General features: G+C 34.1%; 4 protein-coding genes and 1 long non-coding RNA gene across 5 annotated transcripts; 3 read left to right on the forward strand and 2 right to left on the reverse strand.

Annotated features, from left to right (window-relative positions):
* The first annotated feature begins 11287 nt into the window (after window positions 1-11287).
* Window positions 11288-26639, forward strand: LOC149896564 (uncharacterized). The gene is made up of 3 exons (XM_090117626.1): window positions 11288-11655; window positions 25136-25311; window positions 26280-26639. Exons 1-3 carry the CDS (start codon window positions 11301-11303, stop codon window positions 26583-26585), a joined length of 837 nt encoding a protein of 278 aa, XP_089973752.1. The 5' UTR covers window positions 11288-11300; the 3' UTR covers window positions 26586-26639.
* A 35677-nt stretch (window positions 26640-62316) lies between these two features.
* Window positions 62317-82918, forward strand: LOC149896565 (uncharacterized). The gene is made up of 6 exons (XM_090117465.1): window positions 62317-62476; window positions 75728-75902; window positions 79092-79232; window positions 79752-79824; window positions 80240-80310; window positions 80685-82918. The coding sequence occupies exons 2-6, from the start codon at window positions 75735-75737 to the stop codon at window positions 81198-81200; spliced, it is 969 nt and encodes a 322-aa protein (XP_089973591.1). The 5' UTR covers window positions 62317-62476; window positions 75728-75734; the 3' UTR covers window positions 81201-82918.
* A 1134-nt stretch (window positions 82919-84052) lies between these two features.
* MetRS (methionyl-tRNA synthetase 1) lies at window positions 84053-108027 on the forward strand. Its single transcript, XM_090117470.1, has 24 exons — window positions 84053-84248; window positions 85361-85484; window positions 85810-85963; window positions 86710-86853; window positions 87469-87566; window positions 88544-88660; window positions 89572-89688; window positions 89789-89864; window positions 89980-90107; window positions 92181-92285; window positions 92652-92829; window positions 93491-93655; window positions 94843-94944; window positions 95574-95691; window positions 96136-96206; window positions 98162-98259; window positions 99149-99297; window positions 100232-100364; window positions 101080-101223; window positions 101753-101888; window positions 102760-102831; window positions 103124-103297; window positions 103618-103794; window positions 107454-108027. Exons 1-24 carry the CDS (start codon window positions 84146-84148, stop codon window positions 107565-107567), a joined length of 2997 nt encoding a protein of 998 aa, XP_089973596.1. The 5' UTR covers window positions 84053-84145; the 3' UTR covers window positions 107568-108027.
* A 5236-nt stretch (window positions 108028-113263) lies between these two features.
* LOC149896567 (uncharacterized) lies at window positions 113264-115808 on the reverse strand. The gene is made up of 2 exons (XM_090117514.1): window positions 114482-115808; window positions 113264-114009 (listed from the first exon to the last, which is right to left on the reverse strand). The coding sequence occupies exons 1-2, from the start codon at window positions 115744-115746 to the stop codon at window positions 113586-113588; spliced, it is 1689 nt and encodes a 562-aa protein (XP_089973640.1). The 5' UTR covers window positions 115747-115808; the 3' UTR covers window positions 113264-113585.
* A 3753-nt stretch (window positions 115809-119561) lies between these two features.
* LOC149896568 (uncharacterized) lies at window positions 119562-120606 on the reverse strand. Its single transcript, XR_016458327.1, has 2 exons — window positions 120259-120606; window positions 119562-119859 (listed from the first exon to the last, which is right to left on the reverse strand). It is a non-coding gene; the product is annotated as an uncharacterized LOC149896568 (long non-coding RNA).
* Between the last annotated feature and the right edge of the window lie 3322 nt (window positions 120607-123928).

Consider the following 123928-nt stretch of genomic DNA (forward strand, 5'->3'; position numbering starts at 1 on the left):
TGGAAAATGCGTCATCGATTTGCCGCGCAAAACAACGTCAGCGAGCCCGCCCACTTCAATCTGTCAAGTTGACAGCGCGAGTCAGCGTTCGGAAATACAAACACGATCGCTCGTTAGGCATTGATGACTTTGTTAATTGTTTATTTGGATGCGTGCCAATAAATTAGGGATTTTGTGACGAATATAACGTTTTGTGTATAATTACTACCTATTCATATAAGCTTATAGTTATTATGGCAATTGAATTTATTTTACTAGTGCAAAGGAGACAATTACGGTAGGTAATCCATAAATTAATCGAAAATGGCTGTTATTACAAACTAAACTACTTAATCACGTAAGTATCTACTACTATCGTTGCGCGTTTGGTGCATTATTTTGTACTACGCAAGTGGTTGAAATTTTCAATAAGTTCCTACATTAGTCGACAATTTAATGTATTTTTTTTTTACTTGGCATAATTAGTACTTTTATTCGTTAGGTACTAGCTGCACCGCGCGGCTCCTTTCCTGTTGATATAGTAGCGTGATGATATATAGCCTATAATAGCCTTCCTCGATAAATGAGCTTTCTAACACCGAAAGATTTTTTCAAATCGTACCAGTAGGTAGTTCCCGAGATTAGCGCGTTCAAACAAACAAACTCTTCAGCTTTATAATATTAGTATAGATTCAAACGATACCCTTTGCCTACAACAACGTCAGGAAGGATTTGGATTACCCTACAGCTGGACATCTTTTTAATGATTAAATAATTATCTACCATAATATGATTTGACTCTCCTTACCTCACGATACAAATTGCAATCACACAACAAAATATCTTCACGGCAACAAACATGACATTCTCTTTTCAAATTTAGCGCTCAATTTTTTCAAACCAGAGACAATCATTTGTTTTTCACGGTACGAATGCGAGGCGCGCGGCCCACATCCGTACAGCCAAGAATTCGTGTTAACATACCAACAAATAGACGCGTGAATAATTAATACTAGCTTTAAAGTTCAGTTGCATTTAATTATAAAGATTCTATGGATAGTGTTCTTAGGGTTTCACGAAGTAAAGTAGAACTATTATATATTCTGTGGTAAAGGTTACTGAATTATTCTTATGAGTATCTACTTAAGTACCAATAAAATATTATAATGAACTCAACTCAAGTCAAAAACGTTTTTATTTATTTAACTTTTTCAGTATTAATAATAATTTTAATGTCCCTTCTATCGAGAAGAATATGTAGCTTATTAATGATAATAATTATGTAGTTCAGAATTTTTCTTTTTAATACAAATTGATGACACCATAATATTATGATATTGATATTTAATTTATGGACATAAACAATGGACAATCAATAATTTAATAAAATTTATTGTCCTCGATAATTCCAAATCGATTAAAGAAATAATGTTTATTTGAAGACCCCATAATTTAAACGTAATTTTGATAACTGGCAATTTTGTAACGGGCTATAATTTTCAAAATACACGAATTAGAGGGCCAATACAGTTCGTAATTGGTGTGTCATTATCAAATGAATATTCATTCAATGACAAAATATGTTTGGCCAATTATTATTTATTGTATGGCGTGTTATTAGGTATTTTATCTATAATATTATAATGCTTCTTGCTGGTTCTTCTCCATAGATACTGCTTTCCAAATCGGTGGTAAATGTTAAAAAATGCTATGACGATTCAAAAGCGTTTTTATAATACTACTAGTGTTGAATAAATAAATGTTTGAGTTTGAAATAGAACTTACAATCTGGTACAGTGGTAAACACGTGAACGAGGGGTTCAATTCCCGGTGGAGACAAGGGAAAAAAAGCATGTGTACCGAGCACACTTGACAGAAGTGAAACTTCTTTAGGTGCGTTGAGAGCAAAATTACAAGGTCGCATGGCAATACCGTCACGTCATGGAGTTAGGCGACGATTTTGGAATCTTTGAATCTTGCCAAAGAAATTTCACTTCTGACACGTGTGTTCGGCATACACGGTTTGTATTTAAGTTTGGCCAAAGTGGATCAATGATGTACAAGTGTAACTTACGAAGCAACTAATTATTTCATAAATAATCTGTGGTATAACTAACACCTAATAAGCAGTATTGCTCCTAATGGCTGGTTATTGGCGATTACAAACCAATTTAATTGAATGTTTGCTTTTGTTAACCATAGAGTTACCTACTTATATTTAGAAGGAGCAATAATCAATTCTCAAATAAAGGTTGTAGAAATAACGAGTTAGTGTATTTTTTTTAACTACTGTATTTTAAATACAAAGTATTAGGTAAGTATGACAATAAAATATAGGTACATACTCATTTTCATGATCCTCCATCTAGGTCTATTTGAAATGATGTTTTTTAAAACAATCTACCACGGTCCACGTGTCATTATTTCTAAGTAACTGTTCTTGAAACGTGCTCGAAATTGTAATTTTTGCTAATCTTCATGAGACTTACTAAGACTTAAATATTTATCTAAAACCGGGTATGTAAATATAAGTATAAAAAACCTATATAAAGGCATTTGCATGGCTTTAGCATGGCATTTGCATGGCTTTTGCATGGCAAATATAAATAAGTACATTATGAATTAATAATTTATGAGTCTGTAAAATCACAATATAATATTTGTCAAAAATAAATGAGACAGTCACAACAAAAAACTTATTTAATTTGTCGCGTGGCATACGTAAGTAGACCGCGAATTTTGCGGAGCTCCTGTTCCACAACCACGCGCACCAGACTCCACGCTGCACTGAGACGACACGCGATTAGTGTAGTGTTAATAAATAAATAATAATTAAGCTTTATGTCATGCCTATATTTGCGTTACCAAATTCTATGAATTATCGAGTATAGCCCAAATATAAATTTTATCCTTAGCTTTAATTTAAAACAGGCCTATAAATAACTTGATTGTCTATATTTAACTAACTCTATGGTAACAAACATATAATTCGATAATTCGTGGTTACGTTACTTGCGCATTGAATAAAGGGTCGCAACCCCTTTAACTATTGTTAGTTTTCATCGATTATATTTGGGAAACTGTTAGATTTTATAATGTAAGTTTTGTCATGATCGAAATTCTGTTATTTTGTTGTTGGTTTAATCAACTTGGAAAAAAATTAAGTCTATGTAATACATATTAATAGAACTTCTCCTTATCCACAGATAATAAACTAATGTAACTTACCAAATATATCAACAACGTTAATTTCGGCTTAAATTATTTATACTTAAGTTTATATGTGTGTAAAATATACCTAATGTAAAACTACTGCGTAGGTACCTTCAGTATTATATATATTGATTTTGATGAAACTTTACCGTTTACAAAAGGCTTATAAAATGAATAAGTAGGTATGTAAAAACAACCCTATTGTAAAATTCGAAATATTTGCATTGTTGCTACAACCACATCACAAATTGTTAACTTATTTTCGTTGTACGGAAACTTGATATAACAGTGCAAGTTTAATGGATCTCGTCAATTTGCGTGGAACGGAACGCGACCGGAAGCCACGCCCCTTCCTCTTAATGTGACAGCGCGCCAAAATCTTTCCACAGATAATTTTTCTAAAAGAGGGTCGATTTTGGATTTCAACAAGTGAATAAAAAGTTTCAGAAGTGAAACTTCTTTGGCAAGATTCAAAGATACCAAAATCGTTGTTTTACGATACATGACGTGACGGTATTGCCATGTTTACGTTTTTACGGTTTATATGTGATAGGTTAGTTATTACCGCGTAGTACAATCGTAAGCCAATAAGCCTAGCAATATCTAAGCCTTCTATCTTAAAACAAAATCAAATTCATTTATTAATTTCATAAACACGTACATTACATGTTTTCTCACCTAACATCAAATGACATAAGTTTTATAAAAACAACAGCTGATTTAATTTAAGTAGTATAAAAAAACTGTTTGTTTTTTTTTGTCCTACAATAAGTATAGGTATTCTACCGTTTTATTTTCACGTCCTTCTTCTGAACTGTCAAAAACGTCAAATTACTTCCATTTTCAAAATGTGGCGCGCGATTATGACAAGCGTACCTAAATTACTACTTCAATAACTATTAGCTGAATTAACCTTTATCCCGTTATAATAAAGACAAATTTAGATTAACGACTGTTATAAATAAATTGTTGTTATGCGTCAACAAATTTAACGTTTACATTTACAGTACCTATTCCTGTCAAGCGATATTGAACCTTATTTCAATGCAATACGAGTTACGTTATTAGAATTTTGGTAACTTTTTAATTTGTTCGGATATTAGTGACGCATTCGCGTAGTGTTGGACAGCTACATTCGATACGTTGATATTTTAGGGTGAATTTTGATTCGGAAGCATTCGTTATAATGTAGTGATGCGATTTTGATGTTTTGTATGCTAATTTATAATGGATCTTTGTGCTTTTGATATGGGGGTGGGGAATTTGTGTTTTAGAATACCTACAATTGTTTTTTAATACTTTGAATTAATTTACGTTGTTGTAAAGCTTTGATTTTTGCTTATAAAAAATATGAATTACCAACTATAAAATAAATGTAATTTTGTACGTCCGTCCGTGAGTGTGGCAGGTAGGTAACTACTTACCTACAACGCATAGTAATTTACTTATCTAGTTAGATTACCTACTTATTGTCATTTGGTATCTAGGTACTAGATAATAGGTACATATTTACTACCTGATAGTTTAGAATAACTAAGAATACCTTTCATAAGAAATACTGTGCTTTTAAATAATACCTACAATAATGGAGAATGTTCACTAATTTTGATTATTAGCACTCCATATTCTCTGTCAAAAATAAAAAATACTAGTGAAAAAATTACTTCGATACGTCAATTAGTTTCCGATTTAGAAGTAAAACAAGTTGTAAACGCCCGGTGAAGGTGTGACGTCACACCACAACACGCTCAATCTGGCTCACTCAGTCCGCTAGCGATCGCGCGCCCGTGCCGTCGAAATTATAATTAAATACTTTTAAAAATGTCCAATCCAAATGCCAGAAAATCATGTGTTGTTCCTAAATGTAAAAATACAACTACCAATTCGCTGGATAAGTTGTTTTTTATAGTTGCAAAGGACGTAAACAAAAAATGGTCAGAGGTGTAAAGCCTTTGGTGTCAGAATTTTCCGTGTTCTTACATAGTACTACATATTATAATAACATATTACAAATCTGCGTAGGAGAAATAGCCTGTTCAGAACTTCTTAGCTTAATAAATTATCGCATCCCATCCAGATCAACACGCTCAAAAGACTTATTTCATATACCAACCGCCAGAACCAATATGGGTCTTCGTGTGCCTCTTCACAGAATGTCTAGTTTTTATAATACCTGAATGATCTTGATATGTTTTCTTGTTCCTCTTCGTCTAACAAAATGAATGTAAAAAAATTGCTATTGAACATATAAGAATGTTAATATGTAAAGATTTTGCAAATACGTAGACCTATTTACCTCCGTCTTTATGTACGCATGAAAATATTAATCAACGATTGTCTTTTGTGGTTTTTTCCTTGTCTTTCCTACTGCTGGGTGTTGGCAAAAATAATATTATATGTTCACAGTGAAAACACTATAAGGAGGCATTTTCATGTATTTTTAGTTAATAAGATTTTTTTTGTTTTATATATCTCTGTCTTTGTCTCTGTATTTTTTCCAATAAAGAAAATAAAATAAAATAAAATAAAAAATATTTTGAGAACATTGCAGCTGTTTTGCGTTATCCTTTGTTTTCTATACAAGTTTTAATATATACTAGACTGTGCTTCTGCTCTGCTCGTATGGGCTAGTATAGGTAGATGGCTAGTAAGATTTTTTCTTGTTTTAAGTTGAGAATGATATATATGGAGAACTATACTAAAATATAAGTTGGTCGGGGGAAGAATTAAACAAAAACAGGGTATAGTTCCACACAAATTCAAATGTCAGCAGGAAAATGAAGATAAACGTCAGAGATCAGCAGTGCAAAAACGCAATCGTATAGAATATTTTGAGAAACTATTAAAAATAAAGATGAAACTTTGGCATGACTGTTATTTTATTAAACGAATAATAATTACTATTATTGGACTATTAACGAAATTTGCGGACGAAAACCCATCAAAATACTGCGCAAGCTATAACACCTACTACAGCGCTGCCGACTTGATACTAAGCGTGGGAGCGCGGCCGCGCGGCGCGTTGTGACGTGACGTCACAAGCGGTCACGTGACTTTAGCGGGACTCGATATTTTTCGAAACTTTGAATGCGTATAAAATCAAAACTACTTGGTATTTTTGAATACGACAAAAACTAGTGTATTTGTATACATACAGGCTTTACTGAGACACAATTTCAAGGGATTTGGCATACCTAGTAACATTCTTCATTACCTAACTATTGGTAGGTAATTATCTAGATTCAAGAGTTCAAGACTGGTAATATCTAAATATCAAAAAGGAATGTTACATAACCTTAGGAATGTTATAATATTATATATTATTAAATATTAATTAATAAATATTAGGTACTTCATAGTATATAGGTATACCTATCTTAGTAAGCAAAAGTATTAAATTTCTTATTATTTTAATAGATACATACTTAAATTGTACATTTCAATATTCTAAGTGATCAATTTGAAGCTTAATAATAACATCCACTTGGTTTAAACTAAAAACAACAATCAACATCGACAGTACCTAAAAACCCTCAAATTTAGAACAATAGGTAAAATAAAATTGCGTTCTAAAATTTCATTAGAGGTCAATTTAGTTCATGAATAAAATATGATGATGATAAACAAGGGAACGTTGAGTGTCAAATACAACTAGATTATTTCTAGCGTCGCTCGCTGGGGAATCATAAGCGTTTCGGGAATGACATTCGGCTGAATACAGAATGCTCGACGCTAATGAAAGAAAATTAAAAAAAAAACTTTGACAACTTCGCGCCCTATTAACGTCCACCAATCAGAGTAGAGAGTCTTGATTGCGGGGCGTGTCGAAAAACATTACTCACTGGAGTGAATTCGAAACGCAATAACAAAATATGTGCATCCCGTTCTCACGTATTGCACGTGTTCTTAACGAGAGCGGGATGAGATAATTCGATTAAATTTCGTACGATATACAGTGTGTTTATTTAATTTTACGGTCATATTAACATTGTTATGAATAATATTCTATTATGGTGGATTTATGAGGGGGTGCGGTAATGGTGCGATGCGATTCCGAGATTAATGGCTGGAAATCCGATTTGTTAAGTAAATTGTTCGCTCAATTTTGATGATTCGTTGCTTTAATGAGTTTATAGTTAATTTATTTTGTTTTTTATTATCATTACGGTGCGAAAATCGTCAAGTCTCTTAACATTGAATAAACCATTATGGAAATAAAATTATTTACATGAATGTTTTGTAGTGAAACTTCTTTAGGCGCGTTTAGTCACATCATGTGTAAGGCAACGGTTTTAGAATGTTTGAATCTTGCCCAAGTTTCACTTTTGACACGTGTGCTCGGCACACACGCTTTTTTATTTTTTAAGTTTAGTATTATTGATGAGAAATCATTTTTTGAAATTGTTTCCTTATATTCTTCACGGAAACATAAAAATATTCCACAACATTACGTATTCACAATACAAAAGCAATTATCAGACAGCTCAAAGAAACGCACCTATAATTCAATGCGAATAATTCATCAACGCGGTAATGCCAATAATGATCCATTGTTCTCATTTTATGGCTATCAAATAATAATGCAAGCCGCGATGTCATTTGGGAGGCTAATGCTAGCCTGCATGTGAACCTAGCACGAGACTAGAATCCTACGTCATACGTCACTGTCACCTGTCAAGTGGCGAATTTATCGGAATGTTGTTTTCGAAATGATTCTATTGGGTATTGGGATGAACGATTTGAATTTACAAGTCGTACCTAGATAGTTTAACGGTCGTCACTGAAACTGTTAGAGAGACTTTCTCTTAACTTATAGTTTTGGTACGGGAGCCAGGAACAGATTTTATGACCAAGTTCCTCTCAAGCGGTAATTAGTAAAATGCATCAAAGTATAGTATTATGAAGCCTCGTGAACGTCAGCTGGAGCTCGGTTGGGGGGAAGAGCGGTTGTAGCCTCCCGTATCTGCTGACGGTTTTTCCACCAAGATACAGCCAGCTGACCTATATATTTATCCACAGTTACATATAAGCTATCATCAGTTAAATTTTTGTTTGAGAGGAAATCACGGAAAATAAATTTTTATTTAAATTTAACTTTCATGTTCGAGACACCAGCTGACGTATATTAATGTTGTAACCAGCTGATTATTTTTTTTCGTTGAGATATTGGGTTAGCTACAATTTGACAAATTTTTAGCTGATAGGAAATGAATGAATGAATGTTTTTTTTTTCCTACGTGCGTGGGAGGCTACAACCGCTCACCCCCCCAACCGAGCGCCAGCTGACGAGGCTTTATAATACTATATCTACTCTGAGGCGTCTGACGAATTATCTCTTGAGAGGAAATAATTAACCAAATTTGCACCTGGCTCCCGTACCATTTTATCTACTCATTTCTAATTTAAGAATTCGAACGCCGATTTCTTAACGGAATGTGTTTCAATTTTTACCTATTAGGTAGGTTAGGACTTAGGGCGAGAACAATTTTTGACTTATAAGAATTCAAATGAACAGAATGTGGCTTGAGAAATTACTAAACTGTTCGATGGAATTTTAATTTTCAACGTAAACATGTTGATGGGATGTTTCGTACAATTTAGAGCTAGTGCAGTGAGCAGTCATAGGGTGATCAAACCAGAGGCCACTTGATTAGATATCTACTATGACAATAGATAGGTACGTCATAATTATTGGCAAATTAAACACCACCAATTGAAATAAATTCGTAATTGTAATCTCATCGAAATGGATTATATAACATCACGTGACAAATCATTACTTATCTATTTATTATCTTCTCTCTGTGTCAGAAATAGGACCAAATGTGAAATGAAATGTTATTTCCGCCACTAAAAGAATCATGCCAATTACGGAGTATGAGCAACAAAACAACAATAAAATTGAACTTCCTCCGTTTTGGGAACATCGACTAGTAGGTACCTAACCTAACCTATGGATACCTAATTAGAATATACCTACCTAGTCGTCTAAAATTTTTTTCAGTTAGTTCACAATTAATAATATTGCTTTTCTTACCTCCACTTACCTATTATTTATCAAAAGTATTTTTAACAATGGTTATTAGCCGATTTTGATAAAAGAAGGTCTTAATTGATCAAATCCTTAAAGGTAACTGTTATTACACTGCATAAATTGTTAAATTTAATTTCTTAATGCATATTTTCCCAATTATTAGTAGGATTACATACATCTGGTATAATATGTATGAGTCACTTACAATAACAGCATTTGCTAATTGTAGATTATTTTAATGAACTTAACATCTGTCATTATTTCATTTTTCTTTTTATTATTAAAACAGAATTCATGATGTAATATCAAAGAGACTATTTGCAGTATAAAAGTACTTAGGTAATATAAGGTTGCTAATACCTACTTCCAATAAAATATTACAAAGAAAATTAATTAAATAGGAAAAGTGAAGACAATCATTATCTAAATATACCTAATGATAGTCGTCATTTATCTGTCAAACCGCGGCTCATATCAGATATTCTTCATATCCTATCAATATTACAAACTAACGATCCGACTAGCTGATTTTTACAATAATTTTGTTGGTAAAATCGAGTCATAATGACTGTGGTAATTCATTTGGTCAAAGAAATGGCCTCAATCAATTTGGAGGGGACGCGGGGACAAATTGTTCGCTAATGGCGGTTTGGCGGGGGACACCGTTTGTGTGGACCAGTCAAATGGCTTATTACTAATGCTTATTATTTTATTTTGATGAGCTTTTCTAGCTCTTTGTTCTGACTTCACGGGTTTTTAACAGATAATGAGAAAAGATTAAACTAACGAAAGGTAAAAGCTGGAAATAACGAAAGTAAAACGGCCTAGTAGTTTTGAATCACCTATAGGTAGGTACTTAAGTAGGTAGTTTTGAGCGCAGTTCTAAAATTATAACTAGGTAGGTACATGAAATTTTTCTATCTTTTAAAATTATTTGATACTAACTGATTTTAAATCAATAGGTATGATAGAATTAGGTAAGTATCTAAATTATTTAATTTATCGGTAGGTATAAATATATTGATATTACATGTAAACTAATGAGAAAATCCAATGATTTTAAATTAGAACATTTTAATGTTGTAAATTATAGATCCTCATATAGCTGCATTATTTCATATTTCCAATAAGTTATGATAAGGTATCATAACCATGGTCTGTGCCATGGCGGCATATCCGACATAATGAACTATCTGTAAATTACCCATTTTTAAATTAAACTCCCGTATCGAAGAATTAAAATGATACCTACTTACCTACCTATCTATTAAAAAATATTTAATTTCACATCTAAGTAGTAATTTCGTATCCCACAAATCAGTCAAGCAACGATTGCAAATTGAAAACAATAATATCAGATAACACCTAAATCTATTGGATAAACCAAAACCATGAATTTTGTTTTAGTCAGGGATCAAGTAAACGGAGCACAAGACGATAAACTTGTACAAAGTGCTGACACTGGCAAAACATTCTGATCACCAACAATTACCAGTGTACACTCCACAAAATTTCACTTCTTATCTCCCTCTATCGTACGCATAAAAGTTAATCCCATCTCATTCACACAGTTCTTGAAACGGACCTTAATCATTCTAACTTCAGTTTCAGAAAGACCAAAATGAAAACGTTAGTACAGAAAATAGTTCCTTTTTTACGTGTAGTAAAGCACAGTTTACTATGCAGCTATTTCACAAATCGTAGCAGTGACATGCAACTAGAAAATAGACGTGGCTGAAAGAAAATAAGGTTTACTTTTCCACATCGGATTTCGTAGTTACAATCTTACACAATAAAATGCAGCTGTAATAGAGCGATACTACGACGATTGTAATAAAGCTTATGTTCGCCCGACAAACGTTCGAGCATTAATAAAATAAAATTATCCGTCTACAGTCAACACCCCGTATGTGGGCGTGTCTAGCAGCGAGCGCTGAGTACATCACTACGATGTCGTGGTGAACGCACGCGTCCCGCGTTTTTCGTACGAATTTTTTTTACGCGCGTGTGCCAGCCAGTGACAAATTAATAAAAAATAAAAAAAAAACCATAGACAATTTAAAAAGTGAGTGCAATGGATTCGGATACGCAGACAAAAAGAAAAGCGCCAAAACCGTTTTCAATAGAATCTTTGATAGGCACAGATAGAAAATCGCCAGAGATCGACATAGAGAACAATATTTCGGATGTGTCAAGAACTTCGGATGATGAAAGTGAACGAACTGATATAAATCGGATGCGGTATTATTTGAACGGGCCATTGTTACAACAGAATGCTGTAAATTTTCCGTTTTTGCTTGGTTATCCTGAGCCGTGGTTACGAATGTTTGGAGGGCAGATAGAGAGAGAAAATAAAGAAGATGAAAAGAGAGAAAGTCCTGTTAGTGTTGGCAGTGAGGAAAGTGATGGCGGAGATGATAATACACAAGGTGGGCATTAAAATAAATATTGAATTTTGATTTTATTCGTTTAATTATAAGAAATACACTTCTACACACACCTCATTATTATTGTTATGGGGTTTGTATTCCCATTATTAGATTGATATTTGAAACACGTTGTTCTGTTGATCAATGATTATTTATTTTCACAGTCACATATCACATTTATATTTAAATACAGTGTAACAAGAAACAAGGTGAAAAACAACATAGGAAAATTAACCGTTCCTTTTTGAACCTTCTAAATTCTAATGTCACCCGTCGTCACAGATGGTGTTGCCATAAACATAATATAAATTAGAAACGCCACATTGTTGTATCTGGAAGGACCTACCTTTGTAGCATGTATGGAACAATCCAAATTAAAAAGAAATAAAGGTAGCCTGTAGGTAGGTACTTACATACCTAGTACCATACCATAATAAGTATAATATTATTGTTGTTATGGAACTATGAAAATAAGTAGATAAGTTTTGAATAAAAAAATGCTTCGCGTCGGTTAAAAAAAATCGGTTAACCCACTAGTTTTTCAGTTTTTCCATTACACAAATCTACAGAAAATATATTATTTTTCTCTACCTACATAAGTAATGTAGGTACCTATTAATCTAGATATATTTTTTATTTTTATTACGATACATTATTTTATGGTATCGTTTTAAATATTTTAGTTAAATATTTTGCTCTATCATGAAAAGAATTGCTTTAAATATCAATTCGGAATAAAAATAAATCGCAAATAAGAGAAGCTTAATAAAATCCATACTATTAATACCTATTATAAATGCGAAAGTAACTCTGTCTGTGTGTCTGTTACCTACTCAATCACGCCTTAACTACTGAAATAATTTGCATGAAAATTGGTATAGATATATTTTGATACCCGAGAAAGGACATAGGATGATAGGTTTTATCCCGGAAATCCCACGGGAACGGGAACTATGCGGGTTTTTCTTTGACTGCGCGGGCGATGCCGCGGGTGGAAAGCTAGTTAGAAATAAAATCAATAATGAAAAGTGACGTGAATTGTAGGTAATCATAAGGTGATATCGTTATACGGTAAAGCTGAAGAGTTTGTGTTTGATCGCACTAATCTCAGGAACCGCTGATTCAATTAAAAAATACTTTCATCTTTTGAAAAGTCCTTTCATCGAGAAATATAGACTAGACACTAATAATAACATTACATTACGACAAAAAGAAGGATTCGATGTTAAAAAATGGGATACCAATTATAGTCCTGCCCAATTTTACAAAGATCAAGTACCTAGTCCTTAAAATTTATTTCTGGCATTTTTTTCTTGTTTTATTAGCAGTAAGTGGGTGAGTTATTATCACTATAGGTGATAAATAATGTTACTCCCCTTGAGGCCTTGAAATGTAATGAGATTAAAAAAAATATTGCCTAAAATCATTACGTAGCATACCTACCTAGTATAAAACAAAGTCGCTTTCTCTGTCCCTATGTCCCTTTGTATGTATCTTTAAAACTACGCAACGGATTTTTATGCGGTTTTTTTAATAGATAGACTAACTCAAACGGATGGTTTTATTATGTAATTTATTTAGTTTTAGACAAAGCAGGCGTAGCCGCGGGCGGTAAGCTAGTAAGAATATAAAAAGAAAATAATGGGATATATAAGCAAAAGGCGGCAATATCGCTAGGTCTACCAGGCATAGAGAAAAAAAATAAAACAAAACCTTGTATAAAACTAGACTGAAATATCTGCCTATAGCTTATTCCCATCCAATATCCATATTATTAAATAGAAAATAGGTACAAAAGTATCTTTTTTTCCTTTATTTATTACCGCAACGTATCTATTTGACGGAATCATTTTGTGTCTGGGCCCTGATAATTTAGAGGCAGTGATATTTTACTACGGTGAAAACATCTGATTCCCCTTTGACCATGCGGACGACACTCCCGGCGGAAAGCCAGCTAGGTAGGGTGGAGTCTCCTATTATCGGCCGTCTCCTAATATCGGCCTTTTCGAGAAAATTGAATATAACTATAAAAATCGATCTTAAATCATAAAAGTTTTTATGCAAAAAGTTACTCTATATACATACGCAAAACCTCCCAAATTTGGGTGCGGGTACCTCAACTGTGGAACATTCAGTTGGCCATAGAGCACGCGAAGATACAGACGTGAGTGATTTGGCGACATTGCTGAGTCAAATCCCTGAGTCGACGCTTTACGTGGATAAGTATTTTAATGGAATTAAACAAACCTATAGTATTAAATTTTATGTGTTCTTAAAGAAAAACATTCAAATTTTAGATAAGATAGTGCGTTTTTACATTTACTTGTCTTTTTAATAAAATAATTGCGGGGCCGAGATTAGGGATCTATATTTATTGATAAATCTCAATATCGGCCGGGTGGTCGATATTGGGGTAATGCATGAAAACTTTAAATAACTTGTTTAGCTATTTTAAATGTCAGCAGTAGCATTAATAAGGTTAGAAATGAAACAACAGCTCCGTTTGATCACTAGATCCTAAAGTCGGCCGCCTAAAAACAATTTTTATTAGCTACGGCCGATATATATAGTGAATCGATGCGTAATAACGGCCACCTTAGTAAAACCTTTTCTACTAGGGAGGTGATACAAGATGTATTTTAATTTTTGTTGAGCTATGCCAAAATCATGCCTTCTCAATCAAAACTCCCAAAAGATCAACAAAAAGGAAAACGTTGGCCATTGCAAACGTTTCCTTTTTGTTGACCGTAGTAAAACAATAGAGGCAGTGAATGCCATCAAAATATGAGCATCAGAGAAGCATCTCGACAATACGACATTCTGAGGACCACTTTACAAGATAGACTTCATGAAAGAATAGACACAGATTGCACAGTTGGTAGAGATACCGTCTTAATCCATCAGGCCCCGGAATCACACAATAGAAAATCTATTGTGTCGCGGCCAGATCGGGCCGTTCGGGGCTCAATGGGTTAAACCAAAATGAAGGAGAAGAAATTTTTTAGTGGTTGATACGGATGGCTATCGTAGGAACGTGATCTAGGAAAACCGCAATTGCGTTAAAATATTATAAAAGATGATAAACGAAGCAATCCGTTTAAAATGGAAATTCAGAGAAAAAGTGGTATTCCTTGTTTTTAAAAAGAGATTCAATTCTTAATGAAAAGGCTCCAGAAGCTAATACGCTGGCCAGGGCTGTAGTTACAGAAGAAAGTGGTTTAATGACTTACAAGAAGTGGTTTAATGACTTAAAATCAATCGGACACGGAAGACATATTACAAGATCCACTGAGAATATTTAATAGGGATGAGACGAGTATTTGTCCGAAGACAAAAGTAATACAACATTTATGAAGTTGGTAAGGGCAGTGAAAAAGTAATAATAACTGTTTTGCTAGTCATATCTGCATAAGGAAAATCTTTGCCTCCCATGGTTGTTTTCCCTACATCCGTAGACCACCTAAAGTAATCGTTAATAGCACACCATCCTCCTGGTTTCTTGGTTTATCAAATAGTGGGTGCACTAGAAGTGTATGTACTCGTAGTATTCTATGAATATGTTGCAAATGGCTTTAATGATTGGGTGATTTCTGATAACATTTCCAAACCAATTCTTTTTCTAGTTGATGGACATAAGTATCACTTAATCCCATATCTTTATTTGTCTGAAGAATACTGAACTAGGTACATTACTTTTAATTTTTAAGACAATGTAACGAAAAGACCAATCATGATAGGTGAGTTAAAAAAATGATTTGTATCTCAATTGATAATAAAAAATGTTACCAGTTTTAAGTTTTATTGATCTAACTTACCTTAGAAAAGGTATGCCGATATTAGGGCCAAAGACGGCAGATATTAGGGTGTTAGTTTGGTGTTAGTGGCCGATATTGAGGGAAATCGGCATATTCGAAATAAAAATTATATATTTAATAAAGTAACAATGGATTCGTAATTTTGCAAATGTAGTAATGGAGTTTCAATATCTCTCTACCCAAAAAAGGCACTGTAAGAAAGAAAAAGCTATTAATGTAAAAATTACATCCAGTCAACGTTCAAAAAAAGTTGACATGGCCGATAATTTATGTCGATTATTGCGAAGCAATAACATTGGTAACAAAATTTGTTCAATAGCCAATTCTCTACATAATATACCTACATAATACATTTAGGGCCGATTTTTCAATGCTTGGATAAAACTTATCCGTCCAATAAAGTATTACACGATAATATTAAAATGTCACGTAAACTGTCAAATACGGGCAACCAGAATACGTTTTTAGGGTTCCGTAGCCAAAATGGCAAAAACGGAACCCTTATAGTTTCGTCATGTCCGTCTGTCCGTCTGTCCGTCTGTCCGTCTGTCACAGCCGATTTACTCGGAAACTATAAGTACTACAGTGATGAAATTTGATGGGAATATGTGTTGTATGAACCGCTACAAAAATATGACACTAAATAGTAAAAAAAAGAATTGGGGGTGGGGCCCCCCATACATGTAACTGAGGGATGAAATTTTTTTTTTCGATGTACATACCCGTGTGGGGTATCAATGGAAAGGTCTTTTAAAATGATATAAAGTTTTCTAAAAAACATTTTTCTTAAAGTGAACGGTTTTTGAGATATCAGCTCTCAAAGTCGTAAAAAGTATGTCCCCCCCCCTCTATTTTTATAACTACGGGGTATAAAATTCTAAAAAAAATAGAGGTGATGCATGCTAATTAACTCTTTCAACGATTTTTGGTTTGATCAAAGTATCTCTTATAGTTTTTGAGATAGGTTGATTTAACTGTAATTTATTATATTTGCTGCTACGGAACCCTTTGTGCGCGAGCCCGACTCGCACTTGGCCGGTTTTTAAAATGGTAGTTTTATACATTATTCGACGAATAAGTTTTAACCAAGGATTGAAAAATCAGCCCTAAATAAAATTATTGAAATCGAAAAAAAAACAAAAGAACCTCGTCTTCTCAGTAAAAATGTGCTATAAAAAACTAAAACTAAGAAAGTATAGAGCGTATTAAATAAACTCAAATTCAAAATCAATCATGTACTTTATTAAAATAATCTGGGCATTTTATTTAGATTTGATATGATTTATACAAGGTCTTCAAGTGCAGAGCGTTCCATCGTAGATTACCATCAGCCGAGATTGTCAAGCGCGTCCCTGTTGGACAATAAAATAAATTATTAACAACATTTTAATCATATTTAAAATACGTTGTTTACACAATAGTTATAGGTTGTTGCAGAAGGTAGTAAAGTGATCAGTCAGCAAAATGTTTAAAGAATTTTATAACGTTTGCGCGTCCTCTACCCATAAAATCGTAGTTTTTATCTCCTCCTGTAATCGATTATTCTGTGGCTCTATCTTCTTTAATATAATTCAAATGTAACAGCTCTATTTTTCTTTATTGTGAAAATAATTACCGCTCAATTAAAATTTCGTAATTTATACGATATCAATTAAAAATCAATCCTCATTCAAAAGTTGCAATCATACCTACCTATAGGTATTCATATTTATTATTTAGCAATCCATTTTCTGAGAAAAGCTTGTCAATAATCAATTTGTAGTATACCTAAGTTTGTTTTTCATATGGCATTGACAGTCTGGAGATGAATCGATAAAAAATTATACAATAGGATCCTCCTTAGGAGTTAGGAGGTACCTAGTTACATTATTAATTTCGGACATAATAATAATAGTTAAAAAAAACTAAAAAACACGCTTTTAGGTCGGTTTTCTATAAAAAGCGTGTTTTGCACGCCTCATAAGCGAAGCGTTGAGGTGGGTACTACTGTCACTTCGCGCAAAACATCTGATTTTTCAAACTTAAAATGTCTTTATGTATCATACATTGCACTTGTAAGATAATACATACACACACATATTAAGAAAAAACACTATTTTTTTTATTTTTTTACTTAAATTATTGATATAGGTAACATTTTAAATACATAAGATCTATTAGTATACCTGTATAAATGTTCATAACTGTTTCTCAGGGAATATTAGCCTAGATACAATTTGTTTTGAAACTATATTAATTACTATCTGAGCTCCGTGGTTTCACCCGCGGCCGCGTGGCTTCGCTCCTGTTGGTCTTAGCGTGATGATATAATATAAGCCTTTAGCCTTCCTCGATGAATGGGCTATCTAACATCGGAAGAATTTTTCAAATCGGACCAGTAGTTCCTAAGATTAGAGCGTTCAAATAAACAAACAAACTCTTCAGCTTTATAATATTTGTACCTATAGATTGCACGTGTTTCTCGGTTGAAAACTGAATTGAAATGCCAAAATACACGCGATTTTTTTTCGCAGTGAGGACTGGTAATTTCTTGGTGGTAATTTTGATTGTGGAGAATAAAATACAGGTGGTGGAAAACCGCTGTGCGTACACAGGCTAAGTAATCACAGTTTTCTCATTATTATCTTCACTAGATATCTAAATGTTATTGTACTTGTGGTGCAGACGGTTGAAAATAAAAGATATTTCAAGGAAAATGACGTCACACAGTGAAACGTCATTTCCATCCGCAAGTAATTGTCCGCAAGTCTTTTTAAATAGCAAGCACAAGTGTGCAGTTTTCTCTCTTTTCTAAAGCATAGGTTTTTTGTCTTGAATTAATTTATGAAATACTAGCAATCCGCCTGCGGCTTCGCCCGCGTTTTCAAAAAAAAAACCCGCATAGTTCCCGTTCCCGTGGGATTTCCGGGATAAAACCTAGCCTATGTCACTCAGAAATGATGTAGCTTTCCAACAGTGAAAGAATTTTTCAAATCTGCCAAGTAGTTTCGGAGCCTATTCAATTCATACAAACAAACAAACAAAAAATCAAACCTTTCCTCTTTATAATATTTGTATAGACTAGAGGTCCGCCCCGGCTTCGCCCGTGGTACATATTTTGCAATAAAAGGTAGCCTATGTCCTTTCTCGGGTATCAAAATATCACCATACCAAATTTCATGCAAATTGGTTCAGTAGTTTAGGCGTGATTGAGTAACAGACAGACAGACAGAGTTACTTTCGCATTTATTAGTATGGATACCTTACCTATTAGTATGGATTGAATACAAAAATACTTAACGATTTGAAAAATTCTTTCACTATTAAAAAGATAAATCATCCCTTTTTAATTAGTTTATAATCAGTATATTAAAAGAGTACCTACCTAAATGTGCCTATACCTATGTACGAATATGATTAAAAGTTGTATTACTATAAGATAGACTGGAGTAATTATTTTTTACAGATCATGTGGAGTTTTTCTACAATAACGGAGATTCAAAGTTGAAAAGAACTTAAAATTTCTTGAGTAGGTAATATAAAACTAATAGCTTTCTGCATGCTTTCTTATAAGAATACATTTTACTGTTAATAAATAATACGAGTATCATAAGATTTAAATTCAATTATTTCGGAATTTTAACCCCGAAACTGTCGTTTGACCCTTATTCTCTAGGGAAAAAGAATTGTAGGGAACGAGGAATTGGTAAGGACATTAATATTCATCTAGTTGCTTTTTGATAGATCTATTTATTAGGTGATACAACTTGATGACAAATATAAATTTTGTTGATAGAAAAAATGCTATATGTGGGCTACATAACTATGCTTTAGTTATCCTATATTTAGTTTAGATTATGTATACCTACATTATATCCATATATGTATAGTAAAATACTGCGTCCAAATCTGTTCAGTAGGTAGGTAGTTATTAGTTTCATAAATTCATAATATCTTCACGATTAAGCTACGTTTATGTTATACTAGCTTTCCGCCCGCGCTTTCAAAGAATAGCACGCATAGCTCCCGTTCCCGTGGGATTTTCGGGATAAAACCTATCCTATGTGTTAATCCAAGTTACCCTCTATATAAGTGTGCTAAATTTCATTGTAATCGGTTAACTAGTATTTGCGTGAAAGAGTAACAAACATACACATACACATACATCCTTCCTCACAAACTTTCGCATTTATAATATTAGTAAGATTAGTAGGATCTTCTTAATCTTCATTCTTCATTACGCAAAAAATTACAAAAACATTGTTTTGATGATTATTCGGCAGCGGAAATAATAAATAATGTTAATGTGTTAACTATAATTAACATTATTTATTATTGCCCCGTTTGATTTACAGCTGAATTTTTCCTTTATATCAAACTAGCTGCTCACTCTGGATTGAAAATCTATCAGTTAGAGCATAAAGTATTAATAGGAAGCGCTTCTTGCAGTTAATTTTTATTTTAGTGGTAGATATTATTATTTTATAAAAGAATGCCTAGTTCCTAACTATATAAGGAGAGTATATTTATAAAAAACCTACGCTATCAAGGTGTACTTTTTTCCACTTGGCATCATAGGACATTGATAACATTAAAACACGTCATCGAGATAAATGCCTCCCTAAGGTAAGATTATACGGCAAATAATCCAAATCTTTCACACCCGTAAACTTCTAAACAGATCAATACAATTTATAATCGTAAATCCACAATTAGGCATGCCTTGTTGAAATTAACGGATGTCGTCACGCCACTACAGTCGCATCTGTGCCATGAAATCGCGGCGTGAATGGCGGGCAGCCATTCGAACGTTTTGGCTGTATTCGGCGGAAACTTGACAAGGTGACAGCTGTCACTTTGTAAAGGGCAAAGGGCGCGAACGATTGGCAAAATATAGTAATGACAAACATGAATTAGTTTCGTAATGTGTGTGGCTGGAGTTAATTTCTGTACATATTAATTTAAGTGATGGTTAGATATTTTAATGTAATAACTATATAACCCAGTTCTACTCCCAGATCTCTTTCTCTGGTGGTTTAGTTTTATTTCATTTTAATAAATATAAGATCTGTCCTCGTACCATGTTTGAAAGCAGTATTATTTCCAAAGTGGAAAAATGACAGCGTTATATAGGTTGTGTAGCGCCGTCACTTTCCCACACTGGCAATAATACTGCTATAAGATAAAGTGTTAGGAAATATTGGCCGCAGGCGAAAATCTATAGTAAGTAATAAATAATGTAATATCTTGGTTTAACGAAGTTACAACAAAGGTGCAATTTTTTGATTTAATAAATTGCAAATGAAAGGTGCCTAGCTCAAGAAATCATGTTAATCATCCAATCTCTACATCCAATGCAATTTGTTTTAAACATAGCCTTTTCTTACCTTTGCCAATTGTTAGTGAACAAAAAGCAGTTTAAGAAAGGAATCGAATGACTATAAAAAATGCAAAAAGGCGGGAAAATAGAATTTGCAAAATTCAAATTCCACATTCAAATGACAATCACGTACCGACTCGGTTTAAATTTCTCACATTGGTGCAGAATTGTGCATATTAAATGTTCCATGTTTGTTGTCGATAAAGTTTTATTGCTTTTAATAAGCTCTTATTATACAGCAAACAAGAATAAATACAAATTAGCTGATGCTTGGAATATAAGGGTTTGGTGTGAATTTTAAATAAATATATGTAAATATACTTTTAAAGCATGCAAACAAATAAATCCCTAGCGCAAAGCTTTGATAAGTTCAACACTGTTCAAAAATTTTATATTTTTAACTAAAAAGTAAGTACATATAACGACTTCGACTTACAGATTAAAGTAATTAAAATAATTGAACAGATGAAAATTTAAAATTAACATTTAAATTTAAATCTTTCCGATAAAGGATTGCTTTCTCTTCATCTGATGCAGTATGCCTCTTATTTTCTTATTGGAAATCACAAAATTTTATTGAACGATTTATCAACCTTTTTTTGCTTACGCTTATCGTTTTAGTACTACCTACTACATATTCTGTGCCTTACCTTTTAGTGGACACTTCTGCAGCGAATAGTTGCTATCGTCTATACGTGTGCGGTGCGTCTGTACAAAATAAGTACATATATGAAAAAATGTGTTGCTGGCCATCGGTGACTTAATAACACAATAGGTAATTAACGAATATTTAGTTATATGCAATTACAATGCTACGAATATATATGTAGTTATTTGTTGCCACTTACAACCTACCTGGCCTAACCCGGCTGAAAATGTGATTTTTAAGAGAATAAAATATTATATCTTCCTTGTATATACAGGGTGTCCCACTGTTGGTATACTAAGCTCAAAGGAAGTTATAGTTTTGCATACGCTGAGTACGTAAAAAATACTTATAAAATTCCAGACGAAATTTTTTTTCAAATAGCCGACTTCTTAAAACTCTATACGTGTACACCCATAACAAGCAACCCACCCAGCTTTGCTACCAGCAGGTGACCTATCGTTTAAGATTATGCTTTCATAGACAAAATGCTCACATTAGCGAAGCGGTAAATGCCGGCTGCGCGAAGCTAAAGAAGAAAACATGGATTTTCAGGAAAAATTCAGCAAATTTTTTTTATGTAATTTTGTTGTTTAAGTATTTTTTACGTGATCAGTGTATGCAATACTACAATTCCCTTCGCGCTTAGTATACCGATAGTGGGACACCCTGTATAACTAAAAGTAATATTATCTGTGTACAATTTGCATCAATAGACCGTAATATACTAATATGTAAAGCAAATAGACTAACAGGATATAAAACATTAGTTCATCAGATAACATCTAGAAGCTACCCACTAACGTTAAATAGGGCGTCAGTTATCGACATACGTGCCTCTCGTCACGATCTAGTGATGTCCGTATCGATAAATATCGATTCAAATACACATATTAACAGTTCACGAACGATTTAACTTCGCCGCTCTTCGAATCGCAATCGAATTTCAAATTCCGAACGCGAACATTGGCGGGAACTCGGTTTTATGATTACAAAATTATTAACACATTGATATTGGAATTTGAACCTATTCGCTATAGCTATAAGATACAATTTTGATTGTTCGTATTATAGAATTGTAGAGGTTATGTCAATGTTTTTTTTTTACAATTCATTTCGCGCGCTCGATAACTGTCAATCGATGTCGTCGGCCATAAGAAATAAACGTATTCATTTGCAGCGATCTTTATGTCTTTCTTCATGGAAAATTGCACATTGCACACGGGAATACTAAATTCGGTGTCACATTTGGCACTTTGAGTTGGTTCTCGGAATTTGATTTAAGCTATATTGTGGTGTGATGTGGAATAATAATCTGTTTATGTGTTAGGTACGAAGTTGTTATTTTTATGTGATAATGTCTTGAGGGTACAGACCCTCGAATACAGATTCGAATACATTATGTAGGTATTTAATATTTATCTATATGTGTACTTATGTTTATTTCTTCGCCATGCTCTATAAACGAAATGTTGTCATAGGTGCAGTCGTTAGATTTTTTTAAACAGCGTCTGGGCGACAAGACAAGGGTATAATAAATGTAATAAATAATAAAATATAGGCTTAATGACGGTTAAGGAAGCCTTTCCTATACTTTATTTATTGATATTTCTGCTGAAATTTAAGAACTATACGTACAACAGCGCAATGAAAATCTGCAAATGCGTAATACAACGGTAATGATATTTTAAGTTGAATTGCTAATTCCCTCCCATCTAATAAAACCAACAATCGCTAAACAGTAAACACACCAAAACTGCACAATTCGCAAAAAAAAAGTAAATGTCAAAATCGATGTGTCAGACGTCATTTGCTCCTCGAATGGTCAATAAAAACTGATAGCCGCTACGTCAGTGTCCCGCCTTATTCTTGTTACTGGACTGTGGGGTGCGAGTGGCGTTCCTTTTATGGAATTGCCTATGATATTCGAATTTCGAATTTATTTGTAATCTGCGGCTGTAGTTTTCAAGCGATTTGGCGGGAAAAGAGCTATAATATTATTTTTATGTAATTTATTTTTGAAGTTAAGTTACTGCGAAGTTTAATTTGAATTACCTACTTAGGTACCTAATGGCAAAGCGCGCCAGCTGTGGAAAACTGAAGATAAACTAAACAGATTAAGTGGTAGAGTAAATTAAAATTATAAGAAAATTATTTTTATTTTCAAATGCATCGCGTACGCTATCTTCATAATCATAATATCTTTAGTCTTTATAGGAAAAATTTATTATATATCTTTGTACACTTATCATCGGTAACCAATACAATTATTTTATAAGGTTATCGTATTATAACATATTGTTAATATTAATTTTATTCCGAGTCAACCGGAATGAAGTCCCGGCAAGCGGCTTGTTATTATACAGGGTGGAAGGTTAAGATGGGGCATGAAGGGCAGGTACCTTAACCGTTGTAGCTACATGAAAACGTTCGTAGGAGACTATCCTTAAATTCTTGAGAAATTTTAATCTGCATTCACAGATTTTTGAAAAAATATACGGTCAGCAAGGAAATCGGCAGTTTTCAAAAAAAATTTTTTTGATGCCAATCGATCCAGTTTCTCATGGGGATCAAAACACTCTAACAGACCAACTGAGGTATGAGTACTAGAAAAGTCAGAAATCGCGAAAAACTATTTCCACACATTCACTAAGAAAATAAGTGATTCAAGAAAAGATGCGCTAATAGAAAACTCCAAAGAGATTTTCAGGCTTCAATATTTTTTGTTTCTGATTATTAAAACACATACTGATAATAAGAAGAAACATTAATTTAATTAAACGGTTGTCAAAGAAAATAAATAATAACAAAAAACAACATTTAAAGTGGTGATAATTCCAGAATTTCTGAAATAATTTACATAAAACTTATGATATGAGATGCTCAAAGTGGTCACCGTTTTGACGTAAACATAGGTTTGTTCGTTTTACTACTGAGCGCGTAGCAGCCGACAACTTATTTGGGTGAATTCCGTAAAGTATTGCAGAAAGTGAATCTTTTAGTTCTTGAGCATTGTTGTATGATCTTTTATAAATTTAAAGTCGGGGCTACGGGGCGGCCATCACCACTTTAAATGTTGTTTTTTTTGTTATTATTTTGTTATTTTTTATTTTCTTTGACAACCGTTTAATTAAATTAATGTTTCTTCTTATTATCAGTATGTGTTTTAATAATCAGAAACAAAAAATTTTGAAGCCTGAAAATCTCTTTGGAGTTTTCTATTAGCGCATCTTTTGTTGAATCACTTATTTCTTAGTGAATGTGTGGAAATAGTTTTTCGCGATTTCTGACTTTTCTAGTACTCATACCTCAGTTGGTCTTTTAGAGTGTTTTGATCCCCATGAGAAACTGGATCGATTGGCATCAAAAAAATTTTTTTTGAAAACTGCCGATTTCCTTGCTGACCGTACATTTTTTCAAAAATCTGTGAATGCAGATTAAAATTTCTCAAGAATTTAAGGATATAGTCTCCTAAGAACGTTTTCATGTAGCTACAACGGTTAAGGTACCTGCCCTTCATGCCCCATCTTAACCTTCCACCCTGTATATGTAAAAAAGAGATGACACTATTATAATAAACACTATCAAGAGATTCTCCGACTTTCATAAGTATTTTAAAATATCGATTATTTCTTTGATTTATATTAATTCCTCTTACAGGCAACGACTCAGAAGCAGATGACGACACACCACGCGAAAGCAAAGCCCGTCGACGTCGAACAGCATTCACATCAGAACAACTACTTGAGTTGGAGAGAGAGTTCCACGCTAAGAAGTATCTTAGTCTTACTGAGAGATCGCAGATCGCATCTGCACTCAAATTAAGTGAGGTCCAGGTAAGTTAGTGATGAAAAAGAAATCTACGAATTGATTAAACAAACTACTAATTCCACGCTACGCACTCACACACATATGCAAGTAAATTATATTTTAATTGAATAACTTAAATACACATGGTACACACATATAAATAATTGACCACCAAACACTGACACACACGCACACACACATAAATAATATTTAATTATTTATTTAAAACATCACTTTCTATTACGGTGCATTTACATCAAACGAGCGAATGCTCATTCTAACCCCACTATGTCAAATTATTTTAGTGTAAACAGGGTGTAGACTCTACGCCGTAGAGCATTCATTCGTTGTTCTACTTTCTTTTCTGCATTACATAGAATACAATACATTCGTTGTTCTACATTACATAGAATAGAATATTTTCGAAAGCACTTGCTTTCGAAAATATTCTATTTCATAAAATGCTATGTTCTGACTTCTAATACTGAACAACACTGAATACGAGTTTTCGTTTACACTATAAAACATCACGAAATAATGCTCTTGCTCTAGCTCTATGTTCGCTTGATGTAAATGCACCGTTACAGGACAATGCTTCAATAAGGAATTTATATTTTAATTAAGATTTAAAAAATGGTTGCCTGTAAAGTCGGTTTTACGGGCGAAGATTTTACGTGACAACGTCTTTTTCTCGGTAGAATATTTATGTGCTGCGCGCGCGGCAGACCGCGGGCCTCTCTCTCGTTCGGTGACTCATCGTAACGTTACCGAGCGTTACACTTTTTCATAAGTGACTCCCAGTCGCAACCTAATTTAAGACGTTGTCACGTCAAAAATTTAAAGCTAAATACAGTTTACCTAATATCTACATTTAAGTATTATCCCTTACTAACAAGAAGAAAAAGATCTTTCATTATTGCATTAAAAAGCACACCATCCATATAAAACGCCAAGCGCAAAACTATTCTCTTTTAATATAAAGTCTCTATTCCAGGTGAAGATATGGTTCCAAAACCGTCGAGCAAAATGGAAGCGAGTCAAAGCTGGCCTAGCTTCTGGAAGCCAAGCTAGTAAATCTGGTACAAAGATAGTAGTCCCCATTCCTGTACACGTAAACCGATTCGCTGTTAGGACACAACACCACCAAATGGAGAAACAGAATTTACAATTTAGACTAGAAAGAACCCAGCCTTTGCCTGGAAGTTTGCTGCAATCTCAGACGTCTGCGTTCTTCAATACGAAGCAAGAAATATCAAGAAATTTATATGACGGGAGTCCGTTGAGACATTTCCAAAGCTAGCTAGGTTATAGTAGTAATATAATGCATTTGCCTGTAAAGATATTAAATATTGTGTGATATGATTGGTTTGTTTTATTTTAAGCTTCCTATAATGAGAATAACCTATTTTATAAATTCAGAGATATTTTTGCTGTCAAAAAGAGTAAGGAGCTTGGTAAGGAGTAATTAAAAAGTTCGTAAAACCCCTGCACTGATTATTTTTGTACAGCATCTAAATCTTAATATGATAAATCTCGTGTCACAATGTTTGTCCTCAATGGACTCCTAAATCACTTAACCGATTATAATAAAATTCGCACACCATGTGCAGTTCAATCCAATTTGAGAGTTAGGATAGGTTTTATCCCGGAAATCCCACGGGAAAGGGAACTATGCGGGGTTTTCTCTGAAAACGCGGGCGAAGCCGCGGGCGCAATGCTAATAAGAATATAAGTATTAAGTCATCTTTAATTATCAGCTAATTAATTTTAGTTTCAGTCTCTATCATATAATAAAAATGAAGATCTATACTGACCTTACGCTAAAGAATTTGTTTTTTGTTTCCTCGCGCTAATCTTAGGAACTAGGTCCGTTTATTTCAGTGTTACGGTGCAATCTACATCAAACTAGCGAATGCTCATTCTAACACCACCTTGTCAAATTCTTTAGTGTAAACACGCGTAGAGCATTCTTTCGTTGTATTTAATGCGTTCGAAAAGATTCCATGCAATGTTCTAATACTGAACAACACTGAATACGAGTTTTCGTTTACACAAAAAAATCACGAAAGAATGCTCTTGATGTAAATGCACCGACAGATTATTAATTATCGAGATCACGCTTCTAGTTTCTACAAATAGGAACGGAACAATGGAAAATGCGAGGATGTTTCAAGGCACAGCTAGTACCTAATATTCTATTTGTTGTGAAATGTTTTAGTACTGTTTGTAACTATGTACGTTTAAAACGAATCTACTTGACCGATTTTGATAATTCTTACATTAGTAAAAAGACTATTTATTAATCCTAAGTGAATATCGAGGGAGTAGGCTACTTTTTACTACTAATCAATTTGGGAGAGCAGTGAAGAACTACAAAATACTTGGAAAACAATAATCTGGTAAAGTTTGGTTAATTAAAATATACAAACTACCTCATATTCATATTCACAGAAGTAATCTCTAATCTAAAAGTTACTGTCACTAAAATGTCGACAAAGAAACTAAATGTGATATTATAAGTAGGTACTCTGGTGTAGACAAGTCAAAAGTTCTTCGAGGGTGGGACGTCGAAATCTGGCTTATTTGCAGACTTCAGTTGACTCTTTTTCAATCAAGTTGAACTGAATCCATACTTAGTCGTCTAATCGTGTGTGCGTTAGTGTGCCATTTTTAACCGAATCAAATGTTGTGTTGGTAACCTAGGTATCTACACCTTTAGACTTACTTTAACTGTATATCGATTATTTCTTATAATAATAAAATTGCTCCTTACTGAAATATATCAAAAATAAATTGCCTCCATTTAGCTTTATAATAGCAGATGTGCATTTAATGGGTGCGTCGTACTAATCTCTGGGCGGAGTCGGGTGACACAGCTAGTTATTGTTATATCGATACCAAATCACTGGCAGTGTGGGCTGGTTGAGGTACGAACGTTTATTTATTCTACTAGACTTCTTTTGAATTAATAAAACATAGTTTTATATTTACCACAAGCAATTTATTAAAATATACCTTTTTGAATCGTCATAACATAGATTTATCATAGGTTCGGAAAGCAGTTTCTTCAGACATGAGCCGACAAGAACAAGAACTATAGAACGTTGTTCTCTTAGGTGTTAGATAATAGATTATGTATATATTATGTGTTTAATATGTCTACGATAATTAATTTATCTTCTATCTCCTATTATCCTATAATATATACACGCCATTGGTTTTGTAAGATAAGCTGTTTAGAGTTTAGATTCGATTTTGACCCACTTTAAATGGACACATATAATTAAAAATTTGTACACTTATCGAGGTACTTTGACTTTTATACCTCTTTAATTAAATTAAAAACGATAGAACTTCACATTTCGAAACTCTTTGGCTTATAGAAAGAGATTCATATCTTACAAATATTATTTCTCAATATCATCTAAGAGTAAAGATTCTTTTAGTTTTTATCTAGATTCTTATAGATTCTACCCGAGAGGAGCTGGCATGAGGAACTTCTAGATAATATAGTCTGTATATATGTAAACAAAAATATGACATCTACATATTATTGAGTAAAAAAAATGTGTGCGTGTACTAGTGTTCACACCTTTAGAAGTGAAACTTCTTTATGACCTTATTTTTCAAAAAATAATTTACTATATGCAACTATACAGAAATAACTACGTCGAATCAAGCGTGGTAGGGATAACTAAATTTTTTTCCAACCCCGATAAAGAAGTTTCACTTCAAAAACGACTGTTCAGAAAAAACAATCTGCGGGTCTGAGTAAATTGAAAACGATTGCTTATAAAAAAAATATTAGGTACTGAAAAATTTTCGGCGAAAGCTTTCTTGGGACCATTTTAATATTTATTCAATAGGTTTCCTATTAGTTAACTATCCAAAAACTATAAGACCGATTTTAATGAGATTCCTTAGCAGAACTACATCTACACTAATATTATAAAGAGGAAAACTTTGTTTGTTTGTTTGATTGTAATGAATAGGCTCATAAACTACTGGACCGATTTTGATGAAATTTGGCACAGACAATCTTTAGACCCTGAGAAAGAACATAGGCTACTTTTTATTGCGAAATATGTACCACGGGCGAAGCCGGGGCGGACCGCTAGTACTTAATATTAAAGAAAAATTGAAAGTTTTCCGTAGGTACTATTTAAAATATTTTCTTTCAATCTTATGAAGCTTAATCAAAATTAGAGAAATAAATAACTATAACACCAACGTTCGCACACACACACAAAAATTTATAAAATAACAAACGTATCTCAACAAAGGCACAATCTGTGGGCGTGGCTGAACATTTGGCGATGTGACTTTAGGGCGCGATAGCTTTCATAATTGATCCCTTAATGCAATTACAATGCTCTTTTGTTGTTATAACGGTAGCTTAAACGATTATCAAACAAATTGTTGATTTTACTGGCTGTGAAAAGGAGAGTAATGTTTTCAGATGTAAGTATGTAAATTGTTAGTATTGTACCTAATGTAGGAGGAGATGATATTTTATAATATAAGTAGTTATATGGTTTAAATATACTGTAATTCATTTTCATTGCTGCACCACCTATTGTTTTCACCTCTTTCTTATAATTAAAAATCCTACCCATAGGTTGCCTGGTAGAAATCGCTTAGTAGCGATAAGGCCGCCTTTTTAGCTTTATAATCATATTGTCTGTTTCTTTTTTTACGTGTATTTACATGGTGCTGAATAAAGTGTATTTATTTTATTTTATTTATTTATGATAGGAGGCCCGTGTCGCAGCAGTGGGAAGATATATCGGCTGATGATGATGATGATGATATATGTATACCTAACTTAGTGCATTTCACTAAAAATTCTTAATTCCTTAATCGATTTTAAATATCAGTTCTAGAAATAACATGACTAGGCTAAGTTATGATAAGAGTTTACATATAATCTATACATACTAATATTATAAATGCGAAAGTAACTCTGTCTGTCTGTCTGTTACTCAATCACGCCTAAACTACTGAACCAATTTTCATGAAATTTGGTATGGAGATATTTTGATACTCGAGAAAGGACATAGGCTACCTACTTTTTATCTCGGGAAAATGACGCAATCCCGGAAATCCCTTGGGAACGGGAACTATGCGGGTTTTTCTTTGACTGCGCGGGCGAAGCCGCGGGTGGAAACCTAGTAAGCTATACATACTAATATTTTTGGGGGCCGAGTCACCTCCGTCCGTAGGAGTATACCCAGAACTCAGAAACCCTACACGTGGCCCCTGGGTGGTGCTAAACAGGTGACATGGTGGGAGACAGTTGTCGCGGCTATAATGACCACCCATCAGCTGAAGACGAGTCGCCAAGCGTCCGTGTTCCGACTCGATGAAGCTGATGTAGCCTTAGTGAAGACGGGTCGAGTCAGTTGCGCTTTGACAATCGGGACGATCTGACACACACTGATGTTGCTGCATCTGGTGCCTAGTCATGGAGGTTAGCGGGATCCGAGGCACGGTGCACCGCTGGCCGACCGCTGGTCAGTAGGGGGCCCAAGTAGCGTGCTAGCCACACGCGAAAGGCTGCCCCGCCAACCAGCGAAAAATCCCAAGTTGCGTCATAGTGCCGGTTGGCGACCGGATGAGAGGGCCCTATGGACAACTTGGGGGGGCTCGGGCGTCCCCGCAGTCTCCAGACTAGTCCCCAATAATGCGGCTACTAAGTGTGTGTCCCGGTCCTGATGTTAAGCGCCTCGACTCACTGCCGTCTTCATACCTACTTCACTCTCTTATCAATCGATCATGAAAAAGGCAAGATACAAGTATAAGGTTGCACAGCGGCAGCACTCCCTCTCGCTAAAAGTGGACCTAACCAACATCAGAGGTCTCCACTCTAATCTCGCTGCAGTCCACTTCCACCTTGAGACTAGCAAACCGTGTATCTTGTTCCTCACGGAGACGCAGATTAGATGTCCGTCTGACTTGGCGTACCTATCCTATCCCGGCTACACCCTAGAGCATAATTTTAAGGCTCGGTCAGGTGTGTGCGCGTACGTCCGAGATGACATCTGTTGTCGGCGTCTCCGACATCTTGAAGACCCCCATTTTTCCGTGCTATGGATGCTGGTGGACACAGGCCCAGAGAAACTTCTCTATGCCTGTGTCTACCGGGCGCACAGCGGAGACCAGGAGACGATCAGGCTCACAGAGTACCTTAGTGAGGTGGCGGATGCTGCTCAACACAAATACCCTTCCGCTCAGCTTGTGTTACTGGGGGATTTTAATGCCCACCACCAGGAGTGGCTATACCCATACCAGTGCACTGACCTGGCTGGGAGAGAGATGCGTAAACTCTCCATAGCATTAAATCTCACCCAGCTGGTTCAAGGAGCGACGCGGGTTCCTGATGTTGAGAGCCATACAGCCAATTGCTTGGACCTTCTGCTGACAACAGATCCAGACCGATACTCGGTGGCGATTTCTTCGCCGCTTGGCAGCTCCGATCACTGTCTGGTGAAATCTGTATCTGTCTACTCGCCGCCCGATCCCAGTCCTAGGGGCTCTCGGCGCGTGTGGCGATACAAGTCAGCAGATTGGGATGAGATGCGCTCCTTCTTTGCGTCTTATCCCTGGCGACCGGTCTGCTTTTCTTCTGATGATCCTTCGACCTGCGCGGATGCTGTGACAGATGTGCTGCGACAGGGAATGGAGTATTTCATCCCATTCTCAGACGTAGCTATGTCCGGCAAAGCTCAACCCTGGTTCAGAGCCGACTGCAGACGCGCAGAAGCGCTAAAGCATGAAGCATACCTGGCTTGGGTTGATGCTCGACACCGCAAGGCCAAGGACGTGTCGGAAAAGAAGAAAGCCTTCAACCGAGCCGCCAAGTCCTGCAAAAAGGCTCTACGGAAAGCTCGATTTGACCATGTCAGCCGAATAGGGAACAAACTGGCTTCTTACCCCTCTGGTAGCAAAGCGTTTTGGTCCCTGGCTAAGACGGTTGAATCGAATTTCTGCCGCCCCTCACTTCCTCCACTGCTAAAACCGGATGGATCGCTGGCTCACACCGCCGTAGAGAAAGCGAACCTCTTTGCTTCTCTTTTCGCGGAAAATTCTCGTCTTGATCCTGCAAATGCGAAACCTCCCAGTCTACCTGGATGCGAGGTGAACATGCCCGAAATTCGCATCCGTCAGACTGAGGTTCTTAAAACGCTGCGGAATCTTGACGTGAATAAAGCCAGCGGCCCTGATGGAATTCCAGCCATAGTACTTAAAACCTGTGCGCCTGAACTTGCTCCTGTTCTGACACGCCTCTTTCGTCTCTCGATGACGACTGGAATAGTACCGAAATCTTGGAAACTTGCCAACGTGCAGCCCGTGCCCAAAAAAGGCAGTCGTGCCGACCCCTCCAACTATAGGCCAATTTCAGTCACGTCCATACTCTGTAAGACTATGGAACGTGTACTGAACAGCCGGCTCCTGGCACACCTAGAAGCGAATGACCTCCTCAGTGACCGTCAGTACGGGTTCCGCCGAAACCGGTCCACTGGGGATCTTCTAGCGTACGCCACCTACATCTGGAGCGAGGCCATCGAGAATCATGGTGAAGCACTTGCTGTCTCCCTTGATATCTCGAAGGCCTTCGATAGGGTCTGGCATGATAGTCTTATTGGCAAGCTTCCATCCTACGGTCTGCCTGCTGGTCTCTGCGCCTGGATCTCAGATTTTCTGAGAGACCGGTCGCTTCGGGTAGTCGTCGACGGCTGCTCGTCCGACCAAATGGCTATTAATGCCGGGGTCCCTCAGGGATCAGTTCTCTCCGCAACACTCTTCTTGCTACACATCAACGATCTGCTGAAACCCGGTATCTATGGGTACGCAGACGATAGCACTGTTGTGGAGAGATATGTATCCAGCGCGCGAACCAGTACGGCACAAATCCAGTCTCTACGAGAGTCGATGGTCGATCGCATGAACTTGTCCTTACAGGCGGTCTCCGATTGGGGCGATGCCAATCTGGTCAAGTTCAATGCGACTAAGACCCAGGCGTGTCTATTCTCCGCTAAACGGAGTCCATTCCACCTGACTCCGACTTTCCAGGGTGTATCCGTGCCGATAACCAACCACCTCGAGCTTCTTGGCATTACCCTGACGCCTACTCTGAACTTTGGTTCGTATATAGAATCCAAAGCCCAAGTAGCCTCAAAAAAGCTTGGAATTCTGGCGAAGGTGAGACAGTATTTCAGCCCGGGACAGCTGCTCAACCTTTATCAAGCACAAGTCCGATCGTGCATGGAGTACTGCTCTCACCTCTGGGACGGATCCGCCAAGTACCAGCTGGAGGCGCTTGAGGCGATAGAGAGGCGTGCCAAGAGGCTAATAAACGACGATGAGCTAGTAGGCAAAAAACTCCAGAGCCTCGCCCACCGTCGCAGAGTGGCAAGTTTATCGGTATTTTATCGGATACACTTTGGTGAGTGCGCTGCGGAATTGCACGATTTAATTCCGCCATCCCCGTTTTTCCTTCGATCGTCGAGGCGCACAGACTCTAGGCATCGCCATATGGTGGATGTTCCATGTACCCGGACAAAGCGGTTCGGATCGACATTCTTCATCCGAACCGCGAGGGACTGGAACATGCTTCCTGAGTATGTGTTCCCCGACGAGTACAATATGGGGGTCTTCAAGCGAAGAGTGAACGGGTACCTTCTAGGGAAGCGCGCTCCATCATAGGCCACATCTCAGCTTACCATCAGGCGAGATCGTGGTCAAGCGCTTCCCTATCACACAATAAAAAAAAAAAAAAAAAAAAAAAAAAAATATTATAAAGCTGAAAGAGTTTTTTTGTTTGTTTGTTTGAACGCGCTAATCTGAGGAACTAGGTCCGATTTGAAAAATTATTTTGGTGTTAGATAGCCCATTTGGCGAGGAAGGCTATAAAGTATAGGCTATATAATATTATCATCACGTTAAGACCAACAGGAGCGGAGCAATGCGGGTAAAACCGCAGGGCACAGCTTAGCTAGTACAAGATAAGTATGTAATGATGATGTTGAATGGATTGCCTACATATCCATCCATACGTTAATATAATAAACGCAAAAAGCTTGTAAGTATCCGGATGTTTGTTATTCTTTCACTAAAAAGCTACTGAACGTATTTACTTATGTGAGAGAATCATAACAGAGTAGTTGTTATGTGGCTATACCTTCCTATTATAATGTACTCTATTGTGTACAACATAATGTCGATATTGAAGTGATATGAAATGCATGGGGTTACGGGCCATGCTATGGTTTATATTCCTTGATTCAGTAGCTCGATGATATAGTCTCGGTACTACCATCGACCGCGCAAGGTGTGCGCACTGAGTCATTATTTAATATTATTTCACATATCTACCTAATTATAATTAATTATGGAGAGTTATTTAAATTCTCCGACAGCAGATAAATCTTTACTAGAATTACACATAATAGAAATACATGATTTTGCCAGTGGGTTCGGCCGCACAGCTATTTCATTCCATAAAGTCTATACGTAACGCTTTTACGGGTAAAACCTATCTAGGTGGTTATTATGAATTATGATGCAACAACGACAGAATCATAGTCAAAATTGGTTCTGCTATTTTGTTTTTAAAACTTATACCTACACACAATTTCTTAATGGTTCTAGTAATGGTTCATTTACAATTTACATCAAACGAGAAATGATTATTCTTTTAGTGTAAACAGGCGTAGAGCATTCTTTCGTTGTTCGTTTCATTGATTACTAGCGGTCCGCCCCGGCTTCGCCCGTGGTATATGTTTACGTTTTCTCTATATAAAAACCATCCTCGTACTTCAAGGAATATAATAAAAAAAGAATTATCGAAATCGGTTCAGCCGTTCTCGAGTTATGCGCTTACCAACACATTTTGCGATTCATTTAATCTTCTTATATATAAAAATGAATCGCAAAATGTGTTGGTAAGCGCATAACTCGAGAACGGCTGAACCGATTTCGATAATTCTTTTTTTATTATATTCCTTGAAGTACGAGGATGGTTTTTACGTAGAGAAAACGTAAATATGTACCACGGGCGAAGCCGGGGCGGACCGCTAGTCTTATATATAAAAATGAATCGCAAAATGTGTTGGTAAGCGCATTACTCGAGAACGGCTGAACCGATTTCGATAATTCTTTTTTTATTATATTCCTTGAAGTACGAGGATGGTTATTATGTAGAGAAAACGTAAATATGTACCACGGGCGAAGCCGGGGCGGACCGCTAGTTATATATAAAGATTATAATATGCAATGTTCTTACTGAACAACACTGAGTACCTACGAGTTTTCAATATCACGAAAGAATGCTTTTGCTCTATGTTCGTTTGATATAAATGCACCCGGCACCGTAAGAAGAAAAATATTCAAATAGGTATTTTACGAAAAACAAGACACCCTGTATAGATAATCTTATTAATGTAGGAAGAATAATTACATAAAAATTACTCATAACATTATTACAAATCATTAAAAATAGATCGTCTATGAAAGCTAAGTTTTTCGCAATATTTTCTATTATATTATTAACTAAATTTACGGACATTCCCCAAAGATTACAAGTATTTTTTAGATTAAGCGTCTTAAAGGCAGTAACAATATCACTAGCAGTTACGTGTCGTAATTCAAATAATGTACTGCACCCCGCAACATGGTCCCTCAAAAAGGTCTCAGCAAGTGCTGAAGACGAATTTAAACTATTAGTAATAGTAGCAGGGACACTACTGAAGAATTCTTCAAAAGCAAGCGCAACATCAGCACTTTTGTCAATAACCCTGTCATTATTTACAAGTTTTATGGTATTACTTGATTTGCTTTTACCCATTTCACCATTAATAATTGACCAAACTGTTTTAACTTTATTATCAGAGTCGCGTAATTTTTCTTTGATATATAAACGCTTTGCAGTAAAACAAACTTTTTTAAATTTTTTTGAGTAATTTCTAACTTAACTAAGAAAAGATGGGTCTTTATTATATTGCTTCATACCATATAATTCATAAAGAATGTTCCTGCACCTAGCTGTCGCCCATTTACTAAATGGTACCTACCTAAATCCTTGGTAATATTTAAAGATTTAACTTTAAATATTTTTTCAAATTCATTATGTACTAAATTAAAAAGATTATTAAACATTTCACAAGGACTATTAGGAAAGGATTGATCATTTAGTACGGGCAGGTTTTTATTAATATTATTCCTAAATTTATTAATGCCTTTTTTAGTTATAGGCCTAACATTAATCCTTTTAAATGTAGGTATGCAATCCCATTCAAAAACTACTTTCTGGCCACAGTGATCCGAAGTCAATGTATTGAGAATATTTTTCTCTAAACAGATGCAGTCACAGTATATATTATCAATACAGGTTGCAGAAGTAGGTGTAATTCGTGTGGGTTCGTTAAAAAGTTTATAATATAGATTAAATGACTGAAATAAATTAACAATTCGTGTAGCCGTTTGTGTTTGTAAAAGTAAATCAATATTAAAATCACCACATACTATAACTTTTTTTTACTCCTGCTTAGACGCTTTAATATTTCTTCCATGACTGTCTCAAACATATTATAGTCACTGGAAGGGGGTCTATAAACGCAAACGCTTCAGCTCCACACAGGACAGTTTTTTTTTTTTACGCTGCAATAGGGAAGCGCTTGGCCACGATCTCGCCTGATGGTAAGCTGAGATGTGGCCTAAGATGGAGCGCACTTCCCTAGAATGTACCTGTTCACTCTCCTCTTGAAGACCCCCATATTGTACTCATCGGGGAACACAGACTCAGGAAGCATGTTCCAGTCCCTAGCGGTTCGAATAAAGAATGACGATCCGAACCGCTTAGTCCGGGTACATGGAACGTCAACCATGTGACGATGCCTAGAATCTGTGCGCCTCGACGAACGATGGAAAAACGGGGATGGCGGAATTAGGTCGTGCAATTCCGCAGCGCACTCTCCAAAGTGTATCCGGTAAAACACCGATAGACTTGCCACTCTGCGGCGATGGGCGAGGCTCTGGAGTTTTTTGCCTACTAGCACATCGTCGTTTATGAGCCTCTTGGCACGCCTCTCTATCGCCTCAAGTGTCTCCAGCTGGTACTTGGCAGATCCATCCCAGAGGTGAGAGCAGTATTCCATGCACGAACGGACTTGTGCTTGATAGAGATTGAGCAACTGTCCCGGGCTGAAATACTGCCTCACCTTCGCCAGTATACCAAGCTTTTTCGAGGCTACTTGGGCTTTTGATTCAATGTATGATCCAAAATTAAGAATAGGCGTTAAGGTGATTCCAAGAAGCTCAAGGTGGTCAGTTATCGGCACGGGTACACCTTGGAAGGACGGAGTAAAAATGAGTTCAATGGTCCGTTCTACAGAAAGACTAACAATGTCAGTTCGTTCTTTACATTTTACACTATCATGTACACAGCGAACAGCGAACAGCGAACAGCGAACAGCGAACAGCGAACAGCGAACAGCGAACAGCGAACAGCGAACAGCGAACAGCGAACAGCGAACAGCGAACAGCGAACAGCGAACAGCGAACAGCGAACAGCGAACAGCGAACAGCGAACAGCGAACAGCGAACAGCGAACAGCGAACAGCGAACAGCGAACAGCGAACAGCGAACAGCGAACAGCGAACAGCGAACAGCGAACAGCGAACAGCGAACAGCGAACAGCGAACAGCGAACAGCGAACAGCGAACAGCGAACAGCGAACAGCGAACAGCGAACAGCGAACAGCGAACAGCGAACAGCGAACAGCGAACAGCGAACAGCGAACAGCGAACAGCGAACAGCGAACAGCGAACAGCGAACAGCGAACAGCGAACAGCGAACAGCGAACAGCGAACAGCGAACAGCGAACAGCGAACAGCGAACAGCGAACAGCGAACAGCGAACAGCGAACAGCGAACAGCGAACAGCGAACAGCGAACAGCGAACAGCGAACAGCGAACAGCGAACAGCGAACAGCGAACAGCGAACAGCGAACAGCGAACAGCGAACAGCGAACAGCGAACAGCGAACAGCGAACAGCGAACAGCGAACAGCGAACAGCGAACAGCGAACAGCGAACAGCGAACAGCGAACAGCGAACAGCGAACAGCGAACAGCGAACAGCGAACAGCGAACAGCGAACAGCGAACAACGAACAACGAACAACGAACAACGAACAACGAACAACGAACAACGAACAACGAACACGAACACGAACAACGAACAACGAACAGTGAACAGCGAACAGCGAACAGCGAACAGCGAACAGCGAACAGCGAACAGCGAACAACGAACAACGAACAGCGAACAGCGAACAGCGAACAGCGAACAGCGAACAGCGAACAGCGAACAGCGAACAGCGAACAGCGAACAGTGAACAGCGAACAGCGAACAGCGAACAGCGAACAGCGAACAGCGAACAACGAACAACGAACAACGAACAATGTGAATGTGAATGTGAATGTGAATGTGAAATTGAATGTGAATGTTAAACAAACACAAACACAAACTCGAATTTTAATTCGAACACAAACACAAACAAACACGAACAACGAACATCGAACAACGAACAACGAACAACGAACAACGAACAACGAACAGCGAACAGCGAACAGCGAACAGCGAACAGCGAACAGCGAACAGCGAACAGCGAACAGCGAACAGCGAACAGCGAACAGCGAACAGCGAACAGCGAACAGCGAACAGCGAACAGCGAACAGCGAACAACGAACAACGAACAACGAACAATGTGAATGTGAATGTGAAATTGAATGTGAATGTTAAACAAACACAAACACAAACTCGAATTTTAATTCGAACACAAACACAAACAAACACGAACAACGAACATCGAACAACGAACAGCGAACAGCGAACAGCGAACAGCGAACAGCGAACAGCGAACAGCGAACAGCGAACAGCGAACAGCGAACAGCGAACAGCGAACAGCGAACAGCGAACAGCGAACAGCGAACAGCGAACAGCGAACAGCGAACAGCGAACAGCGAACAGCGAACAGCGAACAGCGAACAGCGAACAGCGAACAGCGAACAGCGAACAGCGAACAGCGAACAGCGAACAGCGAACAGCGAACAGCGAACAGCGAACAGCGAACAGCGAACAGCGAACAGCGAACAGCGAACAGCGAACAGCGAACAGCGAACAGCGAACAGCGAACAGCGAACAGCGAACAGCGAACAGCGAACAGCGAACAGCGAACAGCGAACAGCGAACAGCGAACAGCGAACAGCGAACAGCGAACAGCGAACAGCGAACAGCGAACAGCGAACAGCGAACAGCGAACAGCGAACAGCGAACAGCGAACAGCGAACAGCGAACAGCGAACAGCGAACAGCGAACAGCGAACAGCGAACAGCGAACACCGAACAGCGAACAGCGAACAACGAACAACGAACAACGAACAACGAACAATGTGAATGTGAATGTGAAATTGAATGTGAATGTTAAACAAACACAAACACAAACTCGAATTTTAATTCGAACATAAACACAAACAAACACGAACAACGAACAGCGAACAGCGAACAGCAAACAGCGAACAGCGAACAGCGAACAGCGAACAGCGAACAGCGAACAGCGAACAGCGAACAGCGAACAGCGAACAGCGAACAGCGAACAGCGAACAGCGAACAGCGAACAGCGAACAGCGAACAGCGAACAGCGAACAGCGAACAGCGAACAGCGAACAGCGAACAGCGAACAGCGAACAGCGAACAGCGAACAGCGAACAGCGAACAGCGAACAGCGAACAGCGAACAGCGAACAGCGAACAGCGAACAGCGAACAGCGAACAGCGAACAGCGAACAGCGAACAGCGAACAGCGAACAGCGAACAGCGAACAACGAACAACGAACAACGAACAATGTGAATGTGAATGTGAAATTGAATGTGAATGTTAAACAAACACAAACACAAACTCGAATTTTAATTCGAACACAAACACAAACAAACACGAACAACGAACATCGAACAACGAACAGCGAACAGCGAACAGCGAACAGCGAACAGCGAACAGCGAACAGCGAACAGCGAACAGCGAACAGCGAACAGCGAACAGCGAACAGCGAACAGCGAACAGCGAACAGCGAACAGCGAACAGCGAACAGCGAACAGCGAACAGCGAACAGCGAACAGCGAACAGCGAACAGCGAACAGCGAACAGCGAACAGCGAACAGCGAACAGCGAACAGCGAACAGCGAACAGCGAACAGCGAACAGCGAACAGCGAACAGCGAACAGCGAACACCGAACAGCGAACAGCGAACAGCGAACAGCGAACAACGAACAACGAACAACGAACAACGAACAACGAACAATGTGAATGTGAATGTGAAATTGAATGTGAATGTTAAACAAACACAAACACAAACTCGAATTTTAATTCGAACATAAACACAAACAAACACGAACAACGAACAGCGAACAGCGAACAGCAAACAGCGAACAGCGAACAGCGAACAGCGAACAGCGAACAGCGAACAGCAGAAGCGAACAGCGAACAGCGAACAGCGAACAGCGAACAACGAACAACGAACAACGAACAACGAACAATGTGAATGTGAATGTGAAATTGAATGTGAATGTTAAACAAACACAAACACAAACTCGAATTTTAATTCGAACACAAACACAAACAAACACGAACAACGAACAGCGAACAACGAACAACGAACAACGAACAACGAACAACGAACAACGAACAACGAACAACGAACAGCGAACAGCGAACAGCGAACAGCGAACAGCGAACAGCGAACAGCGAACAGCGAACAGCGAACAGCGAACAGCGAACAGCGAACAGCGAACAGCGAACAGCGAACAGCGAACAGCGAACAGCGAACAGCGAACAGCGAACAGCGAACAGTTCGTTGTCCGTTGTCCGTTGTTCGTTGTTCGTTGTTCGTTGTTCGTTGTTCGTTGTTCGTTGTTCGTTGTTCGTTGTTCGTTGTTCGTTGTTCGTGTTTGTCTTTGTGTTTGTGTTCGAATTAAAATTCGAGTTCGTGTTCGTGTTATTGGAAATAAAAATTAATATCGAGTCCTACCTTATCGACTGTAGAAAAAAATTATATAAAATTTTAATTATTTTCTTACCTTATCGACTATAGATGAAAATTATATAAATTAACAAAAATCATATTTTGCAAATTGAAAAATGGAATAATTTTATCAAATTAGTGTATTGTCATCGGTCCTCAATAAATCTACAAAGTTTGAACGAAATCTGGCCGTTTAAAGTGGGTCAAAATCGTGTAATAAAAAAGAAGTATTCTACAGCTTTTTATATTATTTTAATTTTGTAAAGTGATATATTTAACTCTACAAACAAACAATTAACAAATGATTTGGCAGAGCTATAATGGCGTCTGCAAATCGCGTGCGTTTAATTCTATTCCCATGTCGTGAGCACCGTACGATGTTGTACGATTAGTGATGGGGTACAGGTTATCTATATTTTTGAATATTTGATAATGTCTTTTCCTGACGATAAAACCTAATTAGGTGTTTAATAATGTTTTATCGTCAGAATACAAGTTAATAATATGTATTTATGTATTCTCACTAGATTTATTCTTATTCTATTCTATAATTGTGGAAATCGAAAATTGTTGGTAAAACTATCTTTTTGCTACATATTTGTAATTCGCTAGTTACATTCAAAATGTGTATTTGATGAATGAATGATGAATTCTATATTTCCTTATTAACATAAGTAGAGTAATAGCACACCCCGGACACTCCATACAAAATTATCGTTTTGACAGTCACACTGTAGAGACTGCAAATGTGTGTGTTAACGCTTTATGGTCGGCACATTTTTGACTAGTGTAAAAAAAATTCGCGTTTTTCTGATGAAATACATCCGTAAACAGCACAATATCTAACCATTTTCTACGAAAAACGATAATCACAAATCCAAAATAATAAAATTGATTAATGTTGTCAATCTTCGTTGCGTATCGTCCCTGTAGAAAAATATGGACCATTTTTAGACTGATCGTGCGGGTTGAGGTAAGTGTTTAATTTTGGCGGGGGGCGGAGAGTGTCCGTTCTGTAGCGTTTAGCTACTATTATGTATTCTGTGGTAATAGATAGAGAGAACTTGTAGAGGCGGCGCTTCCATCGTAGCGTGGCTGCGTAGTCTTTAGTATAATTTGCATAATTTCCATTTTTTTATTGTATTTTTAAATATTATCGAAGGTTTATACTCGTAATGATAATAATTAAAATGAATAGCATATACATATAATTTTAGCAAATATTGTTGTGCTATTATATAGAAAATTATTATGATTTTGCATTGAAACAAGAGACCAATGATTTCGATGTATGCAACTTTTAATCATTAAATAGGACATCAATAAGCACTGTTTTTGTTACTGCTATGTACACACAAATATATGCCTAGTAAATCTAATCATCTAATTAAATTCTTATTATGAAAACATAAAAATGACTTCATGTTTTTTTTTTGGATTTATAATTTTATAATTCATATACTTATTGAGCTTGAAACGCAATCACCGTAACACTTATTATATGAAAGTATATTTAATTTTGAACCAAAAAAAATTTTTCATCGATATCGATACCCACCACCGTACAACCCTATCATCATTCATCTAGCCGTCAACTATCGATGCATAAAATTCATATTCTTGTAACACCCTTGTCGAGTTTTGACAAACCCCATTGCATTTGATATTGGGGGATCGTTTTAGTCTGAGTGCTTAACTTGCATTGATACTTATTCTATTATGGTTAGATATTATTCTGAATTAGAGGGGAATTAAATGAAATGAAAATTTATAGGAAAATTTCTGTCACTATAAAGAACGAGGTTGCGTATAAAATCAAGTATTGTTTTTTAGAGAAATTATTAATTATAACACAATTACTTACAGTATAATATTTTTTCTCATATTTAAGTAATGGATGTCATTTTGTAATGTTTTTCTCATTAAAGTCTGTTTTTATTAATTCCAATAAGATTTTTTTAAAACAGTAAACAAAACAAATATTACACTGCGTAACGGCTAACCACAAAATACTTAATAGGTAGTAGCTAACAGCCTAACTCATGAATCTCTCCAATTATAAAAATAAGGATTCAGATAGAAAAACATCAATAATTGATGTTTAAAAAATAATAATTAATTAACTAAAATTATTTTAGTCATTCACAACAACACAGACAAAAAATATTCGCCTAATATTTTATAACCGGCTAGTTATATTTATAAAAAAAAACTTTATGAAATAAAACTTCCCATTCACGTATTTATAGGCGCCACTGATTACAAAAATGCTCGAAAAAATTCAAATCCGGCGGATTTATTTAAAAAACGTGGAACAATAAAGCTTTGTTCCTTTTTATTAAAAAAAACAAAAAATGATGGCGCCAGTATCTATTTAGAAAACAATATGTAGGGAAATTATGTTGTCTATGGTTTGTTAATTTTTAAAACGTGTGTAATAAAACTTTTTTTTTAATTGGAATGCAAAGGCGTCATTCATTCACAATGTATTGCAAGTAGCTAACTTTAAATGAAAATTGGGTTGGTCGAGTTGCCTAAAGTTAAAAATAAAACAAAACTTGGCGATTTTAATATATTTTTATTTTTCATAGGGTATAATAAACATAGAGTCACAAATTAAACCAACCTAACTTTAAAAGCATAATAAAAAACTCTCAATCAGCATGTTAGTAACACAGGCTCATTGCCTTTGATTTCTTTCAAAAAGTTTAATTTATCTGTATATTTAGCCAAACTATCACTATTCTAATTCGTATAGAATTTTCCTCCCGAAGAATCCGGCATATCCAACGACGTGTGACATCGGGGTCGATCGTGGAGAAGGCCTATGCCTACAATGAAATTAAAATTAAATTATACTCTGATGAATAATAATACTTTTTATATGTCAAAAATTAGTAATAACGATAGAGATAGAGATTATAGTAATGGAAATTAACTGTAATGTTTATTATTGTTCAATTCTCAATACAAAATATAAGTTTGTGATTAATAAATATTATATTTCGAAGATTTGTTTTATTTTAATGTAACCGAAACCCTCCCCTAAATAAGACAACGACATTATTTAAATTGTATAATTAAAACAATCACGATGTCTTATTGCACGCCTCATAAGCGAAGCGTTGAGGTGGGTACTACAGCTGTCACTTCGCGCAAAACATCTGATTTTTCAAACTTAAAATGTCTTTATGTATCATACATTGCACTTGTAAGATAATACATACACACACATATTAAGAAAAAACACTATTTTTAACGTTCATGATATTTTTGATGTCATTTTTGTTATTTAAACTAGTTAAAAAACAGTTTAAAAAAGTTCTGTCTTGGACGTCCGTGTGTCTGTATGTGCGGATCCTTTTTCTTGTTAACACGATAGCGACCGAAATACTTTACTAATCGAGTCTTTTTTTTTCTCTTACGCTTGAGTATGCTCAGGAATAGAACCCTTTCATTTTTCAGGGTCTGATTCGATGTGGTTTAATTGTTATTAAATAAACAAAAATAATAATTAATAAATATTTATTAAAAAAAAATTATGAGGCGTGCACTTTTGGATTTTCCAAATTATTCTGTAACTGCTATGATTTTATAGTTTTGGGAGGATTAAAAAAATCTAGTTTTTCAAGAAGGTGTCCAGTGTAGATATAAGCAGTAGAGATTACTGAATATGCACCCATTTGCCAAGATCTACTTAATAGCTAAGGATATGATTTTTTTTTAATTTTCACATGAATATAGAAAATATAATAGGTATCTAGTATGTACATTAGCTAATATTTGTCGCCAAGTTTATTATTTACCAAATAAGTTAAAACATAAGAGCATTAGTAAAACACGTAGGTACATTTTCATCAGTTTACTCAAATATATTTCGTTGTACATCATGTGTATTCCCAGATCCTATTTCCGTATTCACGTCATAAAAATACCGAGCGAACACAATTAAAATAATCCTGTCGTAACCAATAAACCAATCAATTTCCTATTAAATATTCTACATGCAACCTCCGTGGTAGCGCTGCAGTGTCGTCTATCCTCTATGCCCTTTGTGACCGCCGCTTGTCTGCACGCGTTGTCTATGGTCCTATTTCTTTTTAATTTCTTTAGCTGTACCGCGCGCGGCAAAAGTCGATAGATTATTCGACGAAGCCACACGGTATTCATGCCGTGACATTCGATACAATCTTTTGAATGCAATGTTTATACAAATTATTGATTGAATCACGTTATTTCAAACGTTCACGTGTTATTATTTATTGAGTACACATGCGTGGAAAATAAAGTAGTGGCATTGACTTGAGGATTTCCGAATAAAGTGCATAGATAATTAAAAAAAATTGAGTGCCATTGATCAAGTAGATAATGGTGATCATGGCATTCAATTTGCAATTAACTACCCATAGTACTCATTTTATGTGTTAAATTATATATAATGGACTTACCTATGTTTTTATTACTGGTACCTACTGTACAATAAAGTGCCATAAATAAAAATAAAAAAATTAATGTTGACAATTTCATAATATTTGTTGATTTTTCGAGCAAAAACTGGACTTTGGTTTTAGTATTGTTATTTCTCTTTAATCATATAGCCAATGACTTCAACTTCTTATTTATTATTTAAGTAGTAATCTATATTTTGGTATAAATTAGCTAAGTATATAAATCAGAAACATACAGCAGTGTGAAAGTATTTTAAATACAATAACGTCCATAATACGCCGAAATCGTACATTCCCACGAATAATTGGCAGTCCAATCATTTGCATTAGTATGAACGATGTTGCCAGCAGCAAAAAATCCCCGTAACAAATATATATTCATATAAAATCACGTCCGATCGGCTTTATCGGCAATAATGCACTTTGACGCACCGACCGACGTTTCGAATTATTGCATTTACATAATTTGTACACAGTGGACATTATAAATAGTTTAATTTTATCTGATCATCGTAAAAATTACAAAAGCAGCCGACGGTAAAATAATTCGATGCTATCGTATTTAGGCTGTTTATTCCTTTGTTAAAACTGTCACGTAATAATTAAACTTTTTAAATAACAATTAGTTGAACAATGTGTTTAATTGATAATAGAAATTATTTTAACAGCTAATTTAAATATATGCATAAAATATTCCATTGCCGGATATGTTTTAAAAAGTATTTTATCCTGTGACATTCCACAGGGTAAAAAAAACTATGCATTGACAGTTCCGAAATCCTAGTTGCCTGATTAAAAATCAAAACACATTTTACAATAAAGTGCTAACGACTTTTTAGTTATTTTACGATCGGATCGTAGGCTATAAAAATCATTTGCACACCTGTTACTAATAAAGTACCTAATAAAATATCTATTAAAAAGAAATTTAATCATTGTTTTATGGTCGTAAAGTTGTTTCGGTTTTGTAAAGAGAATTTTTTATTATTTTTTATATGGCTATTGTTTTAAGTTGTGATTGAAATTTATTTATACAGATACATAATTTATTTCGTTCAAAAATCATATGAAATATTGTGATGTTAATATTTAATAATAATTGTTATAATAATATACCTAAACGACAACTTCGTACTAACATTTTGCTTTTATTTGAAACTCCGAATTTACATTTTCAATAGTAGGTAAAGAATAGGGGATATAGTTTTAATATAATATAACACCACTTATTGTAAAATATCGACAAATACTTATCATATGAAGTAAAAGTCCCATAATGATTTCTCTACTTAGATTAGGAATTAGGATAATAAACGTTATACCTAACTAGGTAGGTAGGTATTAAAACTTATCAAACTCTTTCCCACAATAAACAAAACATATCTCCGAGCAAAGCTATTTTTTATTACGTTGTTAAACTTTAAATTTACGCTTTTAGCAATTGCTCCTTCATATATGCTAAAAGACTTTTCAAAACTGTGTTCACGGGAAGTTATCGAAACCTACAGGGTATAAATACCCTGTAGGTTTCGATTCCCTTGCGAATGTCGAAATTTGCGAAAATTTGCAGAATTACAGTCTTATACTTTTTTCACAGCTTCAAGGGACCGTAAACTTCAGTCTTCAGTATTCAATATAAATTTCAACTTGATACATCCACGCGTTCGTGAGAAAAAGGACCTTGACAGACACATAGACAACAAAGTGATCCTGGATTCCGTTTTTACCTTTTGAGGTTAGGAACCCTAAAAACTTAGGACAGCTAGTAGAAAGTTTTAAACAGTAGTCATATGGGTAAAACCGCGAAAAATTGTACATGAATTATTTTTTCAATGTTCCCATTTTATTTCTCATATGGCATCAACGTTTTTTGACAACAAGTGTTTTGTTAGATATGTAATAAAAGGTATGCTTGTGTTCTTTTAGATTATTTCATAAAACTCAATCTATCTCTTGCAGAAATATTTTATTTTATATTTTTTTTACTGGCTCCACTTTTCTGTCCATATAAAAAATATTTGTCCACCTAACACCCTTGTGACAAAAACTGATAACCCCTACGAAATGGTATGACTGACTCGCATTTTTATGAAAAATTTAAGTTATTCGGTTCTTATTCAACATGTACATAAAAATCTTTTAATGCACAAGGCCTTAATCGATTTTTTATTATTATTTTAAAAACTGTCCACTTTTTTTATACGTGTGTAACGTCACGTATGTAACGTCTCTAACTGCCATACTATAAGAATTATCAGAATCCTTCTCTTATTTTATTGAGTGGCAACACTATTTGGCATGCTGGCAACATTTAAAAAACAAAAGCAGCCATTTTTTCTTTGAGAGAAATGGTGTTTTGTGTTGATGTGAGATTTGTCGCTCGAAAAAAGGGTATTTAAAGTGTTCGATTGCGAGGTAAGTATATATATTCTGTCTTATTATTATAAATCTTTACGTAGGTTTACTATAAAACTAAAGAATAAGACTACTTCGTGGTTCTTAGCATTCACAATCGAGTAGTAATTTTAATTTAAGGTTATGTCGCCCGCATTTTTTGTCATGATTGTAACGATGTGTAACGAAATGTGTTACGTTACAGTCATGACATGTTGTTAGGCTTAGAACACATAGGTCTATTAAAAAATTGCGCGAAAAAAGGACGATAATATTTTCAAATCTAAACGGCTGAACGGATTTCGATGTGCAAGATATCATTGGGTTGGTCTTTATCTATAGTTTTCCATTACCTTAATATTTTTTACCTGATTGTACAAAAAAAAAGAATAAAATAAAATAATTAATAAAAAAAATAAAAAACTGACACTGCAAATTCATAACACGCAGTCGGAGGCTATATAAGATGTATAGAATGGGTAGAGGCCAGTAATATTTTGTAGCCGTGTAGCCTCCGACTGCGTGTTATGAATTTGCAGTGTCAGTCGGGTTTTTTTTAAGTTTTTTTATTAATTATTTTTTCAAATGAGAAAATCAAATTACAGATGGCGTTGACGAATGCCGAAAGGCAAAAAAAATATCGAGAGAAGTTACAAGTTCAAAATCCCGAGAAATATAAAGAACTACAAACGAAAAATGCAGAAAGGAATAAAAAGCGGATAAAAATATCAATTTTTTTCAATACAATTTTGATTTATGCATCTTTTTGTTTTAATTCATTATTTTATGATATGAATTGGTTTTACCTACCTATATCTCCATTTTTTCCTGTCGTGTGAGTGTAAGACACCATGTCGACGTTAACTTTTTAATGCTAGGAAGAAAAGATAACTGATATATGTACTAAGCTTTATAATGGTCATGTAAGTAACATTCAGTCATGTATGTAACGTTTGTTATGATGTCATGAATGTAACGGGACAATTTTTCGCGGTTATACCCATATACTATAATTGTCGTACAGCGAATGCATTACGCGTCCGTCGGCAGCATAAAGGTGGTATGTGATATGCATCCTCAATGCACTTCTAATTGCTGTGCGTCATGGGGCCACGTTTGTCGGAACCTTATAGATATTATAATTGTTTTTGCGTTGAGTACCTAGTACTCATTTATTATAATACTGTATAGGTAGTTCTGAAGGAGTATTTATTATACTAGGCTAGACGTATATATACTAACTACTTACTAATATTATAAAGCTGAAGAGTTTGTTTGTTTGAACGCGCTAATCTCAGGAACTACTGGTACGAATTGAAAAATGCTTTCGGTGTTAGATAGCCCATTATCGAGGAAGGCTATAGGAGGCTACAGGAGCGGATCAATGCGGGTAAAACTGCACAGCTAGTACAGTATATTTCTTAAAGAGTATAGATTATAGAGTATAGGCTAGCCGTATTTGTCTATCTTCTATAATATAAAAATGAATTGCAAAATGTGTTGGTAAGCGCATAACTCGAGAACGGGTGGACCGATTTCGATAATTCTTTTTTTATTATATTCCTTGAAGTACGTCAAATGTGGCTACTTGACCTTTACTTGGCAACTTGACCACACCTTCCGTTTAACAACAAAATATCAAATTTTGTAGAGTTGAAAGCAAATGACCTAACGTATCGATGTTGGTAGGTTTTTAAAATATTAATTGGCAACATATTTTATTTTTAAAGCGGTAACGCTGTTGGTTCTCGCAATATAACGTATCGAAGTGTGACTGTGACTAAGGATCTTTTGCCGGTGTAGTATTATTATGTTTGTAGAGCTTAAACTGCACATCTCAGGTGAGTACAGTTTTGATGTGTTGTGTAATAAACCCTAGAGATTGATTTTACAGTGGGAACTATCCAATTTTAGGCTCATCTGTCGAAATATTTGCTTGGGCATTGATGCCTCAGGTTAGGTCAAGTTGCCATTGACCGCTGCGTGGCAACTTGACCTACGCCTAGGGTTGACACAAAAAAATAACGCTACTGCATTTTTTCCTTTTTTTATCTGTTTCGAGTTTTGCATAGTAAAATCAATAAATTTGCTGCAAATTTCGGACAATCCAGATACTTATACTCTCTTTGATGACAACGATTTAGCATATTTCTAATGAAAAATAAATGTTTCCTTACCTATTAATAATTACCTATAAGTATTAAGTAATATACATATACATATGTATTAAATTTAGTTTAATAAATAAATAGTTCATGAAAATTTGTGTTTTGTTTGTGACAACCCTATCCGACATGTGATGCTTTGTATGAAATTACTAGATTTCCGCCCGCGGCTTCGCCCGCGTTTTCAAAGGAAAACCCGCATAGTTCCCGTTCCCGTGGGATTTCCGGGATAAAACCTATCCTATGTGTTAATCCAAGTTACCCTCTATATGTGTGCTAAATTTCATTGTAATCGGTTCAGTAGTTTTTACGTGAAAGAGTAACAAACATCCATACATCCATACATCCATACATCCATACATCCATACATCCATACAAACTTTCGCCTTTATAATAGTATTAAGAAAGATTACAAATCCCGTGGCAACTTGACCAGGTAGCCAGAGCCTAACAGTTTATTGTAAAGCTTCGGGCTGCAATATTTAAAAAGTCGAAGACTTAAAAAATAATAGCAACTTAGCCTAAAATAAGAATGTTAAGCACCTACCTATGAAAACTGATGTGCAAGGTCAAGATACCACATCAGTGTCAACTTGACCTGTGTTACGTTTATTTGTAAATAATATCAGATTCAATATATTTTAAAGAAATACCTAGTAAAAGTGAATGATGAAATCATTCATGATATGAACAAATCATAAAATGTTAATAAAAGTTTAACATAAATAAGTTAGCTAAGAAAAAGTAAAAAAATGTGGTCAAGTAGCCACATTTGACCGGTACCAGGATGGTTCTTATGTAGAGAAAACATAAATATGTACCACGGGCGAAGCCGGGGCGGACCGTTAGTACTCTATATAAAAACAATCGCCAAATGTGTTGATAAGCGCAAATCTTGAGAACAGATGTGCTTACATAACATTATATTTTAGAAAGAATTTCTATGACGTCATAAAAAATGTCAAAACCACCCACAAATAAATACATAACTCAAATAGTAAAGTACTAGCACGTACTCGTATAGATATTATATTATTATATGTTGTTAAAGGTACATGGAAGTTAAAAAATCAATCATGTCTGCCTAAATACCAATTGATAATACATTCAATATCGGAATGGATTATTTAGTGTAGCTGGTTGCGTGCCTTCACGAGTGTACGGTCGGCAAAACAGTTTTTTTTTATCTATACTAATATTATAAAGAGGACAGGTTTGTATGTATGTATGGTTTTCACGCATAATCTACTGGACCGATTTTGATGAAATTTGGCACAGACAATCTTTAGACCTTGAGAAAGAACAGGCTACCTTTTTTTGCGAAATATGTACCACGGGCGAAGCCGGGGCGGACCGCTAGTAGTTCTTATAAAGGTATAAATATTTAAATTATGATTTCATTCAAATTCAATTTAAAGAAACTAATGTCCGTTTTAATTTGGATTTTAATCTTTCAATTTTTTTTAAATTAAATTTTACCCCTGGCAACATTGCAAAATGGAAGAAGAAACGGTTATTTATTTATGTTTACTGTTCCAAAATTTTGATACAAAACGTTGTCTTTTCTGCTGAACAAAAGGCTTTCTCTTCATACATTTCCAGAAAATCAGCTGCTCCATCCATCCGAGGCTCAAAAAATATTGATATTAGTAATTATTCTACAATCTACAACTTCTTAGGTCGAGAACTTCATTCTTTATCTCAATGTGTTTAGTGAAAATTATGTTAAAAATCTGTTTGCTGTATAGTTTTTACCATATTTACAAGCAGGCAATGTAAGCTGATCAGCCATTTCATTATTCGTGTTAGACTGAGACATATTTTATTTAATCTTATATATAAAAATGAATCGCAAAATGTGTTGGTAAGCGCATAACTCGAGAACGGCTGAACCGATTTCGATAATTCTTTTTTTATTATATTCCTTGAAGTACGAGGATGGTTCTTATGTAGAGAAAACGTAAATATGTACCACGGGCGAAGCCGGGGCGGACCGCTAGTCTTATATATAAAAATGAATCGCAAAATGTGTTGGTAAGCGCATAACTCGAGAACGGCTGAACCGATTTCGATAATTCTTTTTTTATTATATTCCTTGAAGTACGAGGATGGTTTTTATGTAGAGAAAACGTTAATATGTACCACGGGCGAAGCCGGGGCGGACCGCTAGTTTTAAATAATTTTCAAGGCTAAAACATTATTTCAACATGCATGCATGCAACATAATAATAACACGCGTAATTTGAATTGATGATTAACGAACAAATAAATATATTACATTAACAACTCAACAAAATAATACGTAACTTTAAATACTAAACAAAATGTATTGTTAATTCAATGAAATAAAAAAAAAATGTGTGCGTGTGTCTTACGTGTGTAGTGTACACACGTAAAAAGTAAAACTTCTTTATGACCTTATTTTTCCAAAAATAACTTACTATATGCAACTTTACAGAAATACGTCGAATCACGCGTGGTAGGGATAAGAAAAAGATGGCGCGTAACGGAAAAATGTCACGCGTAACGAAAAAATGTTACACTAAATTTTTTTCCAACCCCGATAAAGAAGTTTCACTTCAAATATTAAATTGAAAAATATTTTTGTTTGTTTTGCTGACGCTACATCTAGCCAGCGTCCGGTGCCCTCTCACTAGTGAACAAATCTCTTTATTATGATAATTTCGATTCTTCATCTATTGTCTCATACAAGACGGAAATTATTTGCATAATATTAATTATTATTTTGGGCTTCGTACTCATTTTTCTATTTCGGTTAGAGTGAACTGATTTTGTCGATAATATATTAAAATACAATTTTGTATTATAGTCGATATAATTAAGTTGTAAATTTATATTATTTAAATAAGTAAGATTTATGTAACAATTTCTATTTGCTGTTTTATTTACCTTGTACCCAAACAAATCTTTAGAGATGTAACTAAGTAGGTTTCAATAATTTTCGTTATAAATTCATAATGAGTAAAGTATATTATTATTTTATGTGAGAATTGTATTACAAGTATATTAAAAGTATACTTACCTACTTATTATCTTGTTTGCCTGTTAGGGATTTTTCAAGTAGATAAATTTTTTTTCCAATATTTTTAAGTTGAGCAATAGAAATAGTAAAAGTAAATGAAGTTTATTCTAATAAACAAGCTGCCCGTCTGTCTGGCTAGTCTGGCTGTTCTTGTAAAAAAAGGACAGTTAGATTTCAATCTAAATTTCTTATAATGTGCTAAAAATAAATTAAAATATTATGCTATCCTATTATTGATATTCAAATTAAAATGAGTAATGTACAATAATAATTAATAATCAATAGCGCCATTGTTATGACAAATTAGCGTAACAAAGACGACCTTTTTTGGCGGCACTAATTCAAAATGGCGGACAATTAAATGTCATTTGTGTATTGAATGCTTGATTGAATGCATAATATTGAAGTATGTTGCATGGACTTTCCTTGAGTTGAAACTTAGAGCATTTAATTTTCTAACTGTGCATAAATTACATCAAACGAGCAAATGCTCATTCTAACAGGTCAAATTATTTTAGTGTAAACAGGCGTAGAGCATTCTTTTGTTGTTCTTAGTGCGTTCGAAAAGATTTTATTGAATGTTCTAATACGGAACAACACTGAATACGAGTTTTCGTTTACACTAAAAGATCACGAAAGAATGCTCTTGCTTTATATTCGTTTGATGTAAACGCACCGTATTGGATAAAAATAAAACTCAAACTCGAATTTTTCATCCGTGTTTCAACTTATTAAAGTTGATTGTACATACATATTAAGTTAATGATTTTTTAACTAGTACCACAGAATACATAATATAGTAGCTTGTACTGTATTGAAAAGACAAGAAGCGTCTTTTAAAAGCGTCCAAGCAAAATCAGCGGGAAACTTATATTTTATAATGTCTTTCCTTCCACTTTCTACTAAATAAAATGTAGACCTATTATAAATACTTATTTTTCTGTACATTCCATGGTACGCCAGGCTTAACAAAAACTCTTTATTCAAAAATAAAAGTACACCAAATTTAAATATTATAATAAGTACTTAGTATTAGAGTATAGTATCTGTGGTACCTATTAGTCACCTGTCCATATTCCCGCTCAACTCATCACTCCAATATATCATCTGTATCCGCTTGCCTGACCTCAACGTTTCATTAGCATGCTGGCTTGTACAAATCGGAAGCTATAATCTATTATATGGCCCACTATAGTTCCACCTGTGTGGTGTAAGCTTTTATTTTTAAAAATAGAATGTGCGTTCGCGCCTAAATTTGACAATTTTTATTTTTAACCATAGAGAATAGAGAATGAGTATGTTTTTTTTTTGAGCGCTATTGTATTTTATAATTAGGTGTCATTTAATTAGGTGACTGACTTTTGAGTAATAATTAGTCAATAATTAATTATAAGATAGTTAATTATTATTGTTTACACTCTGCGTTATTTACCATAGAAAATGCAAACACTGATTGAACTGAAAAATTGTGATAATTCTATACATGCAAATAAAATTTTTCAATGGATTTAGCAAATTGATTTGCATTTTCATAACAACTAACTGCTACTTTTTTATGCCCTAGGCTAAAATAGTATAAAAAAAAACCTTTTCTTTGAACTTACCTGCACTACACAACAGTGAAATAGATAATTTCTCAACTAACGTAATTTAGACTCTACATCATGATTTTTTATTACCTATAGACTAGATTTCCGCCCGCGGCTTCGCCCGGTATCAAAGAAAAACCCGCATAGTTCCTGTTCCGCTGGGATTTCTGGGATAAAAAGTAGTTATTCTGGGTCTTCAGCTACCTACCAAATTTCATCGTAATAGGTTCAGTAGTATTTGCGTGAAAGAGTAACAAACATCCATCCTCACAAACTTTTCATTTATAATATTAGTAGGATAGATTGAGGTAGGTATGTGAAGTAGCTTAACAACACGGTTATTAGGTGATTGTACATTCTTAACGTCTATCGAATGAGTCATAACGACTAAATAGGCCGAATTCTAACTAACAATAGTATTGGTCGTGCAGGATTGCTCAATTTACATTACATACAAGCTTGTTAGTCCGGCGTTGCTTGGATTTTTTGAACGTTTTACTCTATATTTTTTTCGTGATTATATTTTGTAACTTAAAAGAGAGATTTTTTGTAACCTAAGCCATAATTTGGAGTAATTATGTATTATTATTACTTAATAGGTAGTTTATTGTTTTAAGAGCAGAATTATCCATGACATTGCGCAATGGGAAGAAATTTTCAATCACATAATTTGTTATAAGTACCTATTAAATAACGTCCAAAATGACTTTTTTAAGTTTTCTTTCGTATCCAACAAAAGTAAAATATAAATAAAAATTAAAAACAGAATTGAATCCCTTTCTGAGTGTTTTGAATTGATTGATTCGATATTTAAAATAAAAAATTTACTGTAAATATACAGGGTGTCCCACTATTGGTATACTAAAAGCGAAGGGACTTGTAGTTTTGCAAACACTAATCACGTAAAAAATACTTAAACAACAAAATTACGTCAAAAATTTTTTGCTACATTTTTCCTGAAAATCTATGTTTTCATCTCTAGCTTCGCGCAGGAGGCATATCACTTCTCTAATATGAGCATTTTGTCTATGAAAACATAATCTTAAACGAAAGCTCACGTGCTGGTGGCAAAGTTAGGCGGGTTGCTTGTTATGGGTGTACACTGTACACATAGAGTTTTAAGAATTCATCTTTTTGAAAAAAAATGCGTCTGGAATTTTATAAGTATTTTTTACGTATTCAGCGTATGCAAAACTATAACCTCTTTTGAGCTTAGTATACCAACAGTGGGACACCCTGTATATCTAATAGTAAAAAAAATTAGATGAAAATATTGAATCCTAAACATTTTGTGCCCTTGTTAAAAACTTTGTACCGAATTTGAAAGTCCGATAATTGATTAGTTTGCTATAAATTTTTACACAGGATATTGATTTTGCGCTTATAAGTTACGTAAATGAAGTTTTTGGTCCTGATCTTACGGAAGTGAAACTTCTTTGGCAAGATTCAAAGATACCAATATCGTTGCCTTACGTGACGTGACGGTATTGCCATGACTTACTCTCAACGCGCCTAAAAAATTTTCACTTCAAAAATAATCTAAATTTTTACAGTCGTAGAAAAACTATAGTTACTCAGGTACTGTTATATTAAAAATCAAGAAGAAACCTATTAAATAAAAATTAAAATAACATAAAATAAACGACTATTGTTTATTACTAGGAATAACCATTGTCCTGCGTTCACAGAACAATAATATCTAATAAATGGTCACAAGTGACGTAAGCGCAGGATATTGGTAGTAATTCAGATGTCATTGAGAAAATATTAAAGCAGCCATTACATTGTCATAGAGTATAGAGTATGATGTATTTATTATCTATGTACTTATAGAAAGTTTCAATTTATTTGTTTTTTATATTGTGACTTGTGAGCGAGTTCAAACCGTCGAGATAAAAATAATAAAAATGAAGCGTCTTCCGTTAAGTAGTATATACTAATACCTACTACTTGTCTAATATTATAAATGCGAAAGTTTGTGAGGATGGATGTATGTGTATGTGTAGGTATGTAGGTATAAGTTTGTTACTCTTTCACGCAAATACTACTGAACCGATTACAATGAAATTTAGCACACATACCTACTTATAGAGGGTAAACTGGATTAACACATAGGATAGGTTTTATCTCGGAAATCCCACGGGAACGGGAACTATGCGGGGTTTTCTTTGAAAACGCGGGCGAAGCCGCGAGCGGAAAGCTAGTAGTTAGGTATATGTATAAGTACTAAGTAGGCTTACGTCTCTCGGTAAAGGTGTAGATTTCTTATCGTATTTTTTTCAAGTAGAGTAGTTAATTATTTATTACAATTTTTCAATTTTATGTTCATCAGAAAACTTTATACCTAATTTCTTATCTCAATAGCGAGGACGCGATAACCGAGGATAGTTCATATGTATATTATAATCTTCTCTGCAGTTTCTGAAACAATCGAATTAATAGGGATTTGATACAGCTTATGTATATATTCTTATTTATATAAAACACACGGATTAGTTGAAATAAAAAAAATCAAACAAAACACAACCGGAAATTGGAATAAAGTAATCAAATAAACTGAACAATTTATATACCACCCGCTTAATCCTTTACACCGTGACTGGCCGAAAAGAAAACAATGTGTAATACCATAGACAATCGCGCCAAATTACCAAACAAACGCGGCAAAGAGCTGATATTATCTGTGTAAAAAACAAAGAGTAATAAATAATAGAGTGGAAAGTGACAAAACAATATGTAAATATCATTATTTGGCGGTCGTGCATCGTCATCGAACCAATTTGTTGTTTAGACTCGGCGCCGCCATATTTGGTTTTTGGATGGGGAATAGGGGTACGAATGGAGACGTTTTGAAACTATTTTTAAATTTCAAGAGTTTTAAAGAATGCCTATGAGAACCTAAAATACTAAGTTTATAGAGTGATTAATTCTGGCTTGCTTTATATTTCATAAAATACTTAATATCGGAAAAATATTCAATTAACGAAATTGTTAGGTACCTACTTATATCTACATATTTTATTAAAATTATAATAAATTCATATCAAAGCTGACTGATGTGGCTACCTTTTCATATTTACTTGTTCAGGGTAATCAGTTCAAAATTTTATCTTACTGTTATAGAAAACTTTTCCATTGTATTTCATTTATAAATGAATAATGAATAGTTATGACTTATGAATCTATTAAAAGGGACATGTTAAAAAAACATTGATGTTACAAAATACAATAGACCTAAACTATTACATTTATTTTCAAATAGAAGGAAATATCAAACACTGAAAGGTGAAACCACACAAACACATTTTTAATAACATTAATCTGCGACTCTATAAAAAAAACATGAGAACAGCGACTCCACAGCTCCCATGTCTTCGATCTACATTTAGAAATTGGAACGTAGCGAGTATAGACAATAATGATGGTATCGTTGGCCGTTTAGCATAGAACAAGTTTGGCAATGGTCGTGGGTCTGTTCAACATTATGGCGTTATATAATTATGGGAGACTAGATTTCCGCCCGCGGCTTCGCCCGCGTTTTCAAAGGAAAACCCGCATAGTTTCCGTTCCCGTGGGATTTCCGGGATAAAACCTATCCTATGTGTTAATCCAAGTTACCCTCTATATGTGTGCTAAATTTCATTGTAATCGGTTCAGTAATTTTTACGTGAAAGAGTAACAAACATCCATACATCCATACATCCATACATCCATACATCCTTACAAACTTTCGCCTTTATAATAGTATTAAGAAAGATTAAGATGAACACAAGTTCTGTAGACACAGGGGATATTATTATATACTGTAACACACTTTACTAGGTACCTATCTATATTCTATACAAGTAATGAAATCGTAGGAAAGTCAAAACTGTACATTGAATATTTTTTAAGTGAAACTTTTGAAGTGCAACTTCTTTATCGGGGTTAAAAAAAAATTTAGTGTAACATTATTTCGTTACGCGTGACATTTTTCCGTTACGCGCCATCTTTTTCTTATCCCTACCACGCGTGATTCGACGTATTTCTGTAAAGTTGCATATAGTAAATTATTTTTTGAAAAATAGGTCATAAAGAAGTTTCATTTCTTACGTGTCTACACTAGTACACGCACACATTTTTTTTAAAGAATTCTTGGGGCGTCATTTTCACCCGATATACCGAAGTCTAAAATATAGTTAATTTTTGTCTTCAAATGCATTTATGTACTTCAAATTTTGCATGGAGCAATGCGGGTAATACCGCGGGGCGCAGTTATTTGTCTAAACTATTAAGTATAAAGAGGAAAGGTTTGTATGTATGTATGTATGTATGGTTTTCACGCATAAACTACTGGATCGATTTTGATGAAATTTGGCACAGATAATCTTTAGACCCTGAGAAAGAACATAGGCTACCTTTTATTGCGAAATATGTAGGTACTACGGGCGAAGCCGGGGCGGACCGCTAGTAAAATATATTCCTACTACGATGTTTGACTAAACAATTTAAGTTTCTATGATATACAACCTATAGCCTTCCTCGATAAATGGGCTATCTACCACAGAAATATTTTTATAAATCGGACCAGTAGTTCCCGAGATTATAGCGCTATAGCGCGTTCAAACAAACAAATACTTGAGCTTTATAAATATTAGTATAGATTTTTAAAAAGTAAAGTAAATTGTTTATCTATCATTATTTTTTTTACTCTCTCTCGAGTCTCGACCTATCTTTATAACTCAATTGAGCTGATTACCTTCTGTCCTGGTTGCCTGGAAGAGATCACTACTAAATGATAAGGCCGCCAAATACACTAAACTGCTCCTTGCAAATATTTTTGTATGTTTTAGTATCTAAGTCTGTTTAGTTGTATTAAAGAGTAAAATAAATAAATAAATAATTAACGTTAGTTACATCACTCGATTGTTAAATTACATCTTACATCAGAAGTACAATAGATACTAGTACATTTAATAAATCCTACTACCGACCTAGGTAGGTACTTAATTTATCATAATATTAAAAGCAAAAGCTTGTAAGAATGTATGAATGTATTGGTGTAAGTTTGTTATTCCTCCACGCGAAAACCACTGAACGGATTTTGATATTATTTTGACAGTGTTGCCTATATTATTATTTTTATATCGTGATCCCCGAATTTCATTATTTTGAGATGTCTTATCGATAACGGGTAATGAAAAAAACTGCTTTTCTTTTTGCCGGATAAGCGTAATTTTTGTGAAAATCGAAAATGAAAAAGATTTTTTAAGGTTATTTTTGTACTAAAAACGCAACTATATTTAAGTAGGTAAAATCTTAGGCCATTGTCGTACCAAAATGTTTAATTATCCCGCTCACACGCTTATTATGAAAAGTCACTACCCGCTATCGATTAGACACCTCAAATACCTAATGAAATTGGGGGATCAAAAATTTTACCCAAATTAACACATAGCTTTATGAATACTTACAAGCTTTTGCCTGCGGATCCGTCCACGGGCGAAACCGCGCGGCAGAGTGAGCTATTTCTATAAATACCTTTTCAAAATACATTACTTAAGTTAAAAAATTTTTACACAATATAATAACATACTTTTCTATCCTATTTTTCTGTAGACCTTCATATACATATTATATATGTTACGGCTAAAGGTAGGTGAGAACATAAACTTAAGATTAGCCGGCTAAACTTAGGTTTATTTTCGACGAGGTGTTAATGTTAGTTTGTTCTATCTTTAGCCGGCTAAACTTAAGTGTAACCGCAGGCCCGTGGCTAAAAATGTCGGGGTTGGTAGATTTGGTTACTATAATACATGTAAGGAACAGGGCGAGTGTTTTCTGGCACTTCGCCGGCTGCTGCCGCAGCACGCTCGCTGCGCTCGCTCGGCTCGTGCGGGTCTTAAGAGTTCTAACCTAACCTAACCTAGCCACCAGCTTTCTGCCCTGAGTCGGGGTGGGTAGATTTGGTTACTATAATACATGTAAGGAACAGGGCGAGTGTTTTCTGGCACTGTGCGGGCCCCTCAAGCCCTCCACCGGCCCGGCGCTAACCAAATCTACCCACCCCGACATTTTTAGCCACGGGCCTGCGGTTACACTTAAGTTTAGCCGGCTAAAGATAGAACAAACTAACATTAACACCTCGTCGAAAATAAACCTAAGTTTAGCCGGCTAATCTTAAGTTTATGTTCTCACCTACCTTTAGCCGTGACATATACATATATTATGATGAAATAGCCTTAAAAACCTAAAAATTTTACAAGGATGTATTAGTGGAAGAAAGGTTACCAATATTATCCATACTAATATTATAAATGCGAAAGTAACTCTGTCTGTCTGTCTGTTACTCAATCACGCCTTAACTACTGAACCAATTTGCATGAAATTTGGTATAGAGATATTTTGATACCCGAGAAAGGACATAGGCTACTTTTTACCCCGGGACATAGGATAGGTTTTATCATGGAAATCCCACAGGAACGGGAACTATGCGGGTTTTTCTTTGACTGCGCGGGCGAAGCCGCGGGCAGAAAGCTAGTTAAAAATAAATTACTAGAATATTATTCCTGCACTATGATAGAAAACTTACCTAGTTAACATAATATTAAATTATTAATTAGCCAAGAACATTTCGACAAAAATTTATGGTATAAAAAATTAGATATCCAAGGTAAATGGCCATTATAATATGGCTTCCTTTATTATTATTATAAATTCTTGGACATAGAATAGAAGATTCAAAAATTAATCTACATAAAACGGTAAAAATATTTTAATACTAGGTTACATACCTACTAAATAAAACATAACGTATAACCGTATAAGTATATAAAAAAGGTTTCTGTTATATCAAAGCTGAAAATGAAAAAAATAGAAAGTTACTAACCAACTGTTTAGTTTTCATACATACCTCATTCCCAGGTGCTAACTTTTCTCTTTTATGCTTACTGGGATAGTTAGAAATGATAAATGATGCTTTCCACGAATCTTTAAAAAGTTTATTGAACATTTATTTATTTAAAACTTACCCACATTTTTTGTGTTCAACATTTATTATTATTATTACTACCTTCGAAGTTGTACTTTTATTTTACGGAAATAGAAAATATACACGTAACATATAGTAGGTATGAACTATATTCAGGGTTTAATTATTTTTGAAACTTTCAAATAAATAATAGTTTAAAAAAATTCATAAAACTGCTCGATTTCTTTTTAAAATAATTTAGAATTTAGAACACTGGTGCCATCTAGCGGGCAGTAGCAAAGGCTGCATTTCTATTTATAAACAACATGATTTGTCTATGGAATTTGGCACAGCCACTTGAGTAAAGTCAACTTTGACAGATCTTCTAATGTAACAGTGATCATTTATTTTTTTATAACCACTTGCATTTCGATACAAAATATTAGTAATTCGTGTAGTGGTATTACGTGAACAAGATGAAAATACGAGCCCACGCATTTCGCGAACCGTGGAATGCGACCCGTTAGCATCGGTAAGTGATCAAATTTATAGAGCGAACGCATTAGAGTCCTTATTTTTAACTGATTAAAAAAACTGTAGTCAATTGCCTGTTAACCTTTTAACTAAAGGCGAGAGACGCGTAATTTGACGCTGTGTCGTGTATAATTTTATTACTAATCGCCTAGCCGTTGCCTATATTGTCGCGTACCTTAGGTTGCCGCTATAACTATACTATTAGAGTTATCAAAATATAAAATATCTGTTATCTCAATTAGTACAAAATTTAAACCATTGATTGGCGCTAAACCGCTAGATAAAGCTATATAACTGAATATTATCGTGTTTTTACGAAAATTAATTGATTAGGGATATTTTTACTGATTATTTTAGTTAGTGTTTAACAGTGGTGTTAAGGAATTGAACCTTTGAATACTCGGGATTAATAAAAAGGTCAGTGAATATATTTTTTTGTGTTTCAATAAAACAAAACAGTTGTTTTATCAGTGAAATACCATCAAAATAATCTTTGTCTGATAATAATTTCTCATACTTACCTTTGTTTTTATTTTCACGTCACTAAGATGTTTTTTTTTATAAATCCAAAATCTATTGCCATTTTATATTTTGTATTTTTATTTATTACATTCCTATACAGATCATAGATAATTTTGTAGTTTTTTGAACGGACAGTTCAAAACTATTCAATTTTATTATCTAATATTTTAATTGATTTTACTGATAAGACAAAATTTATATTTAGATAGAAATATTTTATATCTCGTACACAACAAGAAGTATTATCATGTAATAATGAAATAAGTTACATAATATTATTAATTATCTCACACCAAATGCCAATTTTAAGTTTTTTTTTACAGTTGTTGGCTAAAGCTATAGATGATAGAAATCTTTTTTTTTTTCTCAACAACTACTGTTGTTTTTTGTCTGTAGAAAGTGGAGATTATGATTGTCTTTTCATTTATTATTTCATCACATTATGAATTTTGTTAATCACATAAATTATTATGCATTTAAGATTAAGATATTTTTAACAATTTATCTTATATGATAAAATGACTTGTACTTCTACTTGTCTATAAATTTGATTTATTTGTATAAAAGGTAATTCAGATGTAAAAGAAACAAGTACTCAAAGTTTGAATTTTTAATTCATTCTCACGTATTATTGATGTTTTTTTTTGTAATTTTTGTTTAATGCTTGCAAAAATAATTTTTTATCCCTTTTTATTAAATACTAGCTTCCGCCCGCGGCTTCGCGGTGCTTTGATAAAAGGTAGCCTATGTTCTTTCTCAGGGTCTAAAGATTGTCTGTGCCAAATTTCATCAAAATCGGTTAAGAGGTTTAAGCGGGAGAGCACAACAGACAGACAGTTACTTTCGCATTTATAATAATATTATTAGTAGGGATTTATATTTTAGTAATAATATATATGTACCTATATATAGGTTATATAATATTCAAATTTAGATCACAATAATATGTTACAAGACAATAAAATTTTCTAAAATCTTTATGCATTTGTTCGGTGAAAAATTTTCTAACAGTCCCATATTTAACTTTTACATTATAAATATTAGGAAACATTAGTTTTTGGATGTTTATAAATAAAAAAATTTAATATGAATAAATTGCAAAAGTGCCAACTGGTTTTAAAAATATTTTCCTCATTTGAGAGTTGGGGTGAACTGCTAGTAGGTACCTTTAATTATAATGTTTTATTTAAATGTATTACTTTTATGCATATGTATAAAATTTCACGAGAATTGATCCAGCCTTTTCGGAGGAGTATGGTAACTCACATTGTGACACGAGAATTTTTATATACAGTATATAGAGATACTCTATTTCCGCCCGCAGCTTTGCCCGCGTTTTTGCCCGCATATTGCCCATTCCTGTGGTATTTCCGGGATGAAAATATTAGTAGGATATAAATAAATATTAAATATATAATAATATAGATATTATGTATATCTAAAAGAGTAATTGAAAGACTGATTTGTAATTCTGTATTGAAAAAAAACTTGCTGACTCCGCGAACTTCATAACGCCATTACATATATTTTTTTCATACAAAGCTTCTCCTCACAATAAAGAAAAAATAAAAGAAAGATTCATCCAATTCGATGTAGCCGTTTGGAAGTTATACGCGTCCTAACATTTCGGTGATTTATTTTTATTCTTATGACCATGGACGTATAAAAAAAGACGGACGGTATATCGCCTAAACATTGAGTGAAGCCTAGTAATGGCGGCGAAACATCCATGTGTGTGTGCCATGTTGCCATGGCAACAGCTGTCCTGATGACAATGGCGGCTGTATTTTTTTCTATAAATTTTGCCGTAATAATTTTGTCATTAAAACATAAAAGAAATAACTTGCTTCCCTGTGGAATGTAATCCCTTGTGTTTTGTTATTTAAAATTGTAATGTTGCGACACCATTTAACCACGCAAGACGGCATTTTAAATATTTTTTGTGAAACTGTGACGCAGTTATTCAGTCGGTAGTTCACGACGTAATGGCGGCCGACTAGCTTACTATGGTGAGAGTTTGTGCGTGTTTATTGTCTTTACACGATCGCTAGCTTACTATGGTGGCTTCACGTTGTTTGTTCGTAATACGGCGTCCGTCTTTTTTTATACGTCCATGCTTATGACTATCATTGCGTTGTATATGTACGTAAGTTTAGCTGACTAGCCACTTCTCTCGCCTGTCTGTTATTCTAGACGAAACCCTATTTGCAGATATTATCATCTAAATCTGTTCACTAATTTTCCTTAATAAAGAGACAAACATCTTCACTTCCCTACCTTTATTGAAGTGAAACTTCTTTATCGGGGTTGGAAAAAAATTTAGTGTAACATTTTTCCGTTACGCGCCATCTTGTTTTTATCCCTACCACGCGTGATTCGACGTATTTCTGTAAAGTTGCATATAGAACCTAAATTATTTTTTGAAAAATAAGGTCATAAAGAAGTTTCACTTCTTGCGTGTGTAAACTAGTACACGCACACATTTTTTTTTTATTATAACAACTATGTAGCAATAACGAAATTCGTACCGCCAGAGATCAATAATTATGCGCTGAAAATTGGTCCTACGTATGACCATTTAAAATTTAAATTATTCGTGTCTGTATTCTGAAATATGCACTTAATAGTTTTCCATATTTATTCTAGCGTTACAAATAACAATCAAAAGTTTTAAAGTATGTTATTTAACGCCCGTCCGATTAGGGCCCTTCTGGCCTCCTCCACTCAAGCGACAGCTCAAGCCGAGGTTCGTGGTCCCCGTCAAGGGGGGACGCCCTTGTGCATGTCGCTACCAGGGTGAACCTTCAGTTCACCCCCGCGTCCGCGTTAAAATGTAGAAGCCCTTCTGGCTAACATTGAGAGACACCACACAAAAAAAAAATGTTATTTAAGTTCTACGATAAGTCAGTCTTTCAGATAATAGGTACCTACATTAGATATCTTCTCTAAATCTCTTCTCTATCTATACTACATATCCATACTAATATATGTGAAAGTAACTCTGTCTGTCTGTCTGTTACTCAATCACGCCTAAACTACTGAACCAATTTGCATGAAATTTGGTATGGAGATATTTTGATACCCGAGAAAGGACATAGGCTACCTTTTATTGCGAAATATGTACCACGGGCGAAGCCGGAGCGGACCTCTAGTAATATTATAAAGCTGAAGAGTTTGTTTGTTTGAACGTGCTAATATCAGGAACTACTGGTCCAATTTTAAAATAATTTCGGTGTTAGATGGCACGTTTATCGAGGAAGGCTGTAGGCCTATATACATCATCACGTTAAGTCCAACAGGAGCGGAGCACTGCGGGTAAAACCGCGGGGCACAGCTAGTAATATATATAAAATTTTCGTGTCATGTTAGTTACCATACTTCTCGAAATCCTATTCTCATGAAATTTTTTATGCCTGTTGGCTAGATATGAGAATCGACCAACATCTATTTTTCATACCTCTAATGGCCGTTCCCAATATTCAAACTACGGTTATAGATAGACAGCTATCTCCGATAGCTAGTAAGGTTCTATCTATCGTAAGATAGATACGATATTGGGAACGGCCGTTACTGGCAAAGCTGTCAAAACGTTATTGGGACGCTCAAATAGACAAATTCAAAGAGAAAATTATACCTCTAGTAAGCAGTTATACTCTGTCCATTATATTATTTGCTTTTTGACAGCTTCACGCCTATGAAGGATTGTATTGTCTATGTTAAAATGTCATACAAATAATTATTGTACTTCATGGACAGTTCCCGCCCACTTTGTGATGTCTACACAGAATTATTCAATGATGGGTCGATAGATTATAATAATCGATAGAAATACTCTGGTAAAATATTTCCGATACAGAAAAACTCTTCTATTATGTTGTATAATTTAAACGTAAAGACAACCAAATTCTAAGATAGAAACCAATAAATAATAAAATATTAGTTTAGATTAGTTTTAACATAAAATGCATAGATATATGGTCTTATTATTACATATCTTATTAGTACGTTTACGTTGTAATTATTATTTAAGTACGTACCTGATTCGATTTATGATAATATTTTGAATTTATAATTGAAATGGTAACACAATCGATAATCTTTTGAACATCACTTCTGGTATCACCCGTCGAACTGTCAAAAAGCAATTCTTATAGTGGACAGACTATAGTCCTCCAGACCATAGATAGCGATCAGAGATAGGTTAGCTTATCGCTAGTAAGCTTATTGGGACGCCAAAACAAAAGATAGATAGCATTAGTAGGGTCAAACCGAAGATAGATACGATATTGGGAACGGATATTAGGAAAAAAACTCAAAAAAGACAGTCGAATTCATAAACTTCTCCTTTTTTAAAGTCAATTGAAAATAAAACCTGTGTGACTCAGGAAAAATGCAGCCTTTTTTGTGAAATAATTTTCAATCGTGACAGTAATTTACAAAACGGACATAACTACATACAAAAACATTTTTTTTAAATAATATTAGTTTAGATACAAAAAATAATAAACCAGTAAAAAAATAAAACATAGAAAGCTTAATAATAATAAATATAAAATAAATATCAATTTGTCAAGGACACATTGGAACAAGATCAATAAAACGCAGGATGCTGTTCGATTTATCTTAAAAACTAGAAGATTCTAGTTTATTATATTTGTATTAACTTAATGTCTGAACTGAATACATATTTTTCTGGTTTTAACCGGCTTTTGATTGATTATTATTATTGAGAAATTAAAAAAATCTTGCCTGTGGCCTGTGGGAGACAAATATGCATAAATGAACAATTTTTTTTTCGATACACGTACGCATATCTATCGGTCAACAAATAAAAAAAATACTTAAGTAATACAATGAATAGTAAATAATGCTTTTAAAATTAGTTAAAAGCTTTTAATTTTTTTTTTTCAAAAATTAGATAAAATCTTCAAAAACACGAAAAATACATAAAAAATTGTTGGTTTTTTCACAAATAAACATACAAATTACAAATTATGAACTTTTTAACAGATATGTGACAAGTTTAATTTATTTTTTATTGAAAGCACAAGATTATATCAATATCTAACGTATTTGTATAGAAATTAGGTTTTGACGAAAGTAATTTTGCCAAAGTGAAGTAAATTTTGACAAATTAAAATATATATTATAATTTTATTATAATATCATATATTGTTTTTTACATAGGTACCAACTGAAAAATCATACAATATCAATTTTACCCTCATAAAACGATATTTTATAGTGTTTCAATTTATCTTAATGTGCAATAGTTTCAAAATACTGTACATTCAATTATTTTCCATACACATCTAATAATTGATATACCAATTTGTATGTAAATGCACATCTACCCTCATAAATTTTTTATAAGGAAGATTATAAAATTAGTTTTCTTAGAAGATAAATGTTATATCGCGTTAAATTATTGCACTTTCAATTCATAAAAAGCGAATAATCAATAACCTCGTTTTTGAAATCAGTTAAATGATCGAAATAAATTAAGATTAAACATACTTTACCAGTTATATGGCCATAAAACAGAGACAAATAATTAAGAATTCGCAAAACGAAAAGTAATAATTAAATATCGTGGGAACCGAAATGTGGTACCTTTCTAATACCATTAAAAAACGACTTAATTCTACTACAGACTACTCTAGTATGTTAATTATTATAATGCCGTTACCAGACCGCACTGTTGTGACACGTGACGCTGGCCGTGTGAAGTGCACTTAAGTTCTTATGTTTTTGTGTCTGAAAATTTACGTATCAAAAAAAAACTTTTCGGACGATTGCGTTGATAAAAGAGTTTTTAATAAAATTAAAAGAAGTTACCGGAAAATATACTCATTAATTATTGGAAAATTTAAACATTCATTGAATAGATTCATTCTCGAATTTCGTATCAAATTTTAAGCTCAATCGATGCAGATGCAGAACTTTTGAGCTTTTATTATCATAAATTAAATCAATTGAAGAAACAGGACAAAAATTAAATATCCATTTACAACACATAGGATAGGTTTTACCCCGGAAATCGCACAGGAACGGGAACTATGCGGGTGTTTCTTTATAAACGCGGACGGAAAGCTAGTAACTAAATAAAGTTTATAAATAAGCACAGTCATTTTTCGATCAAAATGTTAACTCCTATATAAACGAAACTTGGCTCAATTTTATTTTTTGTTATAACAAGCCGAACCTGTTATAAATGTTAGAACCTCCAACTGTCCTGATCGCAAAAAGCGTATTTACATATCTCGTAGTCGTAAATTGATCTATTTTTTAATTCCGAAAATCTCTGCACGGCGAGGTAATATAAATAATGTTTTTTTTTTTTTAACTTAGAAGGAATACCAATGGCTAAAATGATCAGTTGTAGAGAAGGCTTTTTTCATTCATTATATGACTTACTAGCTATACTCTGCGGTTTCACACGCATTGCTCCGCTCCTGTTAGCGTGATGTCCGCGCCTTAGCGTGATGATGTATATAGCCTTATAGCCTTCCTCGATAAATGGGCTATCTAACAACGAAAGAATTTTTAAAATCGGACTAGTGGTTCCTGAGATCAGCGCGTTCAAACAGACAAACTCTTCAGCTTTATAATATTAGTATAGACTATACGTAGATAGAATAAGAAGCAACAGCAAAAAAGATCGAGATAGAGTCGATTTATCAAGGAAGGCTATAATATCATACGCTAAGACCAATAGGAGCGGAGAAATGCGGATAAAACCGCGGGGCACAACTAGTTACGAATACAGTTACAATGTAGAGAAATTAAGATATGTATAGATTAAGATATAAGATAGAAGAATAGATAGATACAGTATAGATTAGAAATTAAAAACTCAAAATAATAAATGGGAGCCAGTTCGTTAGGATTCAATTTTGTATCACTAATGTTTTCCTTATTTATTTATTTTTTTCGAAATAAACGAGCCGGTTTTAACAAAGACCTATATGCTTTTAAACAACTGTAGTTTATTTTGTAAAAGCTAGAAGGCAAATAAAAAAAAAACTATGCAGCTAAAGTTAAACTAAGTATAAACTATCTCCTTATAAGAAACTAGCGGTCCGCCCCGGCTTCGCCCGTGGTACATATTTCGCAATAAAAGGTAGCCTATGTTCTTTCTCAGGGTCTAAAGATTGTCTGTGCCAGATTTCATCAAAATCGATTCAGAGGTTTAAGCGGGAAAGCGTAACAGACAGACAGACAGAGTTACTTTCGCATTTCTAATATTAAGTAGGGATTGTTAAAATCGATATGTCGTTATATAATTATGAAAGTATCCTTTATTTAAAAATTTCTTGTTACAAACTGTCATCCCTTTTTCATTTCCCAGGGCTAGGATCCTTTTCATCAAAGTATTCCTAACGGTTGCCTCCATCACAGTGGCTATCTGCATGCCAAATTTCAGCCGGATCGATCCAGTAATTTAGACTGTGCGTTGATAGATCAGTCAGTCAGTCACCTTTGTGATTTGCGAGGATAGACAGCTCTAAAAGACGAACTAGTATTATAGTATACCTATTAGCTGCTAGTAGTCGTCCAGTGAAATTCATAAATATAACAGTGTGTTGTGTATACGCGCGCGTGTGTGTGTCAAATGTATGGTAATGTGTGTAGGTAATGTATGTTTTTTTTTTTTGCTTTTTTTTATTTTAGGTATTTATTGCTCTATCCATTTAGATGTGCTATATTTCGTACTTCTGTGTTTGCCCAATTTTCCTACAAATGGGTATAAAGTTTTTGATTTGTTATGAACTATGCTGTAATGCTGTAATTGTAATATTTTCTTTTTCTTTTCTTAACTTTTCACTGTTATCATAATTTCATCACATTGTTTTTTTGTCTGTTATTCATATTTAGGGTTCCGTACCGAAAGGGTAAAACGGGACCCTATTACTAAGACTTCGCTGTCTATCTATCTGTCCATTCGTTTCCAGTAACATTCATCTTTTAAATCGTGTGCTGGCCTCCGATGCCACAATTGACATTTTTGCTAGTAGTACAAATACTGTCCTAGATCTCTGTATCAGGTACTTGGATGCACATAGTATGTAACTCCGTTTTGTTTGTATTTTTGTTAACATATTGTTACTAAATTCTATGTACGCTTTGGTATTATTACTGTAAGTACAAAGAATGATTCTATTTCAATAAATAAAAAAACTGTTGCACGACAGATACGATTTTAAAGTGAAATCAATAATAGTAGGTACTTTTGTCAGACACACCGGAAATCTCATACCGGTATGACTCGAATCTCGATATATGAAGACATTAAAGAGCATATTTTTTTCACACTATCATTTATTCGTCGCATATTTGAGTGCAATTAAAACCCGGTTTTAATCGGTTAAATTTGTCAATCCATGCATTTTATACATGCATGCTTGTTACTTGCGGGCTACTCACATACCAGCAGGGGTATGTAAGTTTTGTTATTGGAATTGAACCCTTAATTGACTCCTAATTGTGATTTGTGATGTGTATAGGCAAGCAGGAGCAATTTAAGCCGGTTACTCACAGTCACGTTCCTGCAGCAGGGGTAATATTGGAATTGCACCCTTAATTGGCTCCTAATTATGATGTGCATAGGCAAACAGGAGCAATTTAAGCCGGCTACTCATGTACCTGCAGCAGGGGTAATATTGGAATTTCACCCTTAATTGGCACCTAATTGTGATGTGTATAGGCAAGCAGGGGCAATTTAAGCCGGTTACTCACAGTCACGTTCCTGCAGCAGGGGTAATATTGGAATTGCACCCTTAATTGGCACCTAATTGTGATGTGTATAGGCAAGCAGGAACAATTTAAGCCGGTTACTCACAGTCACGTTCCTGCAGCAGTGGTAATATTGGAATTGCACCCTTAATTGGCTCCTAATTATGATGTGCATAGGCAAACAGGAGCAATTTAAGCCGGCTACTCATGTATCTGCAGCAGGGGCAATGTTGGAATTGCACCCTTAATTGGCTCCTAATTGTGATGTGTTTGCCTATACACATCACAATAAGGAGAACAACTGAAATCGCTTGCATTGCAGGGGCAATTTAGAGAACAACTGAAATTGCTCCAACCGCCGTGAAACCGATATTTTCCCTGCAGGTACGTGAGTAGCCGGCATTAGACGATACTACCAAATTTAACTCATTTATGAATATGTATATGACATATAAAGGTTAATTTAAACAAATGAAGAGACTTGGCATTGATTTATTGCGAATTAAAAATAGATATTTATTCTGACTGTGGTTTATTTTATTTGGAAATTTCTAGAAAGTGAGAAAATTTGTGGAAAATCCAAGAGAACCTTACTAAATGTAACGGATTTTTATTCTAATTTAATAGTTACCAGAATTTCATGTTATCTTATATCTGGATAACGACTTGAGGGGATACCATGATGTCTTATAGCAGTATTATTTCCAGTGTGGGAAAGTGATGTCGCTAGACGACCTATATAGCGCTGTCATTTTTCCACAATGGACGTAATACTGCTTTTTAAGATATTGAACGGGGAATGATGATGAATGAATATACCCAAAAAACGTAATGCGTTCTGAAGCGTCCTGTTTTTACAAACAAATTTAAAATGGGTTTTGCAATAAATGTTTTGTCTCTTTATTTTTTAATAGAAAATTTCAGTTCTGTAAAATATTGTCTGTGTGAAAATCATTTGTTTATTGATTAATTCTGGTTATTTTCATTTTTATAGATAAATGAAGTCTGGTTTAAATAACGTACCAGACGCTATAAATAACTGAACATATTAAAAAATAACCAGTTACATGTATTAGCGATGGTGTACGACTATTAATGCCTGATATTTTCATTTTTTCTAATAAAAAAGTAATTGATAAATGAAGTCTGGTTTAAATAACTTACCAGACGCTATAAATAACCTAAAAAATAACCAGTTAAATGTATTAGCGATGGATATATCGTGTAGGGGTAATGTAATAATCTTTTTTGGCAATTTAAATAGGAATGCCGTTGAAATGCCAACAGTCACGTTTGCATGTAATAAAATATAACATAATATTATATATTATATGTAACGTGGTCGAATGCTGCTATTCGTTCAGCCGACTTTTAAAAAAGGAGCTGGTTCTCAATTTGACTGCTTTTTTTGGATTTTTTACATCAGAACCGTCGTATTGAGTAGAGTTTGGTAATTTGAAAGCTACTGCCTTCCAGTAGGTTCTGCCCATTTGAAGACGGTTTTATAGATATGGATGAAAGATGTTTTTACTCTGGTAAAAATAGCCCTTGCCCTCCTACGATCTATATCTCAAAACCCCTACCGCGACGTAAGAGAAAGACGAACGAATACTCTTTCGCATTTATAATATTAAGTTAACAACGTTAAACAACGTTAAATTTTTTTTAACGTTGGAAAATGCATTTACGCATCCCCCTCTGCAGTTTTTCTGCGTGAGGGGGTATGTGGGACTCGCGAGAAGCCATACCCACTAAAACCCAACGGTGGCCACCATTCGCCTTCGACGGCAGGGGTTAACAGCCAGGCCTTATACCCCCACCGCCTACGTGTAAGAAATGATACCTAATAAGCATTATATTGAAATTTAAAAACCTCTTACTCGTACACTCACACACACACACACATGTACGCATGCGTTCACGCACACAGATGCGTACACACACACACGCATAAAACATATTCAAATGAATCAAGTAATACTACTAGATAATGTGATATTTTCGCTTCCGTAACTATTGCAATCATTTTCTATTCACTTCTTGTTATTTTTGTAATCGGAGAAGTACTAAATATTAGTTGATTATTAATTTGATTACGTCTTCTGAAGTTATTACAGTGAATTTTATAGCTGATGTTATAAACATTTACTTTCCAAAAATGATTATCACAATTGCCGAAAATATCTAGTCATCAACGTTTAAAATAACAATTTTGCCACCATGACCATTTCTTTTTCTCATGTAGGTATTGCAAAGAATTATAATATGCATAATTCTTTGCAATACATGAGAAAATGTATTTACATAAAAACTAGTTGTGCTCCGCGATTTTGGCCCGCAATGCTCCGCTCCTCGAGAAATGGACTATCTAACAGTGAAATAATTTTTCAAATTTGACCCGTGGTCAACAAATAAACAACCAAACTCAGCACCTTTAAAATATTTGTGTAGATATGTTAAAAATTTTATGTACTTAATACATTTCAAAAAATGCGTAAAAATATGCAAAAAATTCAATAAAATGAATCAAAAATGTGTAAAAAAAATACGTGTGGTACTCGAGGACTGCCGCGGTAAAGCTATTGCATAGCATCGCATCGCTGTGCCGGTTGGAGTGGGGGGTGTTAGGTTTTTTCGTTACGGAATTTTTACATTCGGTCGCCGCGCTCAAAGTCTGATATAAAAGCATGCAATAGTTTAAAAAAACAATAAAATGCATCAAAAATGTGTAAAAAATTCTCACTTATAATATTCGATCTAGAATTTTTGTATGTATATTATACAAGTAACCAAAGCCTTGAGAACCAGTCTAACTTAACCAGTTTACTGAATTAGAAATGCTATAAAAACCTAGGTTTGAGACAGCTCCATATCTCGATGGACTGGTTAATTAATATCATTATAATAAAACGTTTGTTTTTTTATATTAAATTTAATAGAATTCATATAAATGGACGACATTTGAGCCGATCGAAATGCAGGAATTGCAGAAAATATATTAATTAATATGATTACAAATTCTTAAATACATATGTGTATGCATAAATGATGGATGTGTTATGTAACATTGGTAAATAATCATTTAAAATAAAATAATATAAAAATATATTTTAAAGGTATGACAATATTATCTTAATTGTAAGGAGGTAAAATTCGTATTTTTGAATATATAGAATTAACTTTAAATAAATTATCTGAGTGCAAATTTTAAAAATTTAAATGGGCAATTTGGGCATATAATTATCGATAAAATATTAATTTTGTCTCAATGCATAAAACAATTTAATTTTAAATTGTATTATTTGCATTCTATTTTCTCACTATTTTATTAATATGTTTCTAAAAGTATAAAATTGTATTATTTGTGATAATTTGTAGCAGTCAATCATACTTGAAAAATCCTTTTTTGTTTATGTATATAAAGTTTTACAAGCGCTAGGCTGTTGCCCGCAGCTTCGACCACCTGGTCAAAATAAATTTTCAGGGTATTTTCACCTATTTTCTTTCCCCTACTTTATACCCTTGGGGGTAGAATTTATCTTATTCCTTTCTTAGCGGATGCCTACATCATAGAGGATATCTGCACGCCAAATTTCAACCCGATATAGTTCTGACATTTTTCTACACTAAAAATAATACTTACTGTTTTAAGAGTTAAGACAACATGGCAGTATATAGTTTGGGCTGTGCGTTGATTGATCAGTCATTAAGTCAGATACCTTTACATTTTAACGTGATAACGTTTTTAAAATCGTTTTAGTCGGGTGACATGTTCAGAAACTTGTGTCACACCAAAACCTCACGAGCGCGATCGCAGGTACATATAACGAGAGAGAGACGATGAGACGGGAGATCGGTCGATCTCCCGTCTCATCTCGAGCGCTGCCACCAATAAGACGTTATCACGTAAACATCTCGATCGTAAACCTACTTTACAAACAACCAATTTTTTTTTTATATGTTTTGGTATTAATTAATTATCTTCCCGCAGACTGGATATGTCGACGCGCAGCGGCGCGGGCGCGATACGTGCGCGGCGCGGGCACAAGGAGCGCTCGAAGAACTTCACCGAGTTGGAGAAGCGGACCGTGCTCGAGCTGATCGCGCGGCACCGGGACGTGCTGCGGCAGGGCCGCTCGAACAACGCGACCAACAGGAGCAAACAGGTAAGCGCCCCACTCACACACACACTCACTCACACTCACACTCGCAAGGAGCGCTCGAAGAACTTCACCGACCTGGAGAAGCGAATGCTCGAGCAAGTATACACTACGGCTACTACTAAGTGGACACTACGGCTACTACTAAGTGGACACTACGGCTTTACTTTGCTTGGTATTTGGGTAGCCTATTTGCTAATCCAGATTGTAAACTACATATCTAGTTACCAAATTTTGTACAGACGTGACCACCTTTTATGCGTGAAAAAATAAAGTATGGATTCTTCTTTCAAACTTGAATAGAAATCAGCTATTTGGTTGGTCTTTAATCTATTTCAGAATTTTCAAATCTTCAAACTACATATATGAGATTAAAAAGGTTGGCATAGTTTATATGTGTTTTTGTTTGGCTTTATATTAATGTAGTTGTGTAGAAAGCTATATTGTCATAGACCTATGCAATTATTGCGTTTTTTAAGTGTGAAAATTGAAAATACTAAAAGTAAGGTTTAGTCGGTACATACATACAGGCTACATACATTGTGATAAAACTATTTTTTATTGATTTTTTGTATAATACCTAACCTAAGAGACAAGAGTCCGATACTGGACTAAGCCTACAATCCTTGAAACAGTCCAGTTACAACTTCCACGATAAATAGATTAAAACTAAGGTCAATGTGAAACGGAATGTTATTTTATCAATTAACGGTACCAAATGATAGTAACGTTAATTAATAATCTATGTGATTACGTAGATTACGTAGAGCAGGAATTGAAATTATTACATGTATGTTATGAAATGTCCCAATCTGTGAGACTTTTTTCAGTTTTTTTTTTCTAAATTTTTTTTCCTACAAAAATATTTTTTGCGCCTTTTTTTTGTAAGGACGTTCCAATATTTTTTTTAAAGCTGCTAAGTGAAATTTAAAAAAAAAAGTTTAGTCCTAGGAGAGTCTTCTCATACAATTTCATTAAATTCGGTTCAGTGGTTTAGTCGTGAAAGTATAACGTAGGTATATACCGACAGTTTTATATTAATAACATGTCAGATATAAGATATTATAATATCAAAAAATGTTCGCCAATAAGAATACGCTATGGGTTTATTTTTCTGATTGAAGCCAAAACTAAGCGAAACTTATTTAGATGAAAATTTTATGCAGATTATGTCTGGAAAAACATACTGACATTTTAATATATAGGCCCCGTCATTAAAGCGGCTGGACGGAACATAGTGGGGTTTTAGTCGGTAACAATCCGACAAAACCCACGGCTCTTTCCCCGGGGGGTCGTTGGTATACAGGGTGTCCCACTGTTGGTATACTAAGCTCAAAGGAGGTTATAGTTTTGCATGCGCTGAGTACGTAAAAAATACTTATAAAATTCTAGACGCAGTGTTTTTTCAAATAGATGAATTCTTAAAACTCTATGTGTACACCCCTAACAAGCAACCCGCCCCGCTTTGCGACTAGCACGTGACCTATAGTTTAAGATTATATTTTCATAGACAAATTGCTCACATTAGCGAAGCGATATATGGCGGCTGCGCGAAGCTAGAGAAGAAAACATGGATTTTCAGGAAAAATTTAGCAAAAACTTTTGGTGTAATTTTGTTGTTTAAGTATTTTTTACGTGATAAGTGTATGCAAAGCTAAAAGTCTCTTCGCGCTTAGTATACCCATAGTGGGACATCCTGTATATGCAAGATTTCCCCACTTAAAAAAAAGACTTTTTATATCAAAGTTAATTCCACTAATCACTATAATTACAATTATTAGCAAAAACTTTCATCACTTTACCATCTCTTTATTATCTATTTCGCTTTTGTATATCATTTAAATCTTTTAAATTTAAATAAATAATAAATTACTATGCAATTAAACTAGAAATTTCGTACAAATTCTAGTCTCAAATTAAGCTAGACTTGTACATATGTAAATTAGACAAATTAAACATTTTCAACAAATTTAAAAACATATTTCATATTTGAAAAGTATTAAGAGAGATAGAGAGATTTTTTTTTTCTCTTCTTTTTGCACTATCCCATTAACATCATACATTTCCTTTCCCATCAGGTTGCCTGGTAGAGATTGCTGCTTAGCAATAAGGCCGCCTCTTGTACAAACTATGCCTTCCTTTTGTATTTTAATGTTATTTTTGTCCTAATTTTGTTTGTGCAATAAAGTGTTATAAATAAATAAATAAGAGGCCGTATCGATTTTAGTGATTTTGACTTGTTTCTGTAATTCTTTAGGAGCTCGTTTAAGAAAACTAAATTAGTAACAATGTGTTATAATATTTTAAATTAAAGATTTATTCAATATCTAAAAAGTGTCCGAGACAATTTATTGATTTTCATTGTCCAGTTTGTTTAATAGCCAATAACCAATTCAATTTTTTCAATGCGGGACGTTCGTGTCTTTGTAGTTACAGAATTTTCAATATAATTCGTGATGTTTAAACTAACATTGAATAGATATCGAATATCAAAGCATAACTATGAATATGTTTATATGTGTAAAACGATGCTAAGGAATGCTGAGTAAGCTTTGGTTCATATGCAAGTGTTATGGTAGGAATGAGGTTCTATATTCGTCGTTTATTTATTTAATATGTATGTAGTAAAAGTTAAATAAACTTCACAGGCAAAATTATAAGGATATTGGAGAAAGATAGCTAATTTTAATTGTAATTCCAATATTTAGAGTAACAACTAATAATTAATTATTTAATAATTATTTGGCAATGGGGCCCGGGCAGGACCACCTGACGTAAGTCACAGAATATATAGTTATAATAGTACTACAGTTAAGTGGTCACCACCGCCCATAAACACTTATAACACTGGTATAATAAACATATTAAGATTAGCGCGTTTAAACGAACAAGCAAACTCTTCAGCTTTATAATATTAAGTATAGATAACATCAGCCTTATTGAAATGAAACTTCTATATCGGGGTTGGAAAAAAAATTAGTGTAACATTTTTTCGTTACGTGTGACATTTTTCCGTTACGCGCCATCTTTTTCTTATCCCTACCACGCGTGATTCGACGTATTTCTGTAAAGTTGCATATAGTAAATTATTTTTTGAAAAATAAGGTCACAAAGAAGTTTCACTTCTTACGTATGTACACTAGTACACGCACACATTTGTTTTTTATATTTATTCTTTTATTTATTCTTCCTCAGCTAGTCTGGTCGACGATCTGCGACGAGGTGAACAAGCGGTGCGGCGGCGAGCGGCCGCGCACGCCCGCGCAGGTCAAGATGTGGTACGAGAACTATAAGAAGAAGTGCAAAATGCGTGCGCACGATACGCATGTGGTCAAGGTGCGTGCAGTTTTTTACATTTTTTGTGATTTTTTGTGCTTTTTTGTGATTTTTTGTGCTTTAATATAGGTCTGAACGATAAAGCTCAGTTTAATAAGTGTAAACAGAGCTTATAACATCATACATCAGTTTTTTGCAATTTATTGTGCTTTTCTCTTCAATATTGATAGGGTGGTAGACGCAGAACACTCTTATGCGTCATAAAGTTGGTAAATGAAGCCGTTTAGACAGGTTAAGATGTGGTAGGAGAACAATAAGAAATGTAAGATGCGATGTGTATTATTGTTCTTCTTTGAGAGTGATTTTTGCGTCTAGCGATAGTTAGAACGCTAGAGTGCTCCTTTTAACCACGATTAAACATCTCATTCCCGTGGGATTTTTCTTGAATTACGCCTGCGAAGCTGCGAGCGGAATACTATTACTTCAAATGTTTATATTTCCCTTCTTTATTGTGTATTTTGATAACTTAAAGGTTATGAATTATGATATACTTACAATAATTTATTTATTTTGTTTCAGCAACAAAGTAACGAAACCCCGGGCATTCTCGATGGCATGCTGTGGCAGAATATTCATCCTCTTGACGTTAAAGGTAATAAAATTTTATTCTGCATCTGCATAGCAACGATTTTTAATACTTTAACATGAAAGAGCTGTAAATAAAAGATGTCATATGAAAGCAGCTACCATTTATCCTGGTGTATAAATTTGTGAATATAATTTGTCACATTATGATAGGTAGGATTTTATTCTAATTTTTAATAGCAGATAGGAAAAATATAAAGAAATATTCTAAATAATTTTTTAAGGTAAAAGTATGATTGGTTTAACTTAAATCCAAGAAAGTAACGATCGCTTAAACAAAGATATTTTTATGACTTTTTCAATTTTATTGTATTATTTATTTCTTACTTATTACTTTAAAACCTTGTAATGAACCTAATTATAAATTAAAACAATTTTTCCATAGTTTTTCTACATATAGGTAATTATTTATTTATTTAAAGGTGAGGACAACGACGCCACCACTAGCGCGGAGGCTCACAGCGTGAAGGATGACGACTGTATACCAGTTAATGTGAGTTTTGTTTGTTTAAAATAATGATTAGGTTAAACAATATTCTGGAAGTAGCTACCTAATAATTTAAAAAAATTTTTTTTTGTGTACCACACAAACAAAAGTAAGGAAAATCTCATGTCTATATTAGTTATATACAAAGCTGTGTTGTGTCGAAAAGAATTGCAAAAAAATCCGCACCTTAACATCTGTAAAATGAACTAATAATAGGTACGGTTAATAATTATTTTTACAATATGCCGTAAATACTTAAAATATTTTAGAAGTTAAGATATAATCAAATTGAGTATATTCATGATAAAAAATATTTAATCCACAAAACTTAATATTATTGACAATTATAACAAACATTAAAAACATTAACTTATCCGCAGATGTCAAACGGGCGCCTCTCAACGAACGACAGCGACGACACGATGCCAAACGTACTGGAGCCCCAAGTGCAAATCATCCCCCAATCATCCCCCAGTCCCCCCTTGAAACCCCTCCCCAACCCCCTGAACCCCCTCCTCCCCAACCTACCCCTCCTCGCCAACCCCCTGGCGATAGAACAAGCGCGCATACAACAAAACTTTTTACAGAAACTAAACGAACTATCAAATACACCATTAAACCTCAGCCACTTGGACGACGATAAAAGAAAAAATCAAGACCAAAATCACGATAAAACAGACGAACAAATTAAACACGACTGTGGTAGCGCGACTGAAGAAGAAAGATTGTATTTTACCGCGAAACGGCAGCACGCTATATGGGAACACGAGGCGAAAATGAAAATTTTAAACATGGAACTCAGGCAGAAGGAGGAAATATTTTCCCTCCAAAAGCAACTTTTTCTCATCGAATTGCGTTTGAAAATGGACTTCCTTGAAAAGGCGAGCGCCAAATGACGCACAGATTATTAATACTTTGGGCAAAGGCTTTATGTCATACAGCCAAGGGAAAAAAAAGAATTTTCTAGAAGGCGGGAAACGCAATACAGGTTCGTTGTAGACCGCCCAATACTAATTAAGTTTATATTTTTGTAAATGCAAAATGTTTAGATCCGAGTTTTTTCGCGTTCTAGAAAATTTGCTTTTTTTTAATTTAATCCACTGGATGGCCAGTGCTATAAATATAGCGTAAGGAGGATAAATGGTTGTTTTAAAAGCCGCCATAAATACCGCCATAGTCGATTAAGTGCCATTTTAATTGTTACCGCTTTCGCGCCTTTTTATTACTCTTTATTATTTGCTCTGTGACGTTTTACGTTTTTAATTCGTAATTCAAATTGTAAAGAACGTTGTTGGAAAGAGATTTTGTAGTTTGTGGCGTTAGGTTTTGTTCCATTTTTGAAATGTGAATAAACCATAGAGTATGTATATTATTTATGGAGGTAAGGTTGTTAGTATTTTTGGTACAATTTGCTTGTAATATACAATGTGATTGTGCCAAAGTGGGTTTTGAAATGTGATCATAAAGAGATAGTTTTATTATTTTTGTATTCGTTATTTCGCATAGCTTATTTTGTATTTTTTTAGTTTTAGTACATAAAATGTGCTTAGTGCCGTTAGGCGGTTCTCTTTAAGTATTATATATTTTCTTCGATGGCAGCTGATCGCGCAAATAGAAACTGCCAAATGTATAGAATTTCGCATTGTTATTTTTTACGATTTTTTTTAGTACTTAGTCGAGTCCAATGGAGTTTACAGTTTAGATATGTTTCCCGCGTGCGCGGGGGTCAATGTACTTTTGACGTTAAACGAAATGAAATAACCTAGTCTTAATAGGATTTTAATATTTTTATGTAGTTACGAAAATACAGATAAAAAATGCATCGATTTTTTCGTCCTGGCAACATTGGAAAATACTAATGTTGCATGGTGACCATAAAATAAGATAAAGCTTGACTAGCTTTAAAAAATGCGTTTGATTTATATATCTATAGATATAATTGTTCGTAACGCATTTTAATGCATATAGACTACACAGATGCAAAAAAGTTACCATCATTTAAAAATTTTTGTTTTTGCTTTGTAGTTAAATTCTAAATATATTATAATAATTTTCGTAACTACATAAAAATCAAATATCAAGTCAACAACGTGCCAACAAAACAACATTTGTTATTAAATATATAGTTATTACATGTATAAGATATTATTAGACTTAAATAATAATAAATACGTAAATTAGACAAATACGAAAGATCAAAATTAGCAACAATATGATATTTTATTATTTAAGCGAGTTTTAAAGAGATAAGTACAAAATTCAATCAATAATACCTCATTGTGAACAGTGTATTGTAAATAAATAATAGTAGATATTAAAAATAAATTTTAGACGTGTTTTTTATGGGACTTACAGTTTTGTGATCAAATGTTGCCAGGTGTGAAAATTTAAACTCAATACATATTTGTTTTTAACGATTTTTTTATAAACGTTACTTAATTCTGGCAACACTGTCAAGGCAAATTTTATATTGTGATGTATTTTATAAGATCTCAATAGAAGGAAATGAAATTATCTACATAATATTTTAGTATCGAGAATTGTTTGGATACGATTTTATGTTAATCTGATGAAATTGGATATTATTGATATTGAATAAAGAATTTATTTTTTTGTTCTGATTTTATATTTTACTGCTGCTCCGCGCGGTTTCACCCCCGTGGCTCCATTCCTGTTGGTCGTAGCGTGATGATATATAGCCTATAGCCTTCCTCGATAAATGAGCTATCTAACACCGAAAAAAATTTTCAAATCGGACCAGTAGTTCCCGAGATTAGCGCGTTCAAACAAACAAACAAACTCTTCAGCTTTATAATATTAGTATAGATTCTCATTAACCTGATCCCTGTTCCTTTTAATTAGATTCAACTATTTATTAATACCGCTCGCCTAAAAGCTAAAAAAACTTAGATCTCTCAGAATCTGAAACAATCTATTGCTTTCTACAGATAAAAGAATTTTCAAAATATGATTATAATTCATAACATATTAACATTATTATATCTTTTACTGTTAGCAAATTATCTGCTTTATATTAATAACTAGCTGCGCCCTGCGTTTTCACCCGCGTTGCTCCGCTCCTGTTGGTCTTAGCGTTATGATAATATAGCCTAAAGCCTTACGGCCTTACCATTGGTAAGTTACCAATAAAAAGTTAAACAATGGATAAATTTCAACCATTTTCTACCATAGCTGTGTCCTGCTCTTGCTCACATGAAACGTCAATCATAAAAACAAGACAGGTTATTGCGAGGGTTATTGCAAGCAATAACTAATCCATTGCAAAGCGAATGGGTAACATTTTATTAGTAAGACCGTTACTCGATAAATGGGTTTAACTAAATATTAGTAATTATTAATTATTATTAAATATTAGTTCAATTAAATGTTCGAAATAACGTTAGGTAATTATTGAAGAACAAACGATAAACAATTAAGAACAAACCATGAATTAACGATATGGCTTAATAAAAATTTAAAACATGTTTAAAACTAAAAAAAAAATATTGCGGGGGCCGTTGGTGAGACCGTGGTGAGACCACAGGGTGAGACTAATAATAATTTCGGTATATATGTATCAATGAACTGTCAACTCTGCAAAATTCCCATATTACTTGCTCTGTGCATCGTTCAAAAAGCAAATGCCTCGCAAATGCCAACAAAACGTAGTGATTTGACTTTGATTTGAGTAGTGATTATATCCCACAGATCCTCTTTGATAATTGATGCCAACTTGTCAAATGTCAGATTGAGTATCGTTCATACCTGTCGCGTTTAGGTTATTTTCAGCGAATGGAAATTAATTTTTCTCTAAATAATAAGAAGATAGAACACTGTGAAAATGAAGATTTATACAAACGATAATAATACGGCGACCCTGAAATTGCTAATAGCAGCGAACTTAGCTGAGAAAACGTTAGAATTACAGAAAGCTTCATTCGAAGGTAGATCACATAAAATTGTTCCTATTATTATGTTTACGTATATTTCTTTGGTATTATCTTTAGTAAATGAACATTTTGAATACATTTTATCGATAATTAGTAAATGATAAGTGTAATAGACACTTTAATCCAAAGATATAGCTGTTATTGCATCAGTCACTCATTCCAATAAGATGATTTGAATTAATTAACCTTTACGTATATGCGTTACGTATATGTATTGTAGTATATTCGCTTTAAATTTCCCGCTTTATTTACTTTTTTAAGGTTTATAAGATACATTTACATACATAAACTCAACACTGCTTTACTCCAATATGTCTAATAAAACAGATAAGAATATCTGAAATATTTGAAATATGCTATTATATAGATTAACAATTGGAGAATAGTGTAATAAAAACCATACAAACAGTTAATTATGTTATATTAATAGATACTTGAATGTCTATGTATAGTTTGTTTATGATACAATCATGTTGTTTTATCATGCATCTGCATCATGTATATAATTTTTTCATAGTAGATTTATAGACTAACCAAAAACATTTCAACACAGATACATTCTAACATTAAACCTAGTTATAGTATGATTCAAACTTAATGGCGGCTCAGAAAATCGTACAATCCAATGCGCAGAAAACAATTTAAGGTATTAGCGGGACGTTAAGGGACCTGTGCGCACCTGCACTCGCACCTGCACCTAACTTGCGAGCCACAAGTTTCAATCATACTGTACATTATGTATTAACATTTAATTACACACTTGCATGTACATCATTTTAGTCTATAATTTAGATAACTACCTCAAATATCTCTACCCACTATTCTATATCTATTATTATAATTATATTTACAGTAAAGCGTCAATTATCCGAATTAATTGGGACCCGGGTTGATTTGGATAACTGGACAAAAACTGATAATGAAGAAAAATGAAGTGTCACACATAGAATAAACTTTAAAAATTACTTGTTTTTATTTTTTTATATATGCTTAGGATCAATTCGCATAATTGGCGATTCGGTTAATCAGTGTTCGGATAATCGGCGTTCTACTGTACATACTATATGGGGATGGTGATGGTACTAAACAACAAGTCTGCATCGCAGACTATTTCGCAGGGCCAAAGTCGCTACCACTTCTGGAAGTAGATGAAGAGCTGACGTTCTTCTCAAGTAATGCAGCGGCACAGTATCTGTTTCCGGTGCTTGATCTATCTGCGAATGGGCAGTGGTAAGACTTTTCTAATGAATACAAACAAAGTCAAATCAAAGAGTATTAATTTTAACAACTATTTTAATATGCTACTATTTACAAAATATGGTATACATTTCTTATTATACAACAAAAAGGAACCATTTAAATAAGTGTAATTTTTTACTATTTACAATCCACATATTATATTGAAAGAAACATTTTTTAAATAACATGTAATGTCCTTAGCTATGTCAAGTAATTTCACACATAACATAAGTACATTATAATATGTGGTGTCTTTAAATTTTTATTTGTATAATATTACTTACATTTCTTAAGAATCTCTTTTAATCAATTTCAGTCAGCAAATGCAAGAATGGGAGGCAACACGTCTACAGCCAGCCATCGCTACAATATTAACGGCTAAAACCGTATCGTCTGATGTTAAGGAAGTGACGCAATCATTATTATGCATGGTCGATGGGTTGTTGAGTAAACACAAGTATATTATTGGGGTAAGAATTAAGAATGAAGAATTTCATATATGTATAATTAACTAGCCGCGCCCTACGGTTTCACCCGCGTGGCTGCGCTACTGTTGGTCTTAGCGTGATGATATATAGCCTACTAGAGGTCCGCCCCGGCTTCGCCCGTGGTACATATTTCGCAATAAAAGGTAGCCTATGTCCTTTCTCGGGTATCAAAATATCTCCATACCAAATTTCATGCAAATTGGTTCAGTAGTTTAGGCGTGATTGAGTAACAGACAGACAGACAGAGTTACTTTCGCATTTATAATATTAGTATGGATAGCCTAGAATAATAAAAGATAAATGTGGTACCTAACACTGAAAGAATTTTTCTTATCGGACCAGTAGTTCCTGAGATAAGCGCGTTCAAAATAGTTTTTTTTTTTTCGAAAATTGTGATTTCCACTTTAGAGTTTCACATTGTATGAAAAGATAAATAAAAATGTCATTATCTAGCTACCCCCGCAGACATAGTTCTGCCCTATTGCCCTTTTTACGTTTTTTCTCTTTACAAAAACATTCCCTATGCCTTAACAAAAACAGAAAACAAATTGCTGAACTAATTGAGCCATACTCTAGTTTTACGATTATCACTTGGCGATTCAATTGTATTATTTATATGGATTTTTGCATGTTAACAAGATCAGATAGAAGACTTACTCTGATTTCAATTTAAATTCAATATAAATAAGTTATTAAATTTTACTAAATAAATGTGACCTTTTTTGCAGGAAAAGCTATCCGCCGCCGATATTTCAATATGGAGCACTTTATATCCATTAATCTATAGCCCAGAGAATAAGCAAAGTTATTTGAGTGAATGCAACAATATATTGAGATGGGCGGACGAGTTAAATAGTGCTAAGGCTTTTAAGGTATAGTAAATATTATGAAGTTTCTTAATTCATTGTATTTTTTATGGATTTTCTTTAGTTTAAAAAAAGTGTGAAGTCCCATGTCCCCTAGTGGGGTAAGGGGCAGATGCATTATACGTCTGTTTCACTGATTGATTTTCTTCAGACCGTTCTACCAGACCGAGACATTTTTTTTTTTCGTCGTCTCCACCGGGAATCGAACCCAGAACCCCTCGGTGCTACACTCACGCGTCAACCACTGTACCAAGGAGGCAGTCTTTCTTTAGTTTAGTTGTGGTTATTATTATAGCTTGTAAGATTTTTAAAAGAACATGGACGTTCACTTCTTTGTTAATGTCACCATAAAATTATTAACAAATATATTAATCTTTTCTAGATTATAATCCTGCAGGCTAGTTTTTACCCGTATTGCTCTGCTCTTGTTGGTCTTAGTGTGATGATATATAGCCTTCCTCGATAAATAGGCTATCTAACACCGAAAGAATTTTTCAAATCGGACCATTAGTTCCTGAGATTAGCGTGTTCAAACAAACAAACTCTTCAGCTTTATAATATTAGTACTTATAGATTATTTTCACACATGTGCAAATATAAATATTTAATTTATTTTAACAGGAAGCAGTAAAACAATGGGGTGGTACAGTAAATGGTCCGTTTAGTCCCACATCAGCGTTGGGAGTACCACAAATGAATAACGTATCCACGCCTGCAGGGTAAGTTTTTATATGGCTAGTTTATTAAGGGCTGATTTTTCAATCCTTGGTTAAAACTTATTCGTCGAATAATGTATGAAACTTCCATTTTAAAAACGTATTCTAATTGCCCGTAATTGACAGTTTACGTGACATTTTAAAATAATTGTGTATTACTTTATTGGACGGATAAGTTTTATCCAAGCATTGAAAAATCAGGCCTAAGTGCTAGATATGTTCTGGTTAGATTATCTGTCAGTTAAAATATAATGTATGAATTAAATCAAACAAAAATAAATAGTGACTCTATATGTCAGAAACTGATTGTAAGACTGCTTAAAGTTAAGTTATAATGATTTATGTGTACGTCTTTTATTTACTAAAAAATTGTTACACATAGAATGATTTTTAACATTAATATTAATACACTAGCCGTAGCTTTTTATCCTATCCTACTCCTACTAATATTATAAATGCGAGAGTTTGTGAGGATAGATGTATGTGTATGTGTATGTTTGTTACTTTTTCACGCATATACGTCTGTACCAATTACAAGGAAATTTAGCACACACATAGACGATGACTTGGATTAACACATAGGATAGGTTTTATCCCGGAAATCCTACGGGAACGGGAGCTTTGCGGGTTTTTGGCGAAGCTGCGATATCAGTATCAGATTTCAATAGTCCGCTAATTAGTTCAAACAATTAAATATTCCCTCTTTCACAATACTCTAGCATAATAGAAAAAAATTGGTTGTCTGTAAAGTCGGTTTACTGACGATAGTTGAACGTGACAACGTCCGATTGTGCTTCTTTGTCGCTCGTTCCGCGCTCTCGCTCGCACTTCAAGCCTTACATGGAACGCCTCAGATGAGTCAGAGCGAGGTAACGCCGCATGAGTCATGTTTTTTCGTGCGTGCAGCCGGCACTATCGAATTATAAGACGTTGTCACGTCAAAAAAATATTACATCATTATATGTATTATCACTTTGCAGGTCACCCGACGATTCAGTACAAATAGGAGTGACGCCGGAAGAATTAGCTCTAGCGCAAGAGAATTGGTTGAACGGTTTGAAAAACCTACAGCCGCCGTTGAAACAAGAGAAAATTGTGTAAGTGATAACAAAAATATATATGGATAAAATTTATTCGTCGAATAATGTACAAAACTACCATTTTAAAAACGTATTCTAATTGCCTGTATTTGACAGTTTACGTGACATTTTAATATTATCGTGTAATACTTTATTGGACGGATAAGTTTTATCCAAGCATTGAAAAATCGGCCCTAAAAATGAAAACTACACTTTTTAGAAAAATCCGTTAAAAATGGCACTTTAAAATTCCTACTTTTAAAAATTATAAATACAAGTGTGTTTGTTTGTAATTATCTCACAATGTAATGGACGGATTTTATGATAAGAGTTTGTGTCTGAAGATGGAAGCTAGGGTATGATATAGGCTACTTTTTACCGTAAAAAATCTATACTAATCCATACTAATAATATTATAATTATGCGAAAGAAACTCTGTCTGTCTGTCTGTTACTCAATCACGCCTAAACTACTGAACCAATTTTCATGAAATTTGGTATGGAGATATTTTGATACCCGAGAAAGGACATAGGCTACTTTTTATCCCGGGAAAATGACGCAATCCCGGAAATCCCACGGGAACGGGAACTATGCGGGTTTTTCTTTGACTGGGCGGGCGAAGCCGCGGGCGGAAACCTAGTAATTTTATAAAGCTGAAGAGTTTGTTTGTTTGAACACGCTAATCTCAGGAAATACTGGTCCCCCGTCAGTATTTTCCATGTAGTAGCTTAAAAATATTAGTATAGATAATAATAAGTTTGTTTGTTTGTTCACTTGAACGCGCTAATCTCAGGAACTACAAGTCCGATTTGAAAATTTGTATCAGTGTTAGGTAGTCCATTTATCGAGGAAGGCTACATATCATCACACTGCAATGCAGGTAAAACCGCGAGGCACTGCTAGTATTTTATGAAACTATTTTGTTTCAGGTTACCAGTAAAAGGGCGTAAAAACATTTTAATAACATCAGCGTTGCCATATGTCAATAATATACCACATTTGGGTAATATTATTGGTTGTGTCCTGTCGGCTGATATTTTTGCCAGGTAAGTTATTTTTGACAATACAAATAAAAAAATCTTAACTATTTTTTATTTTCTTTAATGCTTGAGAAAGATAATTAATTTTTCTTATTTATTTCATAAGGTATTGCCGTTTATGCGATTACAACACCCTGTATATAAGCGGTACAGACGAATACGGGACAGCGACTGAAACTAAAGTGAGTATTCTAACCCCTTGACCACCGAGCGGCCCGATCGGGCCACGATTCATAGTCATCATCATCATCATCATAGACTAATGTCAGTATTACAATTAAGTAATGTTTTTTTCAGGCTATAGAAGAAGGTCTTACCCCGAGGCAGATTTGCGACAAATACTATGAGATTCACAATAGTGTGTATCGTTGGTTCGATATTGGTTTTGATTACTTCGGAAGGACCAGTACGCAGGAGCAGACTGAGTTAGTATAACAATTATCTATTTATTTCAATAACGAAAGAGATTGTTTTATTATTCTAGAAAAAATATACCGTGACTTTTTTTGATTAAATTTTTTTAAACGTTTTTTTTTTAATTTTATTTTGTATTTTTAAAAAATTATAAGGAATATAATATTTATAAGATAGAACTGATTGGAAATACTTTCATTGCATGTCATATAGGAAAGATTATATTTTTGTATCGTTTTCGTTCGTTAATTAGACACTCAAAAGAGTATACCCTATTATCACTATCACTACATAGTATTCAAATTCAAAATTCAAATTCAAATTGCTTTATTTGCAGAATGTAGAATTACAAAGATGTTTGTAGATATAGATAATATAGATCCTTAAACATTCTGCTCGTAGTTGAGCGTGCAAATATATTATAAACTACATTAAATATAATATTATATCCCACAACACTTATAGATCCCAATACAGTAGCAGAAAAAGATTAAAATATTAATTTATGTCCAGATATGATATCCATTAATTTTAAATTACTATTTTTGATTTGTCAAGTCACTTATATCATAGAATTGCTTTGAGATTAGCCAGTTTACTAACCTCGTCCGGAATATATGTACAGGTAATTCTTTGAAATCGTCTGGTATTTTATTGAATATTGTAATGCTTCTAAAAATTATACTATTTTTCGCAGTATTTATTCTACACGTCGGTAAATAAAGTTTGTTTTGAAATCTGGTCATAAATTGAGTATTGATTTCTCCTTTTTTCGTGTAATACTCGGGATGCTTTCTTACAAATAAGCATACATCTCTAATATACATACATGTCAATGTTAATATACGAAGCTTAGCAAATATGGGTCTACAGCTGTCTCTTTGTCTCAATCCTACTATGGCCCGTACGCATTTTTTTTGCGCTATAAACACCTTTTGTTTATCACAAGATTGCCCCCATAATATAAGTCCATATGAGAGAATTGATGACACATATGCATGGTAAGCATTTAGGGCCGCCTCCATGGACACTGTGTTCCTTAGTCGTCTTATGACATAAACAAATCGGTTTATCTTGTCACATATGTATTCAATATGCACATTCCATTTTAAATTTTCGTCCAAATGGATACCTAGAAACTTGTGGCTTTTTACCTGTTCTATGGTTTTGTTTTCATAATCAACATTTAATTCGATTTGTCGACTATTTTTAGTGCAAAATTGGATCATTTTAGTTTTGTCAAAGTTGATTTGGAGGTTATTACTATTTAACCACCCTACTATATCACATAATGCTTTACCTATTTCTAATTTGTAAGAAGTATTTCTTGCATTGCCTTTCACAATAAGTGTTGTATCATCAGCGAATAAAACTGTTTTATGTTTGGTTATGTTTGGCAGGTCGTTTATATACATGAGAAATAGAAATGGACCGAGAATACTGCCCTGTGGCACTCCGGAGCTATTTAACCTTCTACTGGATTTATATATAATTTTATTTTTGTTAACACATTTTCCTAGTTCGACATATTGCTCCCTTTCTCTGAGATAGTTTTCAATCCATTCATTCGCTTTACCTCTGATCCCATATTTCGCTAGTTTATATAAGAGCAAATTATGGTCTACAAAATCAAACGCTTTACTCATGTCCAGGAATATAGCTGTCGCAGCATTTTTTTCAATAAAGGCTTGAATAACTTCTTTTACTAAATCAAAACAAGCTAAGGATGTTGAACTATTTTTTCTGAAGCCAAATTGTTGTCTAGTTAATAATTTATTATTAGTATAAAACAAATTCGCTTTCTCTGTCCCTATGTCCCTTTGTATGCTTAAATCTTTAAAACTACGCAACGGATTTTGATCAGGTTTTTTTTAATAGATAAGAGTGATTCAAGAGGAAGGTTTTAGTATATAATTTATTACGTTTTAGACAAAGCCGGCGAAGCGGCGGGCGGAAAGCTAGTAAAAATTAAAATGGACAATATCAAGGTCTTGTCATAATTAGAAGTAATGTCAATCTAAACCTTTTTTAGGTAAATTATCGGCATACATATAAAAATAAATTTTCTCTTTAACCTTTTTCAGGATAGTACAAAAGCAATTTATGAAACTGCTAGACAACGGTTTTATGAGCACGCAGTCAGTGGAACAGTTGTTCTGCGAGAAATGCGAGAGATTCCTGGCTGATAGGTATGTATAGCGTTAAAATAAATAATTACTGGAAATTGTAGTAGATAGAACCTTTTTTACCACTATATTCAATAAATAATATTATATATTATTATGACTAGTTAGTTTCTGTTGATTTAATAATGAAATAAGTATTTTAAACAGCTGTCAGCAAAGCAGAAATGTTTTTAATATTAATTCTAATAAAAGTGAAATATCAAAGAAGTCTGACTTCTTTACATTATAGATTTTGCAAATATTACTTTGGTGTTCCTCAAGGATCCAATCTAGGTCCTCTGCTTTTCCTCCTGTATATTAACGAACTTTTTGACACTTCCACTTTATTTTTCATTGATAATTATTTCTTTTTTATTATATTTAATTTAGATTCGTGGAAGGCACATGTCCGCACCCGGGATGTTTGTACGACAGTGCTCGTGGTGATCAATGTGATAAGTGCGGCAAATTGATAAACGCAATAGAGCTGATACAGCCGAGGTGTAAAGTTTGCGCGCATTCGCCGAGCGTGAAACCGAGCGAACAACTGTTCATTGAGTTGGGGCAGGTGAGTGTGGGAGTAGTGAATATCTTAATATATATATAAATCTGAATAATATAAAATAAATAATCCATACTAATATTATAAATGCGAAAGTAACTCTGTCTGTCTGTCTGTTACTCAATCACGCCTTAACTACTGAACCAATTTGCATGAAATTTGGTATAGAGATATTTTGATACCCGAGAAAGGACATAGGCTACTTTTACCCCGGGAAATAGGATAGGTTTTATCCCGGAAATCCCACGGGAACGGGAACTATGCGGGTTTTTCTTTGACTGCGCGGGCAAAGCTGCGGGTGAAAGGCTAGTCTTAATATATATAAATCTCGTGTCATAATGTTTGTCCTCAATGGACTCCTAAACCACTTAACCGATTATAATAAAATTCGCACACCATGTGCAGTTCGATCCAACTTGAGAGATAGGATAGGTTTTATCCCGGAAATCCCACGGGAAAGGGAACTATGCGGGGTTTTCTTTCAAAACGCGGGCGAAGCCGCGGGCGGAAAGCTAGTTTTTATATGTATTTATCTCTTACCCTATTTTCAATTCATGCACTTCTCGATACGTAAATTCATCCATCATATTTATAACACCAATATTTTTTAAGTTTAGAGCCTTATAATTAATTTTTCAATTGAAATTACAATTTTCTTTACCATTAGCTAGAGCCGTCAATCCGTAGCTGGGTGTCTTCAACCGAAAGCGGGTGGTCAGCCCCCGCCCGGGCGGTGACGAGGGCCTGGTTGAGAGAGGGGCTTCGCCCTCGGGCAGTAACACGGGATCTGAAGTGGGGCGTGCCTGTGCCCTTGCCACAGTATAAACATAAGGTAAGGTAACTTTTGTGAACTAAAAAGTAAACTTATGCTGGTTTTTTGAAGTGAAAACTTCTTTAGCGCTTACTCGCGTCAGGACACGTGACCTGATCGAAAAAGCGTAAGGCGCGGGATATATACAAGCGGCGCGGCGTGCATCGGGTGCGCTATTGGCATTTTGTATGAAATACTTTTGGGGCGGCGCAACCTTGGCGCAACCGTGGCGTGCCGCCTCGTCGCCTTTCCAAAATTCTTTCATACAAAATGTATAAGAAGGACGTGGTGCAAAACAGATTCAAGAGGTGCGCTTATGGCACGCCCGCGCCAAGCCGCGCGTGTTTGACGCGCCTAAGACGGATACCATTCCAAAATATCAAACATGCTGAACGTTAATAATCAAGTTTTCACTTCTGCCGGCACTCCCCCAGTGCAACCCGTCTTTTTTTTTCATACTTCCTGCTCCTTTTCTGACCGATAAAAAAACTTAAGTAACAGCATAACTTACCACTAATTGGATTTACAAGCTTGAAAATATACTTACTACTACTTAACCTACTTACTCCACTCTTTCCAAATCGATAAAATAAAACAATAACTTTAACTTATAATAATCTATACTAATATTATAAAGCTGAAGAGTTTGTTCGTTTGTTTGTTTGAACGCGCTAATCTCGGGAACTACTGGTCCGATTTGAAAAGTTCTTTCGGTGTTAGATAGCTCATTTATCGAGGAAGGCTATATAGGCGTATAATATATAATCAATAATATATAATCTAATACTTGGTATATATTGTATGCTTGTACATAACTGTAACTATAGTTTGGGTAAAAAATATAAAATACAAATCCCTATCGTAGGTTAGCTCTTTTTAAAATACCTTGTATTCTATTCTTATTTAGCCATGAAGTATTGTAATAATAAGACATATATTTTCTTGCAAATAAGAGCGTATACGCACTATGCGGGTAGCCGCATTGCGGGTAGCCATCCGGCTGACCGCAAGCACAATTATGTACGTAATATTCATTTCTATGCGCACTGCGATGCGGCTACCGCAGACCGCACAGTGCGCATAGAAATGAATATTACGTACATAATTGTGCTTGCGGTCAGCCGGACGGCTACCCGCAATGCGGCTACCCGCATAGTGCGTATACGCTCTAAGAATAATAATATAATTAATTTATAATTTGAAATTAGGTATTCTACGTATGGTTCGATGCGCCAATCGGCTACACCAGTATAACCCAATGTGCAACTAAACAGTATGAAAAATGGTGGAAACCTGAAAAGGAATATGATGTAAGTATACATGCATTAATAATGTACGTAGAAAGACGTAGTCTATGGTCTATTAGTATATGTAGAAATCGAAATGGATTTTGTCTGTGATTCCGAAATAATTTTTAGCCGTGTTTGCCAGTTTTAATTTACATGACATCACAATATGTACATTATTCAATCACTAGCTTACAGCCCGCGGCTTCGCCCGCTTTGTCTAAAACCTAATATAAAATAATTATATACTAAAACCTTCCTGTTGAATCACTCCATCTATTAATTAAAGCTGCATCAAAATCCGTTGCGGAGTTTCAAAGATTTAAGCATACAAAGGGACAGAAAAAGCGACTTTGTTTTATACTATGTAGTGATTGAATTATAACTATTCAAAAGCACTACTTAAATAAGTGTATCGTGTTATAAAAGAGGATCAAAAATTTGTCCGAAGATAAACTCTGCCTATGCGTGTATAAGGCAGAGTTTTCTAACAAGTGATATAATAGACTTTGAGCTTTACTGCCACGAAATAAGGTGCTAATTTCAATGAATGCTTTTGAGTAGTTGTTCAAAGTACTTCAATTAATAAATAATATCTTTGTTACAATAAAAAAATGTTTTTTAAATAAATAAATGATTTTCTTTGTTTTTAGGTTAAACTCTACCAATTTATGGCGAAAGACAACGTTCCGTTCCACGCTATAATGTTCCCAGCGAGTGCTATAGGAGCGAACGATGGAACGAAATTAGTTGATTATATATTCGCTACTGGTAAGTTCGCTTCGCTTCGCTTTCGCTTTTGATTCGCGTCTTTTATTATACCTAGACATAACATAGGTTTTTTATACATGTTGTAAGAATGAGATAGATTTTTATAAAACATAGCAGTTTACGTAAATTGACTACACTCCTTATTGTTGTTCACTAGCTTTCCGCCCGCGGCTACGCCCGCTTGGTCTAAAATCAAATACTATACCATATTGAATCACTCTATCTATTAAAAAACCGTATCAAAATCCGTTGCGTAGTTTTTAAATTTTAAGCATACATAAGGACAGAGAAAGCGACTTTGTCTTATACTATGTAGTGATTTTAATGTTTAGTTAAACATTCGTTATATGAAAAGTATTATATTGTTATAATAATATTTCGTTAAATATCATTTTATAGCATTTTTAACCAAAAATACTAATACTAAAATATATAATTTTTCAGAATACTTGAATTACGAAGAAGGCAAATTTTCAAAATCTCGTGGTGTCGGTGTATTTGGTACAGATGCACAGGTAAGTTATATTTATCCGACTGCTATAAAAAGAGGGTTATGATTGTATAAGTATTTATATTTAACCAGCAATTCAGATTGTATAAATTAGATAAAATCAACGAAATGATGTATATCCTTAAATTAAAAAAAAATACTAAAGTCGAGCCTTAATTTAATAGGCAACATTTGACGTCTATCAATTTGATCTTCTAAGAGAGGTAACCTGCTTAAAAACATCGATTAAAGTGAATTAATCGATACTTGAAATACATGTCAATTTTAAAATTCATAAGGCGAATCCCTGTCCCAGTAACATACTTTCTTTTGCAAATTGAAGGAGCAAAATAAGACAAGTATAATATATAATTAAAAAAAACACAACGCATTTATTAATTTATGATGATTTTTATTCGATTCTAGATGTCAGATTTCGATTTTTAGAGTAACGTCTCTGGTATTTAAAAAGAAAAAAAGTTTATTGACACAAAATTGTAGCGACGTCAGTTCTTTAAATCAGAAATTGTTTATTATGTTCAGAATGGTTTATCAGTAAAATCAAATCTTAAAATTACTTGTATCGGTCATTATTATTATAAATATGTAATCGTAATTGAAAAAAGTTAAGCAAATGTGCAGTTCTAACAAAACGAAATATGTTATTCTATGTCGTCGTTACTAGTCGTTACTACGTTGTTGAATTTTGTTGAACTGTCAAATGTTGCCTATTAAAATGGCTTTACTATAAATCACTTGGCTGACTTAAAATTGATGGAAAATATTTTGCTGGTGAAAATGGCAAAAAATGAATAAAAAAAAAACAATAATATATCTCTCATCTATATGTCTGCTTGTGACAATAATTTAGTTATTATAATAAATCCCTACTTATACAAGGTGGACCAAAAGAAGTCATCCGATGTTGTTTGGCTCTCATTTTTTTTCTAAATTAAAAACTTCGATTTTGTTTTTTGATTATGTTTATTTGAACCTTTAAAATTTTATTGGTTAAGTCGAGAAGATGATATCGGCCAAATGGGCGCCGTCACAATTGATTGCCATACGGGCTCGTTTTATAGCATTTCTCATCACTTCAGCGAGAACTTCGGGCGACAAATTCTCGCACTCGTGTCTAATGTTGTCCTTGAGGGCTTCCAAGGTCTCAGCCTTGTTCATGTAAACAAAAAAACCCCACAAAAAAGTCTGGAACGGTTAAATCGGGCGATCTTTCGGGCCAGTGCAAATCGCTAAAACGAGAGATGAGGCGACCCGGGAAAGCCGCCCTCAGAATATCGGTTGTGGCTCGCGCAGTGTGTGCCGTTGCTCCGTCCTGTTGGAACCACATATTCTCCAGTCCTAATTCGTCCAATTGCGGCAGAAAAAAACTCAGTCAACATGGCTCTATAGCGTGCACCGTGCCCATAGCATGTTTCCGGCGACAGCGGCGATATTCTCGGCAGAACGGGTGCTCCGGGGCCGGCCACTCTTGGCAACGTCTCGTGTGGTCCCATACTCTTCAAGGTTGGTGGCCAAACGGCGCAGTGTTTGCACAGTCAGTGTCGGACGGCCGGGGAATCGGCGACGAATTGTTACGCAAAAAAGTTGACACGATTATTCCAAGTTATTGGGTACTGTATCGCTCCATGGCTTGTTCACTTGTATTCTACATCTGTCCAGTACACAAATGTCAAAACAGATTTGACATTGGCGGCCATTTGCAAAAATGAGAGCATCTTCCAATAGGGTGATTTCTTTTGGCCCACCTTGTATCATAAATACGAAAGTAACTCTGTCTGTCTGTTACGTTTACCTCTCAACCGATTTGGATGAAATTTGGCACAGACAATCTTTAGACCCTGAGAAAGAACATAGGCTACCTTTTATCAAAACACCACGTGGGCGAAGCCGCGGGCGGAAGCTAGTACATTCATAAATACTTAACCATTAACATATTAATAATGAATTATTACCTTATAGGATACAGGTATACCATCAGACGTATGGCGTTTCTACCTCGCCAGTATTCGTCCAGAAACGTCCGATTCTAGCTTCAATTGGACTGAGCTGGTCACACGGTGAGTTTTGAGATATATTAGGAATTTAATTAAGTGGCTATTCGTTATGTTGTAGTAGAAATTGTAATTGTGGCTATCTGACGTCAAATAGTTGAAAAACAAATATAAAAAGATATATACAGGCTGTCCCACTATCGGTAAACTAAGCGCGAAGGGATTTGTAGTTTTGCATACACTGATCACGTAAAAAATACTTAAACAACAAAATTACGCCAAAATTTTGTTACTAAATGTTTACTTAAAATTCATGTTTTCTTCTCTAGCTTTGCGCAGCCGGCATATATCGCTTCTCTAATGTGAGCATTTTGTCTATGAAAACATAATCTTAAACGATAGCTCACGTGCGGGTGGCAAAGTGAGGCGGGTTGCTTATTAGGGGTGTACACATAGAGTTTTAAGAATTTATCTATTTAAAAAAAAAATGCATTTGGAAAAGTATTTTTTACGTACTCATCGTATGCAATACTATAACCTCCATTGAGCTTAGAATACCGACGGTGGGACACCCCGTTTAAATTATAATAAAACTTTTAGTAATAACTAATAATATTTGGAAATTAAAGATATTTATTTATTAGATTTAATTATTAATATTTGACTTGAAGGACCAAATGCAATGGTCCGAGCCAGATTCATATAACTACTTAAAAAAATTTATGTACCGTTAAGATGTGTATTTATTAGGATCACATCAAATTTCTACAAAAAAGGTAAATATTGTCATGTTCGGTAATTTTCAGAGTTATTTGCACATAATTTTTAAACCTATACAATCAATCAACAATATTTCATTAAAAATTAACATAAATACGTATAGCTTTGAACTTATTTCACCTCTGACTGAAAAAAATGTAAAAACCTATATGTATGTATGTTTGTTTATTCACAGCAACAATTCAGAACTGCTCAACAACCTGGGTAACTTCTGTCACCGTTCCCTAAGTTTCTGTGTAAATTCGTTCAACGGAAAAATACCTGAAGCGAAGTTAAGTAGTTCGGACTATGAACTGTTCGCATTGGTTAATAGGGAGGTTGTTGGTGAGTAATGCAAAATAATACCTATACATTCTTATATATAAAAATGAATCGCAAAATGTGTTGGTAAGCGCATAACTCGAGAACGGCTGAACCGATTTCGATAATTCTTTTTTTAATATATTCCTTGAAGTACGAGGATGGTTTTTATGTAGAGAAAACGTAAATATGTACCACGGGCGAATCCGGGGCGGACCGCTAGTATTATAATAATAATATGGGGATTTAAATAAAGACACAATTGCGTTTTTTGTTGTAACCAAAAAACAACATTTAAAGCTTTTAATCCGCTTGAAAATTCTTCAATCTACAATACAGAGCGTCGATGTCACTTTGACATTTCAACAGATAATCAATCGGCATAGAAGAACTGTACATTGAATATTTTTTTAAAAGAATACTTGGGGCGTGATCTACAATAGATACCGAAGCCAAAATATAGTTATAAAAAATTTTGTATGTTTGTCTGTATGTTGTACGTTGCCGCATCGCGCCTATTGCATAGCGGGAGCATAGTTGCATCGAAGATATTCACAGTTTATTTGTAAGATGTTATGATTTATGACACCCTTATAATCTATTTATTCTAATCATAAGTATTCATTGCATAAGGTTTGAATAAACAAGTTTTTATTTGTACCGCTGTTCATGTTTGGAAATACATTAAAATACACATTTTAATACACGTCTTTATCGATGACCCCTTTTTGTCCCATTATTTTTTTTTTTAATCGTCGTGTTCTTCTGTTTTGAATCCACAATAATTTTATTCGGGCCAAAATCTTTATTATAAAATATTTTCACAAAAGACACATTTCTTCTTCTGTTTTTTCTTGTCTCTCCACCATGAAACATCTAATTGTAACAATGTTAACATAAACAATAACAATAACAATAAAACCTATACAATTCTAACGTATTTTCCTCTAATTTCAAGCGTACGTCCAAAACATGGAGCGTGGTAGATTGCGTGAAGCCCTACGCCATGTGTTAAGTGTCTCTAGACTTGGCAACCAACACATGCAAAGTGAACAGCCCTGGGTATTACTTAAAGGCAGCGAGGAAGATAAGTGAGTATTTGAACTCAAATTCAACAAAAAATGTGTCAAAAACGCACTTACACTATACATCTCACACTGACACTACACTCACACTTTACACTTACGAACACTTTACCAACACTCACTCATTCAATACCTTAAAGCACACTTACACTGTAGAGGTATAAACCAACACATGCAGAGCGAACAGCCCTGGGTACTACTAAGTATTCAAACTCAAACTCAACAAAAAAATTAAGTACACTATAAAGCTACTCATACTCACATTTTACTTACACTCAAAACTTGACACTGACTATATACTTACACTGTACACTAACACTTTATTTATATGAACATAGATGTTTGCTCCCTGTCTGGGTGTTAATTAATATATATATAAAACTGAAAGGTGACTGATATAGTGATCTATTAACGCACAGCCCAAACCACTGGACGTATCGGGCTGAAATTTGGCATGCAGGTAGATGTTAGGACGTAGGCATCCGCTAAGAAAGAATTTCCCGAAATTCTTGCGGGAACTGGGAAAAACGGGGATGTACGTACAAAGTCGTGGGCGGAAGCTAGTTATCTATATAAGTATTATTTCTATATAAGTATCTATATAGTTTATCAGCCATCTGGTTTCCATAACACAAGCGAAAGATTAGTATGGGATCAGATCGTGCCGAAAATAGTCCCGAAATATTTATTTATTTATTTATTTTTCCCCCTATTTTTACAGAATCCGCGCAGCCACAGCGATATCCGTGTGTTGCCAGCTAGTAGCATTACTTTGTGCGCTGGCAACCCCATACATGCCGCACACGGGCCGCAGACTGCTCGCGCAATTGAACGCTGGCAACACTTGCTTGAAAATCAACCCCACGTGAGTGTTTTAAAGCTTTTTTAGGCGCGTTGAGAGTAAAATTTCAAGGTCGCGTCATGACCGTCACGTCATGGAGTAAGGCGACGATTTTTGTATCTTTGAAGCTTGACAAAGATGTTTAGCTTCTGACACGGGCTCGGCACACGCACATGCTCTTTTTTATTAAAAACAATATTAAAAAAAATGTGTGCGTGTACTAGTGTACACACGTAAGAAGTGAAACTTCTTTATGACCTTATTTTTCAAAAAATAATTTACTATATGCAACTTTACAGAAATACGTCGAATACGTAAAAGATGGCGCGTAACGGAAAAATGTCACGCGTAACGAAAAAATGTTACACAAATTTTTTTTCCAACGAAAGAAGTTTCACTTCAAAAAGTAATAAATGAAAATGGATGGTTATTCTTGATAAATAAATGTTCATTTTAAATTAATTACGGTTTTGCAAGAAATGTTTATTCTTGTTGTGTCTTATCAAATCTATTTTACAAACAAAATTAAATATATTGTCGATAATATTTACAGGAATCCATCATTAATTCAATACTTGCCAGTCGGCCATGTTATCGGAAAACCGGAGCCGCTTTTCGCGAAAGTAGCCCCAGAATTAGCGGACACTTTACGGGAGAAATATAAGGGCACACAGACGGAAAGAGCTCAGGTATTTATATATACATACTAGCGGTCCGCCCCGGCTTCGCCCGTGGTACATATTTACGTTTTCTCTACATAAAAACCATCCTCGTACTTCAAGGAATATAATAAAAAAAGAATTATCGAAATCGGTTCAGCCGTTCTCGAGTTATGCGCTTACCAACACATTTTGCGATTCATTTTTATATATAAGAAGAAGAAGAAGATCTATAGGTACTAATCAAGAAGCTTATATGTAATACACTGGAGATTTCAGTATGAACTTGTAACAAGAAAATATGACCTTGAATGACGCCTGTATGTTTTTTTATCCCTTTCACACCCACTTGCCAAGTTAGGTTAGGTTAGGTATTTCATACTGAAATCTCCAGTGTATTAGATATAAGCTTCTTGGTACTAATATTGTAAAGCTGAAGATTGTTTGTTTGTTTGATCGCGCTAATCTGAGGAACTACTGGTCCGATTTGAAAAATTCTTTCGGTGTTAGTAGCTCATTTTTCGAGAAATGATAGCCTATATCATTACGCTAAACCCAACAGGAGCGAAGCAATGCGGGTGAAACCGCGAAACGCAGCTAGTAGAATATATATGTTTCGTAATACTACAAAAAATATTACATATTACAAATAATAATAATATATACTACTAGCTTACCGCCCGCGGCTTCGCCCGCTTTGTCTAAAACCTAATAAATTATATACTAAAACCTTCCTCTTGAATCACTCTATCTATTTAAAACAACGCATCAAAATCCGTTGCATTGTTTTATTAGTTTTAATATCGTATCATTTAGTGGGTTTAAACAAAGCGAGCGAAACCGCGAGCGGACAGCTAGTATAAAATAAGAAAAAGTACTTAAAAATTATAACTTTTTTTAGCAAAATGGTGAAGCAGCGAAAACATCAGGGGCCTCTAATGTAGCTGAATTAGAAAAAGCTATCGCGGCTCAAGTGAGTATTCATATTTATGTACTAATTTAATAACCTGGCTTTTTTGCGGACATTTTATGTTGATTGTCTTAATTTTTAATCCAAAATATTAAAACTACGGTGAAATACACAAAACTTCGTCCAAATCGTCTAAGCAATTCCATTTATTATAGTATGTATCAAGTTATATAATATAATATATTTATAAATGGACAAACGGGAAAATAAAAAATATATTTTTTTTTGTCACCATACTGTATATTTTGAAATAAATATTTTTCTCGTTAATTTTTACTCTTTTTTTCAAAAACAGGGCGAAAAAGTGCGCCAACTGAAAGCGTCGACAAAAGACAAATCAGTGTGGCAACCCGAAGTGAATAAACTATTAGAACTAAAGAAACAATTAACAATTGCGCAAGCAACGCCGCAGGGCAACACTGTGCAAGGTGATGATGTTGCTAGCATTGAAAAAGCTATCGCCGAACAGGTATGAAAATGTGATTTTTTTTATTTAATGCTTCAAAAATTAAGAAAATAATATGTAATAATTTTGTGGTTATCAACGATTGAAACTTTGTTTTTTCTTTCATAAAAATCATATTTTTTTTATTTAAATTCATAATTAAAAATAATAAAAAATGCAGTAAACATTTGCACTATAATCTCTATCTTAGTAAGTGTATTAATTATTTTGAACAAGAATTTTCAAAGTATTTTCAAATATAATAATTAGTGTAATATAAATTTAAGATTTTCATAGTAATACGAGATTTTATTTAGAGAATATAAAAAACATTATTTTCACAGGGCGAAAAAGTTCGACAACTAAAAGCATCAACAAAAGACAAGGCAATATGGCAACCCGAAGTGAATAAATTGCTAGAGCTAAAAAAGAAGTTGGCTAACGCGCAGGCGAATCAGGCAACACCGGCCAGTGACAGCGGGGATAGTGTTGCCAGCTTGGAGAAGGCTATTGCTGAACAGGTAATATTATAAAAGTTATTTTATCTAAAAAATATAATTATTGGTTTAATTTTAAAAAATACGCGTTTTTATAGACTTAAGGCTGCAGTCTAGCAAAATTGCGTTTTCAACAAGTTATTTGACAATTTTTTCCCGGCTAATGAAATGATAAACTGAATTTTTTTTTCTTGTTTATCAATTAGTGTTATATACGCAATGCGCGTGAATTTTTTCACATTTGTAAAGTTACTTTATGTTACCTTAATCAGGCCTTCAAGATAAGTCTCTTTCCCCCAAAGACATTTCGAGCTAAGTTTGTGCACTCACTACGTTGCAACCGATTACAATTTACACAATCTGATCAGCACATTATTATCCTTATATAGTCGTTATTAAAAACTGCTGAATACAATTGCCGAAAAACTTATGATTTTCCTAATTAGAACGTTATAAATTCATTAAATTTCCCATTTTTTGCCTTACAAAATCTATTGATAAATACTGCTAAAAGTTATTGTTTCCATTAATTTATTCGAGTTGGTTGAAGACCAATGAGTATTAATCCTTTAAAAAATTTTTTTTTTGAATTTTGATAATTCTTTGAATATTAAAAAAATATTTAAAATAATTAGGAAAAATCATAGCGAATTTCTTTAGTCGCGCTCCTTGGGCCGGAGCGTTCTGACGTGTGCTCTACGCTCGATTTTCCTTCATACCGAAGTGAAAGTTGCTCTACTTCATTAAATTTAATATTTTTGTTAATTGATTATTTTTATCTTAGTTTTGTGCAAATATTCGTATTTTTAAACATTTGATTTCGATATGGAAAATAAACGAAAAAAATATGCGTGTAACTATGTACTTACTAGAAAAAAAATTATCTTCGAACATAAAGTTAATGAAACCAAATACATTACAAAGGTGATTGGCAACAATTTCTTTATTTTACGGGGTTTCAGTAAAGGGATGAATGTTTCTTTTAAACTAAAGTAAGCTCATAAATTTTCTTATAATATATATTTTTTTTGAAGTTCCAAAAATGTTTATTTTTCGTTTGAGAAATACGAAATATATTTTATTATATTGAGAACTTGAACTTGGGACATACGGGGAAAATGATTTGTTTACTCCAAAATTCCAAATATGTCGAGGTGTTTTTTTTTTCTTCTAGTCATTTTAAACGTAGCGGCATGTTGTTTGATTATTAATTTTGTAACTTAAATACAGGATGTTGGTTTGTGTAATAATGTCCTATAATATTTATTTATTTATATTTTGATCTTACAGACGCGCTGACAAATTTAGTCCACCATTTCTAGTTTAGTCCACCAACTCTAAGTACCAATATTAAAACGAATGGATTATCATCACATCATAAAAACTCAGATGTAATGGAAGATCGCAATAACATAGAAAATTCAATGGGTGTTGAACTAAACAAACACAAGTAACAAGTAAAAAGAGCAACTATGGAGTTTCTTGCCGATTCTTCTCCGTAGATACTGCTTTCCGAATCGGTGGTAAATGTTAAAAATATGTACCTAATGACGTTTCAAAAGTGCTTCTAGAAGAAGTCTAATTGAATAAATAAATGTTTGAGTTTGAGTTTTGAGTTTAACAGAGATGCGAAGAATAAAAAAAGAGGACGAAAACGATAATTCGTTGATGCTTTCCCTTTTCGACGTATTGTTAGGGTACATCACCAATCTGCAAAAAACAAAACTGATGATTCCCAATTGCTGATTAAAAATGAAAAACAAATAATCGACAACAGTGGTGAAAATTTGCTGATCACAATGAAACATCCTTCAGTGGTAGCAGATTTACTCATTTAAAATGTATCGGTGAACAGCGTAAAGGAGAGGAGGACAGGAAAACATTATGAATGTGGATGGTGGATTGTATACAGGGTGTAATCGATAAGTATGTGCAGGCGATTATGACGTTATTATTGCAGGTATCAAAAAACTTAAAACTGATATCGAAATTACTTTACCTAATGAGCAAAATGACAATAATAACTTTTTAAAAGTATAACGAGAAAAATTTACTTTATACACTCCCATATCAAGAAGGGAAAATGGGACTAGTAGAAGTTAAATGTCTAATTCCGGCAAAAGAGATGAATGCGGAAGATGCGGTTAAAAATAAAAAATTTAATATTTGAAATACAATGCAAAAAAAATAACACTTTTGTCATAGATAAGAATCATGACTATTTTTTCCAAATTCAGGGACAACTAAACGTTGCAGAAGCAGAAGTCTGCTTATTTGCTGTTTGGACTGGAGTGAATCATTCGTTAAAAATAGAATATATAAGTTTAGGCAAAAAAAAATAAAATGATGGACCATTATCAAGATTTTACATAAATTGCCTACTGTCAGAATTGATTGATTCGAGACTTCAGCATTCCATGCCCATCAAGGACCCATCCTATGTCATTCAAGCGATTGAAAAAAGAAAAGAAAAATCCAGTGCAACCGATAAAGCATCAGAATGCTAGCAAAATATTTATTAGGTTTATCCATATAAATATATATATTATACGTATAATATAATAAATCCGTAGAAGGGTCAATTCTGTACTTTGAAAATATGTATTTAAAAAATAAATAGCAGTGTTACTGGATCGATACCAAACACAAATATGTGATTAAAAAAATTTTTGTCTGTCTGTCTGTCTGTATGTGAAGGCATCACGTGAAAACTAATGGTTCGATTTCAATGAAACTTGGTATAATTATACCTTATTATCCTGGGCATAAAATGGAATACTTTTTATCCTGGAAAAATACGAAGAAAAAAAATAAATCTTAATTTTTCAGTTTTATCCATAGACGTTGTTCTGTAGAACCGCGAACACACGTTGCGTTACCCGCAGTGGATTCAGCGATGTAACCTGTAGCGCCAAAAGTCGGATTTGGCTTGAACCGTTTGCGGCACACGCGGGCCGCACGACACCACGCCTCCTCGACTCCTATATAAGGACGGCGTTCCGCGCGATGCATATATGTAATTTATGAATTTTGATGCGAGCGGACGTGTTAACATTACATTTTTTTTATTATATACAAAATTTATTTATCCGTTTTATTAGTTAAACTGAACAACTTTCACTAAGAAACTTAGGTCGAAAAAAATGTATAGAGTTATGCATTTGAAGATATCAATAGAACGTATTCGCAAATTTTGTGTACTGATAAAAAAAATCACCTGGTGTAATTTTCACGAAAATTGTTTCAAATTGTCATGTCTGGTACTTATTACGAATATTAAATTATGCATACGAATGATTTAATTTTTAAAAATTAAGTGGAGCAACTTTCCCATAGTACATTTGTATTATTTACATATAGGATGACAGGATGCATTTGTTTGCACTACTAGACCAAGCCCTTAAAGTAGGTTACTGCTATTTGTGTGTAGGAAATTAAATAAAAATAGTGTAACTAAATTAATATAATACGGATTGCTCTTATAAGATACATCTGATTTGCGAACGCAGTTTCATTTAAATCGGTTCAGTAGTTTTTATTACACTTATTATCTGTTACTGAAAATTCTCATACATAAAATACAGTATTGTAATAAAATTTTGGTATTTCGTCTATTATTTATAAGAAATATGTTTGCTTGTTTTACAAAGACAAATAAAATAAAATTATTTTTTTTTTTTCAGGGTGACAAGGTGCGAAAATTAAAGGCGTCGACCAAAGACAAGTCGGTCTGGCAACCGGAAGTCAATGTGTTGCTAGATCTAAAAAAACGTCTCGCCGCAGCACAGACTAAATAAATGTCAAATAAAAGATAAAAAAAAACCGTGTCAGAAGTGAAACTTCTTTGGCAAGATTCAAACATGCCAAAATCGTCGCCTTATTCCATGACGTGACGGTATTGCAATGACGCGACATTGAAATTTTACCCTCAACGCGCCTAAGAAGTTTCACTTCAAAAATGTATCAAAAAAATGTTCTGAGTATTACAGTGTTTTATTTGTATATACGTGTAGTAAGTTATTTTGAAGAAATAAAATTGGCGTAAATGGAGGAAAAATAAAAGAATTTTGGCTTGAAAAATCATTTTGTGCAATGTCAGATTATATAGAGATCGATAAGTTGTATCATCATTGGTATATTATGACAAAAAATATTTTTTTAAGTATAGAAATAATGAAATATTCATTACATTGAAGTATTAAAAATCAATCTATATTTAAAGCTAGCTGTGCTCCGCGGTTTCACCCGCATTGCTCCGCTCCTCCGCTCCGCTCCTCGCTCCGTCGATAAATGGACTATTTAACACCGGAAAAATTTTTCAAATCGGACCGTTCCTGAGATGAGCGCGTTCAAACAAACAAACTTTTCAGCTTTATAATCTATACTAATATTATCAACCAACAGAAGCTGAGTCACGCGGGTGAAACCGCGGGGCACGGCTAGTCATGTAATAATCATATTCAAAATTCACTGGTACCAAATTTTATAGAATTTAAATTTATTTTCACTTATAATATACCAATGATATATTTTATACATGTGTTCATTACTATGCATTGTAATGGTATTTATTGTTAGATCTTAAGATTATTTGGAACTGATATCTCAATAAGATTTCTATGAAGTATTCTGTGTTTTATTTTACCCCTTCAATTCAAACAGTATAAAACATTTATGGAATTTGATTCATAAAAGAAAACAATTATTTACCTACTAGTTTTGCTAAGTACAAGTGGTACGAAGCCGCGTGCAAAATTAAGTATTTCTATAGTTCATGTGCTATTCTGGTGGTCTACCTTCATTCATGTAAAGTTTCATCCAAATCGGTCCAGCCACACGCATACTTTCGCGTGTGTAATATTATAATTAGTATAATGATTACTAGTTAGGTAAAAAGTATCCTTTGAAAACGGTACTAAAATGATTTATTTTTGTACCTTCCAAATGTCATACAGATCCCATTCAGTATATTATGTAAATAAAACCGGCCAAGTGCGAGTCGGGCTCGCGCACAAAGGGTTCCGTAGCAGCAAATATAATAAATTACAGTTAAATCAACCTATCTCAAAAACTATAAGAGATACTTTGATCAAACCAAAAATCGTTGAAAGAGTTAATTAGCATGCATCACCTCTATTTTTTTTAGAATTTTATACCCCGTAGTTATAAAAATAGAGGGGGGGGGACATACTTTTTACGACTTTGAGAGCTGATATCTCAAAAACCGTTCACTTTAAGAAAAATGTTTTTTAGAAAACTTTATATCATTTTAAAAGACCTTTCCATTGATACCCCACACGGGTATGTACATCGAAAAAAAAAATTTCATCCCTCAGTTACATGTATGGGGGGCCCCACCCCCAATTCTTTTTTTTACTATTTAGTGTCATATTTTTGTAGCGGTTCATACAACACATATTCCCATCAAATTTCATCACTGTAGTACTTATAGTTTCCGAGTAAATCGGCTGTGACAGACGGACAGACGGACAGACGGACAGACGGACATGACGAAACTATAAGGGTTCCGTTTTTGCCATTTTGGCTACGGAACCCTAAAAAGCAGTAAACATTTATCCTCACTTAATTCATATATGTATCAAATATGAAATATGCTAATATTCAAAACTACTGTTTGCTTAACTTGGTTGAACGCAACTGAATTACTAGATAAGTGTTGGATTTATTAACATAGGTACATTCATATGGCACATATATAATGGTTAGGGAGCCAGGTGCAAATTTGGTTAACTATTTCCTCTCAAGAGATAATTCGTCAGACGCATGAGAGTATAGTATTATAAAGCCTCGTGAACGTCAGCTGGCGCTCGGTTGGGGGGGTGAGCGGTTGTAGCCTTGTAGAAAAAAATACATTCATTCATTCATTTCCTCTCAGCTAAAAATTTGTCAAATTGTAGCTAACCCAATATCTCAACGAAAAAAAATAGTCAGCTGGTTACAACATGGTGTATTATACGTCAGCTGGTGTCTCGAACATGAAAGTTAAATTTAAAGAAAAATTTATTTTCCGTTATTTCCTCTCAAACAAAAATTTACCTGATGATAGCTTATATGTAACTGTGGATAAATATATATGTCAGCTGGCTGTATCTTGGTGGAAAAACCGTCAGCTGATACGGGAGGCTACAACCGCTCTTCCCCCCAACCGAGCTTCAGCTGACGTTCACGTGGCTTCATAATACTATACTTTGATGCATTTTACTAATTACCGCTTAAATAAATAAATAAATAAATAAATCTTTATTTGCTCAAATGTGGTTCACAAGTTATTATTTATGGAAAAGTACAGCACATTCGCCAGTTATACTGGCATGCAAACATAATTTCACAGCTCCGCATAATCAGAAAAAAAATTATTACATAAACATTACATACTTATTATAATTAAGTTCAAAATATACTTATTTATTACACACAAACGAACGATTACACACACGAACAACAAAGAATAACATACATGTCAATATTTATGTTTACAATCCAAAAGGTCCCTTACATTATAAAAATTTTTGCTTAATAGCCACATATAAAGTTTTGTCTTAAACTGTTTTGCGTCAAATTTCTTTAAATCGTCTGGAATATTATTACATATTTTAACACACATAGCATGACAGTTTTTTGAGTACAAAGATGTTCTAGGTTTATGGTCAAGTATCAATCTATCGGGATGACGTAAATTCCCGTACATTTCTTGAGCCGTCGTAAACAATCTTTGATTATTTTTAACAAATTTGCAAATTTCAAATATGTAAAGGCACGGCAAAGTTAATAATTTAAGTTTTATAAAAAGGGGTTTGCATGATTCGAAAGGCCCTACACCACATATAGCTCGGATGCATTTTTTTTGTGATACAAAAGCTTTCTTTATATTTACTCCATTTCCCCATACTATAAGTCCATATCTTAAAATTGATACTACGTATGCGTGGTATGCCGATATTGCTGTCTTTATGTCAGTTATTTTACGAAGACGTCTGAGTACATATAACTATATACTTATTTATTCTATTACATACTTTTTCAATATGAGATGTCCAATTTAAATTCATGTCTATTGTTATGCCTAAGAATTGTGTTTCATGAGTTTTATTTATTATTATATTGTTATGTTCTAGTTTTAAGTCAGATCTAGGTTTATTTAAGAATTGAATAAGGAATTGATTGGCTTGAGAGGAACTTGGTCATAAAATCTGCTGCTGGCTCCCGGACCATAAACATTTATTATGCGTATGGCTGCTTGCAAATAAAAACCTAATTCAAAGCAAAAACGCATCATATCCTACCTATAAATTAAACATAGTGATAGTTGTCGCAATAAGGCATACATACTTCAAAGGCTTAAACGATGCATTACGATATTTCCAAGAACCAGAAAAAACGTATTGCAAAAATTATTCTCATCCCTAGACCCTAGTTAGTATTGTATGTGTACCAGAGTAAAATTTAAGCCATGATTCGGTAAAAATCAGTGGTGGGTTAGCCGCGGTTGTCCGTGGTCCGTAGCCTACCATTAATTGTTTTACCGATCATCGCTTCGGCGTGGCTCACGCTGTGCCGTTCTTGGCTGTGGCTAGGCGGTATTGTGGAAAATTTAGGAATATCTTTTTTATTACGGAAATGTATTATTTACACAGAAATCAAGTATCGTTCTTTTTTTAACATTCATGTACATAGAACTAAGTACTTAGAATATGACAGTGAACAATATTAGATACCTATATGAAATGGTTAGGTCGATGTTAATCAAAGAATAGTTTTACAATTTCTGAAATTTGTCTTTTGTTTGTGTTTACATTCATACAGGATACAGTCTGTTTCATCGTAGGCTTATATTAAAACTTTGGAAGCATTTATCCATTACTACTGTTAGAAAGATGTTATTTGTCATGCGTGTACATGATAGTCACGTTGAGGCCCTGCGCAGACGGCACACTTTTTGTGCGATCGAGTCTGCGGCGCACAAAAAGTCTGCATGGCGCGCAAAAAGTCGGTCGCGGATTTTTCACAGACTCAACGCACACGACGCACATCTTCGATCATTTTGTCGGCAGAGCTGTAGGGACGTAGACGCTATGGAAATCGTGTAAAGTGTGCGCCGTCTGCGTTAGCGCGCGTTGAAGCAAACGTTCAATTATTCTTTTCACACACTTTCTCGGCACACTTTTGTGCGGAGCGGCGCGGTGCGGTCTGCCCGAATTACACGGATTTTTTGTGCGCCGGACTTTTTGCGCGTCGTGTGCGTTACTGCATATAATTTCATAGGTTCTATTTTCACAGACTAAAAAGTGCGTCACGGATAGTCTGTCGTCTGCGCATGGCCTGAAACAAGAGGTAAAATGAATCCTGAAAAAAATTAAGCTACACAGTGATATCCCTACATATTGTGTAGTGAGGATAGTCGAGTCGAATAATTGTATTTTACTCGAAAATTAAAATATCGATAGATGGCGCTAGGCGTCAGTCATGTTATGATTTTAGAGCTTGGTACGTACTTTTAGTCGAATCTGAATCGACTTGGCTTTTGTACAAACTACGAAACAATTTACAAGTTTATTTTATTTCGTACACTATCTTTACTTATACTTTGAGTGTATGTATTATGTTTAGATTTTAGATTATCATTGAATGTAACAGGCAGGGAGATGAAAGAAAACACAAAATATAATATCTTAATAATAATATTTATTATTCTGGTAGGAAATGATGTGATGGCAAAAAACCTTTATACATTTAAATAATAAGATATTGTTTATCAAAATTAAGATCGATTTCTATATTTGACTAAATACATTATTTCACATTCATGCTGCCGACAAATTTAAAACTTTTTTTAAAAGAATATTATAATAAAATATAGAAATAGGTCTTAAATCTCGTGACAAATTATGTAAAATTCAGGTACGAAGTGAGAGATTAAACACACTAGAAACCAAAAGTATAAGTAGACTGAAACCTAAATATTAAGTCAATCACTGAGCAATAAATAATACTTCCTAATTACAATTAAGTATGTCATATAATACACACTGAAACTTATTAAACATACTTTTAAAAATAAATGATATTTAAATATGTATTATCTGACTAAAATACGACATTTTTAAAACTTATATAATACTTCGAATCTTTCCATGATTATTTTTATGAATTTTTTTTAGTGTGACAGACATATTATACACAAACAAATAATATTATGTCATAATTTATTACTATTTCGATTTGATTTAACTAGAGTCTTCAGTCGAGTATAAAATTCAATACTTAAAATAATACTTACAACGAAAACATTAATAAACTGGCATGGCAAAGGTAATAAAAGCTGCTTTACTTAAAAAAGTTAAAATTTCTTTATAAAAATAAATAGCATTTGGCACATCATGCCTATATTTTAATACTTGTCATAGCAAATTGTAATACATGAAAATACTGTAATTATATTATGTTACAGTCAAAACCCTCAGCCCTCATAAGGTTTTTGACTGGTTAAAGGTTTTGACTGTAACATACATATAAGTTTTTTAATAATTACTATCACATATAGCAAGTAAAAATCAACTGTGTAATTGTTAAATGTGTTATATTGATGTTAATACTATGTGGTTTATACTTAAAATACTATTTTTGTGTTTGATTTTACAATAAATACTTTGTTGTTTACTTTACACTTTAAATTCACAATACTATTTTTGTTTTCCATTTACATGATCAAATTCAAAATGATGTCATGAATAAATCGTGTTTAAAAACCATTTAACTAAGTCTTTGATTACTACATAAACTTGCTTTTTATTGTCCTAAACTTGAACCTGAATACCGTGCAGCAAATCCCGTTCCTTCCCATGTATTTTCAAATGCACCTTTAGTGCTGAAGCCTTTCTAAACGCTTGCCCACAGTTCGTACATACATACGGCTTCTCCCCCGTGTGACATCGAACATGCGATACCAAATCCTGTCTTTGAACAAACGCTTTTTCACAAAACGAACACTGATACGGCTTTTCACCCGTGTGTGTTCGTCTGTGATTCTTTAAAGTTCCCGATGAAGCAAATTTCATAGAACACATGTCGCAGGAAAATGGCCGTTCCCCTGTGTGTGTTCGTCTGTGTTTTACTAAGGAACTTGAGGTAGTGAAACCGTTGCCGCAGTCGTCGCACACGAAGGGATGGGCACCGCTGTGTTTGCGTGTGTGCGCTACTAACTCGCCTTTTGAAACGAACCTGTAATGTTAATTTTTAGGTTGGTTTTATAAATGCATGAATAAACTATAAGAAAAAATAAAATAAATATGTCAAGTGAAATTCGAGGTTGAGATTGAAGATGATATTAGATAGTTGAATTATTTAAAGAGTTTATTTGCTTTAATCTCAGGATCTATGAGTCTAATTTGAAAAATTCTTTAGTTGTTATATAGATCATTTATAGGCTTATATAAATCTTATCGCTAAGACCAATAGGAGAGGAGCACACGAGTGAAACCGTATATAGCTAAGAATAAAGCAGTAGCATTTCAAGGTCTGTTTTGTAATATTTTGTGAAAGGCAAAAATTGATAGCAATCAATGTAACTACATTGATGATTGAAAATGTGCATATTAAAATGTTAAATAGATGCCATACATATTACATTTAGTAAATAATTTATTCATAAATGTAATTTGTTTTTTACAAAATTCTAACTCTTGAAAAATACCTTTTATCACAATTTTCACATTGAAACGGCTTCAAACCAAGATGCCTCCTTATATGTTGTTCTAAATTAGTTTTCTGCGAGAAGCTGCGTCCGCACGTCGAACATAAATACGGCTTTTCACCTGTATGCGTCCGTAAATGGTCCGTCAGTGACGACAACATTAAAAACGACTTTTTACATATCTTACACTGATGTTTCTTCTCTACTTTATGTATTTCTTTGTGGACATGTAACGCTTCTAGTGTCGTAAAGTTTTTATCGCAACAATCACAACTAAATCCTCTATCTCTCGTATGAACTAGTAATATATGGTTGTCTAAATGAGCCTGATGCATAAATTCTCGTTTACAACTCTTGCAAGTAAATTTCTGTTGATTCTCGTCATGCTTTTTTAAATGTGCGAGTAAGGACGCTTCATTCGTGAATTTACGCATACATTTGTCACACTTATGACTGTATGTTTTTATTTTGCTTGAGGTTTTTGATTTATGATTTTGTATATGAGATGTTAGTGTCTCCAAATCTGGTAGATTTACATTACATTTTGGACAAACTAAGTTAATAGCTGTGCCTTTCACTTCGTCATTTTCTATGTCATTTATTTTACATTTAGAGTGTTCGTTACTTTCTGTTTCAGTGTTACAACTTGTGTTAAAGTTTTCTTGACTATTATCACTGTTGTGACCTGTACTATCAAATTCATCATCATATTCGTTCTTTACAGTTTCTTTTTTCACACAACTTATGCTAATCTCCGATAATTCATTATTTTCGTTAATTATATTATCTGTTTGTGTTATCGGTATGTTTATAGGCTTAATTTCAATATTATTAGCAATATCATTCTTTTCTAAACTATGGTTTAATACATGGTATTCTAAATCGATTATATTAGAGTATTTCTTAGAGCACACCGCACACTGGTAGAGTTCAGGTAATTCTGTTATAGTGATTTCAACTTTCGTGCTAAAATGGGACCTTTTTTCTGCATTTGAAAGGGTTTCTTTTAAAAAGTTTTCTGAGATGATACATCGTTGTTTCAGCTCATCCGCCTTAATTAACGCATTATGACACTCACTACAGATCTGTTTTGGGTATTCATTGACTACAGATATATTTAAATTAGTTACAAATGATAAAACTTCGTAAATAGTACGATCATCACCATCTATATGTTCTAGTATTGAAATTTGACTTGAAACATCGCAAAGGCAAATTCTACACACTTTTTCAGGACACGATAATACATTCCTGATAATGTCCATACTGTAAACGTAATAAAATATACTAAAATAATATAAATGAGATTATAAATAAAGCACAACAGTTGATTTTCATGACACAAACAACACTGCTCACTGACATTGACACACGAAATCTGACAGTGTGCGCTAACAGATAGTATAATGTATGTACATATTAAAATTTACACAGATAATTTAATTAAATAAACTGGAAGGGATTTCCGGGATAAAACCTATCCTATATCCTTTCTCGGGTATCAAAATATCTATATATTTTCATTAAAGAAACGAATCTTCAATGGCGGCCAAAGCTGACACTGAAGTATGGTAGGGTCAGCAAAAAAGAAAATAAAAATAACGTAAATGGAGAATTATTTTATTAATTACTTCAAATTGTTTGTTGACACACTTTTTTGTTATGGTCTTTATGTATTTATATGAATTATCATATATTTTAGGTTTACAGAATGTACCAAATCCCCATAATATTTGTAATGAGTCCATAAAACTGAACAACTTTTCCCAAAGAACATATTTTGTCAAATTCCAATAAAACATTATTTACTTTCGCAAATGCATAATTTTCATTGTAAATTTATGATAAAAACTATTATAGGGAAAATCAAATACATTTTAGTGATTTTATTTTTCCATTTTTTTTTTGCATGCCGTACGGCCGTGTGTAAGCGAAAGGGAATGATAAGCGCCGCCATTGAAGATTCGTTTCTTTAACCTCCTAAGGACCAAGCTAAAAAAATCCTATTCTGCATTACCACCCATTGTTCTCACCTGAGTACATAAAAATACAACAGCCCTGCCACCCAATGGTATTTTTTTGTTTTTTTTATTGTTAGAGTTAAAATTTACTTGTGGGATTTTTTATCTGTGTAAAATATAGCTTATAGAATACATTTCTGAAAAAAAAAACTCGATTTATTTTGTTCCCATGTGATCACATCAGACCTAAGTGAATCCAAAAATTTTTTTATTAAAATTAGGTTTTACTTGTAGATTTTTTTATTTACTTATGTTATAACATATGAGATCATACAATAACCTCTAAAAAGTATACAAAAGAATTAAAAACAGTTTTTCTTAAATTCTAAATGTGTAAGTTTACTACATATTAGGTAATAAAATATCTAAACTATCTGAACATATGTTAAAAAAAGAAATAAAAACATTGGAAGTACAATATTAGGAACTTGAAATATCAATGAGCTAACTAAAAATCGATTTGGAAACAAATGGTGGGTCTCCTAAGTCTTCATCACTAGGAATAAAATCTCCGTCAGTCGGCTAGGAAATCGATGATATTATCGTCACGAATAACTGAAAAAATAAGGAAGGTAACTGTTTATTTTGATTGCAATAGTAATTCCTGTTGACAGTTTAAATAAATTATAATCATAAAACAGGACAATTATACTCAAAATTACTGTAAAACAACAAAATAAATTATTAACTAATTAAATGTTTTATAGTCATTGACTACCAATGTCTTCAACTGAGTACAAAAAAAATGAAAATAATGTTGTAAGTAACGACCAATGTTCTCACATGATCACATAAAAATTATACGTGAATTTAAAAAATACAATATGAATTGTTTCGTTAAATTTAATTAAAATACGTCCCTGTACTGTTTTTACTATTTATTTTTCAATACCAAATGAAAATCAAGTGAGAGATTAATATGATAATTAACGATTTAACTTACCTCTGTTACGTTGACCAGCCATTTTAAAAACTTGAACTAAAGTATTTTAAAATTCTGTGATTGGATAACCCATTTACCTACCAAACCTAATAGTTCAATTCAGCCAATCGCGTTACACAGTGATCATAGGCAGAAAAGCGCGGTATTTTTTAAGATATTTCGAATTTTCGATTTTGTCATCGGATGAGGACGGTGGTTGGTAATTTAGTTAAAACTTTTTGGTGCTTTGGGTTGTAATGGTGATGGTGTTTATGTCCTTATATGAGGCCATTGGTCCTTAGGAGGTTAATGAACTGCGTAATACCAAATTTCATGTAAATTGGTTAAGTAATTAAGGCGTGATTGAGTAACAGACAGACAGAGTTACTTTCGCATTTATAATATTAGTATGGCTTATTTTTTGAAAAATAAGGTCATAAAGAAGTTCCACTTCTTACGTGTGTACACTAGTAAACGCACACATTTTTTTCAATTAAATACAAGAGGAAGATGTAGAAGGTTGTGGACACTGGGAAAATGATGGTAGCTTGATGGTAGGTACATCTTATGCAACTGAAGTTTTACTTGATTTTAAATACTTTTCCACCTGGTACCTATTTTGTCTATCGATGACGATCAATAGCATAGAATCAATGGAATGAAAAGAATAAAATGAAATTAAAGCAAAGACCCACGAAAGTAGTAAACGGGGAATCCCCTTAGTGAAGTCGCATGATAAGCATCTCGCTTACTCTTGTAGAAGATTATTGCTTCTGGTTGTATACGTAGTGTACATAGGTCGTAGAGGGAGAATGTACTAGAGACGACATCGGCGTATACCCGAACGAGATGGCGAATCCTTACGTCAATGTTGCCAACTATTACAAAAACTTTTTATCCGAAAAACTGGCAAAATATCTATAAATGTTTGGGTATTTTTTTGTAAGATAGGTTTATGAAGAAAAAGACAGATTTGAAAAGATTTTGTTATTTATTAACTTAACTAGCGACCCGCCCCGGCTTCGCACGGGTGCAATGCTGATACTAAATAGTAAATACACTACAGAAAAACTGTGAACGTTGTATATAAAAACATAGCGGCCCGCTCCGGCTTCGCACGGGTATAAAATATATAGCCGGGCGGCCGGCCGGTACAAGCGCGGATCCAGGGGGGGGGGTCATGGGGGTCATGGGCCATGCCCCCCCCTGGGCCATGTGCACGACCTAAGTGGACCACTAATTTAATATTAACTTTTGAAATTAACAAAGTAATATTGTTCAACATGATTTTTTATTAACTTTTGAAACATAAAAGTAATATTATAGAACAATGAAATCAATTTCAAACGGAAGAGAATATAGGTAACAAAAATTAGAGGAAAAGTTATTTACGATCGATCTGAGATCGGGATTAAAAAAACTATAACTGCGGAATAAAGTTTAATGGTAAAGTTGTAGGTATTTAAAATATTTATTACAACTTTTGCTTTTACACTTCTCGCAATTAACCACAAATATCGAAATATCCCAGTTCATATATTTTTTATAAAAAAACAAGGCTAAAGTTTAGATATCATTTCAATCAATGGTAAATAATAATAGAAAATACAGTAAAATTAGGACAAAAAAGGTCAAGTGCGAGTCGGACTCGCGCACCGAGGGCTTCGAACAAACCTAATTGTTTTATTATGTTGTATCTTTAAATGTTGCTTGTAGCAATTTTTTCTTTGTCTGTGCTATAGGACGTGGGGAGTACCTTGTAGGTTGTGATTCCCTTGCAAGTAGTTGCTAGTTTCAGAATATGCGGTTTTAATTGCTATTTCTTCTGATTCAGATTCAAATTGAATTTGAATCAGAAGACAGAATAATATCTTATAAAACAGATACGGGAATAATTACGAAAAACATGAATTTTTTATTACATTATATAAAAAAAAAAATTAATCTTATAACCCCTTTACTCATGAACGCAAATGTAATGTAGGTATTCAATAATTGATATTCACATCAAAAACTTAGGTCTATTATACCTTTAAGCAGTAATAAAATCAAATTTCTATGTCAACGCAATTAGAAGATACAGCCGTAAATGTAGTCTAATAAAAACGTACTGGAAATAGTTCAAATTAAAAGCAAATTAAACGAAATACATTTATTTGAAAATGAACAGCAAAATGACGGTAGAAATAAATGGGCAGAGGGTCCGCGATAATGTGCGCGCGAGTAGCAGACGAAAATGGACGACTCCGCCGCTCGTTCGTTCTTATAAAGGCGCGCCGCACCTCGGTGAGGAAGGCGCGGGGGGTGGCCTTCCGGATTTTACTCCAACACCGCCTCTCCTGACGGGGCAGGGTCCTCGCTGCCTTCAGTGGCAGCTGCAGCTCGTGTGGAAGGGCCAGCTTCGCAGTCTTCAGCGTTATGATGTGCATCGTAACCTGGAATATACAAAAAAACCGACATTGAAAAAAAAATACTTAAACCAATGCAAATGAGGAAAGCTGAACCGGAAAACCGAACCGTGTAACAAACTTTACACAAACATTAACATTTAATATTAAAAAAACATTTCACGATTTTGGGGAAAATTTTACCCTGTACTGGTATCCCTAATGTTAATCACATGATTATACCATAAATTTGAAACTACGTAAAAACAAATGGCGTCCTGAACAACAAGAACACTTCGTAATTTAGTCGGATAACACAAAAAAATGTTTACGTCTATTTCGATGAAAATATTATATATTTGTAGATAATTTCACATTAGAGTTAATGAAAATGTATCAACTATATCCAGTTCTATAAAACAATATACTTCAAATAAGTTTACTTACGTGTGAAAGGTAATATTTGGTAATCTTCGTTCCGGCCGATTTTTACAACCAATCACACTACAACGCACCATATTTTCACTTAAAGTCGGATTAAAACAGATCACTGTCAACGTTTATTAAACTTTGAAGTCACTTAACAGCGAGAAAAAACAGAAAACTAGCAAAACAATGGACTGTAGCCGCTTGTTTGGGACAAACTGCCTTTGTCCCCAACAAAAGAAATCGCATAACATGAGAGAAACAAAAAACAATGTTTCTGTCTCTCTTGCTCTTAGCTTTATAGTCATAAGTGTATTTCTCTCACGCATTCCTTGTCATTTTAGTGCCTCCTCTATGGTTCATTCTCACTCTACGACATAGGTAGTATATTATTATTAGTCTGTGCTTCTGGTCTATTTTTCGGGAATTCCCGGGCGGCATCATTTTTTTTGTTATCGCTCTGACCAAAGACAAAGAGTAAGTATTATGTATAATAGGGCACTGGGCAGCTCTGACCTCTGACCAACAATCAAAAGTTGCAGGAAAAATAGTTAAAAAGTTTAGCCAAAAATTGTAGCTGCCTGACGTCAAGAAATTGCTAGATCTAGCTATAAAGTAGCTTAGTTGACAACAGTGATCATCATGCTTGATCAAGACTATGTTGATTTATCAGAAACTACCGCAAAGAGTATAATGCAGAAAACTACCGGAATTACACCCAACTTGATCAAAGATATTGTTCTATACCCTAAAACAACAACCCACATCACCAAAACTGGATGGTCTAAGGAAAAGTGCCAGGAAATTGCAAATTCATACAAATTTCCCATTAAACTACAGGACTCAACAACTCAGAGAACCATGATAATTCAATTTATGAACTTTTACTTCACCGGAAATATTGACATCCATTATAATTTAACTGATATCCTCCTATTTGTTCAATGTTTAATATTTAAGGATGGAGCCACAACTTCAGAAGATCTAATATGGACAAACTCAGATTATATTCAAGATAAATCACCTGCCTCACCTGTATTCTCAGTTGATAAGAGCCAGGCGGTTGAAATATATCCTGATGTCACTCCAGAACTACAAGATACTGAAGTATCAGTAATGAATATAGACGTCAATGACATAAAACCTCTTGCTGCTAACATAGAATATGGCAATATATCAGAATCTTCAAAAGGTCCAACTATTAGACCTGAAGAAGATATTGAAACTCTGGTGAAAAATGTAGGTTCATTATTGAACAAAGGTCTTAAAAGTTCAAGGGAATTTTATAAGTATTGCAACAGTGTTTTGAGGAACTTCCCTTCACAGAATGCTCCAACTCAAAAATTATTAGATTTGTACAGATTATTTAACTTTGTGGCCTTAACTATGCTGAGGGCCACAACTAAAACTAAAGCACAGATGACAAGAGAATTTCTGAAGCGTCAATATAAGTCTAATGTCACTGCATTCGTTGGACCCACCTTGGGTAAGTTGTTCTCTCCACCTTGTTCACAAGCAGTAATAAAAACTGTATCTTATTTAAACAAAAAGAACCCTAGAGTAGCATGTGTTTTTGCGAAATTAGTAGTATTAAGCTACACCCAGGGAGCATTCATTAAATCCAGGTTGGATGCTTCAGTTTTGACACATACTTCTTGGCATGGATTAGGCATTTTACAAATGTTGTTTGATGTGTGTGATTTCTTTAGAATAACATGGGTTGAGGTGTATAATTTAACTGCCTTGTCATGCACAGCTGAAACCTGGAGAGCAATATCCAATTTTATGAAAACATATCAAGTTAAAGGCAAGGAGGATCCGACAGTTCCATGGGCAAGAGTCATTGATGATGCCTATTTAACAGAATACAATCCTCAAAATCACGTTGTACTTGCTTCTCTTCTTAAGAGAAGCTTGGAATACGCTCAGGGAGAAGAAGGAAATGGTATTGATAACTCTGTATGGGCACAAAAACACCATCGCTTAGTTGAGAAATATTCTGAAGGTTCCGAATGGCTCCTTTCTCAGTTGAATGACGAAGATATGGTAGTTGAAGCAGGAACTTCTAAGACTATAGAACTAGCCTCTATATTGAATGCTCATAAGAAAGTGGTAAAAACCCACAACACAAATGGTTCTAATTGGCTCCTTTCTGAGTTGAATCAAGGTGTGGTAATTAAAGCAGGAAGTCCTGAGACTATAGAACTAGCCTCTATATTGAATGCTCATAAGAAAGTGGTTATAACCCACAACACAAATTCCAACAGGGACCTATTATCAGATATCTAAATTCTTCTATTTATAAGTGGACCTTATCCATAATGTAAGTATACTACTCCATGCCATATCTCCAATATTACTAATCACCTATTAAATATGTAATTAATCGTGAAAAGCTTTATTTTAATCTTAATTGTAACCTTTTATACTTACTTTGTGTATTCAATTCCATCATTTCACAATTGTGTTGTTAATTTCAATACTAGAAAGTATTTTTTTGGTTTTATAACCCAGAAGATAAAAATGTTTTTTTTATTAGTTTAGAACAGGAATGTGTAAGTTTCCTTTCCTTTTTATAAAAATTAGTACTAGGAAGTTCTTTTATTTGATAAAAGTAAAAATATGTTATGTCAAAAATGTGTCAGTTTGTAAGCACATTTTCTGTTATCTTGTTTTGTATGTTTATCTGTTTAAGGTAAAAAATGTTTTATGTTAAAAAATGTGTTAGTTTATAAGAATATTCTCTATTAACTTGTTTTGTATCCTGTTGGGAGTATGAAAAAGGTCTATCTGTTTAAATTTAAAAATTTTTTATGTTAAGAAATTGTTCATTTTGTAAGAATTGTTCTCTATCAACTTGCTTTGTATCCTGTGGGAGTCTATGTGTTTAAAGTTAAAATGTTAATAAATATTTTATTTTGTAATAATCTCTGTTAATTTGTTTTATATCCTGTTGGGAGTTAACAATTACAGTTAATTAAAGTTTTGTGTGGGCTTTTATTTCACCAAAACCAGCGCCTGCTCACAAAAAAATGTTCTTATACGTCTATCTCGCTCATGCACAATATGTGCGAAAGAGACAAAGAATCATAATAAATATACATTACACATATGACAATCATTTCTCACAATAAAATAAGTTATTAAGGTTAGTGCAAACATGAAAAAGTTAATTTGAAAAATGGTCTAAAATAGTTGCATTAAAAATGCATACAACATAATATATAGATAAATCCAACAGTCTTCGTCAAGGCGGTAGAGGGTAACTACAGTATTTGTCATGGCAATATTTGTCTTATTTGCCATGTTATCGGCACTATTGTGTAAGAAATTAGTTTAAAGGTTTTGGTAAAGTATATTTATGTATTAAACAAAATTTATAAATTTACCATGGGTGAAAAGTAAATAAAACAAACGACTCACATTGAAAATTTTAATCACAAAATTAAACAATTTCATCTATAAATCATTCCTACATTCTAAAATTACATAAATATCAATTTGGAATAACGCTTAGAACTAAAATTAGTAGAAATGCAATTAAATCTTGCTTTATTTCATATACTTACAGGTACAAAATATCTTAAAGCTGTGTAAGAATGATAAGTGAAAAAAAAAATATTTACGGGTGGTAACACTATAACGACTTGTGCATTACCATATTTAAAAATTATTGTACTTTTGTGAGACA

This window comes from Colias eurytheme, chromosome 28 (genome assembly GCF_061535395.1).
Source record: "Colias eurytheme isolate Ceu_HAF_F1 chromosome 28, ilColEury1 Martin Lab GWU primary, whole genome shotgun sequence".
NCBI classification, from domain to species: Eukaryota; Metazoa; Arthropoda; class Insecta; order Lepidoptera; family Pieridae; genus Colias; species Colias eurytheme.

Bases quoted from the DNA above. Each gene is read 5' to 3' on its own strand.
- LOC149896564 (XM_090117626.1), top strand. From the start codon at position 11,301: ATGGATTCGGATACGCAGACAAAAAGAAAAGCGCCAAAACCGTTTTCA. The intron at 11,656-25,135 runs GTGGGCATTAAA...TTCCTCTTACAG, and splicing joins CGGAGATGATAATACACAAG to GCAACGACTCAGAAGCAGAT. The intron at 25,312-26,279 runs GTAAGTTAGTGA...TCTCTATTCCAG, and splicing joins TCAAATTAAGTGAGGTCCAG to GTGAAGATATGGTTCCAAAA.
- LOC149896565 (XM_090117465.1), top strand. From the start codon at position 75,735: ATGTCGACGCGCAGCGGCGCGGGCGCGATACGTGCGCGGCGCGGGCAC. The intron at 75,903-79,091 runs GTAAGCGCCCCA...ATTCTTCCTCAG, and splicing joins CGACCAACAGGAGCAAACAG to CTAGTCTGGTCGACGATCTG. The intron at 80,311-80,684 runs GTGAGTTTTGTT...ACTTATCCGCAG, and splicing joins ACGACTGTATACCAGTTAAT to ATGTCAAACGGGCGCCTCTC.
- MetRS (XM_090117470.1), top strand. From the start codon at position 84,146: ATGAAGATTTATACAAACGATAATAATACGGCGACCCTGAAATTGCTA. The intron at 100,365-101,079 runs GTGAGTATTTGA...CTATTTTTACAG, and splicing joins AAAGGCAGCGAGGAAGATAA to AATCCGCGCAGCCACAGCGA. The intron at 102,832-103,123 runs GTGAGTATTCAT...TTTCAAAAACAG, and splicing joins AAAAAGCTATCGCGGCTCAA to GGCGAAAAAGTGCGCCAACT.
- LOC149896567 (XM_090117514.1), bottom strand. From the start codon at position 115,746: ATGGACATTATCAGGAATGTATTATCGTGTCCTGAAAAAGTGTGTAGA. The intron at 114,010-114,481 runs GTATTTTTCAAG...TTAACATTACAG, and splicing joins TGTGAAAATTGTGATAAAAG to GTTCGTTTCAAAAGGCGAGT.